This window comes from Thermobia domestica, chromosome 17, assembly GCF_964235325.1.
Source record: "Thermobia domestica chromosome 17, izTheDome1.hap1.1, whole genome shotgun sequence".
Classification (NCBI taxonomy): domain Eukaryota; kingdom Metazoa; phylum Arthropoda; class Insecta; order Zygentoma; family Lepismatidae; genus Thermobia; species Thermobia domestica.
This window is the reverse complement of record NC_137470.1, coordinates 149,507,883-149,652,061: the sequence shown is the minus strand read 5'-3', so window position 1 is coordinate 149,652,061 and position 144,179 is coordinate 149,507,883. Positions and strand designations below refer to the sequence as shown.

General features: G+C 36.1%; 1 long non-coding RNA gene across 2 annotated transcripts; it reads right to left on the bottom strand.

The window, feature by feature from the left end:
• Positions 1-60,291: 60,291 nt before the first annotated feature.
• Positions 60,292-141,866, bottom strand: LOC145674402 (uncharacterized). Of its 2 annotated transcripts, none has more exons than XR_014128920.1 (8): positions 141,300-141,866; positions 130,886-131,048; positions 123,665-123,945; positions 117,883-118,221; positions 113,677-113,830; positions 81,210-81,411; positions 73,420-73,588; positions 60,292-60,427 (listed from the first exon to the last, which is right to left on the bottom strand). It is a non-coding gene; the product is annotated as an uncharacterized LOC145674402 (long non-coding RNA). The 2 variants fall into 2 exon arrangements; XR_014128919.1 differs by having other exon boundaries at positions 141,386-141,866.
• Positions 141,867-144,179: the final 2,313 nt, after the last annotated feature.

Sequence of the window (144,179 nt, the reverse complement as noted above, 5' to 3'; positions counted from 1 at the left end):
GATGCCAGAAGACTTTATTACCACGTTAGTTTTCTACATACATCCCTTCCGCCACCACACTCTCGCCGGACCGGTCGTAGAGAATCTGGAATGCCACAGAAAAGTTGTCCACTAGAATGCCCTACAAAAGTCTACTGGAATGTCTTAGAAAAGTCGTCTGCTGAAATGCCCTAGAAGAGTCATCTCTTGGAATGCCCTAGAAGAGTCGTCTATTGGAATGCCTTAGAAGAGTCATCTACTGGAATGCTATTCTGCACCGCCGTCACGTTAGTTTGAATCTACTTAGGACTTGCCAGGTATAGCCTATACCTCATATGGGTACCTAATATTTTTAGGCCAATTTGAACTCATAATCATTGTTCCCAACTAGAAAAATTAAATTTAACCTATTTTCTGTCAAAAAATTCGAAATTTTAAAAATTTATATTTATAAATCCGTACTTACATATATGTACGAACGAAAGGCAATTTACAAAAGTCTTTACTGAACTAAAGCAAGTACAGATTATTACAATTGAGTAATTAGGGGGCGCACGAAAACTTCCAATTTAGTTCTAAACCTTTATTATTATTATTATTATTATTATTATTATTATTATTATTATTATTATTATTATTATTATTATTATTATTATTATTATTATTTTACTTTTTTGTTTACCATAAACCTTTTTTAAAATTACAAGCTTTGTTTCTTAGATATCGACATGCTACTTCTAGGATATATTAGTGATGTACCAAAGTTTATATTAAAATGGTTTGCGTTTATATAGCAGCAGTATTTCCAGCCACAGAAAATTTTAATACCCAATTTTAGGGGGGAAATTCGGAAAAAGTTCCATTTTTCCCTCTATAATTTCCCTCTTATTGGCTACATTCAAACAAACGTACCATCAACTAAAAGTCTCATTCCTGGCCTACATAACGCAGCAGAGAAAAAAATCAATTAGGTAATTGGGGGAGGTACAGTTGAGGTTCACAGTAGACCTTGATTCCTAAGTGGAAAGAAAATTGTGACTTTTTTTTTTTTTTAGACAGAATGAGATTTTTTAAAATTCACAATTGTTAGTTTGTTAGATATCGACATGATACTTCTACTATATAACCTATTAGTAAGATACCAAAGTATTTTTAAGATAGTTAGGGTCTGTCTGGTAGCAGTGTTTACACCCACAGAAATTTTTAATTCCCGAATTTAGGTGAAAAATTCGGAAAATATACCACTTTTTCCTCTATAATTTCCCTGTTGGCTACATTGGAACAGACGTTTTAGTATGTGAAAGTCTCATCTTTGGCCTACACAACGCATCATATAAAGTTTCCTGTCTTGAAAGGGTTAAGCGATGTCCATCAAATATGTTTTTTTTTTTTTTTTTTTTTTTTTTTTTTTTTTTTAGATATTTCACAGAAAATCCATAACGTTCCAAACCATCTAGTGAGCTAGTTATAATTTAATAGTGACGTTGTCAGTAATTTGCAATTTTAGCGATGTTAATACCAACGATGGACTTGGATGAAAATCAATGCAATCTTCGCTGATAATAGTAATAGCCAGGCTCTCCTTAATTATGTGCTAATGGGGCCGTAGCCCATGTGCGTAAAATGAGAGGGGTCCTGGACAGTGGCGGCTCGAGGAAGGTGTGAGCAGCGGCGCAAATCTATCTTCAACATTGGGGGACGGGTAAGACCGTTCACACACACACACACACACATTATATATATATATACAGAGCCGAATCCAGGATTCTCTGAGCAGGAATTTACCAATAACTACCAGTACATTTGAATTAAATTTGAGTTTTTAAAATGTCTTTAAGCATCTGTGATGTGAATGAGGAATTCCTATGGAAATGCTAAGTGTCTGCTCTCGACGAATTCTTTTCCTTCACTCTTCAGAAAATTGACTTAACTATTGATTTTGGAAAACTCACTGCTAGCTTCTCACTTTAGGTAGTGTATATTTACAACGAAAGGGGTGCACGTGCACCTTTGCACCCCCTGAATCCGGCCATATATATATATATATATATATATATATATATATATATATATATATATATATATATATGGATGTTTTAAATATTTATAAAGTTGAAAAACAATGCTATGGAGAATCAGGGGAGCAGAGTTGTATTCAATATTGGGAGACGAGCAGATTTGTGGCTTATTCTGGGGGGAGGGGCATCAATTTAATCTCACTTTCCTTTGTGGCAATCGGACACAAATCATCACATTTCTTTCCCCCCAAAAAGTTCAAATCGGATTATTGGAATCATCCTCCGCGGGATTGGCGCCAGTGGGTGTAAGGGAGGCGCTCCTCAAGAAGAAATACAACGAGTTTTGCTATATATTTTCTGAGAATGTAGATTTTTAAAAAAATAATATGATGTTTAGTTAAGGTATAAAATAATAAAAAATGTTACTAAAACTAATTACAGTATACTCACGAGTATTGGGCCTAATGTAGCGGAAGGGTAGGCCAGATACAAAAAAAAAAAAAAAAAAAAAAAAGCCGGATAAGCCGGAGTTCTATGAACTCATTAACCATACCCCAAGGACAATTATCGAATACAGTACTGTACGTACTGTACAGTTATAATCAGGAACAACGGCAACCGTACTGTATTCAGGTCCGTTACACACTAACGAAACAATGAACAAGTAATTAAACAATACTTAAGTGTATTGTAACCATTTTGGTATCAATAATAATTGGTGGCTATCGGCCTAACCAGAGGCCAGTTGGACAGTGGCCACCGGTTACAATTTGGTAACAAAATATTTACCAATATCTGAAGTATTGATCAACATCAATATCGTTTATCTACAACTTAGGATTCCGAGCTATGGCTCGTTAAGTATCTAGAAATTGGCCATTTTTGACCAAAATTAATGGAACGTAACTCATAGAGAGATGATATTGGTGATGGCCAATATCTACCTAAGAGGATGGTACGCTTTTTGGTAGCGATATTAGTTGGTGGCCACAGGCCAACTGGCCATCGGCCAAACCAGTTGCCAGTTGGACAGTGGCCACCAGTTACTATTTAGTACCAAAAAAATTACCATCCTTTTAGATATTGATCAACACCAATATGATTTTTCTGTGACTTACGGTTTCCGAGTTATGGCTCCTTCAATCTCTGGATATCATCCATTGTTTGGCCAATATCTCGGGAATGGTAAGAGTGACGTGAAAATTTTAATAACTTTCTCTGATAGTTTTTGATGCTCTATCGAATGCAGGGTTCAAAATTGAAAAATTCTCAAATAACAGACAGACGGGCAGACAGACAGACAGACATAGAGAATTCAGTAAAGAAATTTTTAAGTTCTTTGAATATCTTAAAGAATCGTTTCAAGGAAGTAAATCACAGGATGTTACTTGTCATTAATCTTCTTTTGTCATTAATCTCTTAAGGAATCGTCCAAAGCAAGAGAATGAAGCTTTTTTAATTTTTTTTTTTTTTTTTTTTTTTTAAGAAAGAGAAACATTCATGTAAAATTTCTGATCCAGTGGATTATGCAGCTTGCATTTGAATTTGTAATCGGTTCCGTTGAAGGCCACTATTGTGATGATTATGATTAGCAGTAGCACATATATCTTTGTGGGTCAAACAAGGCTCGACTCAGCATGCATTGGCCCGATTCAGCCCGAATAATTTCGTATGGACAAAATCGTGTTGACTATTGTCAACTCATGCAGCAGTCTCTGTGTGAGATGGCCTTAATTTGTAATTAATATAATCAGAAATGTTACATATAAAGACTAATCATAAAACTTGTGTGATAACAGCACTCCGTGTGAGTCCTGATCTTCAACAACCAGCCGCTCGGCAGAACTTTTCTGCATAGTGAGTAACAAATTTTCAGTGAGCTATATTTCTGATTTGATTAATAATAATAACAAAGAAATATTTTCAGATGTGAATAATAAATGGTAAATTATCTCTCATATTACAATAATTACAAATATTGAACGATCTCCATCGAATGTGAGTTCACTTAGAAGTTGCTCTGTAAATGCACAACATTCCCCACCACCTAGTGAGCTACTTATGATTTATTGTTTGCATTGCCATTTACCCTTTCGAAAAAGAATCATGTTTGGCGTTTTCGTAGACATTCAGTTAATGAATTATAACTCAAAGATTGTTAACTCGATTCATACTTATCTTTTAGAAGAAAAAGGTAACACTTTTATGATGTAACTTTGATTGCAGTGTTGCCAACGGGAGAGAAATTTTGGAGGGAAATGTAGGTGAAAATTGACAAAAAATCCCTAACCGAAGATTTTTTGGAGGTGGCACCACTATCGCCACATGAGTCCAAGTTACCTCGAAAGATTCTTTGGTGTGTCTGACAGTGAAAACGAAAAGTCATTGGCTGCTAAAAACAGAAAAAAAGCCCTCTCTCATCATACACAGGAAATTTCCGCCTCAGAATCAAAAATCAACAGTTATGCAAGTACTGCAGTTTCCCTAATTATTCTATTAGAACTTTGTATAGTGCGTTTTGTAGAACAAAGATGAGACTTTTAAATAGTGTTACGTTTGTTCCAATATAGCCAACAAGAGGGAAATTATAGAGGGAAAAATGGGAAATTTTAAGAATTTTTCAACTACAATCGAGAATTAAAATTTTCTGTGGCTGTAAACACTGCTGACAGATCGACGCGAACTATCTTGAAATAAACTTTGGTATCCCACTAATATATCATAGAAGTATCACCATATCATCTATTAAACTAAGCATGTAATTTAAAAAATATCTCATTCTACCTAAAAAGAATCACAATTTTCTTTCCACTTAGAGAACGAGATATATTGTAAACCTCAACTGTAGTTCCCCTAATTATCCAAGTAAAACTTTCTATAGTGCATTATGTAGGCCGAAGATGAGGCTTTTACATACTGGTACGCTTGTTTCAATGTAGCCAATAAGAGGGAAATTATAGGGGAAGATTTTCTGTGGCTAGAAACACTGCTACAATATATATATGCAAACCATATTAAAATAAACTTCAGTACTCCACTATATATCACGGAAGTATCATGTCGATATTTTATAAACAAAGCTTGTAAGTTTTAGAAGATATGGTAAACAGAAAACTAAAAAAAAAAAAAAAATCAATATTTAAAACCTAAATTCAAATTTTTCGTGCGCCTCCTAATTACCCAATTATAACAATCTGTTCTTGTTTTTGTTCCGTAAGGACTGATGTCTGACTGGCGCACAGTGGTCAGAATGACGAGAAAACACGGCGAAATTATTTGCGAGAATATTGAAAGCGCGTTTTTGCAGATATGGTATTTTTTGAAAGCACATTGGGCTATTTTCGATTGTTCTGCTGCAATGTGAATAATAATTTACCGTTTATGGTCAGCGATGCGGGTTGCCTATGTAGGTGGAGAAAAAGTCGACATGTTCAAAATCAGGTTTACAAATACCATCTTCGATCGTTATGAAAAAAAAAATAGTACTTGTGGTAATGTTATTCTTATTAAAACTGCAGAATAAAGATCTCATTATAAACAAAATAAACATGTTTCTGGAGAGTAACGAAAAAGCATATATAGACATGAAGAATGAATTAACCAAAAGTCAGTCAACGTAAGAAATGTTAAAAGAAACGAAACTATCTAGGGACATGCATATTTGGAAACAAAATGGTGGGAGTTGTCAAATGAAGTAGAATAAAAACCACAAAATTCGATTAATAACTTTCAAAAGTCTATGGTGCTCATACATGAGATTGGCGATGGCTATTTAAAAGTTGTAACATAGATAATATTGTTATGATTTGGGACATACTGGGTTTGAACGATGAAATTATCGGGTTAGACGATGACTAAAATATGTGTAGCAACTTTAGGTTTAAATCTTTCCTAGAATTTTTCCGGCACCATTTCTCGCGATATCTGTTTCGAGACTTCTGAGCTTCCTCACTTAGCATCTCTATTGGGAAAGAAACTACGGGTATAGTAAATTCTGCAGCGATTTACCATGTGTGTGAAGACTTGTCTAGATGGCAAGACGACACGACATAACGGGACTAGAAGTCAAGTTCTGTGAGCATTGAGCAACGCCCAGACTCACTGGAGCTTTGTTTGGCAGGTAGCAGGTAGTAGGAGCTAATTCTAACAAAAATCATTAATTAAGAGACCACATATAATATTAAAATGAAAATGAAATCTTGGACTCGCTAGGGAAATTTTAAAAGTCTACAAATATATTGCAAAGCGTTGATTTTGAATATAGTGTTATAAAAATGCCCCCAGTGAGCTTACGAAGTGTCTCAGAGGCCTGCTATTGGCCTTAAAGGATTGCTATTGTTCCGATCAACAATACCAATATTTACCATTTCATAACTATCAATATACTTAAGAGTAACAGTTCCGTCATACTACCATACAAGAAAAGCATTTTTACAAGGACGATCAATTATCCACATACGACAGAAGTTTTCTAATGAACGAGTGATGCCAGAACGAAAAACGGATCTCTTCTGCATAGAGTAGATAGGGATGCACACGAGACAAGATTTGAGATTGTCTCGACTCGAAAATGTGCTATAAAAGTGATGTCTCGACTCGAAAAATATATATTTTTCTATTGGAAGAGCTCTGTCTCGACTCGAATTTTGTCAGGAAAATTCTGTCTCGACTCGACTCGAACGCATCCCTAGTAGACATTCCTCTACTACAAGATTATAGACGGTCTTTCCAGTGATAGAATTAATTTTTGGGGTTTTGCACAGCTTTTTCGCTATTTCGACCACTGTGTGGCTAAGGTGATTTGTGTTCATATATATAGGTACGGAAACATAAATTTCGAAAATTTCACTTTTTTTTGACCGAAAAATAGGAAAAAATTAATTTCCCTAGTTGCCAGCACTGATTGTGAGTTGTTGAAATTGGTGCAAATATTTATGTATCCATATGAGGTATATACCAAGGTATCATAAATTGCTGTTCAGAGTATTTTAAACATATAATAGCTAGATATATAAGGAAAACAGTAAACATTCAGTATGACCATTGAAATACAAACTTTGGTGCAAAGTAACCCCATAGGTAAGGATACTTGCACTACATACAAAAAATATGTTAAACATACGAACATAATGTTTCTGTGCAATGTTTTCCCTTCAGTATTTATACATTTCACTTCCTACACAAAACTGCATGCGGTCTAGAAATCTTGATATAAGAATTATGGTACTGGTATTAGTGCTTAGTATGAATTATCGATATTTGTAAAGAAAATTATGCATTTTCTGTTACAGGAACAGGAACCACATTCTGATAGTTTAGCATATGTCCCACACAGGAGCGTCATTTCAGGTTTTGCTTGGGGGGGCAAGACCCCTTGATTTAAATAAAATTTCTCGTTGTTCACTGATTTACTAATATTCTTTTGATAAAATCTATATAAATCTCAAACTCAGGGCGGCCAATTGCCCTTCCCTGCCCCCCTAAATGACGCCCCTGATCCCACAATTGTGTCAACTCAGAAAGGAGGTTTCCCTTGATTGCTCTTTGTGTCCAAGAATATCATGCCAACAGTAATCATTGGAAGATTTACGGGGTTTCGGGCTTTCAGGCTGAAGAAGCCCACCCAAATTGCAGGATTTCTTTCTTTTTTAAAAAAAATGTTAGTGATTTCCTATGAATATAAGTTTCAGCGATTTCTAAAAATAATAATATTTTTTCCAATAGAAAATGCATTCTAGCTAGGAAATTTACCTAAATTTAGAATGCAGGAGGTTCCAGTAGTAATAATTTCCTACCTAAGGGGTATTGGACCGGTGCAAAGTAACCCCGATTAGAGGCTGAAACCGCCTACTCCCAGTTTTAGTTTTTCTATGGTAACTTCGAGTGTTTCTTGCGAAGATTGTCAGCCAAAATACATCTCCAGGAAGAAAATAAGGAATAGTGGACATTTACACGTATAAATATTACATATGTTAATTAGTCTTGTTCCATTGCATGTTCTAAATAAAAGAAAATTAAATCTTCGAATTTTACTTTCCACGCTTATACTGTGTAGAGTACAGAGGACGGCGATGATGACAAAGAACGAAGTGGTAGAATGAAAAAATAGCAGGAAACGGGACAATCCGAGAAAACTCACGCACAGTGTTTGTCAACCACAAAAATATTTTGGCACGAGCTGGGATCGAACTACAGACCCAACTCACTAGAGACGAACTCTTTATGACTGTAATCTAAATAAGGTTTTGATGTAATCAGTGAGAGATGGATAATTCTTCCTTGTCTTGTTAGATATTGGCCACTTTCTTGTCCAAATATGCCTATTTCTTTATTCTTTTTCTCAACAACACAACATTAATAGCAAAGTCAATTCGCTCTATACATGTGCAGTTTGTATATAAAGGATGCTGCCCTCTACGTGTGGAGGCTAGTGCCACAAATATGTCATCGTCCAGGGAAATTTGTGGAAAACACCAATGATAACTAAACGGCCAACCAGGACCCTCATTTCGAGAATTTGACAACCGCTCCTCAACTCCAACTCCATGTTGCCACAGTTCAGAACGCTGTCCTTTCAGTCAGACATTAGAAGTTTGCTGTTCGGCATTGTATCAAAATGTGGAGGACTGTCATCTGTTTCACATTAGCGATAGTATTGGGAGAGAGAGTGAGACACATAGACACAGTGGATGCTGAGACATTGCAACCCCGGAAATGCGGTCAAAAGAGCGATGGAGGAGGAAGAGATACTGTTGTAAAATCCAGCAGGGGAAGTTCAAAGAATTTACCGAACTGCTCATGTATAGGAGAAATCGGCTTTACCTGCATTTAAAATCATTGCTTTCGATCGATCCAGTCTCAAAACAACCGAAAGAATGGAAAGAAACTGCCTTCCTCAGCTTACACGCGTAAATTCACGCACAATGTATAAACTCCATCACGCGAGTAAACTCAAGTCGTTAGTTTACGCGTGTAATTTGCATGCGTAAACTCACAGTAGTGTATGCTCGGCTTAAGATGCACACCGACATTAAACAGTGTTTGCTTCAGGGACAAAAGCTTCAGAAATGTATTCCAAGTGCAGAATTCCTTGTAATGCAAGATTAAATCTGCTTTGCAAAACGAAGATGAAGAAGAAGCGCATCCTTTGCTATTTGTAATGTGTTATATTTATCTACTTGAAGAATGTTTGATATTTGAGGCTGTTTCAAAGTCTTTGGAAATAGAAATGTTTTTTTCATATTTTTTATGAGTGCTGTTTGAGGCTGGCATTTGTTTTAGTAACAAATTCATGCCCTCTATTTTCTCTTTTTAAGATTAAGATCATAGAGTAAGGAAACCTCTTGAACTTCCAAGGTAGGAAATTTATATAATAACAACTAATGAACCTGTCGTAGAAAAGTCGAGTGAAATGTGCATTTTTTCAATTGTAGCTTTTACAAATCCCAACAAACAAGAGTAGCACTTAAGAGTGTTGAATATCGACACCATCATGATTTCTCAGCCCATTAATTTATATGAGGAAACATTCTATTTATTCTTTGAAATAAACCAGAATTTTAGCAAGTTGATTTTACTGATTTTTTCTTAAGATCTTTGAATGTATACTACGCGAAATTTAACTACTGTATTAAGTAATTTGAATATTTATAAATAAAAACTAAAGCAATATTACATTAAATATAAGAATATTTTTAAAGCAATGGACACTTAAATAGGCCAGAAGAAGATATTAGAGAACCAAACAATCAAAATCCCGTCCATTTAAAAGAAAAATACTTCCTAATATAAATCAATTTGCTAGAAAAAGAAAAGAAAAATGGCATGTCATCATCGAAGAAAACACACACACCCTTCCTTTCATTAAAGTATTGTTTCGAAAGCTACTCTGAAACGATGGCGTGTCGTTTGCCACAACTCGATTTTGGTGTTATTTGTCATAATATTTTTTTATTGAGGATATACCAGTTCCTATTACAGCAAAGATTAGTACATACCTAACGAAACAGCTAAATGTTGCCAGGCACTTATATTCATATTAATTCCTTGCGAATAAGTTGTGAGTGTTCTCGCCTTCGGAACGAGAGAAGTCTCATATAATCTCGCTACTGAAAAAATATTTAGCTCCAAATGAACAGGAAACATCCGAAATTTCACGATAGCTTCGTAAATTTACAATTGCATTTTCTCTTTTAACGGAGTTCTTTATATTAACTCATTTTATGTAATGTACTATTTTTCGTTAATTAAATGCAACTTAAGAACCGGCTTTTATATTCTTAAAAAATGTATATTCATATTCATATTCACAAATTCATGTTCACAAACATCTTACTTGAGCTTTCATTAACTTTAATTGGTGTTCTTTTAGTAAAATAAGGCTATAATCAACTTCCGCTTTCAAATTTTCTACTCTTAAGTTCGAAATAAATTAAGAAATGTTCATATTTAATGTATACTAGCAGGACAATATGTTCTCAAACACATAATTAAAAGTAGAGTCTGCTCTTGAGGGAAGACACACTATTAAAAAATTAGTTTTCTTGCTTCAAAGTAAGGGGAAAAGGTAATCTGATCGAGTTAGAAAGTCCGGGGCACGATTGGGAACAATATTGCGGGTACCAGGTTCCCAAATAACTTGCATATATATATTGTTACGTATCATTACAGTCGGGGTAATGAAATTTTTGTTTGGAGGGCCCAATATTTTTTGAACGTATTGTATACTGTAGATTTTTCAATATATATTCTTCGGTCCATGTAGTATATTCATTTGTTCCTTATTGAAACCAAAATTAATGTGGAAATTTTGAATAACCCAGTAGAATTATATTTTGGGGAATAATATCTTTATTTATACATTATTTTAATGTAAACCCTGTATATGGGCATTTCAAATGGATGAGTATTGAAATTAAACACTTTAATGCTATACGAAAACATAGGCCCGCAATTGGATAAAATTCTTGAAATAATCCACCAATCTAATATTTGGCAGAATAATTTAGACCCCCTTCGTCCCTCTGAGATGCCCATATCCTCCCACAAACCCGGTTTCATCCAGTTTTTACTATTTTCTATTCGCTTTATATTTTTTCCGCCGCCAAAACTCTTTCTTCTGATTGGGACTATTTCCGAAGCTCTTGTATTAAGGCGCGCTTCTTGTCACTTTGCTATCTGGAAGGCATCGAGCAACAACCTGCTAGTCTCGCTTTCTAAATATTTAGGAGTTTGGGATAGAAAAGCAGTAAAATTAAGGTAAAATTAGTCTTACTTAAGAGATAAACCATCCAGGAAGCCGTTGGGAGTCTCGCAGTGTTGAAATTTCATTCTAGACAGTCAGAAAATCGTGAAACAGAAAGTTTAAGTCAGGAACGCCATGTTGGTGCATATCGATGGCGATGGACAGGATTTACAGTGTAGTGTATTAATTCTCAGTTGCAAGTGATTTTCAAATGAAGTTTCAGTGATTTAAACATTTAGAATATCCTTTCTACCCTCCAAATTCGCGTAGGGTACGATAGGCCTGTCCACTCATAGTTCTGTATCTGTAGTATACGTGATTTTTTTTCTATCAGTAACATGGCGGTAGGTGTAGGTTCCTTTGTAGTTAAATTGAATTTCACAATGTCTGTGTAAGTTTGACCTGGGACTCTCACTTATTCCTGAGTTGATCACAACTTCCAACGATAATGGGCTAAATAAAGAATCAAAAAGGGTCCTTTTCCTTCAAGAAAGGGAAACTTACCATTAGTAGTTTCGATATGTCCTTTCATGGGCAGTGAAAGTAATTCTGTAATTGGAAAACTATGATTTGATTAATAGCAGGGCCATTGGGCTCTGATTATTAAAAATGTTCATATATGAGATAAGGACTCATTCCTAACCCTCAATATAAGATTTTTTTTCATTCATCATATTGTATGCTATACTTATTCACGGACGTGTATCATATTTCCCAAGTTAAATAAAAATATTTTTTTCCTTTTCTGTAAATTTGTCTGTTAATATATATATATATATATATGTGTGTGTGTGTGTGTACTATCACATTGCAGTTATTCAATTTCATGTGTAGATTGATACATTAATACATATACTTATCACATGTTTGTAAAACTCTGTGTTTAATTTTTCAGTAGATGTAATAAATGTTCACCAAATTGTAGCTAAATGGTTTCTTTAAAACTAATTTCACCCGTATCGATACGCTGTCCTGTATTTATGTGCGTGTGCGTGAATGAATGACAAAGTTAGTTTTTAAGTAGTAGCTTTTAATATTGATTTACTATGATAGTGTTTATAATAAATGTGCTATAGCATGTATATGTAGTAGTGTATGACGGAGGTCATGAAATATAACTAATTCTAAATTAGTTTAAATCGGCTCTAGGAGGAAAGCCAAAATAACGAGATAAGCTCAAATAACGACAGTCTTTTCAGGAATCTCAAAACTTCTATTTGTGAAAAGTAAGTACATCACTGTAATTTTTTTTTCTTGGCTGATTGAAATGTGTGTTCGATCTCCATTATGAAAATTCAGATACTGGATATAGTTTATTTGATACTTCGAAATAATAGACAAAGAATTAATTTAAAACTCTCGTCACCTGGGCTGGGTTAGGGAAACTCCCACTTGTGCAATTGCCTGGATCCAGGTCGGGGTAGTATGAGGAAACATGTGTCTTTTCGGGACCACTTCAGAATTGATCCTCAAGTAATAACCTTCGAATATGCATTACCTTTTAATAACTATTCAAGTTCCTTTACCATATTTCCATAATTATGCAGTAATCCTTTATTTCTAGTTCCTTCTTCCTTTCTCCTTTTTCTTTTCCTCTTTTCCTTCTTTCTCCTACTTCCATCTCTTCTTCCTCACCCTTTCTTTCCTCTTTCTAATAAAACTGAAAAGGGGTAGTGACTGGGAGTTGTCGCTATAGACATGGTCATTAAATTGCTTTGACGTTGCTCTTCGGGAGTCCGATATGAATTAGGTAATCCTAAAACATACATATGAGGCCACTAGCGGATCTAGAAGGATCGTTTGGGGGGAGCGGTTTGCTTCTTGGAAGATCAGCATAGCTTCAAGGTGACCAGAATTTTACTTTGCAAAAATCGGACGCATATGAATGCGGGGCTGGAGGGGGGGTAGCTAATCCTGATTTCAAGATTCCATTTTGAGACCTGAATTTGTGATTTTTTTTTTAATGAAAGTATATTCTTTCTGAAGGTTTAAATTAAATACGCACTTTCATTTCGGAGACATGGCGGTGTCATGATTCACTAGTCACCGCAATATATTAGATGCGCTGTCTTTCACAGTACTTGCACAAAAGAAAATACTGTATTGACGATGGCATTCATTTTAGCGAAAAAAAAGTGTACAATTTGCTCTAATCATTTATATTTTGAATAACAATTGCGGAACAACAGTTGAAAAACAAAACGACAGATTCGGTTTACGCAAAAATCAATATCAAATGTATACATGCATAAAGAATAATACAAAATGTCAACAAATAACAAAATACATTATGATATTTCTGTATATATTTATTGGTAGCTTAAAAAATACAATAATTAATTATAAAGTGATGTTTAATAGTATATGGCACACAGTGTTCCAAATGGGCCAAAATATAGGGGAGCAATCTTTACATATGGCTTTCATTTCTGTTTATATCAGATATAATTCAGCAAATTGAAAATTGAAAAGAAAATATATAATATTCAAACTGAACTCCAAGGATGTTTAGTGGCTCCGTGATTATTCCCCGTGGTAGTGATTGCCCGAACTTGAATTTCGTGGCTTTCCCCCGAAATAAGAATGTTATGGTTTTTGCCTTAAAAGAACTATGGCCTGCGCATTTAAGGGCACAGATCAAGTACAGGAGAATGAAATAGATACACCTTCTAATACATAATACTAATCATCGCTGCATTTAAGCATTGTACTCTACTACTAACAGGAACCCAGAGCGACGATTTGAAGTTAACCTACAGCATTAACATACAAAGAAATGAATTGTGAAGATAAATCCTACATATAAATATAATATATTGCAGTACTCCTTAACCATATAAATCACTACGAAGGTAAATGCACAATTTATTCAGTAAAATACTGCAAATAATGTAATAACAAAAATATCAATATTAAACTTTCTCTTAGACGAACTCAACAGAAATTTTGTCGGATCTAGCACGAAATGTGTATAAATTTTACATGAATTAAAATTATATAGAATTACAATATAAGCTATTATAATGTATAACTAGTAAAAAAAACTCTGAAAGATTAGCAAAGTCTACAACAAAATGAACGAAAAAAGATCAGAGATGTAAAACCAAAGTGATGTTTCCGTTCATTACAGCACACAAACTATATTTCCTAAAACATACCGACTGGCGATACTATTTGACAATATCAGATTTTTTTTAATGCAAATTAAAATTTAATTTTGAAAAAAAATATCAGCTTTAAACGAAATTACCAATAGAGAATAAAGTACGTGGTCTAATGGCTAACACGCTTGCCTTTGGTGTGCGTGATCCGGATTCGATTCCCCGTGGGGGTACAGTTTAACGAAAAAGTGGTTCGTATTCCACTATAATTAGTAGGTCCACGCCTCCTTTAGCCGTTCTGGCACAAACGTGGGACAAATATCATATGTATAATATATAACTGTTTATTAAAAATATAATATAGCCTATATACCGGTACACATCTTTTACGATTGTGGTTGTGCCCTTTTGTTTCAGTTAAAGATTTTAAAAAACCAATTTCAGAAACTTTTTCGAGTTTGTTCATCTTTCTTGATTTTGTTTGCGATTCAGATACATCCAAGAAGTTCAACTCAGGCTCATGACTTTTGTGGAGTACCCACGCGTTGAAAATAATTACGAGCAAACACCACGACTAGAGATGCAAGGGCTCGAAAAAAAAACGGCTTTTTTGAAAAAAAAACTCGGTTTTTTCTGCTTCGCTTTTTTGCTTGGGAAATTTTGGGCTTTTTTGAAAATTCTGCTTTAAATTGATAAACCAAATTTTGTTTCGCTTCTCTACAACACAAAAAGTCATTTAATTAGTGGTTGATGTCGATGATAATATAAAACCTCAAAAATAAACCATGAATTTCGAAAAGATATTTCAAACAGTTTTACTTCTCAACATATTTACATTATGAATTCCAAAGCATTAACCAATGTATATAATAAGATTTTTTTAACCTCCTACATACAAAAGTAAGCAGGGTTGGCAAGAACCATGGTTGTTTCTGAAAATGCCAAAAACCCATTTTTGGGGGGAGTTTAAACCAGGTTTTTTGGTTTAAACCAGGTTTTTTGGGTTTAGATATTTTGCTTTATGTATTTATATTACATATTGACAGAAATAAGTTTGTTTCGCCTTGGTGTTATTATGCAACAACGGGGTTATGCTGGAAGAGGTCACATAAGCTTAAAGAAGTCCGGTCAGTAAATTTCTTAAATTGAGAAACTCCCGCCCAAGCCATCGGGAAAATCCCGCCATTACTCTAAATCCTGTTATTGCTTTGCATGTAAAATTTAAAGGTCAACATATCATAATCAGTACGCTAAAACTGAGGTATTAAATTACAAATTTAGTACGTTAATATCATTGAAAGTACAATCCAAGCTAATGTTGGAAGCTACGTAGGCAATCGATAAATTTTGCCAATTTATATCAGTATATTGAAGCAACCTTGGCTTCTTTATGAAACAACAGGCATTCAAGCATGCAGAAATATACAATTTAGTTTCGTTTCGTATGTTCAGGCTTAACATCCTTACGTAATATCGAGGTTATCAAGGAGAATACTTCCGCTTAAAGTTACATCCGAACCGCTACTTTGTTTACGCATGAAAGAAGGGTTGTGGTTCGACCGAGAATTGAACATGGGACACCTTGATTAAAAGGTGAAAAGGAAATAAAACTAATGCAGATGGTTTGATGTATGGAAACGTCACCATAAAGTTCACACGATTCGCATTTTTCGTTCTTTTTTATTTTTTTCTTTTTAAACCAGTTGTTTATTCAAAAAACGAAGAAAAACAGCTGGTGTAAACCAGCCAACCCTAAAAGTAAATACTTCTTTTAAAAAAAATACTCAAATAAGTAGCAAAATTCTATGTAGTATTTTTACTTCAAAATATTCCATACCCTCTTTTTGGAACAAAATAAAATTAAAATAAAACATAAGAAAAATACTTAGATTTATATGAGACACTTAAAGGCTGCACATCTAGAGCTTTTGGTTTTGTATATTCTTGAAATTCTACAGTTTTATATAAGCACCATCACGGTTTACTCAGTCCTCAGGTTTTCTGTATTTTTAACAAGAGGGATTCAACATATGAAGGGTGTGAGGTAAGAACATGGTAACCCACAATTTTACTATTTTAAGAAATTAGAAATTTTTGCTGCATAATCCATTTTGAAAGTCGGAAAACTGATTTTTCACATAAGACTATACATGAGGGATTAAACGAAGCGGTATGCGTTGCTGTCTATCTGGTGCTGCATAACTCAGCAATTCAAAATTTGTTAGTTACCATGTTCTTGGCTCACACCCTTCATATCATTATGGAACTCTCCCCACCCCACCAATACCAAAAAAAAAGGACTACGGAATATATTTAAGTTAAGATAAATACAACTGCACAACAAACATGACTGAGTGGAGCTTTTGCGCTTCTATCGGGAAGTCCGGATTCAATTCAGCATTCGACCATTCTGACAAAACTTTTCTTCATTCCGTCTATGAAATAGAAATAGTGCGTGTACTGTGAGTTGGCCGACTTCATTTCTTATTGTTTTTAAATCGTTATTATTACTAATTACCAGCAGTGACGGTTTTGCGAAGGTTAGGGGGGCGGTCTTTCGGACTGAAGCCTGTTCCCCAAAATTACGGAATGTCTAAAACAAACGAAATATCTATTAATTATGCCTTTACTCATAAACTTTAAGCTCCCGTCAAATAAAAATTACGAATGTTTAGAAAAACTAAACATTAGTAAGAAAAAAACCTCCCAAAATACTTTGCTAAATCCGCCACTGATTCTCAGTATAAAATGATCTTCAAGGTTGTATCCGGAAGATTATCGCTAAATATATAAACGAAACGAAATACAGTATTAGTTATGCCTGTACTCATAAACTTCAAGCTCCTCCCAAATAAAATTAAGACATTTTAGAAAATGAAACAATCAGAGAAACCCGTCCCAAAGTACGTTTCTAAATCCGCTACTGATTGTAGAAATTAGTATTCAAGGTTGTATCCGGAAAATCATTGCTAAATCGTTGCACAGCTACAGTATAACAGAAATGTGGAAGTACGGTTAGACGGATAAATTGAAAAACGTACGCTTTGACGGATATATAGAAAAACGTAAGTTTCTTTTGCGCTAAAAACTAGAGTACTAAGCTCTTAGAAATGAAACACAGACGACAAACTGAAATGATCCCGAGAAAAAAAAAATGTCGATAACTGAAAAGTTAAAATAAAGTTAAATAGCCTCTAAAATTGAGCTCAAATACTACATTCTTCATGTTAGCTTTAATTCGTAAAACATATGCTCCATCCATCTTGATGGTGAATTTTAGACCGAAATATGGCGTTCAGGTCATGGAATTCTTATCTAACTATAGAATATACTATAAGAAAGCTATTTAGATAGAAAAATCATGAAAATGAAAAAAGCCAAAATTTCCAAAATTCTCGTTTTTTTTCCCAAAAAAGCCGGCTTTTTATGTGAAAAAAACCATCGATTCAAAAAAGCCGGCTTTTATGCATCTCTAACCACGACTGAAGGAAACCACACAACGACCTTTGTCATGTTGCAGTCCATCTCTGTGAAAGTTACAGCACAAACTTAAATCTACGCCCTGTCTTGTTCCTGGCAAATCTGTCGATGACACGATCGTAATCTACGTTTCACTTGGTGCGTATATAGTAGCGCCAGGTCGCTAAGTCGATCTGCACCCATCCGGGATCGTAGCTATGTATTCAACCTTTTTATTGTTGAAATGTTCTTTCGCCTGATGCTTTGTATAGGGTATTTTGTACGAATACACCTCTTTTGCAGTCGCATAATTGAGTATGAAAGAAAAAAAAACATTAGACCAGACTAGGAATACGGGGTTGGAAATTGGCTGTATTAGGTCATTTTTTAAATGCAGTTGTTAGAAACATAATATAATTATAGCTATGCTTACAACAACAATAAAATTATATCAAGTATTATACAAGCCTTCGCCTAGGTAGAGCTTCGCCCCCAGACCCCCAATTTGCTCTGCATATGGCCTCACACCGTGTAGCAAATGCTTGTACGTTTTACCGTGGCACAATTTTCGCGCTCTTCCTTCTACGTATCTCTTTCATATAGCATTGGATTGAGCTAAAACTCTGTCACGAAATTCAAACACCTCGTAATGGGGCGTTTACACTTGGTCGATTTAGTCGCACGACTAAATCGACTCGCTGCATTTGCCACTAAATCGAAGCAACTAGGCCGAATCAGATCGATAGATGTGTTCAATTATTTCAACCACAGAAAATACAACGTCTTTCAATTCAGTTGCCAGTCGATTAGTCGCCTTCGATCAACAAGCGATTAAGTTGAAGTCCCGTTTACACGGTCGATTAAGTTGAAAGTGACGTCAATTCAACTGAATCGAACGCAAATCGACTAAGTGTAAACGCCCCATAAGGCATTTTAGTGAATCACCCCCACATCTTTTCCTTCCCTTCTACGTTAAGTGGCAAAAAAACGCTCAAATATATGTTTAATTATTTTAAATGAAAAATTAAACTACCAACTTTTATGTCTGTAACCGTAAAGGATCCCGAGATATGAGCATCTTATAATAATGATAATAGTAATAATAATAATAATAATAATAATAATAATAATAATAATAATAATAATAATAATAATAATAATAATAATAATAATAATAATAATAATAACCGTTGCTTTTCTTTCCTTCTAGGTAAAATATCAAAAACGCTGAAATACATATTGAATTATTTTGAGTGAAAATTCCATACACCAAATTTCATGTTTCTAACCTTCGAAGATTCTTAGATATTGATATGTTATTTTAATAATTGCAATCCCCACCCCTTTTCTTCCCCTTCTCCCCCCCATTTTACTAAAGTATCAAAAAACGTTGAAACGCGTGTCAAATTATTTAAAATGAGATATCCAAATACCAAATTTCAAGTCTTCATCCTTAAGGGATTCGGAGAGATGGCCACCCCTTCCCTTCGAATTTCCAAGAAATCCTTCCTTAGTGATACCCTACGCAAGAAATCTTATCTACAGTCCGAATTCCAAGTTTCTAGCTTGAGCGGTTTGGCCTGTGCGATAAGTTACTCACTCAGAACTTCGTGTTTTATATAACAGCTTGTGTTATTTCCCAAGAAAAGATGAAATGCCATTAAAAGTCACAATAAATCCCTGGTCCCTTCCTAATGTTTCCGTGCTTGAACCCCAAAAGTCACGTCTCTCTTCGTTGATCTAGTAGCTAACGAACATATCTTTCATGCACGAGGTTCTGTGGTTAGATTCCCGGTGAGTGAGCATCGAACGCACTACAGTGGTTCAAATCCAACTTTAAACTCTAGTTCTTGTTCTGTAAAGCACCGCTTTTGACAAACGACGTAAATACATATCAATCAATCAACCAATCTCAGATTCAGTCTAATCTCAGATTCAGAGAGATTTACGGTAAGGAGCGCTGAAGATTTTATATTTCTCTTTATTCAATGTGAAGGTACTTGAAGTTTCGAGTTACGAATTCCATTTCCATATCCTTTTTCTAGGACACAATTTTAAAATATATCTTTTTAGTGCAAAGGGTGATACGTCTTACCCTCCTTTCTACACCTGTTCGTCCAACGAATGAATCATATTCTCGCTCCTTTGGGGCTTATGGTGACCGCCTCAAGGAACTAGGGACAGAAGTATTCACACTTAAAATATGTCTGTATTAAGTGCCACACATTTTGATTAGACTCTGCTAGGCTTGTCACAATGATTGAATCGGCTGGGAAAAGACCATATTTGTATTTTCCAACGATAAATGCTAGAAGTAAAAACCAGACCTTTGGGGGGGGGGAGGAGGGGCGGTCGCCCTCTCCGCCCCTTGGATCCGCCAGTGTATGAAGCAAGAATTCCAAAATTCATTTTTTAAAATTTTATATTTGGCTAAATTATCATAATTGAAAGATTTCAGTTTATAAAATGTAAGTCACCATCTCCCAATCACGACAATAGTCTTCAATATATATATATATATATATATATATATATATATATATATATATATATATATATATATATATATATGGGTGGGTTGGTGGGTGTATGTGTGTGTATGCATATATTAAAGAATTGGTGCAATATAGTGCGAAGCCACATATTGTCCCCTCCAAAAAAGCGAAAATCGCCAAACTGCACTACCATACCAATTAATGAAGATGAGAGCAAGCACTTATTATATTTACTGGAACCAAATCTCCATTTTTGCAAACTTGTCAACACTAACGGGTCATAAGATATCCAAGAATCGTAAAAACAGTTTTTTTTTTTTTTTTGTTTTTTTTACAAATGTTAGCACATAGGTGTCCAAACTCTGAAGCGCGACACTCTCGAGCTCGCCATTTGCGCTCAACTATTCGCATTCAATAATTGAGGGCAAGCCAGAACCCTAATAAAATAAGTCAGCGCAAGCCCAAATGATTGCGAGCCCAACTGAGGGAAGTAAGCCTGAGCGCAAATGAGCGCGACCTCTAATGAAACAAAGGGGGACGAGCCTGATTGAACGCGAACACAACTGAGAGAAGTGAACTTGAGCACGAGCCTAACTGAGGCAACTGAGTCCGAGCGCGAGCCCAAGAGAGATTACTGAGAGCGAGCCCAGTGCAAAACGGCCATCTATTATATATATATACAGGGTGGTTCAGTAATGTTGGACAGCCCTGAATAAATCGAAAACCAGAAGAGATATTAGCAAGAGTGTGGTGGATCCAGATACTTGTGGAAGGGGGACGTCTTTTGAGGTACCACACAATGTTACCAGGTCAACAGTGTTGCCAGCTCAGTACAAAGTTGTATTTTTTTAAATGGAACATATAGAAGTTTATGCCATCAAAAGAATTAGTACAGAATGTGAATACTAACAAGCGAAACCGCACCTGTCAGTGTTACCAAATAAGGAAGTTATAAAGCTTCAAAGATCAAGAAATTAAAGTGTCCGTAGAGCAAAACTAGCAAAAAGGCAAGAAAAATAATACTACGGAATGAAAACGAGTAACCGAAAGAGTAAACCAAAGAACGCACAGCATCCAATGAGTAACAGGGTTGCCACAGTAAAGGGGAAAAAATTGAAAATTTTGCAGTTGCTATAGGAGGAAAAGTGCCCATATGACATAATGCTGGAAACACCATAGAAAGTCTATGTAAGATTCAGAAATCCTAATAGCGTTTGTTCGAAAGCGATATCTCTAACCGTTTTCGAGATACACCAAAGGTGTGCGGGGTTGGCAACACTGCATAATTGATTTGACGATTAGACCCGTGTAGTTCTTACATTTTGTTGGGCGTATCATTTTCATTACTCGTTCCTGTAGTTTGGAGGGCGAGGGAATTATTATGCAGTGTTGCAAACTCTGCGCACCTTTGGTGTATCACGGAAAGGGTTAGAGATATTGATTTCGAACAAACGCTATTAGGATTCCTGAATCTTACATGAACTTTCTATGGTGTTTCCAGCATTATGTCATATGGGGACTTTTCCTCCTATAGCAACGGCAAAATTTTCAATTTTTCCCCCTTTACTGTGGCAACCCTGTTACTCACTGGATGCTGTGCGTTCTTTGGTTTACTCTTTCGGTTACTCCTTTTCATTTCGTAGTATTATTTTTCTTGCCTTTTTGCTAGTTTTGCTCTACGGACACTTTAATTTCTTGATCTTTGAAGCTTTATAACTTCCTTATTTGGCAACACTGACAGGTGCGGTTTCGCTTGTTGGTATTCACATTCTGTACTAATTCTTTTGATGGCATAAACTTCTATATGTTCCATTTAAAAAAATACAACTTTGTACTAAGCTGGCAACACTGTTGACCTGGTAACATTGTGTGGTACCTCAAAAGACGTCCCCCTTCCACAAGTATCTGGATCCACCACACTCTTGCTAATATCTCTTCTGGTTTTCGATTTATTCAGGGCTGTCCAACATTACTGAACCACCCTGTATATGGGATATAAATAATAATATACCATAAATATAATGTATACCTATGAATATTATAATATATAAATTTCAATCACTTGAATGAGAATCGTATTTATCCTTACTTATTGTTTATTAAATACATGAAGGTAACTGTATGAGGGAGTCGATTGACGGTGAGGGTGGTTGAGGGTGAGGGTGAAAGAGTTGATTGAGGGTGAGGGTGGCTGAGAGTGAGGGTGGTTGAAGGTGAGTGTAAGGGTGTCGATTCAGGGTAAGGATGAGGAAATTGATTGAGGGTGAGTGTGGGTTACCAAAAATGCCCATCTCTGCTTCCGATACTTATACATAGCATAGTTTAAGAAAATAATAATAATAATAATAATAATAATAATAATAATAATAATAATAATAATAATAATAATAATAAGAAGAAGAAGAAGAAGAAGAAGAAATAAAAAGTCCTAAAGATGAAAGAATGTAATTTGGAGGGTACTAGCAACCCTTGCAGTAACCCTACGTTGGGAAAATTATGCTAATGAGTTGCCAACACACTTGTGACAATAATATAAAAAATGTTAGCCATTGCTGCAATACAAAACAAGATAAAAATTCAGAACGAAACCTATAAAAACGCCCTGTTTTTCCATTTTGGAAGGGTTGTTGCAGACTTTTGCGGTGGCGGATCTGGTAATTCCGGGAATAATTTAATTTCCGGGACTGGGGTATAATCAGCAAAGAAACATATACAATCTATATATCAATCGATTCAGGTTGACAAAACAAATCGACCGGTACCAAATTTAACTACTTCCGGTTAACCACTTCCGGTTTACTAAGCCTAATTTAGTTTCCGGGAGTGGGGTATAATCAGCAACGAAACATATACAATCTATATATCAATCGATTCAGCTTGACAAAACAAATCGATCGATACCAAATTTAACTACTTCCGGTTAACCACTTCCGGTTTACTGAACCTAATTCAGTTTCCGAGGGTGAGATATAATCAGCAACGAAACATATACAATCTATATATCAATCGAATCAGCTTGACAAAACAAATCCATCGGTACCAAATATAACTACTTCCGGTTTACCACTTCCGGTTTACTGAGCCTTATTCAGTTTCCGAGGGTGGGGTATAATCAGCAACGAAACATATACAATCTATATGTCAATCGACTCAGCTTGACAAAACAAATCGATGGATACGAAATTTAACTACTTCCGGTTAATCACTTCCGGTTTCCTGAGCCCAATTTAGTTTCCGGGGGTGGGGTTTAATCAGCAAGGAAACATATACAATCTAAATATAAATCGTTTCAGCTTGACAAAACAAATCGATCGATACCAAATTTAGCTACTTCCGGTTAACCACTTCCGGTTTACTGAGCCTAATTTTGTTTTCAGGGGTGGGGTACAATCAGCAACGAAACATATACAATCTATATATCAATCGACTCAGCTTCACAAAACAAATCGATTAATACCAAATTTAACTACTTCCGGTTTACTGAGCCCAATTTAGTTTCCGGGGTGGGGTTTAATCAGCAAGGAAACATACAATCTAAATATCAATCGTTTCAGCTTGACAAAACAAATCGATCGGTACCAAATTTAGCTACTTCCGGTTTACTGAGCCTAATTTTGTTTTCAGGGGTGGGGTATAATCAGCAACGAAACATAGAGTGGGGTGGGGGGACTCTGAACGGCGGGCGACTCTGAACATATTAACGTTTGTCATTTGTTTTCTAAAACCGCCACCTTGAGTTTGGTAGAAAGTGGTGGAATTGGAAGACATTTGTGTGCTGAGCTAACTATTCGTGCGACGTGAGGAACTCACGTTTGTTTTGGAGAGGAAAGGGAAAGAGACAAATACTAATGTAAGGATCAAGTAATAAAATAGCCATACTGTAGTTTGAGACTGTGTATATAGTGTGTAATTTCTATGAGAGGCAGCACAGAACCACATTGTTGATGCTTGGAAGTTTGGCGGGGATTTAGTCATGCCTGACTGCTACATGGTGACTGTGTTGCCATCTGTGAAAAATAACGAACACAACCGACAACCTAAGTGTGGGGATACTCTGAACAGATTTGATGGGGTGACACTGAACACAGCTTTATATTGCTGTTATGATGTTTTTACTGTACAATTTGTATACGGTGCCTTATCAGGGTTTCATGTTTCATTACACCTGCCCAGAAACTACAAGAAAGTAAAGAATGGCACAAAATACGAACGATGGAATGAGCAAACAATGGCGCAAGCCTTCGAGAAAATTTAAAAAAAAAACTGCCCCTCTGCCAGGCTGGCAAGAAATACGAGATACCCAAGGGCACGTTACACTTGCGGTTGAAACCTGTCATTAGGAGGTCAGCTCGTGTTTGGGAAAGAAGAGGAAGACGAAATGGCAAACTTGTTGCTCAAGGTGGCACGGAAAGCTTTCCCTATAACACCGCAAAATGTAAGAAAAGCCGCATTTGACTATGCTGAAAAGAAAGCACTGAAACATCTTTTCGACAGGGAGACGCGATCGGCGGGAAAAGATTGGGTTCGATTGTTTCTCAAACGAAACCTTGAATTATTATTACGAACCCTGAAACAGCTATCTCTTACAAGTGCAAAAGTTTTCAGCAAGAAAGTTCTCACAGAATATTTTGATCTCCTGCATCAAACCGTAGAAGGCACTGGCTTGGTCAACTCTCCGGAACACATGTACAACGTGGAAGTGACTGACCTTTCTTTCAACAATAAACTAAAGCGTGTTGTGGCAGACAAAGCTTATTCGCAGTGTTTGTGACATGCGCCGAGAAAGGAGAAAATGTTTCGTTAATTACGTGATGAAATGCTGCAAGCGCTTTCATTTCTCTGTCCTGGGTTATCTGCAATAGGTAACTGGATCCAATGTTCAAGATGCAGCCGTTGGTACCACACTCTGTGTGAGCACTGGAGACAATGTACTTTTTATATGTGGACGATGCAGAACCATTGCGTGAGCACATGTCAGCATTACTTAGTTCTACGGGGTCTACGTTCCCCAGGGAGTTTTAATACACAGTAGATATATTATTGATTTTGTTTTGACTTTAATAAATCTCTTTGTTTTTATTGGACAGATCATACATGCAGATTATTCTTCCCGGTATTTCTGCATAGTTTTAGTGCTTTTTTTAATGTTCAGTGTCACCCCTCCCTTGTTCAGTTTCACCTCTCGATCGTGGGTGACTCTGAACAGAAAACAAGGGTTCATTTCCACGCACGTAGCGTCCATTCTATACCAGATATTGCGCAGTGCTTGCACCGAGTGTTGAACAACATATTGGGGTTTCGATTCCATGTAAAGTTTCTTCCATTCGTTGCGAACCGTTTGCTTATAAGGTAAATTACCACGAAATTGTTCAGTGTCCCCCCCACCCCACTATATACAATCTATATATCAATCGATTCAGCTTGACAAAACAAATCAATCGATACCAAATTTAACTATTTTCGGTTAACCACTTCCGGTTTACTGAGCCCAATTTAGTTTCCGGGGGTGGGGTATAATTTGCAACGAAACATATACAATCTATATATCAATCGATTCAGCTTGACAAAACAAATCGATCGATACCAAATTTAACTACTTCCGGTTTACTGAGCCTTATTTAGTTTACGGGGTAGGGTATAATCAGCAACGAAAAATATACAATCTATATATCAATCGATTCAGCTTGAAAAAACAAATTGATCGATACGAAATTAAACTACTTCCGGTTAGCCAGTTCCGGTTTACTGAGCCTAATTTAGTTTCCGGGGGTGGAGTATAATCAGCAACGAAACATATACAATCTATATATCAATCGTTTCAGCTTGACAAAAAAAATCGATCGGTTCCAAATTTAGCTACTTCTTGTTAACCACTTCCGGTTTACTGTGCCTAATTTACTTCCCGGCTGTGTGTTATAACCAGCAACGAATCATATAAAAGCTATATTTCGATCGATTCAACAGGACGAAACAAATCGATTTAAACCGATTTCTACTATTTTCGGTTAACCACTTCCGGTTTACTGAGCCTAATTTAGTTTCCGGGGGTTGGGTATAATCAGCAACGAAACATATACAATCTAAATGTTAATCGATTCAGCTTGACAAAACAAATCGATCGATACCAAATTTAACTACTTCCGGTTTACTGAGCCTTAGTTAGTTTACGGGGTAGGGTATAATCAGCAACGAAACATATACAATCTATATATCAATCGATTCAGCTTGAAAAAACAAATCGATCGATATGAAATTAAACTACTTCCGTTTAGCCAGTTCCGGTTTACTGAGCCTAATTTAGTTTCCGGGGGTGGAGTATAATCAGCTACGAAACATAATACAATCTATATATCAATCGATTCAGCTTGACAAAACAAATCGATCGATACCAAATTTAACTACTTCTAGTTAACCACTTCCGGTTTACTGTGCCTAATTTACTTCCCGGCTGTGTGTTATAACCAGCAACGAATCATATAAAAGCTATATTTCGATCGATTCAACAGGACGAAACAAATCGATTTAAACCGATTTCTACTATTTTCGGTTAACTACTTCCGGTTTCCTGAGCCTAATTTACTTCCCGGGGTTGGGTTATAATCAGAAACGAATCATATAGAAACTATATATCAATCGATTCAGCTGGACGAAACAAATCAATTGATACCGATTTCAACCTTTTCCGGTTTCCTGAGCGTAATTTACTTCCCGAGGGTGGGTTATAATCAGCAACGAATCATATACAAACTACAGTAAAACCTGCCTTCAACGGACCCTTTATTAAACGGAAAACTGTCTTAAAGGGAAATATTTCATGGTCCCATGGATTTTGGAGTAAAAGACATGTAAAAGTCCCTTCATTAAGCGGAAACTGTGTTATGCGGACAACGGAAAGCAAAATAAACCTTTAACGGAAAATTCTGAGTTTCAGACTACATAGTTTAGAAAATTTTTAAACATCCTGTGAGAGGGTAAACATATACTGTCTGCGATAAATACTTCGTTCTTCTGTTAAATCTTTATGGGCAGTGTTGACCTTCGTCAATCACTACTCATATTCACAATTTTTCGCTAGTCCTACGTAGCATGTCAGCTGTCAGTCTTCTTTGTAGGCGTACTTCTGTTCCGCTTGTGTAGCAACTAGCGACAGCCAACAAAAATGAGAAGAAAACTGACAAAACAAAGTTCTGGAAAAAAGGAATTGAGGTAAAGCAGAAGTTATATATCTCCATCACGTGTCGTGAAAACAAGGAGGAAAGAGTTCAGAGGACTTTCAAAATTCCAGAGAAAGCTTTTCTGTGTCCTGAAGTATACCGCAGCCAAGTAGTAGCAATGTATGCAAAAAATCCTGCTTGACTATTGAGAAAAATAAAGGAAAGTGTGCACAGCATATTTTGTGTTTATTTTAAGTTTTTTGGGGGGGTATTAATCCGTAGAAGGAAAAAGTACTGTAATTGAACAAGTTGCGTACATCAATATATTTTCTCAATATGTCCGTTATAAGCATATATATTTTTTTAACGGAAAGGTCTATCTCCATTAAGCGGAAACCTGTCTTTAACGGAAATCTTTGCGAGTCCCGCTCGATTCCGCTGAAGACAAGTTTCACTGTATATATCAATAGATTCAGCTGGGCGAAACAAATCGACTGAAGCCGATTTCAACCTCTTCCGGTTAACCACTTCCGGTTTCCTGAGAATAATTTACTTTCCGAGGGTGGGTTATAATCAGAAACGAATCATATAGAAGCTATATATCAATCAATTCTGTTGGACGAAACAAATCAATTGAAACCGATTTCAACCACTTCCGGTTTCTTGAGCCTAATTTACTCCCCGGGAGTGGGTTATGATCAGCAACGAATCATATACAAACTATATATCTATCGATTCAACCGGACGAAACAGATAGAATGATACCGATTTTAACTACTTCCGGTTACCTTTATTTTCTCGCCCTTTTTTGTTTTCTTATTTATCTTATTTTTACTTTTTGTCAAAATTCCTTTTAAATAAACATAAATCTGACAAACAATTAACTAAGTCAAATGCCTTCAAGGAAACATAATTTGTGTGACAAAGATTCATCAATAATATGAGCACGTTCTTGGCAACGTCAACATTTAAAAATTATTTTAGGTATATTTGTTGTTTTATTGAAATTAGAAATTTGAACGAGCAGTGTTAATTGGCCCACTCAATTTTATTTTGTAAATAATCTTTAATGTTTTTTAAATAAACTAATGTTTATGTTTTTTAATGTTTTTTCTCTTCAAGACAATCAATAAGAAAGAAAAAAATGCTTGCGTTTTGAATCGAAATCTAAAAGTAGAAAAAGCAGTGTGAAGACCAGAGGAAGTTTACCACCAAATGTATCCTCAAATATATCTTTTTTATTTCGAAAAGTGACTTTTTTTCCCTTCAAACAATCAACAACAAACGAGAAGTAAACCACCTTCACCAACTTTCTTTCGTAAATATATACTTATGTTTCTCGAAGCAAATTACTTTTTTCAAAAGAATCAATTAGGTACCCATATTAAACGATTGATTTTAGACTTGATGAGAAGGCCACCATCTAAATTTATTTTGTAAATCTCTCTTTCTATTTCTGAAAGAAAAAGAAAAAAGTTTTCTCTTCAAAATAACCAATAACAAACAATTAGCTTCTGTTTTGACTCGAAATTGGAAAGTGAGACCAATGTGAAGTTTCATCACCCATTTCTTTTATAAACACTTTTTATGTGTTTCGAAAATAACTATTTTTCTTCAAAATAATCAACAATCGCATATCAAACGATTGATTTTAGTTTTCAATCGAAATTTATTAGTAGGGGGATCTGGATAAATTTGGCCACATCCCAACTTTCTTTTGTAAATATACTTTCTTTTTCATTTTCGAAACAAGCCATTTTTCTTGAAACGAAAAGAAAATGATTGGCTTTACTTTAAAATCAAAATTTGAAATTGTGGGGGAGGACAGTGTGAAGTTGGCAGTTTCCTCCCAACCTTATTGGATAAATATCTCATTACTTTTTTGAAACAAACGAGTTTTACTTTAAAACAATCAATAACAAACCACTGATTTTGGTTTCGAATCGAAATTTGACAGTGGGGGCCAACTTCACACAGGTGACCCTAGTGATCGCAGGTGTAACAACCTAACCGAAGAAAAAAAATCGAAATTCTTGCTGTTCTCTGTTCATGTAATTGCTTTTTCATCTAGGTTCTGTTTTGTTCTTTTTTAAAAAAAAGGCCTGCTCACTAACTATGTGGCCTATCGAGGCTGGAGGTTCAGTCCTGCGTTCACAAAAACTCTCCATTCACTTCTGTCCTTAGACAACAGGATCCACTTTCTACTTTATATTCCTATTTCTGCTAGAACCATCTGAATATTGTCCTCCCATCTGCCCCTTGGTCTTCCTCCGATTGGATTTCCAGTTAAAACTTTGAAAGCTATCCTACTTACTAGGGATGATACCATACCGGGACCAAGTACCTGGGGAAAACCTATATATCGTCTGAAAGCTCTTGCCATGAGAAGTGCGAAACCGTTTTCAAATCACGAGCAAACCCGGAAACTGACCTTATATGGGGCCAGTTTGTTGGTGTTTGTGACCCTATATATGGTATATTCGACAGAAATAAAAATGAATATTACAATGCATCACACGTAAGCCCCTAAGCGCATCATATTCCTGTTTGGCTCACTGCTAGAACGTGACTCAGGTAAGGGTTTGATAATATATCGAGTGCTACAGAAACTATCTGTCACGTTGTATTTAAAATTCGTTGGCAACACTGATGAAATTGGGTGTAAAGTGATATTATCAAACCCTTACCCGAGTCACCGCAAAAAAAAAAAAAAAAAAAAAAAAAAATTCTGCATCAGGACTATTGGGATAACTTCATCGTATGGCTGAGAGAAGTCTACAGATGAGTCTTCGAAATTGATATTACATTCTTTTGATGGATTGGAAGAACTCTCCCTGTGTCGTTTTAAAAGTGTGTTACTTCATTCACGATATCTTGAGGTAACTGTGGGCTCGTTTGTACTTTTTTCCTTATCCTATACGTGTATTGTTTATTATTTGCTTTTTCTTTTTCTATTTGTTGTCTGTTAGGCTTCTTTCCTTCTGCTGAAGAGCATTTTTACATGGTGAAGATGTCAAAACTGCAACTGTTTCTGTTTTTCTTCCTCTGCTGCCTAACTGCTTTCTAGGATTTCGAACTTGTATTACTTGCTCAGGACTTATCACACATTTAGTTTTAGACCTCTTCTACCATATTCTTAGCGTTAATCTTCGTGAATATCTAATATATTCTTTCCATTAGCAATAAATATTTCACCACTAATTTTAATTAGCGGATTTTCCAACTCTGTAGGTAATACAGTTTTGCGTCCAAGTTTTGTTTTTCCAGCTCCCTGAAGTATAACGTCCGGATTTTTATTTGAAGCCTAAATAGAGTAGATCTGGGAACATAATAATATTTCGCCTTTTTAGATTTGTCATTTTCTTAGGCCTACTTCTGACCTGGAAGATGGCTACTTGCTCATTGTTTCCGATGACAGTCTTTCTTTATGGATGTAGGCATATCTGTATGATACAAAATAAAAAGGAAAAATAGAAGAAAATCGTGAGAGATACAATTATGAATTACTATTCCATGTTTATCACCCCATTGGTATTCCATATATGTATTCGCGCCACCTTGGAATGTCACATGTTGTAGCAACGTACAAAACACTTCAACTCTTTTCTGCTTTGTACGAAAATGATCATCGACATTTGCCGAAATTCAGAATGAAAAATGACAACAATATTGAACTTCATTAAGAATAAAATTTATTCCATTGAAAACTTACCTACAGAAAACTCAGAAACAAGAGAAACCATCAACAGCTGTATCACACTGGTTCTTTTATCTGACACTTTCTACTCAGGTATGGCGTAATATTCGTAGCTCTATAACTCTAAATGGAAAGTGGTTAACCGGAAGTGGCTGAAATCGATTTCATTCGATTTGTTTCGTTCAGCTGAATCAATTGAAAGTTGGTATATGTCTCGTTGCTGATTATAACCCACCTCCGGGAAGTAAATTAGGCACAGTAGACCGGAAGTGATTATCCGGATGTAATTAAATTTGATATCGATCGATTTGTTCTGTCAAGGTGAATCGATTGATATTTAGATTGTATATGTTTCGTTGCTGATAATACCCCACCCCCGCGAAGTAAATTAGGCTCAGTAAACCGGAAGTAGTTAAATTTGGTATCGATCGATTTGCTTTTTCAAGCTGAATCGATTGATATATAGATTGTATATGTTTCGTTGCTGATTATACCCCACCCGCGGAAACTAAATAAGGCTCAGTAAACCGGAAGTAGTTAAATTTGATATCGATCGATTTGTTTTGTCAAGCTGAATCGATTGACAAATAGATTGTTTATGTTTCGTTGCTGATCATACCTCACCCTCGGAAACTGAATTAGGCTCAAAAACCGGAAATTGTAAACCGGAAGTACTTAAATTTGGTACCGATCAATTTGTTTTGTCAAGCTGAATCGATTGATATTTAAATTGTATATGTTTCCTTGCTGATTATACCTCACCCCCGGAAACTAAATTGAGCTCAGTAAACCGGAAGTAGTTAAATTTGGTACCGATCGATTTGTTTTGTTAAGCTGAATCTATTGATATATGGATTGTATATGTTTCGTTGCTGATTATACCCCATCCCCGGAAATTAAATTAGCCTCAGTAAACCGGAAGTGGTTAACCGGAAGTAGTTAAATTGGGTATCGATCGATTTGTTTTGTCAAGCTGAATCGATTGATATTTAGACTGTATATGTTTCCCTGCTGATTATACCACATCCCCGGAAACTGAATTAGGCTCAGTAAACCGGAAGTGGTTAACCGGAAGTAGTTAAATTTGGTACCGATCGATTTTTTTTCAAGCTGAATCCATTGATATATAGATTGTATATGTTTCGTTGCTGATTATACCCCACCCCTGGAAACTAAATTAGGCTCAGTAAACCGGAAGTAGTTAACCGGAAGTAGTTAAATTTGGTATCGATCGATTTGTTTTGTCAAGCTGAATCGATTGATATATAGATTGTATATGTTTCGTTGCTGATTATACCCCACCACCCGGAAACTAAATAAGACTCAGTAAACCGGAAGTGGTTTACCGGAAGTAGTTACATTTGGTATCGATTGATTTGTTTTGTTAAGCTGAATCGATTGCCATATATATTATGTATGTTTCATTGCTGATTATACCTCACCCCCAGAAACTAAATTATGCTCAGTAAACTGGAAGTGGTTAACCGGAAGTAGTTAAATTTAGTACCGATCGATTTATTTTGTCAAGCTGAATCGATTGATATTTAGATTGTATATGTTTCGTTGCTGATTATACCCCAGACGTGGGAAGTAAATTGGGCTCAGTAAAACGGAAGTAGTTAAATTTGGTACCGATCGATTTGTTTTGTCAAGCTGAATCGATTGATATATAGATTGTATATGTTTCGTTGCTCATTATACCCCACCTCCGGAAACTTAATAAGAGTCAGTAAACCGGAAGTGGTTATCCGGAAGTAGTTAAATTTGGTATCGATCGATTTGTCTTGTCAAGCTGAATCGATTGATATTTAGATTGTATATGTTTCATTGCTGATTATACCCCACCCTCGGAAACTAAATTGGGCTCGGTAAACCGGAAGTGGTTAACCGGAAGTAGTTAAATTTGGTACCGATCGATTTATTTTGTCAAGCTGAATCGATTGATATTTAGATTGTATATGTTTCGTTGCTGATTATACCCCAGACGTGGGAAGAAAATTGGGCTCAGTAAACCGGAAGTAGTTAAATTTGGTACCGATCGATTTGTTTTGTCAAGCTGAATCGATTGATATATAGATTGTATATGTTTCGTTGCTCATTATACCCCACCTCCGGAAACTTAATAAGAGTCAGTAAACCGGAAGTGGTTATCCGGAAGTAGTTAAATTTGGTATCGATCGATTTGTCTAGTCAAGCTGAATCGATTGATATTTAGATTGTATATGTTTCATTGCTGATTATACCCCACCCTCGGAAACTAAATTGGGCTCGGTAAACCGGAAGTGGTTAACCGGAAGTAGTTAAATTTGGTACCGATCGATTTGTTTTGTCAAGCTGAATCGATTGATATATGGATTGTATATGTTTCGTTGCTGATTATACTCCACTCCCGGAAACTAAATTAGGCTCAGTAAACCGGAAGTGGTTAACCGGAAGTAGTTAAATTTGGTACCGATCGATTTGTTTTGTCAAGCTGAATCGATTGATATAAGGATTGTATATGTTTCGTTGTTGATTATACTCCACTCCCGGAAACTAAATTGGGCTCGGTAAACCGGAAGTGGTTAACCGGAAGTAGTTAAATTTGTTATCGATCGATTTGATTTGTCAAGCTGAATCGATTGATATATGGATTGTATATGTTTCGTTGCTGATTATCCCCACCCGCGGAAACTGAATTATTCCCTTAATTCCCCTAATTATCACAGACTCATGACTAATATATCGTTAGAAATCTTATGGAACAGAGATTCCAACGGGTAACATTTGTGCAATTCCTGCCCTATTGGTTGAAGAAGAAGAGGAAACAAAAAAAGTGCTAAAGATGAAAAAATATAATTTGGAGGGTACTGGCAACCCTTGCAGTCTCTCTACGCTGGAAAAATAATGCTAATGTGTAGGCAACACACTTGTGACAATAATATAAAAAATAAAGAAAAGCATAATAAATTCGTTTTATGTAGGAAGGGGGTATGGTTCCCCAAAAAGCCAGGTGCAAAAAAAAAGGGGGGGAGATAGAAAGAAAAAACACAAAATTTACCTTCCCTCTTCGCCGTGGTACCTCCCAAATACATAAACCGCATACCAGCGGAAAGCTTCACCCTTCAGAAATACATTGATACCAAAATTATCTTCCTAGCCTAATTAGATGCTGAGCTATTGAGGTTTAAAATCGTAACGCAGCAGTTGCTTTAATAGCCACTAACTCAACAGATGGTGCGCAATGTTGTGTATTTACAGAGCAAAATATTTTGACCTTATATTTGAAGGAGGTATTTTAATAGATGCAATTATTTTAATATATTACATATTACAACTTTTATTATTTACAATAGAAAATATGTGTTTTTCATTACTACCAATAAGAGTAAAATTATAAGGTCACTGAAAATTTGCAGCTCAACGTGCTGAAAAATTCTCTCGAGTTACAATTTCTTTAATAATAAGCCAGTCATAGTAGGTTGTGTTTAATATATTACTGTTTTGTGTAACATATCTGGTTTTATCTATACACATAAAAATCAAAGTCACTATGTGACTTAATAACTCTTGAACCACTCAACGGATCTCGATCAAATTTTCAACATAGATCAGGTTCGAGCCTGGGATGGATTTTGTCATTTCACATTGATGGTGTAACTTAGGGGAGCGGGAGGGGGATATATATACAAAACCGATAAAAAAAAGTGACCAATATTAATGAAATGAAATATTTAAGTCCCACGATTATGTCGTCTAGGCTAAAGGAGACGGTAAATACGAGAAGTGACGAAAATGGTGGAATGAAAAAGTGGGAGGAAACGAAAGAACCCTGACAAATCTCACGCAAAGGTGTTTGTCCGCCATAAAGCTCGCTTTGCGCGAGTTGGGTTTAAACCAAAGCTCCCATGTACAAATAACGTTCTACCATTGAGCCACCGCGGCCTCTGACCGATATTAGTGTCGAATACATAGTTTTTTTTTGGGTCGCTCAGATGAATCCAAATTCATTACATCCAAATTCAGGCCCCAACTAGTACTCCTAAGGGAGAAGCGGTGACATGTAGAAAATAATTGAAAATGACAGATATTAGTGTCGAATCAATAGTTTTTGGGGGCCCCTAAGTTGATTGGTGACAGTTTTTGTGTTCTTTATGCCCAAAATGAAATGTATTATCCCCGTGCGAGGAACGGGTATTCTGCTAGTAGACCTATATATTTAGTGAAGCAAGCGTATTAAGCTTTATCCATTGAACTCTCCTTGAATAATGTATGACTGTCCGTAACATGGTAACTTCCGTAAAGTTTGTCCAATTCAAATCAAACTTGTTGTGTTCCTTCCTTTAGCGTTCAGAAATATATATATTATAAAATTCAAAGTGACTATGCTTATGACTCTTAATCTCTCGAACCGCCCGACAGATCCCGACCAAATTTTCAACGTAGATGCGGTTCTAGGCTGAGTGTGTTTTAGCTATTTACTTTGACGGTAGAACTTAGGGGAGGGGGAAGAGGGGGACATAGAAAAAAATAAATAAAACTTAATAACTCCTGAACCACCCGACCGATTTTGATCAAATTTTCAACGTAGGTGAGGTTTGGTACTGGGATGACTTTTGTCATTTGACTTTGACGGAGCAACGCCAGGGAGAGGGTGGAGGGGGAAATTTACAAAAATCAATAAATATAAAAATAAAAGTGACTATGTTTGTAAATTAATAGCTCTTGAACCACCCGATCAATCTCAATCATATTTTCAACATATATGAAGTTCAAACCTGGGAAGTTTTTTATCATTTCATTTTGACAGGGGGGGGGGGAAGAGCAGGGAAAATATGTCAAAATGAATAAAACTAAATAACTCTTGAACCACCCGACCGATCTAGATCAAACTTTCAACATAGATAAATTTCGGGCGTGGGATGTTTTCTTCATTTCACTTTTACAGTGCAATGAAGGGGAGGGAGAGGGGGAAGATATATGTAAAAAAAAAGTAAAAATAAAAGTGACTGTCTTTGTGACTCTATCACGCTTAAACTAGCCGACCGATCTTTAAAAAAATCAACATAGATGAGGTTCGGATCTGAGGTGGTTTTCATCATATCACTTTAACGGTAGAACTTAGGGGAGGGGAGGAGTGGGGAGAAATCTATAAAAATAAATTACACTTAATAACTCTTGAACCACCAGACCAATCTTGATCAAACTTTCAACATAGATAATCTTCGGGCCTGAGATGTTTTCGTAATTTCACTTTTGAGGTGCAACCTAGAGGAGAGAGAGAGGGAGGAGATATATAAAAATCAATTTATATAAGACTGAAAGTGACTACTTTTGTAACTTAATAACTATTGAACTATCCGCCCGATCTCAATCAAATTTTCAAGATACATGAGGTTCGAATCTGAAAACATATTTGCAATTTCACGTTAACGGTAGACCCTAGGGAAGGGGGACGTATAAATAAAAACTAATAAAATCTAATAACTTTCGAAACACCCAAACAATCTCGATCAAATTTTCAACATACATAAGGGTTGGGCCTTGGAAGTTTTTATCGTTTCACTTTGACGAGCCAACGTAGCGGAGGGAGAGGGGGAGATATATGTAAAAAAATAAAACAAAAATGACTGCCTTTGTGACTTTATCACTCTTGAACCACCAGACCGATCTCAATCAAATTTTCAACATACATGAGTTTAGGGGCAGGAATTGCTTTAGGCTATTCAGTTTGACGATGCAATAGGGGAGGGGGAGAGGGAGAGAAATTTCAAAATGATCAAAAATGACCGATATTAGTGTTTAATCCATAGTTTTCGGGGTCGACGAGAGAAACAGTAACACTTCTGATGCTGTTTTGAATCAAAGTTCAGCCCTGATAGTTGGGGAGGGAGAGGGTACAACGGAGGGGAGGGGGATAAACCTTTAAGAATGATCGAAAATGACTAATATTTGTATCGAATCCATAGTTTTAGGAGTAGCTGTGATTAACAGTGACAATTCTGATGCCGTGTGTCGCAGCAAGGAGGAGGGGGAGTGGGAGCTCTATATATAATAATGATCGAAAATGACCAATATTAGTGCCTAATCCATAGTTTTCGGGATCATTCAGATGAACAGTGACATTTCCGATCCGGTTTAAATCTAAAATCAGCCCCACCACTTAGGGAGGGAGAGAAAGATATATATAAAAATGATCGAAAATGGCCACTATCAGTGTCAAATTTATAGTTTTGTAGATCCCTTAGATGAACAGTGGTACTTTCGATCTCGTTTAAATCCAAATTCAAACCCATAACTTGGGAGAGGGGAGGAAGATATATTTAAAAATCATCGAAAATAACCGATATTAGCGCTGAATCTACATTTTTTGAGATCGCTGAGATGAACGGTGACACTTCCGATACCATGGCCCGCAACATGGGGTGGGGGAAATATATATATAAATAATCAAAAATGACAGATACTACTGTTGAATCTATAGTTCTTGCGGTCGTCGAAATGAATAGTGACACTTCTGATGCTGTTTAAGTCCATTTTCAGCCCTGATGCTTGGGGGATGAGGAGGGATGACATACATTAAAATGATCCGAAATGAGCAATATCAGTGTGCATTTAAATAATTTATTTCAACCCAGCGAAGCGGGTAATATATGCTAGTAATTCTATAATTTTGCAAAAATAAGGGGATGACAGGGGCAACATTCGTATGTTACAAATTTGAATATCTACTAATGTGTTTAAAAAGTTTCCAGTATAACCTAAGTAAAAGTTGTTAGGTTCAAGTAAAAGTTTTATAAATAAAAATGGAATCGACGTTAACTCGTACATAATAATAATAATAATAATAATAATAATAATAATAATAATAATAATAATAATAATAATAATAATAATAATAATAATAAAACCTGCTCAACTCTTTGAAGTGAACTTGAATATAGTTGGATTTGCGTCGAGCAAAGTTTTATTCATACCATACATATCCATCGACGAATCCAACTAGTGTTGTCAACGGCTCGAGCGTCTCGACTCACAGCTCTGTCACTACCGACCCGAGCCGACAGCTCACCCAACCGAGCCGGCTCGAGCTCCCGGCTCAGTTGGGCCGCACCGAGCCAAGGGTTTTTGGGCTATTTTTTAGACTTTCAGTCAAGCAGCTACTGCATCGTCACTATTTATCCTAGGATCACGGTTCATACCTCATTCTCTTTAGAATAGAGCTGGCTTTCAAATTATACCACTTGCGTGCTCATACCATATACCAGGAACGGGAAAAATGATGTCAAAGGGAAAATTTTGGAGGGAAATTTTTTTTCTCGCAATTTGGGCCCCTCTGGAGCGGCCCTGTGTGAACGTAGCCATCTAAAAAAATCTGATAAAAAGTACTTGGTATACTGAATGTGTGTGCCAAATTTCAAGTTTCTATCTCTAATACCAAGGGCGGGAGAAATTTTATCAGGAGTTCCCACCATGCCCCAAATTACCGTAAAACACCATGTTCTCAGGTAAAAAAAATCCTGAGACATTCCTAATTACCCTAGGGTCATGTTCCGCCCATCATTCTCTTCAGAATAGAACTGCCTTTCAGACGGTATGACTCACGTGTCTCCATCATGTATCTAAGTCGGGAAAATTATGAAAAACGGGATTTTTTTGGGTCTAAATATCCTTTTTTCCCAACTTTTAGCCCCCCTGGACCCCCCTGTTTTAACGCAGAGATCTGAAAAAATCTGGTAAATACTACTCGGTGGGCTGAATGTTTATGCACAATTCCAATTTTCCAGGTGCAAAAGTAAGCCCGCCAAAAAAAAATATACCGATAATGTCCCATATTCCCGTATACAGAGGGAAATTTTTAAACATTCCCTGAGTCATTCTTAATCACCTTAGGTTCATCTTTCGCCCATCATTCTCTTTAGAATAGAACTGCCTTTCAGGCGGTACCATTCACTTGTCCCCATCATGTATTTAAAGTGGGAAAATCCCGTAAAAGTGAGTTTTTGGTAAAAAAAAATCCCTTTTTCAACTTTTAGCCCCTCTGTACCCCCTGTTTTAACGCAGAAATCTGAAAAAAATCTGGTAAATACTACTCGGTAGACCGAATGTTTGTGCACAATTTCAATTTTCTAGGTGCAAAAATAAGCCCGCAAAAATAATACCGAAAATATCCAAAATTCCCCTATACAGAAGTATATTTTGATAAAAATTCCCTGACACTTCCCTAATTACCCTATGGCCATGTGTCGCACATTATTCTCTTCAGAATAGAACTGCCTTTCAGGCGGTACCATTCACTTGTCTCTATCATGTATCTAAGGCGGAAAAATGAGAAAAAACGGGATTTTTGGGTAAAAAATATCGCTTTTTTCAACTTTTTGACCCTCTGGATCCCCCCTGTTTTAATGCAGAAATCTGAAAAAAATCTGGTAAATACTACTCGTTGGACTGCATGTTTGTGCAAAATTTCAATCTTCTACGTGCAAAAATAAGCCCGCCAAAAATACTTTACATACCCCCCCCCCAAAATGTATTACACGAAAATATAAATTTTAGACTTATGACGTCATCACCTCCTATGTCTCGACGCAAGAAGGTGTGAAACCATACGTAATGTCTTCTACAATGCCTCTGGACTTGAAAAAAAAAAACCGGACGAAAAAGCTCAAATAGAAGAGAAATAACGCAATGTGCCATGAAAAACGCATATGGTACAAATTGTACCAAAAGTTCCCCAAAGGGTTAACAATAATAGTTTTAGGCGTATTTGTACTCTCGAACTTTTATATACTTGTTCTATTAATTCATTAGTTTTTTTTTTTTTTTTGAATGATATTTACGAGAGAGATCAAACTAGTGCCCACTGATTTAAGAGATTTGATTAACAAATCAGTTACTACAAACTAAAATATAAAACATTTTGTTTGTCTTCACGTAATCCAATTTCGAAAATTGGGTTTTTGTTGTAACATTTCGTAGAAAGTGGTTAGCAACTTTAATCACAAATTTATTTCATTGCAAAACAACTAATTATCTTAATAAATTGCATGAAAAATTAACTTTATAATTGCAAAGGTTATGACAAATAAGCAGATGAATTTGAAGAATTATGCCCAAAATACGTGTATTTTATATGAATTGTTTACTTGTTACGTGAGCCCTCTATGGTTGAATGTATACCAGAGCTATGTTTGACGCAGAAGTCCTCAGGTTTGATTCCAAGTGGGGGCTAAAGAACACACAGTCTTGGTGCTGGTTTCCGTAATAATAATAATAATAATAATAATAATAATAATAATAATAATAATAATAATAATAATAATAATAATAATAATAATAATAATAATAATTATTATTATTATTATTATTATTATTATTATTATTATTATTATTATTATTATTATTATTATTATTTATTTGTTATGTTTAATACAAGCAAGAAAAAGCGTTACGAAACAAGCGTCTTTAACAAGTACACGTTACTGCTGATTTGCAACGCAGGTGTATCACTCATTTAGACTTTTGATAAAATACTTTGGTCTCCGCACGTAAGGTTGTTTCCAATGGACCAACAACCAGTTTCTACTATGTTTCATTCTTAGTAATTTTGGGGCCGATAATCTCTATCACATTATACATAGGGAATGCAATACGAAAGCCATCATTATTTCCTCAGTTGGGTTATTTTAAAAGATTACGATTATCACACCTATCACTTGCATTATGTTACCCCGACGTCTTTCCCCATAGCTTAAACAGATAATTAAGCTATAACATAATAACATAAATTTAAAAAAAAAATGATGAATTTAAGACATAAAACCTCTGTATTTTTCGTCTATTTATAAAGGTTTTTAAGTTGAAAGACTGAAAGACTCACGCAAGTGGGTCTCATTCTTGCCCGAGTATTGCGGACTTGGTCTTGGTCTCGGTCTTGTATATAAATACTCGGTTTTCGTCTTCGAATCAGGGAGTATTCACCCAAGTCAGCACTCTATCAGTTCCACACAGTCATACGTGGGACTCACGCTCATATGACCTCAACCTCCAGACAGGAGGAAGAGGTCGATTGGTAGTTGCAGTTCGGACGTTGAGATCGATGGAGATCTATTGATTGTTGGAGTTTGGAGGTTGAAGTCGAATGGAGGTCGAATGTTAGTTGCAGTTCGGAGGTTGAAATCGAACCGAGTGAAGGTCAAGGAGCAATCGGAGTTTGAGGGTTGAGATCGTAGTTTCCTGAAACTAGCGTTGTCAATGGCTCGAGCGGCTCGGCTCACGGCTCAGTCACCACCGAACCGAGCCGAGCCAAAGCTCACCCAACCGAGTCAACTCGAGCCCATGGCTTAGTTGGGCCGAACCGAACCGAGCCAATGGCTGACTTGAGCAGAGCCGAACCGAGTCGAGCCGATGGCTCATCGCAACCGAGCCGGCTCGAGCTGATGGCTCACCTGAGTCTAGCCGAACCGAGCCGGTGGCTCAACTGAGTCGAGCCGATAGCTCACCTGAGGCGAACCGAACCGAGCCGATGGCTCATCACAACCCAGCGGGCTCGAGCCGAGCCAGTTGACATAACCAAATCCAACGTTACACCATGTAGTTCGCTACCCTCCCAACAGATAACATCATGTCGTAAGAGTTCATAGAAGCCAAGGATGTTATAAAATAGAGGATTTGCCCATACGTATCTTCAACATATTAACTCAATGAAGCCAGAAAACAACCGAGCATCGTCTGATCCGGCACGTTTGATTGGCTAGTCTCGTTTCCGCCATGATTGTTGGCTCGAAACATTGCGATCTTAGTGGCGCGGAATGGGCAGAGTAGGTGTGGCGAAGCTGTGACGTATGGCTTCACGATTTTGTTGTATGGGCAGATCCTCTATTTTATAACATCCTTGATAGAAGCAGTCTATCAAGGGAGCCATCATGCGGATAAACTGTTAACTACAATGTCTCCATCACATTACATGCTGAAAAATGATTACACTTTTTTATTTTAATTAGACCGTTACAGAGGGAAGGGGATTCCAAATTTATGCCAAAAGGACAGTATTTCAGTAGCCTCTCATTTTGAAATTCAGTACATAAACTCCTTATTAGAAATAAGTGGATACATGTTCCAACATTTTCAAAATTTCAGCTTCTAAATGTGGAAGGGACAATTTCCATAACATTTTTGATATCTGTTGTCATCGTCGTAAAGCTACTGCACCGTTTGAAATGAATATTTTGAACATAGCCGTTTTTGGGTATAGCCGTTTTTTTTACGTCAGTTCTATTACAATTGGTATCTTAACAAGAGGGATAAGGTTAACTGGGCTAAAAATGGAATATCTCAAGATCCTCTTATTAGAGAGATCAAACTCGGGACAAACTCTTCACTGAAAATAACTGAATATCCGTTAAAACGTTTTCAAAAATTTGCAGCGCCTCTGAAAGTAGACAACTTCTGTGATAATTTCGAACTTGCATGTCGCCTTTGTACGAGAAAACGACCGAATCGTTTGAAAAAATCTTTGAACACATCTAGGTAGTTAGCACTTGACTTTAGCTGGTTTCTATAAATTGATTTTTAATTTGAAAACGCAACCTAAGGCGGATTTCGTATTGCAAGTGGGAGAAAGAGGTTTACATATATCAAATATTTTCCAAGTTCTTCCGCACGAAGAATGGGCATTATTTTCTTTATAGAGATTTCAAATAATCTCTGTTGCTTATAGTTGAAATCGGTCACAGATAAGCGGTTAAAATGAAGTAAGTTTCTGCGATCTTCAAAGTGCCCTTGTTTAAATACTGTGACAAGACAATATTTTTTCCGATAATTTACACCGAAATTATTTGATTTCGACGGAAAATAGCGTATCTTCTAACTTATGTAAATCTTTAAATATATTCTTTACAATCGAAAATTTCAATCGTTCACTTTATGCCACAGCCATCTTATAGTCGCTTCTGTGAAGTACATATTAAAGAAAAATATTATTTGTTAACTGTTGTAGTTTGCAGTGAACATCGAGTAGTGCAATTTTTTTTACAGAATCATTTATCAATCATATATAGAAATACATGTACCTTTGTTTATGTATTTATTTCTTTGTTTGCATGTTTCTCCAGTATACAAATCCATAAATTGGCTTGGTATATTTCTAGGCAATTGTATCAAAGAGCCCGTAGGTTATTTGGAATTACTTGCCTATCCCAATGGGAGCAGTGAGGGTCAAAGGGGAAGAAGTGGATTAAAATGTGGGCAAAAAATAGAATATCTCACGAGGTCCTCATATTAGAAAGACAAAACGAAATATGTAAACTCATTTTAGATGTCAGGCATGTGCCTAGGGATAGACATAGAGTGTGACTGTCACTTGGCATCCATGTGATTTCTCTCTCAGAGGTACATAAGGCACATATTGGATACATTCCCATGTACCTGAGGGAACATGATACGCATATGCCTGCTATGTAATTGTACTGTTAGGGGAGTATGAAATCGTATCGGATGAGATCGAAAGGAACGCCAAGTGTGAACTACATTATATAATTCAGTTTCTCCAGGCGGCTGCTGATTTCCCTGAATTTTTAAATCAGGCACCATAGTTCAGAAACCATATTCTACCCGTTTCACGACCACCTGATTTATGCGTTAACCAAGATCGTCTTTGGCCACAGTTATCCACCGTTGGCTTCTCTTGTCGTATAGGTCGATAACTCTTTCATTAAACTCTCTGAAGCCTTTGTACACACAGCCATCACTTAAAAAATTCCAGTCAATAATGCTCCCTTTGGATACGCATTTGAGTGAAAGTTTAATCATAAGAATCCATAAAATACCCTATTTTAGAGACAAATTTCGAGTTCCTTCATCAGAATATGCGCAAGGCTTAAGAGGCCCCATCGCGGTGAAATTAAAATACCACTAATTTTACAGTACTTATGTGATATCTTCAAATAGATAAGAAATAACCGAAATATGGAACAAGAGCGCCCTAGACAATATTATTTTGCATGAGGTACCGTTATCACGAGTCACGTAGTAGCTTTCAGTTTGCAGCCATTTAGAAACACGAAAATAAATGCCGATTTTCTAAATGGCTGGAAATCGAAAGCATATAAGTGAGTCCTGATAACGGTATCTCATGTAAAATATTATCTAGCGAGCTCTTGTTCCACATTTCGATTACTTTATCTATTTGAAGATATCACTTAATTACTGTAAAATTAGCGGTATTTTAATTTCGCCGTGATGGGGTCTCTTAACATAGCTACTACCCTAACAGCACCATGGGGTGTATCATGAAAGTTTAGAATTTGAAAATCACGAAACATTTAATAATTCATTAAAAATAAATTTGAGACAGACTGTACTGTACCACTCAATGTCTCTATACTCAGTTCAACATAGCCATTACTTATATATGAGGCTTACATTAGTTAATTTAAATTACCAGTATTAATAATTAAAAAGATAATCAAGTGTATGACAATGTCACGGACGTTCAGTAAAGTGTCGTCAGTGGAAAAAGGTTGGGAACCACAGACTTAGAATATGCATTTTTAATCAAAGCAACATGATAAAAAAAGAAAACAGTCCGAGGTAGATGACAACAAGACTATCCAAAAATTTATTTCAAACATTTCAGTCGTTTTTCCGTGATTAGATCATACAGAAGATAACTTTCTCTTTTATACAGTATACCAACGTATTAATCCGCGTGTATTTTTCATCTCCTTCTCACCCTTTCTTCCATTTCTCTTCGTCTTTGATATTGAATGCAATTGAATAGCACAAACATAATTTCGAAGTGTCGCGCTCGATATTTCCCCTTAGGATATGTAAAGAAACACAAATCTCCGGGTGTTGATGAAATTCCGGCTGAGTTAATTTTAGCTGGAGGCGAAAAATTGTGGAACAAGATACACAAACTCATTCTCCTTATCTGGAACAAGGAAGAATTGCCACAAGAGTGGAAAGAGTCAATCATTGTTCCAATTCACAAGAAAGGCGACAAAACTGACTGTAATAATTATCGAGGCATTTCTCTTCTGTCAACATCCTATAAAATCCTTTCAAATATTCTGTTAGCAAGATTGACCCCATACGCAGATGAAATTATTGGAGATTATCAGTGCGGATTTAGACGAAATCGATCAACTATCGACCAAATATTTACCATTCGCCAAATACTCGAAAAGAAGTGGGAATACAATACCCCGGTACATCAACTATTTATTGATTTCAGAAAGGCTTACGACTCGGTTAGGAGAGAAACATTATACAACGTTCTTACAGAGCTTGGAATACCGAGAAAGCTAATTAGATTAATTAAGATATGTTTAAGTGAATCCCAAAGTAAAGTCCGGGTAGGAAAATTTTTGTCCACGAGCTTCCACGTCGAAAATGGCCTGAAACAAGGAGATGCGTTGTCGCCATTATTATTTAACTTTGTGCTGGAATACGCCATAAGGAAAATCAAAGATAGCAACCAGGGCCTAGAGTTGAACGGCATTCACCAGGTTATGGCATATGCTGATGATGTAAATTTAATAGGGAATGATAGGAGAACAGTAGAAATAAATGCAGAGATCTTATTAAACGCTTGCAGGGACATGGGTTTAGAAGTAAATGCTGAGAAAACTAAATACATGGAAGTGCGTCGGGACCGTAATACGGCAAATTGTGGAGGCGTTAAAATATTAAATAATACTTTTGATAAAGTTGATACTTTCAAATATTTAGGATCAATATTAACAGACGAAAATCATATTCACGAAGAAATTAAATGTCGACTAAAAGCAGGGAATTCGTGTTACTATTCGGTTCAAAATCTCTTGTCGTCGCGAATTCTGTCGAGGAATTTGAAGCTTAAAATATATAAAACGATAATCATGCCTGTTGTTCTGTATGGTTGCGAAACATGGTCACTTACTCTGAGGGAAGAACATAGACTGAAAGTATTTGAGAACAGGATCCTGAGAAGAATATTCGGACCCAAGAGGAACGAGAATGGGGAATGGCGGAAGCTTCATAACGAGGAACTACATAGTCTATACGGTTTACCCAACATTGTTAGGGTCGTCAAGTCTAGGAGGCTTAGGTGGGCAGGTCATGTAGCTAGAATGGAAGAAAGTAGAAACGCTTTCAAAGTCTTGACTGGTAGACCCATAGGAAAACGACCATTAGGAAGACCTAGGCGCAGATGGGAGGATAATATTAAGATGGATCTCGCAGAGATAGGAATACAAAGTAGAAACTGGATCCAATTAGCTAAGGATAGAAGTCAGTGGAGAGCTTTTGTGAACGCGGCACTGAACCTCCGGGTTCCATAGGCCATAGAGTTAGTTAGTTAGTTATATGTAATTCCAAAATCTTACCCTATTTACAGTCTAGGGTGCTAGGATATTATTTATACAAAATTACAAGGTTCTACTAGTTATAGTTTCATAGATCTATCGAACGAAATATATATATAAACCCTACCCCCTTCGGATATGCAATTCGGAAAACCTCCTCTTATTTGCAGACTAGGGTGCAAAGAGAACATTTATACCTTATAATTTCGGAGATCTAACGAATGAAAAAAATAGCTCCCCATCCCATCTAAGGATATACAATTCCCGAAACTCTGTGTTATTTACAGCCTAGGGTGCAAGGAAATCATTTATTCAAAATTTCAAGGTTCTGTGACTTATAGCTTCGGAGATCTCGAGAACAGCATAAACCATTGAAACCCCTCCCCCTCAAAAGCACCTTCGGATATGCACCCCCTATAATTTTCAACATTGTGCATCTAATAGTTTCGGAAATCTGGCGAATGACAGAAAATAAATAAATAAATAAAAATAAAACTCCATCTTCCCTTACAGTTAGAATACCCAATCCCCAAAATCTCGTTCTATTTGCAGCCTAGAGAGCAAGTTGAATATTTATACAGCATTTGAAGATTCTACGCCTTATAGTTTCAGAGATTTGATGAACGTACACACAAATATTTAAGCCCCATCTCCCCTTAGGATACGCAATTCCCAAAACTTTGCCATAGTATACCCATATTCGTGAACTAGGCTGCAGGGAAAACACGCAAACTTTCAAGGTTCTGCGTATAATAGTTTCGGAGATCTAGCAAGCGACAGAAAAAACATTCAAGCGCCCCGCGCCTTTAGATTGGGTATTTTGCAAAATTCTGTCTTATTCACAGGCTAGCGGAAACTTCCCACAAAATTTTCAAAGTTCTATGCATAGTTTGTTGATAAGAAAATGAGTGAGTGAATTTATTTTCTCATACCTAAGTATCTATCTATCTATATCTATATATCTATTTATCTATCTATCTATCTAAATATATATATATATATATATATATATATATATATATATATATATATATATATATATATATACCATATTTCTATTAGGAAGTTCGAGTTCGACTCGACTCCTGGCGGGAGCTCATGTGGTTCGGATCCCACGTTAAACTACAGATCCACGTCCCATACGGACTCGCTGCTGAAAAGGACGCTAAACAGAATATTAAATCAAATCAAAATATTTTATAGTGTTTATCAGCTGGCAAGCAATTAGGCTCAACACTAGACTAACCATTGTTGCCAGGTCCCCAGCTCGAAAAGTCGCTACTGTACCGTCAAAATTCCGCCACATTCCGCTACCCTTACTGAAATTCCGCTATTTTCCGCTACATTATAAAATTAAACTTAAATGATAAAAAAAAAGAACTCTGTTAACAAAACTGCAAAAATTTCGCACTTTAATAATAGGCCTAAATTCTAAATGGAAATCCCTGATTTAGTGCTTCACTAAATTTTATGAATTAAAAAAAGAATTTCAGTCATATTTGAATAAATCACTCACGGTCGATATTTATCATTATTTTATTATCATGTTATTTTATTAACGTATTAACATTGTGTAACACAGGTCGGCAGTTAGCCCAAAACTGTAGGGGGGTGGTGGTAGAAGTTAGAGGGGGCCCTATCCAACCATATTATACTTTAATACTATATTATAGTCCATTTGCAAGCCTATCGTGAAAATTTTAGGGGGCAGCAAAAATTTAGTGGGGCCGGCTCCCTGATTATTGGCCTGGTGTAACATCAGTTGTAAACATTCTTTCTTTTAAAAATAGAAGAAATGAAAGGAAAGGGATACATATGTTTCATTCGTTACTGCATACAATAACTTCTAAATAATTATGTAAGAATAATTACAATAATGTCACTTGAAAACAAATTAAACAAAGATTAGCGTGCAAATAATGTTGATACATATATCAAATCAGTGGTGGCATAAGGCAAACTGGGGCCCGAGGCCAGTCAAGTAGATCGGGGCCCTTTTTCGAACAATCGTGATTTATACACTTCTACGTTTGGCATTCATTTACATAACAATTCTTTCTGTATATTCCTCCCCTTTCCCCGTTGATGTGTGTGTTTAGATCATTTTAATCTGGGAGTTATTAAACAAATGGGGGTGACATTTAGAACCCCTGTCAATTTTTCAAATGCTTAGAACCGCCTTCAGGCTGGTATCTAAAAATAAAACTGGACCAGGTTATCATTGCATATTTTTTCTATTTTATTCATTTTCAAACAAAGGACACGATAGAAAAATGATTAGGGATACAAGTGTAACGGAAACTACAACCCACGACAAGAATAGCATAATCTTAAGAACAAACCAAACGTAACAATCAATAATCCTACACCTACATATATTAGCCTAGTATCAACGCGTATTATAAGTAGATGGAATAGTAGATGTAATGCTCCTAACAATAAATTTAGAGTCAAATTTACGTGCGGAACGTAACAATGAGCTGATATTGCAAAATTTGCAAATAATAATATAACCGATGTGATTTCTAAATGTAAGCTCTATGTTTTCTAGAATATTTTTGTTCGGTTCTCGCCTTTGGTGTTTCTCCTGAACAATTTCTCATATGATTGTTTATTCATAGTTTCTCCCTGTCTGAATTTATGCTAAATGGATTTTATTTGATTAGAATTTTCTTCTACAATTATCCCCATTCACTTTAACATTTGGTTTCTCTCCAGTGATCACACACAATACTCAAATCCTTTTTTTCTTTACCGAACTATCCGTAAATATTGGATAGAATAGATTTCTCCCCTGCATGTCTTCTTCATTCATCTTTTACTAGGTTTCTCTCCAGTGATAATGAACACCGTGCTCGTGGGTTCTCCCGTTTCCTCCCACTTTCTTCATTCCACCATTTCATTCATTTCTCATAATCACCGTCTCCTTTAGCCTAACTGGCATAACCGTGGGACGTAAAACTCAAAGATTTCATTTCATTTTTCCAGTGATAATGTACTGTTTATTTAGTCCCACTGCTTTTGCCGAAGTATCAATGAATAGTTAAGCACTAGAACATTTCTCTTTTGCTTGTCCTTTTTACTATTGTTTCCAGATTTTGCACTTGTTTTATGATTATATTGTTTTGTATTTAATAGTTCAGTCATGTTTATATTCTGCCACTTATGACTATTTCCATTACCACTTACTAGCGTACTTCGTGTTACAATATAACAAAAATTCCTGAATATATTGAATAATTGGACATATATAATAGATTAAATGTGTGAGCACAGAATTCTTCTATGGCTTATACTATCCTACTTTTCATTACCATCTATCACCAGTCAATTGATAGATCTTGGCGGCTTTTTATTATTATTTTGGTACTTTTGTAAACATGAAACTACTTTCAACAGTACCGTACTTCCACTACCATATTAGCCTGTGTTTCACCAACATTCAGAATGATACCGTCCTTGCTTTGGTAGCTGCGAAAGTCTCAACTATATTATCAAAATCCAAAGTGGATGCTATTTAATTTTTGATAGAAAGAATGGCTAGATTCGTGAATCTTTCTTGACTCATTGTGGAACGCAAGTACACCGTATGATTTTATCAATTTCATTTTGCTGAAAGACCTTTCACATGATACGACAGATACAAGCACTGTTATCAAAATCTGAAGAACGGTTGCCAATCTTTAGTAAATTTCAAGCCCCATTGAAGATACATATTTCAGGATGCCTTGTGGAGAAAAGTCAAGTTGTTCTTTAGCTTTCTGAGTACACCTTAGTGAACGAATTACCGTATATCCTTACAATCCTGAAATGATTTTAAGCCATTCAGGTCATTCGGGTAGAACAAAGCCAAATCATAGCAACATGGTTTTAGCCTTTCCTTGCTCTCATCATCTAGCTGTTGCACAAAGTTGGCCATAGAACACAGGAATGCAAATCTGTCTTTCAGTTCATGCATCTGAGTAAAATGATCCTACATTTGTTGTTTCATCTCATCTAGAATTTCATTGATAGAGCGCTTCACTTCGGAATGTGCGGTCAGGGGTTCATTCTTTGCTTCTCCAGACATGCCTCTCCTTCTTCCACTGTGTGTACCCCTGACCGCACATTCGGAAGTGAAGCGCTCTATCAATGAAATTCTAGATGAGATGAGACAACAAATGTAGAAAAATTGTTCCATGCCTTGCAACTTCCTTCAGCTGCGGATAAGATTTCATTGCCCAGCTCAAGTCTCCAGGTATCAATGGTGTCAACCAGGCTCTGTAACTGAATAAGAGACTCTGTAACTGTTGAAACTCATATCCTGAGATTGAAGGCATTTTTGGATCCGATCAATATATGAGAGATCTGCAAACCAGAAATATAGTAAAGCGATGAAGTTAAATGACTGTATGCTTGCAAGAAGAAGACCAACATCTCCTCTAACATCAGCTTTTCAATCGAAGTGTCACGCAGATCTTCCATCACATTAATTACTTCATCCAATTGACTAGAAAGTGCCATTAAAGCTTCTGCTTTTGAACTCCGTCTAGTGTCAGTTTCATATTTCAGACCAATCTTTATATGATTTTATAGCGCATTACAACATAATGCTAGTACCTTAATAAAGCATTATGTACGTTGATCCCTTCTTTCTACCCTTCTATTGAACTGATACACGAATAAATAAATAAACAGCGATATTTTAGGAAGCAGACGGGGCCCCATTACTTGCATCGTAAGACTTTACAATGTAAACAACACAATATACTTTGACTTTCTTTTATTATATTGTAGTCCACACTGAGCTTTTTCCTTTAAATTTCTCTGAGGTTATTGAACAGAGTGAAACTTTTATTTTATTCGTATTTCAATACACATACATTGTTTCCTTTAAGTCCTTTGGGGCCCCAAGAGAGTGAAACTTTTATTTTATTATTTTTCACCTACATTCAAATTTTTCTTTAATTTTCTTGTGGGCCTCAAGAAATTGAAACATTTGTTTTATTTTCTAACTGCATTCAGCCCTTTCCTTTAAAATGCTTTTGGGGCCCCCAGGAGTATGAAACTTTTACTTTATTTTTCACCTATATTCAGAGCTTTCTCCTTTAAATTTCTTTGAGAGCCTCCAGGATAATGAAACCTTTATTTTATTTATTTTTAATCTGCATTCACTTTTCTCTTTAAATTCCTTTCGGGTCCCCAAGAAAGTGAAGCCCGAAGCTTTCAGCTTATACGGAAATCCAGCATTGATTAGCTTTATTAGAGAGATATTTGTGTTGTTTCATGCGTTATTTGGTGTAACATTGATTAACAATTAATTGCGTTTACATTTTGGAAAGGTATGGATTATAAACCTTGACGGCCTTTCTACAGCTCATGCTAAAAAGGTTCCTTAGTAATTATTTTTTACCTACCGTCGGGGGCCCCCACAATGTGGGGCCCGGGGTGGGAGCGCCGCTCGCCCCGCCCTTACGCCGACACTGTATCAGATATAAAATTTATAAAACGCTTCATTGCAATTATCTTCAAGAAAAACTTTTTTTTCGTTTAATGCTAGTTTTTTAATCTCTCTCCCTATGAAACTACTATAAAATACTATTTAACTGCATTCTATATTTTTGTCTCAACAGTACTTCTACCTTACAACAAGTGGACCTTCTCTCCCCAAAACCATACTCTGATTAAGCCTGGACAAGCATTAAATGCACAAGATAGATTTCACCTTATGCAGAGTCATTTTGACGTATAATTTACGTTATACTAAAGGCCTCACTACTGCAGGAAACATTTTACTCGAACTGTTTAGTATATCAGTGTCAGAACAACTCTGCATAAGTCTCGAATTGATTAAATTTTGTTATATATTTTCTAACCTAACAAATATTTTGTAACCTAATTTGTTCATTCCTTCCAAGCTATGGGCAAAATTGGAGGTTATAAGATAGTTTTTCAAAAGTCGCTACATTTTCCGTATTTTTCGTCCGTCGCCGCTTTGTCGCCAGGGCAACGAAAAGTCGCTACGCGTAGCGGAATTCCGCTACGGTTGGCAACACTGAGACTAACTTTGTTTTTTTGACAAGCAAGCTACATGATAATGCGTCACCAGTGTTGATAATCACAATTACTGGTTATATGTTTTCTTTGAAAACATGACTTAAATGATAAGTATTCATTCCCAATGACCGTAAATATATTTCAATAGAGGAGATGAAGGAAAGTACGGTAATTTCATTGAAGAACGTGTTTTAGATTCAAACTTTAGAGCAGCCATTTACGATAACCTAAGTGAGAGCTGAGGATTTGTGCATCTTCTTAAATAACATAGATCAACTATGGCGTAAACAACTACAGATTTTAGTTACCACTATTTTTTGGCAATAAAATAATACACAATTAATTTTATATGCCTATTGTTTTTGTATGAACTTGAAACTGCAGCGTTGTTTCGAATTAAGGAGCACCTATATAGGGAAAACTAACGACGGGAACATCCGCCATGTTGGAGCATTTCAAATAAAATTAATATTTTTTACATAGTATATCATAAGCTCCATTCTGTAACGGTTTGCGTCAACGCAAACAGTTTTAGTTTGCGAAAATAGGCCTATCTATTTAAGTAATTTTTGCTATACTGCAAAATAGGGAACAGGTAACAAACATCGATAAAATCATTTTATATTTGCATAAATGTTTTGGTGGATTATGTTTAATTATTTCCAAACGACTCTATTAGGGTAAAAACACAGAACTCGCATAGGGAAATTATGAATGAATGGTGGTAACCTAGCTGATGATTTATATCATGTGAAATAGGCATTACATGGCATTGTCAATGTAGTATATATGTATACTCCATTCGCTAACGCACGGGTTTTACACATAAGTTCAGAATATGTTATATTGCTACTAACAAAACATGGGTAATAACTAGGGTATTGAGAAACAGAGTAGGCTTCTTGTAGAATGCATAATATGGACAATAATCAGTTGTACCTCCATTCCATCCGAATACGGATCGAAAGTTCCCAACAAATGAACTGAAACGGCTCCAGTGCATTAGACCTGCAAATTGCTAGAAAGGGGCCTGGGAAGAGACGGAAATATACAAATGCGGACAATGCCAATATGATAGTTGTCCCAGAATATTACGAATGGAGTGCCGCATAACTGTGGTGACCTAAAATGAATAGAAATTACTACAAATATAAAATACAAGGATATTCAAATAATGTTGTATTTTATTCTGGGTGCAGATTTACAGTAGATCGTCGCAAAAATGGTAATTTCAACGATTAACATGGCTGAGTGCGCACAAAGGAGGACTGTGCTAGGGTGCTGGTTTACTTTTGGCGCACCACATTTTGGAAAATTTACAGGTAAAATTCAATACTTTACGTGAAAAGACATATTTATAAAGAACAATTTTCCGTGGAGTTTTATTGCACGGGTCAATAGTATAAGTAGTAGTAGGAACAGGTTAGAAACCCCGCAGGGGTTTGTTGGGTTCTGTTCTCGACATGAAATAGGTAAATTAAAAACTTGCCCAAGTTTTTCTGTACATTTTAGAATCTATGGGTCCGTATAATAAAACTGCACCCAATTTTCTCAGGTGATAGAAGTAAATACAAAGTAATACAGCTGTATATTAAGTTTACATGTGTAGGGTTACTAGTGTAAAATCATTACAAGTGCTTTACGAGGGATAAAATAAGGGAGTTCATATGAAGGATGACAGTATTAAAAACTATTTTCTACCGGCGGTGTATTTCTGTAGACTGTACAGAAACCGTATTTTATGTTCACAAGTGAAGCGCTATTAATATGACACTCGTTTTCAATACCCTCGCTTACGCGTATACCCACCTTAGTTGATATGCCTGCTCTCTTCAGACGCACCCATTCGCGAACGCACGGGCCGCCCAGCTTCGCTCTACACTGACTCGGTTAGATAACATTAGTGCCTTTTACTGGTCACTTAGTACAGGTTGTGTGTTTTGCACTGTAGGTTTTATGCATATATCCAAACGCCGTATTTATACGTAAATCTTAAAATAATTGTAAGTTTTGAACAATTGATTATGTTGACCCCCTTGAATTTTATCTATGCTATGTGAGATTTTAATGTCGCCCAGCGCGAATCATTTAGGAAACAATAGGAATAAGTTTTCAACAATTATTTTCAGTGGTGCGCCAAAAATAAATCTGCACCTGTTAGATATTAATTCAGCTCGGGGGAGTATTTCTACGCAGTGTAAGGAAGCGGTATTTTATATTTACAAGTGTAGGGTTACCATTCCCAAATCATTGCAAGTGCTACAAGACGGTTAAAATGAGTGAAGACATAAAAGAGGACCGTATTAAATGTTTTCGCCGAGGGCCTATTCTTGCACAGTGTAAGAAAGCTGTGTTATAGCCTATGTTTACAAGTGTGAGGTTACTAGAGAGAAAGTATTACAAATGTTATAGGAACTCTATAATTGTACAAAACGTATTGAGCAACTTATAAATACAAGATACAAGCACTAATCTAATCTAATTGTGGTAACCTACCCAACTATTCCCAAATAACCTAACCTAACCTATCTACCCTACTGTGCTTTACTCTACTACCCTTAAGCTTTCGTGTTAACTTGGAATTATAAGAGATCTTATAATAATGGTCGAACTCCGTTGTTAATTAAACTCATGGCTTCGCTTTATGACTACAGTATATTACATTCCCATTATGTACCCATGTTATAATGGTTATTTAATACATATTGTAGTGTGTGCAGTATGTTTGAAGTGTGACAGTGGCGTCTCCGCCCGTTTTTAGAGGACTGAAAGCAATACGAAACACTTTTCAGCAGGGTTGGCTGGTTTAAACCAAGGTGGTTTAAACCATGGTTTAAATCAAGGTTTAAACCAGCTGGTTTTTTCAAAAAAACCAACTGGTTTAAACCAAAAAACGAAAAATGTTCGTAAAAGTGTAATTGTTTGTAAAATCTTGATGAACACTCATTTGTGGGTTATCACGTTTCACTCCCGTATATTATTCGTATATATTCAGACCTAAATTCCCCATTCATTACTCAAAAAGATTATACTACAAAAGCAACTTTTTTTTTTAAGTTTATAAATGTTTGTTTTGTGATTTTTTTTTTTTTGTAGTTGTTATTATTGTTACGTAATTGCAATAAAAGAAAAATTCTAAATATTGTTTCGTTTCAATGTTTACTATTGATAAAATACTTCGAAATGCCGTACTTTGTGTGTGTGTGTGGGGGGGGGGGTCATACAGACCCCATGAGAAGCATTTACTGAAATGAGAAGTATTTTTGGTATCTATTTATGTATGAATGAGCCTGAGTCAAAGTGGACTCAAATAATTCGTATCTTTATTCACTTTTCTTACTGATATGCAAATTAAGTCGTTGTATTTCTTTAATTTGGACTAATAAAAGTCGTTGTTAACTAACTTGAACTAAATTAGTTCTTCTGTACTCCGTAGTACTTTGAAATTGTCCACATATAATTCTGTATAATGGGTTCACTTGTGCAACTGTATCTTTGTGTCCTTCTAAAATGACTCTTGACAGTTATATTAAGAAGCATCTAAAGATCAGTACAACGTATTTTTATCAAGAGTTCTTCGTGAGTGAGTCGGCAGACGTATCGCATTTGTGGTCAATTAGTCCTGGTTCCGAGTTCAAATGGAGGACAATTTCTCTCGAATGTAACTCGAGAAGCAGTTTTTATTCCGCTTTAAGCTTATGTGACCCCTTCCAGCATAACCCGGCTGTCGCATAATAACATCAAGGCGAAACAAACTTATTTCTGTCCATATATGATATGAATATATAGAGCAAATTATATAAACCAAATAAACCTGGTTTAAACCAAAAAAACCTGGTTTAAACCAAAAAAACCGGTTTTATTGGTTTTTTTAATAAAAACCATGGTTTTTGCCAACCCTGCTTTTCAGCTTCCATGGTATAGGCCTAATGTGATTTTATATTGAATGTTGTTATTTTGTATTGGTCGATTTTTGATATTACTATTCTCCTTTTGCATACTTTATATATTCTACTTTATTATTTAATTTCTTAAGTTCATTTGTTTTTAGTTGACTTTCGTAATCAGTTCATATAGATCTCAGGTATTTGTGCAAAGGTTGTTAAGTTAGAAAATAAGTTTTTGGGAAAATTGAATTAAAATTTTACGGACATTGTTGATTTTCTTGAGATATCTCGGAACACACAAATTCAAAACGTTGGTAAAAGTTTGAATTTGATTTCGGTCCTCCATACACACGTTTAGAGAAATGTTTTTAGTTTATATTATAATTACGAGGGGCCAGAATCTTTTCCTTAAAAGGATCACACTTTTTTTTTTTTTTAATAACTAGAGCCTAATTTTGGTTAGGTTAGGTAACATTACATTCTACTTCCCTTCATGGATTAAATAGATCGGCAATGGCTTTCAAAAAGGGTGTGCACTATATTCTCTTGTTTCACGAACACTTCCTTTTTCTCCCTTGTACACACTTTTATTTCCATTCCATTTATTTCACATATTACTCACACATTAATTACGCGTCACTAGCAATAACTTATTTCTCCTGTAAACTTTTTTTTTTTTTAAATCTACTTGTCTCCCGCAATTAGAATCAACTGTTTTATCTTAACTGGAAGTGACTGAAAATTACAGTTTTGTGACTTAAGCTTTTGGACAAGCACTGAAGATATTTTTATCGTTTTCGCGTTAGTCTGCGATTCTAAGAACACCTCAACCGCACGTCCCGATCATCAGAAGCTTTTTCTCCCAAGAAGTGATCGAGGTACCGAAAGAGGTGATAGTGAGAGAGATATTAGAGGAATACAGTGGGTGAAGAAGGGTTTCATACTGTAACTCAGTGGAAGTTCTTTGTACGAGTAGTGTCATACATTATACCAGATCTGTTGACAAATGCTGGACAAGTTTGCGGTGCGTTTCATGGAGTTCAGTACTGCAAAGGTTCCCATTGATGGTTTCGTCTCGACGGAGGAAGATGTACTGGTTCACTGCTACCATACCAACAATGGTATGTTCTGAGGGTTTTGGAAATCGTCCTGAACGTTGATCACGATCCACGCATTGTTCTGGCCGTTTAGAATTGCAATGGCGGATCCATTTTTCGTTTGAAGTGACAATCTGATGCAGGAAACTTCCCCGTTTGTTTTTTACACTAGAGAACTACACACCTTCAGATAGCGATTCTTGTTGACTGCTGCCTACTAATACAGCAGTCATGAGTCCAACTTTTTCATCTTAGCGACTGCACGGACCGGTCGAACAACAGCAGTGTGGGACTAACCCGTCTGCAATGACACGATCAATTTTCAGAGGTTCTGCTTCCACGGTGTTCCTAAGAAGCTTGTCCCAACTTGATGTTGATCGGTACCCTTGGGACTCATTTTGCAATGGCGTGTCTCTGAATCGAAATTCGACAAACTAATGCGAACGGTGCGTTTATTCGTCATTCCTAGCCCAAATGTGAATTTATTTTTGTGCAAAAAATGTCTGAAGATTGCAATTTTATTTTTATTATTCCACTTTCTGTACTTAATGTCTCAGTTTGAAGTCATGAAGAAAAACTACTCACAATTGTGTGCCGTCCATGGTACACTTTCCTCCGACTCTGTTCTATAACCCATTTCCTCCTTCCTATCTGGACATCCCAGCTTGTTTGCTCGGCGTGTAAGGAATTGATGACGTTAAACGCGTTACCCTGCTTCATCCTACTGTTGTGTTGTTGAGGTTAGATTCCCTCCAGGTAACAAAGTAAATATTTCATTTCTACCAACCTAATATTTTTATTTACTGTAAATCATGAAATTCAGAGAGGAAATTGTAGATATCAAAAGAACGGCTACCAACTGTTTTACATTGGTTGCCTTTTTTTTGCCATAGTAACAATAATCCAATGTAGCAATACACAATAAAAACCAAGACGACGACAAAATAGCAGCGCGAAATTTGGCAGACAGAGACATGATACAAGTAACAAATGATTAAATCACCGCTCTGTGCGACAGCGAAGTACAACTTATGACAGTAGCCTCTGGGACCAGAACGGCTGTAACATGACGAAATATAAAGAAGATGAGCCCTTGGATGTCCTCCTAAGGTATGCGAAGCCATGTATCTTCGACACGATTTCCACAGCTCAACTGGTGAAGTTTGCAGGCACGAGAGGCGTTGTTCAACTATCGACCAGTGTGTTAAATAGACAAGAGACCAGGGAGCATGTCAGCCAAGGATAGAAAGGAACATTGTATTCAACCACGAAGTATAGGACAGCACGTGCAAAACGAGAACGCGAGTTGTCCTGATACAATGTACTCTCCCGGCAAGACCCACACTAAAAAGAAAGCAATCTGTTTCAACGACTCGTGAATCAACCCGATGAAATCCAATGTTACCTTACACAATAACATCCGGTGCCAGACTGACGTGGCGATGCAAGACAGTAGAACATTTCGGTCGAAAAGCTGGCCAAAATTCAAAGATCAAGTATCGTGGATAAATAACTTTTCGCAAAACCCAAACACCAATAGTGAGCAAATTAAGGCGCTCAGTGAGAGGAAGCTATACCGCATTCGAGAAAAAAAAATCGAGAGTTTTGGTCACTTTTCAGCTAATTCCGTATTTATTCTGGGATTATAAGCATCAAGCAGAGGTTCCATTTATGTGACGAAACAAGTTTTTGTAGTCCTCAAGTTATGCCTGCTTAATGTTTTGTGACATAGCTTACTCTCACATTGAATGTTTGAAGATTCCTTGCTGACAAACTTAAAAAACTCAAAGTAGGGTAAATTGCCATGAAACATATCCAGATACAAATCAAAAATAAACGCCAAACTGCACGAAGTGCTTAGCAAAAACGACTGGGATAGTGAAGAGGCCAGTTCTTTTCAATTGAGTCGTCCAGTTTTAAAACGGCTCTTGTCCATTTACGGAAAATTCCAGAAAACTTAAAAAAAAAAAAAAAAAAAAAAAAATATCTGCATGTTTTGTAGAAGTGGGAATACTTCAGTGTGTTCATGTGAAAAACCTGAACATCCTCAAATATTTCCAGTTCTACGAAACGCATCGATCCTACAGTTTTTCTCGATTTTCTGTAAGTGGACAAGAGCAGTTTTGGAATTGACGACTGAATTAAACATTTATTTCTGTATTCAAGATGACCTCTGCTCTTCAAAAAAGATGACAAAAAGTACAACTACAGCCATACTGGATATACCTCCCTTAGTCTTAAGTCACTGGGAGAATACACTGAATCTGCGAACGTTCAAAGCTACAGTATAGGCGAGAAAGAAGGTAAATTTAAATTTTAATAGAAGCTTGTGATTCCGTTCAGTAAAGAACAACTCCATATCATATGTCGTGAAAGCAAGTCGACCTTGTATTTTGAGGCACGAAATTGCGGCAAAATGCCTAGTCTTGGATACACGAATACACGGTACATTTATTTTATTTTAATTTACCGGTTTATTTTTGGGCATTTTTTTCAACTTTGCCTAAAATTTTATGTCGGAATGATGATAGCCCTTGGGGACCATACACCAGGGCAAAAAATGATAACGATAGTAGCGGTCAAGACTCTTTAGGAAAGATATCATCCCAGTTTTTGCTATGTGAAACAGGATAATCAGTCAGTAAGGCCGAATTCGGATTCGAACCCAAAACCTCCCAAATGTGAAGCTAACGCTCTACCAACTGAGCTTGGCTTGATTTATCTTTAAAGCCAATGCCATTAGAGAAGCAAGTACACATCAACAAAGTAAAAGGAAGGAAAGTAAATAAAGCAATAAGTATTAGTAAACATTTATTATACTCAACCATTCATTTCATACAGAATATACATCTGTTGAATATCCAAGATGTATCAAAAAATAACAACTAAGTGGCGGCGACATCGGAGCTTTTCGTGTGCTGCATCTTCAAGTTTCTGAAAGGGAGAATTCTAGATCACAAAATAAAACTAACAAAGAAATTGATCATAATGCACATTACAAAACTCTTGCAAGTTGGATCAAATGCATTGTCCTGTCACATTAAAAATGTTAAAACTGAGAAACACCCTTCCTCCAGTCACTTTTATTTCTAAACCAGGAGTATTTTTTTAAAAAAATCTCTATGTTCTTGCGCGGTAATTAGCAAAAAAATGTGCTAAAACTGGATACAAATAAAACAAAATTAACAAAAGATAAATATTTCTTTAACCTTCGCACTACCGAAATCTATCCACGAACACGAACTACCAACAAGTGGGGGAGCTATTTTGTGCCCACTTGAATTATGACAAGTATTCATGGAAATAATTGTGTGAAATGGAAGTAAAATACAGGTAAAATGTAACGCATAATAGGCATTCTTTTCATTTCAAGGTCACAATTATGACGAGTTAATTAATAAAACTAACTATTGATTATTATTATTGAAAGGAATTATAGAAATAAAATGAAATCTTTAAGTTTTACGTCCCATGATTATGCCGGCTAGGCTAAAAGGAGACGGTGATGATGAGAAATGGATGAAATAGTGGAATGGTGAAAGTGGGAAGACACGGGAGAACTCCGAGAAAACCCACGCACATGGTGTTTGTCCACCACAAAGTTTACTTGACGCGAGCTGGGATCGAACCACGGACCCCATGCACCAGAGGTGAACGCTCTACCATTGAGCCACCGCGGCCCAAAGTAACTATACAATATATAGGGTGTTTCAAAACAACAACAACAACTAGTGTCCTAACTAAAGTGTGGTACTTCCGCAACCATTTTTTATAGAGGTAGTTGGTGAGTACTTCAAATTATATGCCTGTAGCCAAACTCCCTCTATAAATATTGTTGCGTGAGGATCTTAGGATTCTGAAACATACATTTTTGGATAGCGCACATACTAGTTCCTAAGTGAAGTCTTGACCCGAGTGCGGTAGATCCCATAGTGTAGAAGCTATAGACCTTTACAGTTCATTTTTTCATGTTTTCGGCAGTTTATAACTCCGAAAGGAAGCATTTGTGCACCCAGGTTGGTCTATACTTTTTGTCTTATCTTGGTATCAGGAATACCCCCCAAACGTTGTCGGTGTTGTTTTGAAACCTGTATACATGTAAGACAAAATATATTTCAGAAGAAGAATTGGTGCAGTGGTTAGCGCAGATACCTCTGCGAAAAGTTTTCGGTTGGATTCCCTAGCTATACAAGATATTCACACTGCTGATGGCCCTTAGAAACAAAGCAGCTCGATTAGCACCTTATTATAAAAAATAACTTACTAATTTAAAAAATATAATTGGCTGATTCCAGTGCACAATCGGCTACGCACACTTTCTTTTGGGGTGGGGTGGGGGATTTTGGAGACATAAGCTTGTATTTACACTGTATAGAAACGGTTAAGTCAAATTCCTAAAATTGAGAAAGTTACAGTATGTCAAAACCAGTTATATCTGATTGCTCTTCTACTATTCTGAAACCTTCAAACTGCTCTTCTATAAAATTTACTTTTCCCGACTTAGCCAGTTATTCACTGGAACCAGCCAATTGTTTTCCAGCTAATCACTCAACCCTAAGAAATTTATTTTGTAGTTTTGTATGTACGGAGTTACACGAAATTGAAGCTGTAAGTAATGAGTGGATAAAGTACCGAGGATATACATCAACGAAAGTTATATATTGCTGCGGCAATAAATCTTCGAGTTCCTTCCAGTAAGTGAGCAAAAGGTGTATGAAAAGAGGAAGCTGCATATATACTATCACTAGAAAAACAATCTCGCAAAAGGAGTTGCGTCTGCTACTAACGGGGAAGGAGGAATTTTGTGCCCTGAACGAGAAAAAGAAAATACTATGAAACAGAACATTTAAAATGCATTTTACTGGTTGGTATATACTTCAGGAAAGGATAGGCGACAATAACTAAAAGCTTGAGAAAGTTGTGTTCATAGGAAAAAAAAAAAAAAAAAGAAAGAAACATTGCATGTGGGAGCAAAGTAACCTTTCCCTTCGATATGACGAAGGCTAAGCGCAAGGCTACGAACATACAAATAAAACAACCTTCGAAATGAACTGCGAATTGTTTTTCAGTAATGATTGATATCGAAAATTACACTGCTATAGTACTGCTATAGCTATAGTAGACCAAGTTGCAAAAAAAAGTTTATATATTTAATTTACTTTTCTGAACGGACTGACAACTTGGTCTAAACCCGTCACGTCCGATGGATAACGTCTCTCAGCGGACGTATAAACCCAGGAAAGGAATGTAGAAGATAGCGGCTAAGGTCTTTAGGTAAGGTACCATCCCGACACTTAGTCTTCCATGACTAAGTAAATATCCCTGACCCGCTATACTGCGAACAATAACGTTTATGATTAGACATATTTTTTAAGTCGGTATCCACGTCTCCATATCAGTGAAAGCTCTAACCTTGCTTTAAAATAATAAACACCATCATATATCATGATACAGGGTGTCCGTCACTAAACCTTTAAACAATCGAGGGAGATTTCTCACAGCAAAACAAAGTATAGTTTATCGGAACATTCATCGAAAATTCGCTAGTTCTTGAGAAAATCAGAACCATTGGTTCATCCTATCCCTCTTCTATGATTTTAAGAATGAATGAATAAATGGTCCCACTCGAAGAATTACTGATAGATTGTACGTGCAGATTTAACAATTTAGCAGTAATTCTGTGATTTTAATTATTAAATGGAGAATGACATATTAAATTCTGCTCAATTCTTTAGATAATCTAACACAGCGACTCGGAATTAGCTAACGGGATCCCCTCTTCCAGAACATGTGGTAATGAAAGAAAATTCAAATTGGTCAAACACCTGAAGAAGGACCCCTTGATAAGTACAATGTCGTCTCGCTAATCTGAACTAATTGGGACTGAACCCTGTTCGAATTACGTGATTGTTCGGATTAGCCGGAGTAACATTAAAATCACGGTTTGAAGCGGGTGAAGGTGTGTATTGTATTAATACATAGTGTATAATATCTCAAAACACGTTTTCTGACTACAGTATATGTACTGCACTGGAAAAATGTTGAAAAAACTTAATGCCTTTATTTTTCCACGTACGGTAGTTTATGAGACGATGACGAAACTACGCGTCGTCAGGGTTGTGAAAACCCCAAGTTAAAAAAAAAAAAAAAAAAAAAACCAGCCCAGTGGGTTTCACTGGGTAAAATTGGGTTTTATTGGGCAAAGTTGGGTTTTATTGGCTAATATTGGGTTTTATTAAATTTTGTACGTATATTTAAAGCCATATTCCTACTTAATATACCATTTAAGCATATATGCTCTACTGTACACACGAAATTATGGAATTCCCTTGTGAGACTGAGGTAGTTCACGTCTGGCGCGGGTTCCTACTTCGATCCCAGCTCCCGCCAAGTGCGTTTTGTGGTGGACAAATATCGTGTGCATCTGTTTCTCGGGCTGGTTTCGTCATGCCACCATTATTATCCATATAATCACAGTCTCCCTTAGCCGTGGTACATAATCATGCGACATTGAACTAAGCTTAGAAATAACAAATAATAATAATAATAATAATGCACAAGGTATCCGTGAAGTCCCATACGCGTTTCGTGAGAGAGACTTTGCACCATTGACACTGGCTTGTATTTCGATTTCTAGCAAGAAGGAAGTCCACAATTTTCTAGAGTAACAAAGAGGTCGATAGTTTTACGTAATATAGAATAGAAATAAAATCCCCTGTTACACTTGATTCAAATCCCTGAGTCAGCCGTCCTGAGTTTCAATTAAAACACGTGGGGCAAATAATGGGATAGTATCTCAAGTTCAGGAGCCAGGGATAAAAAATGACTTTATTGAATGGATGTTGTTTTTCTAAAAGAAATAAAAACAGATTTTGTTTTAAAGAACTGAAATGTTGGAAATGTTTTTTTTTTTTCTCATTTTCAGTTGCCAATTTGGTTTCTTACAATGTATTTTACGATTAAAGGGGTTTTGTGGCATACAATAATTGTACTGTGCTTTACATACTCCATCAGATAGGCAAAAATAAATAGGGAGTTCCCCGATCTGATTGTCGTTAGTGTTGAGAAGAGAGAGATGTATCTTTAGTAATTTCCTTTTTCAAGTGAAGCGTCCTCGATTTGTAATTAACTGACACATGGAGCAAGACATTTTATCTGTTTATATTAATACGCAAGTATATAACAAAAACAAAGGAAATATAGCTGCATTACTTTTGATTCCATACTAGCTGAAGTGCCCGTTCTTTGTACGGCTAGAATTAGGCTCAAGGAAAATGTTTGAGCCTCGTCTGCCCCTTAGGATACGCATATCAATGAAAGTGTAGTAAGATATTCTATTTCTGGCCTGAATTTTTAACCCCCTTTTCCCTTAGGAAACCTACCTTCCCCTTACGCCCTTTAAGGAAAGTTGCATAATAATATCACCGTTTGAGGTAGGTAGTAAATGTGTTCTAAAACTGATTTAAAACTGTTCAAGCATTTCCCGTGACGCGATCACAAACAACAGACATAGTCGATTCAAATGTAAAGAAAGAAATTACTGAAAACTCCCTCTTTCTTCCCTTAAAATTGACATTTTCAAAAACAGTCAAAGTAAAACAATAAATAAACAATAATAATGAACTATGTACCAAAATTCACTTCAAACTGTTCTACCGTTTCCCCGTGATGCGATCACAAACAACAGACAACATCACTTTCAATGTGGACAAATGAATAATGGAAAATCACCCCCTCCCCTCATAAAACAAAAATTTTCAAAAACATTACAACACATGCCAGCTTATTTTTAATGAAAAGTTTATATACCGAGTTTAATCTTCCTAATTTGGCGAGCTCGAAATATACCGCATTTCTTTTTGTTTTTTTACATGAATCTTGAACTTCCTCTACTCCTTCTTTTAGGATGCGCCCTTGAATCGAAGTAATATGAAAATCCCAGCTTAGGGTAGGTACCAACTCCTGTATTTTCAAAAAATTCATTTCGAACTGCTTAACCGTTTCCCGTGTGATATGATCAGAAACAACAGGTAAAACCGCTTTCAAATTATAGAAAATGCTTCCTTTCAACAAATAAAAAAGAAACTTTCAAAAATACTGGGACAAGGGTTTACTTACTTTTAGTGGGAAGTTGACATAAAAAATGACATCTTCCTAACTTGACAGAATCGTGAGATACTAAGATCTTCGCATAAATTTTGAACATCCACTCCCCCATAGAACACACATTTTAATCAAAATAACTTGATTAAACAAAGTACAAAGTACGTGGTAGGTGCATCCAAAAATTCATTCCAAACGGTTTAACCGTTTTCCCATGTTGCGCACACAAACAAAATTCTTTCATTTTTATATAATAGATTACAGTTGAACAGTGTTACAGCGAATTTGATTCTGCACAAATAAAATTCGTTATGAATTATTCCCAAACTTTTTTTCTTCTTTCTTCAATGGTGTTCTGTTCTGGTTGTAAATACACATTTTAAGCCAATTTTGAAACTAGGCATACATTAAAAAGTACGATTATAATCATATTTTGATTATTATTTCAATTCAAGTTTTGAAGTGTATTTTTTGAGGTGGGCTTTTTTGAGTTTTATATGGGTTTTACCCAATAAAACACACTGGGGAATTTTGGGTTGGGGAAAATTCCAACAACCCTGCGCGTCGTCCAATAGACTCTCTTCACTCCAATAAAAGACAATAACTGAGTACATGTCTTGTAACAAGTAATACTAGTACTGTACACTACCACTATTGTATATTCAGTTTTATGTTGCAGTATAATTACTTATTCGACTACATTATTGTATTTCACTCATACTAAATTTGTAAATTTCAATATTGTACAGTATGTACACTGTATTCTATTTCAAACTTTGTGCAACTGTCGTAATGTGGCTTTAGGCCTAAATACATGCATTAAAGGAAAAAAAACTGTATTTAACGGAAGTTTACTTTGTTAAAAAAAAAAAAAAGAACCTCCCGGATCTGTTCGAATTATTATACGTGTTCGGATTACCGGGACTTCACTGTATTCACAATCCTCGAAACTATGGCTGAAATGACACTTTTACCTGTTAAACGGCCGTGTGCACCAACAAAGTTCGACTGCTGAACGAGGGTCATAACCAAGCTCGATGTAAATGTCTGTTGCACCAACAACGTTCAGGGTTAAGTCTCGGTCAAATGGTAGATAAACTTGGTTTTAACTTGAACGGCCGAATTTGGAGGTTTAAACTTCTTTGATCCAAGTCAGTCCGTTTACATCCAATAGTGTCTTTGAATTTTTGCACTAATGAAATTGCAATACATTTCTCGTATTCGGGAAATTTTTTGCTCGTGATTATTATTTTTTCCTAGATACAATGTATGTCGTATCAATAAAATGAAATAAATGTTCTGAAGTTCGTTCTTGAAATACAGAAGCAAATAAATAAATAAATAAAAAAAAAAATAAACGGTGTAGAAGGAATACAGTTCTTTTTTAATTTTCAGGTAAAGTGTGTTAACTCGCAAAAAGAAATAAGGAGGATATGTAGGTAGAAAATCTGCGAGTCTGTAGCTTTACAATAGAGAACCCACTAGAAATAAACTACATATACTGTGCGGTGTTTTTTTTTTTTTTTTTTTTTTTTTTACAATGTATTTTCATAGCATTTTCGACAAAGTATTTTCTAGGCAATTTTCCAGAAAGGTTAACCTTAGGAGGGTTTAAAAGTTACGTCTATAACTACAGTATTTTCTCGTCAAAATTCCATGCAGACAGTGTAAAACTTATTATCCAGTTATTCATCGTAAAAGTTATCATCTAGTTACTCCTCTAGTGGTATCAACCAACTGCGTACAATTGTATAAGACACATACAAACATAGCTACATATAGTGAAAGCCACATGTCTCAAAACCACGCACCAAACTTTGCAAGCTGCTCGTTACAAGCTATTTTGAACCTATTAAGGTTTACGCCAAGGAGAAGCTGGAGGGCTATAGTCGAGTGCGTTCGTAGGGAACAGGCGAATTTGCGATGGTGGGTATACGTGTAAGCAAATTCACTCGAGCAGAAGGTTCTACCAAATACAAAATCCATAGGTAAAATACGACGTCAAATATTATTCATGAAGGAACGAACGTGTGAATATAAGTAATTACCATCTATCACAGCATATTGAAATGAATTATTAGTGATAAAGAAATTATTGTATGTGTAAGTGTGCTCTTCCACTGTCCTCATTTATGCGTATACCCCGTCGTTGACGCGCCAGCTTACTATGGACGCAACCGCTCGGGCCTCCCTACTGCATTCCTACTCGGTTATATAGCATCATGCTTTTCGGTGGCCATGTAGCACAAGTTGGTTCGTGTTTTATACACAGTAGTTTTTATGCTGTACGTCCACACTATTTATACGGTACTGAGTCATCCTGAACTCAATCTGCTAGTAGTAATGGAGCACTTCATTTAGTGCATGCTCTGCTAAAAGAAAGCTCTAACCTAACCTGAAAATGTAAGAAGTGTCAAAATTTGGTAGAAATGTCCGTTCGAATAATGAACAAAAAGTACCAATTTGTAGTAGATAATCACTACAAGCTAGTTTTGCATTATAGTTGTATAATTATGAACCATACATTTTAATGTTGCTTCTATAATCACATATTACTTACATGTGTAACGAAAGTATTAGATAAGATAAGATAAGATATGCTTTATTGTCATTAAACAACATTTGTTGCAATAGACATTGTCAAATATAACATACATATATGTATATATATTTACAAGTTTTATCACACTATCAGGCAAGTTTTATCTATGTATCATTGTTCTTGCTTTCAACTCTTGATAACAGATTTTTTCAAATTCAGAGATACTATATACAGAATTGCTTATAAGGAAGGATTTACAAAAGTTGTCGTGAGACATTGTGCGTACATTTTGTGGTAATACATTAAATAATTTCATACCTGTATACTTATAACTCTTTTGAATAGTGGTTAACCTAACTTGTGACATATTAAGGTCGCCTTTATGCCTAGTATTGTAGCAATGAACATCACTTCGGTGATTAAAATTATCTAAATTTTCTTTTATATACATGAGACATCGATAAATAAATAAAGAAGGCACTGTCATAATTTGAATTTCCTTAAACACTTCCTTGCATGATGCTGTTTTAGGCAATCCCTTAATTATTCTTACTTTTTTTTTTTTTTTCCCATTTGAAGACATTCTGTGCACCAGAAGAATTACCACAGAATATTATTCCATACTCCAAATGTGAATGGAAAAAAGCATTGTACGATGTTATAAGAGATTTATCACTAATTACAGTTTTTAATTTACGCAATAAAAACAATACTCTGGATAACTTTCTACATAAATTTTCTGTATGTTCATTCCAATTAGTGTTTTTTTTCTTTCTTTCTTTCTGACAACTGTAATGCTTACATGAGAATTTTTCATGCTTTGTAAGCTAATGTAGCAGGCAAATAAATGAAATGAAATAACCGGAGGGACTCGGGAAAATTCTATTCCCAGACTGAGCTACGGACGGTCGGTAAAAAAGACAGTTGTGTTTATCCCAGCTTTCAATAGTACAGTGTCCAATATACAATGCAACCCGGAGTTTGGGATAGTAGAACTTTTGAACCTGAAGCGATACACACATAATGGTTATACCAATGTGAAGCTTTGTTCATGCATATATTTTAAAAGTAAGAAGCAAAGATTGAAGTACACTAGGAACCACACAGTGTTGCCAGATGTAACCAAAGGTGTAAATAATATTTTTCGCAAAACATGTAAATTGACTCATAACTCATACGTATGGATGTTCTGTCGTTAATTTTCGGTTTGTTTGGTTGTAGTAGCTTGTAAACTATGGAGCAGATAAGGGAATTTTCATTTACACCGATAACTAATCGGATGAGGCCTCTGTAAGGGGAAACTAAGAAAATCGTAGTTTTCAGAAATTAACACTCTGAATTGGCAACATTGCTGATGTTTCAATGCGTCAAAAGGTATGTTAAGAATCTGTCTACATTATGCGAGTCCTGAAAACACTGTAAAAGAAACTTAGAAATTATCATGATAAAACTTACATGCACCCGGCAACAGTGCTATTCATTTCTATGGAGCTACTTAAAGCAAAAGGTATACAAGAACAATTCTCGAACTATACAAGGCCTGTAAATGAACATTCGCAGTGCCATTGAGAACATTAACACTTCTACTCTTCATAAAGTTGCTGCCAAGATGGTGAAACATATGAACCAGTGTTTGAATCAGAACAGGGGGCACTTCCAGCATCGTTGTAGAGCTAATAACTCATTTCGTGATACTAGCAGTGTTGCCGGATGCACGTAAGTAAAAGTTTTATCATGATTAGTGTTATAAAGGCATGAAAAAAACCCGGAAATTTTGGGTAAAAAAGTTTTTTACCGTTTTTCCCGAGCTTGAAAAAAAACTGAAAAATTGAAATGTTCAAATATTTTACTAAATTATACTTTTAAAATGAAAACTATTTTACATTTACTAGTTTACAGTTAAGATCATTTACTAGTTTACAGTTAAGAGCAGTGTTTCTTGTATTAGAATAGGGAAATTTTGTGGCAACAAATACATTTGTACATCTCCTTTAAATTTAGCACTGTGATAGAATGGAGTTACGGCTACAAAAGATCCTAAAATATAATCCTAGTTAGTTTAATTAATATAGGTGCATTTAAATGATTTTAAGAAATCTTATAAAGTTACCGTTTTATGGCAGGGAAGTGTTAAAATAACAGGACCAGAATCATTTTAGTTAATATCAGTATGCTAAAATCAAATATACTGTATATTTTATGGAGATATGTATCTTCCTTGTGCTGTATAAAATTTCCGGAAATTTTGAATCCATTAGAAAAAATCTTTTGTTAGGAAATATTGGCAAAACCCGGAAAATATAATTTAAAAACTGTTTCTTCGCCTGATGATAATCTTATTTGCTGTAACATGTCTGCAGCATACATACAACATATTTCGCTAGCAGGAAAAATACTTAAAGCAACAGCTTTTAATTTTACTTTTTAGTTTTCTGATTTCTGATAAAAATCCCTCTTTATTATTTGTAATTATATTTTTCGAACAACTCAAAAAGAGAGATGATCTTATTTACATATACACACATACACCACACAAGTGCGTAAATTTGAGGAGCGACAAAAGAATTTAACATGTGAAATTTCCGTTCGTTATTATTAAAGACTAGCAGAATACCCGTTCTTTGCAAAGGGAGAATACGTTTCATTTTGGGTATAAAGGGCACCAAAACTGTCACCAATGAATTTAGGGACCCCCCAAAATATGAATTCGACACTAGTATCAGTCATTTTCAATTACTTTTACATGTCACACTCACCCCTTAGGAGTATCTAACGGGGGCTGAATTTGGATTTAAACAGCATCGGAAGTGTTAATGTTTATTTTAGGATCCCAAAAACCATGGATTCAACACTAATAATGGGCATTTTTGATCATTTTTATATATATATTTTCCCTCTTTCCCGCCCCCAAGTTACGAGGATGAATATTGATTTAAACGGTATCGGAAGTGTTATTATTTATTTCAGCGACCCCACAAACTATGTATTCGACACTAATATCGGTCCTTTTCGGTCATATTTATATATCTCCCCGCCCCCAAGTTGCGTGGATGAATTGGGATTTAAGCAGCATCGGAAATGTAACTGCTCATCTCAGCGTATCCGAAAACTATGGATTTGACACTAATATCGGCCATTTTCAGTCAGGGGCGTCATTTAGGGCCGGCAAGGAGGAGCAAATGCCCCAACTTGAGTTTGAGATTTATCAATAGAATTGTAGTAAATCAGTGAAAAGTGCGAAATTTTACTTGTATCAAGAGATCTTGCCCCCTCCCTACAAGAAAAATCTGAAATGACGCTCCTGTTTTCATTTTTATATATCTCTTTCTACCTAAGTTGCGGGCCTGAATTTGGATTTAAACGGCATCGGAAGTGTTACTGTTACAGCATTACAGCAATCCCAAAATCTATGGATTTGACACTAATATTGGTCATTTTCGATCATTTGTCTTCCCTCTTCCCCGCCCTCAGGTCACAGCGCTTAATTTGGATTTAAACGACATTAGAAGTATCACTGTTCATCTCAGCGACCCCGAAAACTTTGGATTCGACACTAATATCGGTCATTTTCGATTATCTTTTATATATATATATATATATATATATATCACCCCCTTCCCCCTCCCTAAAGTTTCAGCGTTGAATTTGGATTTAAACTGCATCGGAAATGTCACTGTTCATTTCAGCGGTCCTAAAAACTATGGATTCACACTAATATCGATCATTTTGCATCATTTTTTATATGTCTCCCTCCTCCCTCAGTTTGCGCGGATAAATTTGGATTTAAGCGGCATCGAAAGTGTCACTGTTCACCTCAGCGACTCCGAAAACTATGAGTTTATTTACAATCATTTTTATATATCTCCCCTTCCCCTTCCCTAAGTTGCGGGCCTGAATTTGAATTTATGCTTTATCGGCAATGTCACTGTTTATCTCAGCAACCCCGAAAACTAAGATCGATAATTTTTAATATATATATCCGCACTTCCTTTCTCCAAGCTGCACCTTCAAAATGAAATGGTAAAATCCATCCCAGGTCTGAACCTCATCTGTGTTGAAAATTTTTATCGAGATCAGTCTGGTGGTTCAAGAGTTGTTAAGTTACAAATAAAGTCACTTTCATTTTCATATATGTAGATAATTTGTCGCTCTAGAAAACAGGTATTTGTTTACATACAAAATTTTGTACTTAAAGTTTATATCAAAGTCTGTATTTGAATATTAAATAGTAATTATGTGTCTTAGTACATGAGTACTGGTGAAATTTGTCTACTGCTCTTTCTTTTAAGAAGTACTTTGGTTAAAATTAAGGAAATTTCACCAGATCGAAGAGCATATTAAGAACTCAGTTTCATTCAAGAGCCCTATTTGTTGCAGCAGGAAGGCTTCATGATGATAAACTTGAATGCAACTGTAAAAGTTCTGTAATTAATGCACAACCGGGTAATAAACGACTAAAAGGCACATAAAGGAAATGAGTGCAGATTTAATTTTCACGGACAATTACAACAATTTTATTTTGGAATGCTTTTTTTTTTTTTTTTTTTTCTTTTAAATATTCACAATATTGAAATTTCTCAATTTACATTTTTCACGCGTTCGGCAAGAAAAAAAAAGTTCCATTACTAGTAAAACTAAACCAATACAAAGATTTTTGTTATTTTCCCAATTTTTGCGGAAAGAAACCGATTTTTTTTTTTTTTTTTTTTTTTTTTTTAACCAGCCAGTTCAAAATTTCCGGAAATTTTACAAACACTAATCATGATAATTTCAAAGTTTCTTTTTCAATGTTTTCAAGAATTGCATAATGTGGACAGATCCTTAACACACCTTTTGATGCACTGGAACATCAGCAGTGTTGCCAATTCAGTATATTAATTTATGAAAACTACGATTTTCTTAGTTCTCCCTTACAGACGCCTCAACCGATTAGTTACGAAATGAAGAATTCTTTTTTCTGCTCCATAGTTTCCAAGCAACTACAAACAAACAAACTGAAAATTAACGACAGGATATCCATACGTATGAGTTATGAGTCAATTTACATGTTTTACAAAGAAATTGATTTACATCTACGGTTACATTTGGCAACACTGTGTAGTTCCTAGTGTACTTCAATCGTCGCTTCCTAGTTTAAAAATATATGCATGAACAAAGCTCCATTTTGGTATAACCATTGTGTGTGTGTATCGTTTCAGGTTCAAAAGTTCTACTATCTCAAACTCCGGATTGCATTGTATATTGGACACCTTGTAGATTATTATACTGATAGAAGACTTACATTTCACTTTGCTGTATATCTTTATTGTAGGAAACAGTTTCTTCTCAAACTTATTGCTACTGCCTTTCCCCAGGTCATCTGTATCGCTAGCTCATCACTGAATATTTTCTCCAGCATATTACTCAAGTCGACGTTGGTTCTTCCCTGCAGCAAGGAGACTGTGATTAACCTGGAAAACAATGAGAAATATGGTTTCTCTCTGTTCATAACAAGACATACGAAAACTATAACTGTCAGAAAACCTGTGGAATCTTAACATTAGTGTATTTGGACACGATACCGGCAATGCCGCTGACGACCTCGGTTTGAATCTAATCAAATCCTAGCTTGCACACGTACTGGCGTTACCGCCGACGACGGCTTTATCGGGGGCAATGCTTTTTTTTATAGGTGGATGCACACGCGGCCGAAAATACCGGACGCCTAATACATTTCTGCAGTTTAGTTGGAGTGAGTGACAAAACGCTGTGTACTCTTGTTTCGTTTCTTGTGTTTGGAGTTTTCTTGTTTCCATTTTTTCTGTTACATTTCTTTTTAAATATTATTATTATTATTGTCTCGCCCTAGAAACAACTTCAGATTTTCTTTTTAAGTTTGTTTTGGAAAGCTAATTCCCTTCATTAAATAAAATATAAAATGTGGGAAATCTGGAGGGTACCGATTTCTCTTTAAATAACTTTCTTCAAATACAATATATGAAGTTTGGATATTTAATTTCGGTTAGGTATTTCGTCCACTTTTTTTTCTATTATTTTAAATTGTTCTCTCTCTCTCTCTGATTGTAACCTACTAATGCATTTACATTTCATTATATTATAGCATTGTGGATTTCGACAATTCGTTGAATGAATATAATGGAAATTGCAAGTTCAGAGTAATAATGTAGGCTGTTGTATATTCCTTTCTTTAATAAAAAAAAAGTTCTTTAAAATAATAAAATAACTTATTCACAATGTAATCCTTACGAAAAAAACAATCTTATAGTTTAGCGTCCCACGTTTATGCCCTTTAGGTAAGAGAGACAGATGATTAACGCAAGTGAATGATGATGGAAGAATTTCTGAAATCAGAATGTGGGAAGAAACGGGAGTACCCCGAGAAAACGCGCGGACACGATGTTGCCCACCAAAAATTTACGTGTCAAGAGCCTTCAAAAAACGCTATCAATTAATGCTACTAACATTATTATTACTTTTATTATTATTGTTAATAACTAGCCTGCGTTCAGCATGGAGTTTCTCCGCTAGACCTAACAAAAAAATAAAAAGGTGGAGAGTTAGGAATGTTTCATGACTCAATCGGCTTAATGAGGAGTAGAATGTGATCGAAAAAAAAAAGAAAGAAAAACACATCAAGATTCATTTATTGGGATCCCTTAATCATTGTACATTCAAGTCTTTTCCGATTACCCGATTAGGGGGTTAGTTTTACCCACAGGAGCGACTGAAAATGGCCCCAATCGACGACTGAGAAACAAAATACGAATTCTGGGGAAAAAATGAATTGGTGACCAAAAATTCTCCCCAGGGTATTTCTTAAAGAATAAAAATTAAAAAAAAATCTGATATTTGGAAAAAGTTTTTTTGTGGGTTTTTCGCCAGCTTTAGAATTCGGTAATTGAACTTCTGCAATTTTTCTGTCATTAAAACCGACTACCAGGAAGTGATTTTTAAAAAAAGAAAAACACAGTCTTTACCTCTGATGGGAATGGGTTAGAATTTCCGTGATCAGTCAAAAGTCAGTAATTTCGTTCGAGCTTTTGAGTATAATAATAATAATAATTGCAACTGCCAACATTTCTATTGGTAATATATAGGGTCTTATCTCTCTATTCTGGCGCTGAAAATGGTGATGATGGTTTCGTGCACTACGTTTCCTGTTCCTACGTCGTAAGTACAACAAGGTAAGGAGATATGTTTTATTGAAAACTGGACTCATGTTCTCTGTTTCACATCCTAAAGTATCTTTCAGCGCCGTCAACGGCTCTGCCGGGGCGTCCACCGGCATTGCTGGCCTTGTGTGCACTCTTACTCTACACATACAGCAATAAAATTATAGATTGAATCAATAACAGGGAACTACGAAAGATATTCACTACACTTCACGTTTAGCAGACAAAAATTTCTGTTTTTATGAACTCCAACCTTTTTCATTAAGTTCCAAAAATTTGCTTGCGTATCAACTTAAAAACTGCCTTTAAAGACAGTGAAGCTTAACACTGTGCTTGGCTAATGGTTTGTGACCTCCTTCAACCTAATTTTTAAACAAGTGTGCTCTTTCACGTATTGTCTTTTCGAGTCCACAACCGAGGTACAGTATCTCACTGAGTAACACAATGCGTTAGTACACAGGTTATTGACAGGTAAACTGTTGTCTGATAACAAAGAATAATGAGTATTTTCAATAGGTGTCACCACGTACAGTTAGTTTCAAAAGTTTTTTTATATTTTATAACATTTCTTCTGTGAATAACTTTCGAATTGAAATGAACTCTTTCAGTTGAATGTCCGACGATTATGTCCTTTCCGCCAAGGGAGACGGATGATTAAGGATGATGGAACAACTGGTGTAATGAAAATGTGAAAGGAAACGAGTACCCCGAGAACAGCCACGGATACGATGTTGTCCGCCACAAGCTTATCTGGCCGGGGATCGAAACAGGGACCCCACGTACCAGAGGTAAGCGCTCTACCCTGAGCCACAGTGCCCCCAAACTTTCAAATTAATCAGTCAGTTTGTATATATTTTTGGACCAGTAGAAAATGGCGCTTTCTTTAAAAAATACAGAAAAGTTTTCTCAAGCAGACTGATCTATTCCAAAGTTATTTACAAAAAAAATAATAAATAAATAAAATAAAATAAAATAAAAAAATAAAAACTGTATCAAACACTTGGAACTGACTGTATAGGCACAACCATACTCTGTACTCAGTCAACTGAGCAACACTATTGATTGATGGCCAATGAAAGCATTGGAAAAATTGCCATGTGATGAATGAATGTAGGATACGGGTGCAGCAGTGTGTGTGATTCTTTTCTTTCTTTCTTTTTTCAAATGACCTTGCTAGACAATTACAGCGTTCTGTGTTTCGGGAACAGGGGCGTTCCAAAGCCTCATAAGTTCGGGGTATATCGAGTAAATGTGGCGACTGGATAATTATGATGTTCCAAATGACAAGTATACATAATATACGTAGTTTGCTTTGTAGTATTAATATTTCACGTAGCTCAAGCATTTGTGAAGTATTCTCCATTGCATGATCAACAGTTGGATATCTTACAATAATACACAATTTTAACTTGCATAATACGTTTTCAAGTTTTCGGCACACACATTTGGCGGGTGGGTGGGTAAAGTGCGTTAAGTCAAAAATTATTATTTTAGAGAAATCGCATTTAAAAGTTCAGACAAATCCAAAATTCGGTTTTGGAAAAATGATTAGCTGTTGTAGCTCTTCATGTTAATAAGACCGTTTTTAATAACTTGAAAACAAGTCATTTGAAACAAAGCAGTATTTCAAGAATTTTTATAGAATTACTGTCAGCATGTATAGAAAGTAACTACTTAGCGCATTTTACACGCACACATCCAGTTTAATCTAAACTGAATGTAAGCGTGTATAACGCGTTATGTCATTACTTTCTATTCATTCAAGCAATAATACCCAAACTCCTTGAAATACTGCTACTACTACTAGTATTGAAATATAGTTTGATCATAATTACATAGTTTCTTTAGTTCCAAAATGTACAGTTCACATTCAAACACTTCACTTTGTTCAAGAATAACAGCACTACTGTATATCTAAGAACGAGGCCACTTATTGTTATGCATTAATAGTATAAAAATCCTTGAAATACTTCTACTATTAATAGTACTTAAATACTTTTTAGTCCCTGTTACAACATTTTTTAAGTTCCAGTTCACATTTTTCAACACACCACTTTGTTCATGAATCACTGCATATCTAAGAACGAGACCACTTACAGTTAGTTATGCACCTTTATCTTTGTCTTTGATTCTGTCAATATGTATGTCTCTGGCTGGACAGGATATAGGAAACTTTTGTAAAAGTTGTGAAACACTACAGAAACGAACTGAAGCAGGTCCAATAAGTCCTCCTTTTTTGCACTGATGGCAACAGATCCTTTATAGGCCAAATCTGATTTCAAAATTAGTAGCTTTCCTCTTCTTGCAAAATATACCTGTTGGAATCTGTTCTCATTCAGGGATGTTTTGTAGTTAATGAAACCTTTTTCGCCTTTTCTATAATTCAACCATTTTAGTTCTCTCCAGTTTAGACGTTCTCCCTCTTGATTCGTTTTCTCTCTTGCAGAGGGCCTCTCAAAAGGGCAACAAAATTGAGAAAATCTTCATGTTTCATTTCGTATACTGTGAATGGCTTCTTCTTTGCTGATTGTCTCATTAGTACTACCCAGTCATGCGGACGTTCAATGTTTTCATTGTATCTGTTTATCGCCTTTTCAATGATACTATGGTCACTGACTCCATATGGGAGTAGCCGGAAACGAGAAACTTTTGATCAATGGATTCGAGTGTGTCTGAGTCTTGTAAGGCTACCATTCAAATGGTTGTAACATGACTGTTCTTGTTTTGGCCACCGCATGTGTCCGAAAACATGGTAATATATTTGACGTCTGAATTTAAGTAATGAGTCAGATATTTATAAATAGAAGAGCTGACCTCATTAGCACCTCGTCCTGCGCTCGCTTCATGCCATACAAAGCAATAACCCTGTCTGTTGTCACAATCACATATAGTTAGATTGGATGCCCATAACTATCATTTATAGAAAGCAATTGAACACTGCAAGGAAGGAGTCAGAAGACATTCTTTCATGTGAAACGTTTCTGTCTTCATCCCATATGCTATTCTTCCTTTTTGTTGATGGTCATCCAACTTTTTCTGTATTGCTTCTTTATCCACTCCGAAAGCTGACTTGATGGATAAAGTAAGTTTGTCACAAGTTTGGCATGTGTCTTTATGTAGTTTCTTTATCGATAATTTCATTTCATGAAATACTTTCTCAAAATTACGTCTGCTTACTAGAACATCAGCGTACTCTTTAATATAATTTCTGTAAAACTAAGGCAGGGTCACAAAAGATGGTAAATACTCTTTTCCAGAATCATTCCTTGCATAATGACTTTTGTACGTAGATATATGATCTAAATATTTAACGCACACCAATATATCTTCAAACGTTTTCTTGTTTGGTGGTTCATGAGATCCTCTGCCGTCATCTTGTATGAATGTTACTATGGAACGTTTCTTATGTAATACTGTTTCTAAAAATCTCGCAGTTTCTCCGTATAATTTCATAAAGTACAGACCTTCTGCTTTGAACCATGAAGTGAAACGTGGTATGAGACACTTACCTGTCGGTGATGACTATGTTGAGATATGTTTCTTATCCTTGTTGTTTTCTTTGGCTGTATTTCCATTAAACTGCCAATGAAACTAAGTCTTTTGTTGTAATTCCCCATAGCCAATCATCTTTGAAAATACGTTCACGTTCTTGTGGAGAAAGGTTCAGCTTCTTCTTACATTTGTTCCTGCATATGTCAAGAGATTTCATTTTTCGTGCGGGAATAACTTTTCCAGTATGTGTACAATATTCTTGTCCAATGTTCCGTGCTGTTTGTCGGAACATCTTTTGTAACTTTTCTGGTATCCCCTTTCATTCTTCTGAAAGTTGGATTCCTTCGTTGCGATAGGAGCTTTTCTCTTTTGTAGTTTTATGTATAGCAGCTTTAAGATGTTCAGTTTGCTCCAAATTAGTCCCTTCCGTCATTGGACCTCGAAAGTCACGAATTTCCTTATCAGTGTGGTTGGCTTTCGATGGAGAACATTTTGTTATCATCATCATTACGTGCTATCCGTCTCTTCTTTGGTGGGGTGGAATCTTCATTTTCAGAACTGTCAGTCGATGTTGGGTTCATAACGAATTCCGGGTCTTCTAATGAGGCATCTGACAAATAATACAGTACGAATCTCGTCCGGAGGTAATTGGACCTCCACGGAGTTCTGATTTAAAAAAAAAAAAAAAAAAAAAAAATCGAGTATAAGGATAAGAAAGTGTCTGCGCATCAACTTATATTGACTAAATTAACCCTTAAATGCATTTTGATGCCAATTGGCATCATAGTGACTCAATAACAATAATAATGATATTCTTAAAATGTGTATATTAGCGAATAGCGCACGCCGACGCCATGTGGCACCAATGGAGTTAAGCCTTCTACCACACAGTTTTTGCCTAATGGCATATGTCGGACAGAGTGTGTCAGAGAACGTCAAAAAGCATATAAAAGCACAAAACGTACACGTTTGTTACTTGTAAATTTTTCACTTTTTTTTATTTTTTATTTTATTTTATTTTTATTTTTTTTTTTTTTTTGTTCTCTTAACATTAAAAAGAATCATTGTTTCTCAATCTTCCATGCCATATGGTTTCTGCTGATATTGACACTAAACTCTGATTTCACTAGTGTAATACAACCATGACATCTATCCTGTAACTTGATACTCCAGAAGTAAAAACATTAAAAACTATATTATTGGATATTATTTACATTTATGTAAGTAATGCATAAAGAAAGAAAGAAGAAAAATAATTTCAACACGACCAAAATTAATTCGTGCAATAAAGGGTTAAAATACCTCGAATATGATCATGACCACCATTATTCTTGTGTGAAAATATTTTTGTAAAAACGTGAAGAACTGCTCCCCTAGCTCTTATTAGCAATTGCATAGTTTTGCTGGCAGGAAAAAAATACTTCTTCATATCTTATTGAACATGTTCTTAAAGGGGAAGAGGAATGTGAAATTTGAACAACACTCAATAAAACATTTGTTTGTGAACAACATTAGTATTTTCAAACGATAAATTCATTTACTGAAGAATTGTTTTTGTTCCTTAATATTTTCATACTAGTGAAGAATGTATAGTCATGAATTAAATTGAAAAATATCGGTGTAAAATGCGTTATGTCAGTACAGCGTTGACACAACATATTTTGCACAAACACAATCATATTTTTACACAGTGTCTTATGTGATAAGTTATCAACACCATGACATAACGCATTCTGCACACCCCTTTCTGTTTCGATCTGAGATAACCCAAAATACACTTCTTCATAACTTCGTCACTATTGCCATTATGACTTATTGCACTACACACACACACACATTCATCTCACTTTCCTCTATCCAGTGTTTATGATAATTCGGACCATTTTTGACTTAACGCACTTTACCCACCCACCTGCGATTTATACCTACAAGTTACCAAATTGTCATAGTACCTGCCAACTTCAATATTTCTGAGAGAAATGGTGATGTAAAGACATCATTTTAAGTACACTAATAGACACCTTACTTAAAAAAATTTAATGTCTTTAGATAATAAAATCCACATTTGAAGGGCTTATTTCATAATAATAATAATAATAATAATAATAAAAAAGGTATAGGAAATTTGATGCGAAACGGAGCACTTACATATTAAATGCATACTACGAAGATTATTTTGTATTTTACAGATTTTCTATATACTTAATAAGAATACACTTACAGAAATGTGTATTTAAACACTGAATAATTAAAACATATTGCTCTTTATATTTTTGCATGTAAATAACACATAGAAAGATAACATAAGCTTAATGCCTGCCTTACATGTTGGAAATCAACTACAAATATATTGGTGGCCAAAAGTAGTTTCGCAACAAATATTTAATTCAAAATTGAAGGTACTTACAAATGCACTAAACTTCGTGTGGAAAGCAAGGATTGTGCACATCTGCTTGAAATCCTCATTTTTCACTGGCAGAAGATCGAACAGATCGTGGAAAGGCTCATGGTCAACATTTTCAGAGGTTGTAATATCTCCTCTATTCCCTCTTTGATATCCACGATTTCGTGATGCAATGTCGATGGCGACATTTCCAAAAGTCTCTGATCTGCAACAACATTCATTACATTACAAAATAATTTGCAGTAGAAGAAAAAGGAAAAAGTGCATGCAAGGTATGAGATCTGTTATATATATATATATACACACACAGTTGATTGGAAAAGATATTTCTGCTGACGCTAAGTGTACAGTTGATTTTAGAAAGCTGCTCCATCATGGTGAGATACCCAATGAACACTGGAAGCCACCTAACCAGGAAGGTACATAACATGTTATGCATCCTTGGCGGATGAGTTTTGAGGAGAATCAATGGTATAAACATACAGACGCTAGTCAACGGCTGGTTGACGAGGCACACACTTGCAGCTTCTCCGTGTCTATGTGGTTAACGTACGCGCCCTTGACGCAGGAGACCCGGGTTCGATTCCCGATGGAAGCGCATGCGGTACGGATCCTATATTAAGCTGCAGGTCCGTGTCTTATAAATGCACACAGCACCTTATATATATTATACGTAAATATTAGATAGATAGAGCTTTGTAGATACGTAGCTTTATTGCATATAATATCTATATATTTTAAATCGGCGTTAGGCGTTTCCCGAGGCGTAGACAGTGACAACATAAACGAATATACATTCAATAGATGACATGCACGGCAACTAGTTTGCGCATGCGTCCAGGCTCAGGGTAGGCGCCATTACTTTTATGTTCTGTTGCTTTTTTGGTGGTCGTTTCGTATCACTCTTGTTACGTCAGTACAGGCTCGCAACCAGGCAGAGGTTGTGCTTTGACAAATTGAAAATGGGACGTCTTGATTAAAAGGTAAAAATGAGATAAAACTAATGCAGATGGTTTGATACGTGGAAACGTTACCATGAAGTACACACAATTTAAGACATTTTTAGTTTTTTTTCTTTTTTTTTTTGTTTAAACCAGTTTTTTTTTGCAATAAAAAAGAAGATGGTTTAAATCAACCAGCCCTGGTATAAACTCATGGTTTAACATGGACAATGAGAGAGAAATGATTTGTCTGCGGCCTGAAAGAAACCAAGGAAGAGTTGCATTTGTTGAAGAAACCCCAAGCGCACTGGAGTATATGGAAAATAGCATGTGTGTTTCATGAATGTTATGTTTTGTACTAGACCTATATTTTAAAATTTAATATTTCTATCCAGAACTCGAAAGGATAAACAACTGTTTTAAAATATCCATGACGTGGAAGGATGCTACAATTATACAGGTGATTCACCAATGATGATTGCACATCACATCCTTATTTTTTTTGAATGGGGGGGGGGGGGGGGGAGATTCATTGCATATATACTTTTTCTGTAAATGAATTATCTGAACAAAAACACCAGAGGTGCAAAAAGTGCAGCCAAGTTCGTCAGCCTCAGAAAGTGTTGAGATGAGGATGGATGAGCCAAGTACCTTGGCCACTGCACACTGCATCTGAAAAGAACACTGGAACTTGGCGGGAGGTGACTAACATATCCGAATACACTAATAGTCTGTTCCTAGTTTCACGGTCAGGGCATTTCAGTCCTAAGGCTGGTGGTAGCCCCCAAATCCACCACGCTCACAAGCATTATCTCTAAGGCTCGTTAACATCATTTTCCTTGACTTCTTGTGGACGATTATAAGTTTTTCTTGTCTGGGTTTCGAACCATCAATCTTACTGCAGTGTTCTATGTGCCTCAGCACCTTAGCGAAGTTGATATTCCTAAGGTTGGTGATGGCCCCAAACACATCACGCCCACCACCATTATCCCTAAGGCTCCTTAACATCATTTTCCTTGACACCTCGCAACAAGTTCCAGCGTTCTTTTCAGATGCAGTGGCTAAGGAACTTGGTTCATCCATCCTCATCTCAACACTTTTTGAGGCTGACGAACTTGGTTGCACTTTTTGCACGTCTCGTGTTTTTGTTCAGATTTCACTTCATTTTGTAGTTCATCATATGAATATCGTATATTGGTTCTCAATTGTGGCATATTGTTGGATTTAAATTTAGAATTGTACATTTTTAAAGGAGTCATAATGTGTCAGATGCAACATTAGTTCCCAAGAGTTCTCCCACCGGGAATCGAACCCAGGATCCTGTCCAACAAAGGCGCACGTGCTAGCCACTAGAACAGTAGGGAGGATTTCTTCTATTAAATATCTGTCAGAGAGTTATGTCCAAACGAGATTCTAATTCATTTACCCGAGCTACAAAATCACGATAACTAACATCTCATTTTTCATTAGCCCTACCTAAATACGAAGAGTATCAACAGGGCCCCAAACCCTTGATGCTGAATCCTCGATGCTACATCACTAGATATGGGTGGTGCTTCAATATACTTAGTTGTTCTCTATCCTTCCACAATTGCGAAATTACGGAGTTCATTATCTGACATTACTATCTCGGGTTTTCCTTTAAATGAAATACACCTTTCAAATAGTTTGTAAACTTAATTATATTTGCCACCAACATATCTAATATAAAAATCGAACAATTGGATTTCTCATTTCTTGGAAAACTTCCTTAATTCTAAATATCCCCACCCCACACGGAAACATCGAGGACAGTTCAAATTCCAAAAGCTCTTCTACCGGGAATCGAAACCGGGACCCCGTACACTAAAGGCGCACGTGATAGCCAATACACCAGTGGGGAGGGCACCCCCTCGACCACTCGGGCGATTGGCAACATTATCACTATGCACATGATGTGTTGAATAACGGAATCGTTCCCGATTTCTGTTTTTTTTTTTTTTTTTTTTTTGACAGTGAAAATTTCCCATAGCAAAATCCTCAAATTTCATACTCAATCCGTTATAAGGTACCTTTATGAAGAGTTTCACATCTTTATCTCATTAAGAAGTACCTAATGGCTACTTACAGTTTTTCGCCCATAAAAATTCCCATTCCTTAAATTTGGAACGTTTTCCATACTCAAGTCATTACGTAAGATGGGTACCATTATGCAGAGTTTCACGTCTCTATCTCATTAGGAAGTACCTAATCAATGATGAGTGAGTGAATGAACCGACCTCTGTTTGGGTAAGTTTTTCGTCCATAAAAAATTCCATAGCACATTCCTTAATTTTCGGACATTTTTCATATTCAACCGTTATAAGGTACCCTTATTTCGGACTTTTTCCATACTCAGGTCATTGTAAGGTACTTTTATGCAGAGTTTCACATCTTATTTCATTGGGAGGTACCAAATCAATAAGATGAGTCAGTGAATGATATGATTTCTGCTTGGCTAAGAACAGTTTATCGCCGATTAAAAATTTTCCCATAGGACATTCCTCACATTTCGGACCTTTTCCATACTCAAATCATTATAAGCTACCTTTACGCAGAGTTTTTCACGTTTCTATCTCATCGGGAACAAGCTATTCAATGTGATGAGTAAGTGAGTGAAATTATTTCTGCTTGGCTAAGGACAGCTTTCGCCTATAAAAAAATTCCCATAGCACATTCCTCACATTTCGGACTTTTTCCATGCTCAAGTCATTGTAAGGTACCTTTATGCAGAGTTTCACGTCTCTGTCTCATTGGGAGGTACCTAATCAATGTGATGAGTGAGTGAGTGAAACGATTTCTTCCTTGGCTAAGGACAGCTTTTCGCCCATAAAAAAATTCCCATAGCACATTCCCGACATTTCGGACTTTTTCCATACTCAAGTCATTATAGGGTATTTTATGCAATGTTTCACGTTTCTCTCTCATTAGGAAGTACCTAATCAATTTGGTGGGTGAGTCAGTGAATCAGTGAGCCTAAAAACTGCGTATTTTAGGGGTTCAGTACTCAAATATAGTTGAAGCTAGCAATGTGAGATTTGGTATACGAGCACATCACTCTGATATCTCCTTAAATTCTAAATCCCATATTTCTACCCTTAATAGAATAGTTTTTACAGAGCTTCGAAATCAGCGATTTTACCCAAAACTCTTCTTCGTGCATAATATGCTTACGGCAGTACAGACCAGTTTTCATTTTCTTCGCCGAACTTGGCTGCCATGCACTGCCGTGCATGTTGATCTGTATCTTAATCATTTCTGGAATGTGACAGATTCACTGCAGAAGAATTTCACTGTGCGTACACGATGAGAACTATTGTAAAAAAAGCAACTTTGTGCAGACGTCCACTAAAAAGCATGAATGTCATCTAACCGAGTCAGGACAGGCGCGCAGCAGAAAAACTCGAATAACAGCGAGGGGATGCGATCGTAGAAAGCAGGAGTGTCAGTGACGGTGAGTATACACAACATAGCACAAAACATTGTATATGGCATATAACACCTCCATTACATGTTGGATCATGTATTTATATTACTAAAGACATTGATATGTAGTATCCCGATGTTTTCATTGCTTGCACATGTGTTTCAAAGTAATATAACACATTACTGACGTTAATTTCACAAATATGTAGATCCCTTAATTATCGAACATTTCTATGGTTGTACGTCATGAGTTAGCACATTGACTTCAGATACTTCACTTCGTATACTATGGTTAATGGATAGACTTTATGGGCGAATCCGTGCTTAACAGGTTACACTTTTATTAATGTATTTCTACGTAGCCACGCATCACACAGGTAAGAACACAAGATATTTCGATTATTTACATACTGTTCTATTAAAATAATATTAAAAATTTAAGTAAATTTTACAAAGATGTGGATCCGTACAGTAAATCTGGAGTTCTTTTTTTTTCACCGTGAGGACGAGTGACTGGATCTACCGTGTACCGTAAGTTATATTTTACGATCCAGCTTGAATTGGACGTTTCTTGCTACGATTTTCCAAATATGATATTGTTCATTGCAAACCATTTGAAAAAACTTCCTATCTCCACATATGTTTCCGTAATTCTAGATAGAGAACGATTGCAATTATTTTTACAAATTTAGTAAAAATAAATAAATAAATAAAATAAATTTAAAGAGTGAAAATTACGTGACTATACCGAGAATCTAACCCGGGACCTTCGGACTGATATTTCAACTGCAACATCCAGTTGATCCACCCTCCATAAAAAGTTCAACCGATCATTCCTTGACTTCCTGAATTTCTGATACAGTTTTCTTTAACCCTTACCAAAGTGGACAGGACACAAACGCAAGCATATCCAGGCCAGTTGAAAATCCAAAGGCTCTCCCACCGGGAATCGAGCCCGGGACCCCGTATACCGAAAGTGAACGTGCTAGGCACTAGACCAGCGAGAAGGGACACCAGTTACACAACGTTTCCTCTTGGTGTCGATGTTTGGCTGGGAAGACCACATGGGGAGTACTACAACTCTCATCTTGTGCTTGGACTACCTTCGTTCCGATAATAGTGAGGTGTTTATCCTTATCTTCTTACAAAGCATGTTTCACTTCCATTCTATTTTCTTTCATTTTATTGAGGCAGCCGTCATTAGAAAACTTCTGTGATATCTAAAATATCTCCTTAATATTCAAAAGTATCTTAGCGGTATTTTCATTACTGTTAATACTTAAATTCTAAAGAACTAGATGATACTTAAGTCCATCAGTGTGCAACTCTAGTCTGCTTGGAACAAATCAAGCTTATGGAAGCATTAATGCGAGGGACATGTTTGAAAAAAAAATTAAAAAAGGACGATCTTTTAAATGTGAAAATGACAACACTGACAAAGCTTTGCGTGCGTGGAAGTATGCTGTAGTATTCTGTGCCTGCAACCGAGGTAGAATTTTCAGTGTTGTGTTGCGTACGTACGAACAGCAGTAAGTTAAAATTACTGCCCTACTAGAAAATCCCGCCAAATGTGAGATGAGGTTTGTAATGCGATTTCTCAATGAAATGAAAAAAAAAAAAAAAAGAAAAAAAAAACGCGGGTGACATTCATCCGGAGTTATGTTCACCTTATGGACCAACAATAATCAGTGCAGCGAAGATGTTCAAATGTTCATCATAAAAGGAGTGGTAAGCCTCGTGTTCAGATCGAGGACTTGGTACGTGTTGATTATAAAGTGCGATCCAACTGCTGACGGGAACTTTTCAATCATCCTCCATACGGCACCACTCCTGAAAACTTAGCTTGCTTCGTAATGTTTGAATGACAGTGAAGTTCCCAAGACATCAGCCAGGAGCCAGATTTCTACACAGAAGGTCTACAAGACCTCGTGCCCCTGTACCAAAAAGGCTGAGAGCTTCATGATAACTATATAAGAAAATAGCCAAGGTGTGAATTTGTATAGAATCAACAATACAATATTTCTTCAATTTCATTCTTGGCAATAACCAATCGGCTATTTTTTGACAGGCCCCTCGTATAAACGAAAGAAGACTGATGAGTAGCCTTATTTTGACAGGATGGGATCTACATAATATCGTGACCTACTTTCATTTCCACCTTGAATCGAATTAGGATCACTCGATCGATCAATTTTAGAGGGATTCCGTACGGCATTCGTCTATTGGTATTTAAGGTGTTTAGCTGTATAGAAGATGTGTACATGATTTTTGTTCAAAAGCCATGGAAGAAACGACCAATAAATATTGTTAAGTTATAATGCTTCATACTGTAGTATACCAAATTTTAAAACCCCGAAATTATTCTAAATATTTAAACTTTTGTAAAAATCTATGTAAACAATTCAAGTATGGCTTGAGTACAAAATATTAACTGTCTAAATTGAATGAATTTTTAAGTCAGGGTTGTTTCTAGGATGTAGTCCGTTTTATTTAAATAAGCCCAAAACTTATTTTATTCCATGAGACATACACGTGGAACTTCCAGACAGTGAAATATGAAATGCATGTGGATTGCATTCCGCAGTTTCATACAAAAGAACCACCTACGTTCACTCAACAAACACTTCAAGTCTATACTTCAGTTCTAGACTAGCCATTCGCCTAGAAGTTACGTAAGCTACAGAGGAGGTGGGCCTACCAGGTTTTACTTCAGCTACTACAACAATTACAATGTAAGTGCCTTTTCATATTAACCTTATGTGATAGTTTTAGATTCCTTGCTTCGTATCTCAAGCACAGCCTTTATACACGTTAAAAGCAAGTAATGAAATTAAAAACTCTTTATCACTCATGGGGGCCGCGGTGGCTCAGTGGTAGAGCGTTCACCTCTGGTGCATGGGGTTCCGGGTTCAAACCCTGCTCCCGCCAAGTGAACTTTCTGGTGGACAAACACCGTGTGCGTGGGTTTTCTCGGGGTTCTCCCGTTTCCTCCCACTTTCTTCATTCCACCATTTCATTCATTTCTCATAATCACCGTCTCCTTTAGCCTAACCGGCATAACCGTGGGACGTAAAACTCAAAGATTTCATTGATTTCATTTCTTTATCACTCAATTATTAGTTTCATATTTTCTTCAATTTACGGTTCTTTCTATCATTGCAATAATCTGAGACAAATCGGCCTAAGATTTAAATAGACTGAGAATCTACGATCAAGGGTTCGATTTTCAGTTTACACCCCCAGTATTAAGTATTCTTCACAGAATGACATGGTGGAAGCGTCTTAATGAACCTGTAGGGTTCTGGGTTCGATTCTGATTAGAACATTTTTCGATAGTTTTATTCTCTGTTCCGTTTTTTTTTTCTTTTTGTCACGAGATGGTAGACAGACATTTGTTGCTTTATTGCATTAGGCTATAAAAAGTATATGTATTTTGAATTTTGACATTTACGGTTTATTCGACAATTTTTCACGCCAACTGATGAATTAGATCAATTATTAGACAACACTGAACTCAAAGTTTTAAAGATAAAGAAAACTAAGAAGAAACACGCTCTTACACAAACACATATTCCGCACTCGTACGACACGCGTTGGAACAGAGTCATGACTTCAAACACTACGTCAGCGCAAAGTCAGACAACTGACGGTCAAGGAAGTTCTGACATAGCAAGAAACATTCAAGTGCAAATATCTAGTGACACATATCCACTCCCTCGCTATGATGTACGAACAGGGGAAGATATCAGACAATATCTTGATGAGTATGATGATATTTCCAACATCAATTCGTGGGACGATAAGAAAAAGGACATGTTACCTTTAGCTTTTAAGGGGGACTTTTGGAAATGGTTGAGTGTGGATATTTTTTGAGTGTAGAGACATTTCTCAGTTATCATATGATCAGTTAAGGATATGATAATCATTAAACAGTTCGGAAAATCCACTCTTTACTTAAATATAGAAGACCAGTTCAGGGAACGTGTTCAACGCCCAGATAAATCGGTGACTAATTTAGTTTACATGGTATTTAATCAAACGTTTTTATGATACTTTAGCAGAGGAGAAGGTTATCGCTCTTACAGTTTCCGCTTTACAGTCACATTATTTCAAACGAGTGGGAACTCAAACATTTAAAACTGTTGATGAATTACTTTCAGCTTTGGTAAAAATTGAAAGAAACTAAAGCAAAAGTAAAACGACGAGAACAACGAGAAACAGGTAACTTGCAATCATGGAAATCTGTAATCCCAAAGTTAAGAAACAAACAAAGCGCTGAATCATCAGATTCCGACTCAATTGACGACAAACATGAAAAAGAAAAAAACGTCACCAAGGAAAGCATATGTCATCAAAAACAAAAACAATAATTGGCACAAAACACTAGTCAGCATTTAAAAGTCTGGAATTCAGGGTACCTTACTCGCTTATCTAGGTGGTAGAGCAACCATGGCTGAACCTCGCCCGCTTCAATAAAGACATTTTCATTTCATTTATCTCAAAGATGCGACCAATATTCTATTTCTAGCCGTAGGCAGTGATGTTTGTTAACAAATATGCCCTGGCACTCCTTTAGCCACATTTCGGACAAAATTACCCGTGCAGCCAAAGTACAAAAAATGCACTTCATCCTGATTGTTTTTCAGCCTACACGATCGTCAACTTTTAATAGTATTAATTAATATAGCCTACTAGCTGAACCTGTGTTGTCTACTCAGCGCATCATTCTGTTATGACCATGAATCTCCTTCCCACTATGCATCTCTCCTTACACAAGTAAAGGATAGGAAACTCACAAAGGAAGTAAATTGTTATGTATAGATGTTGCAGTCAGTTTGTAGGAAATTTGTATAAGTAACACGATATCAACTGGAAATATTTTTTTCTAATAAATCCATATCCGTCCAAGTACGTCTCATTGCGTCTCTTGATGCCTTTGAAGTTGCCAGCATGCAATAGGTTTTGCCATTCAGATTTAAGCAGAGCGCCTCAATGTCCGTCAACCCGCCATACGTATCTTCTTTACTGGGTGCCTAACACCGTGGTTTCGGCCTGCAACAATGTTAATCTTATGGGCTCAAAACGGCCCATAAAATGTTGAATAGAACAATAACGACATGCTTTCTGAAAATTTGAATGAGAACGGGACAATCTACATAAAATTTGGAATCGACCAGTGAAAATCGCACGTTTCTAGGACTTGTGGTTTTCGATATCTCATTGTCGAAAGGATTGGAGACAAACATATAAACTTTTCTTTGAAGACAAACATATACACCTAGCATTTTAATATTAGACTAGCTGATCCTGCCCTCTTTACACAGCGCATTGTTATTCCTCACATTTGTACATGTCCCTTTGCAGACACAAGTGAAAGAAGTCTTGGTAAAAATCGGAAAGAGATACCGTAAAGGAGAGACTTTTTTCGATTTCTTTTTCAATATCTCGCACCGTTTGCAAGATTTGAGCCTACTTTCGGTTGCAGTTTTTAATTCATGTAAGATGTGTGTTTTCTTTCTTCTTGCATGTAGTATGTAATAAGCAAATACATAAACTAACTAACTCTATGGCCTATGGAATCCGGAGGTTCAATGCCGCGTTCGCAAAAGCTCTCCACCGACTTCTATCCTTAGCCAATTGAATCCAGTTTCTACTTTGTATTCCTATCTCTGCGAGATCCATCTTAATATTGTCCTTCCATCTGCGCCTACGTCTTCCTAATGGTCGTTTTTCAGCTGGTCTTCCAGTTAAGATTTTGAAAGCGTTCCTACTTTCTTCCATCCTGGCTACATGACCTGCCCACCTGAGCCTCCTAGATTTGATGACCCTAACAATGTTGGATAAACCGTATAAATTATGTAGTTCCTCGTTATGAAGATTCCGCCATTCCCTATTCCCGTTTCTCTTGGGTCCGAATATTCGTTTCAGGATCTTGTTCTCAAATACTTTGAATCTATGTTCTTCGTTCCAAGTAAGAGACCATATTTCGCAACCATACAGAACAACAGGAATGATTATCGTTTTATACATTTTAAAATAAGCCAATACATTACACATACAATCAATTATAATGTCAGTGATATATGGTGTTCATTGGTCAGAACACTCCAAACAATAAAGATTCAACTTAGAGTGGAGAAATGGATATCCTTCGTTTTTCATTATAATTTGGCCATGAAAAAACACCTGAGAGATATGCAACCCCTATATACAATTATATGGTGTTGGAATGTATAATAGGTAGGATATGATGCTTTAGTTTTTTTTTTTTAATTTCAACACTTCCAGTGTACCCGTAAAAATGTAATAAATAAATAATGGACATTTTTTTTTAAATATTGAGTTAGAACTGCACAATCTACGCAAAATTTGCAATCGATCAGTGAAAACGCCATCTTTCTGGAGCCTGTAGTTTCCGAGATCTCTGTCGAAAGGACTTGCCACAAACATATAGTTTAAAAAACTCCAAAGATGGCAGCACAATTCATTTTCATTTATTTCGGAGAAGGCTTATTAAAATGCAAAGGCTTTGAACAATAATTTAAAAGGATAATCTTTGTGTAAATGATCTCTTTAAGAAAGTTATTTAAAGTACACCTTTTTAAAAATATTTGTCTTTGTTATAAACGTGAAATCACAAATAACCGTAAATCAAAGGTTTGAAAGCTAAAGTTATATGTTGGAGCTCGGTCGCTCTTAATTGTTATTGTAGCATTTTAATAGATAGATGATGAAACAAACACCTGAGAGATATGCAACCCCTATATACAACTATGCTGTGTTAGTATGTATAACTCGTAGGATATGATGCTTTACTTTTTTTTAAAAAAAATCGACACTTCCGGTCTACCCCTAAAATATGTAATAAAGAAACAACCGTAACGCTTTTTAAATATTCAATTAGAACTGGGCAATCTACACAAAATTTGGAATCTATCAGTGAAAACGGCACGTTTCTAGCACTTTTGGTTTTCGAGATCTCATTGTCGAAAGGATTGGAGACAAACATATAAACGTTTCTTAAGAGGCAAACATATAAATCTAGCATTTTAATATAGACTAACTACTAGAGTTGAAATGAAACTCATCGCGTGGAGATAATACCTGTAGCAAGATAATTTTGTAACATCAAAAAGTTTATAACTTAATAAAAGTTGTTTAAAATGTTGTCCTTTATATGTCTAAATGATTACGTTTTATATCCAGAATACATTTAACTGATTGCAACATTTTATAATACCAATGAACAGTTTGTATGTCTACAGGACAAGGAAACTGAAAAAAGACTTATTTCAGTAAATTGCATAGTCTACATTTTGCAATTCTGAAATTACAAAATAAAATCAAATGTTCAGATCACTATTCTGATGAATACGTAAATTGATATATCATCTTCACGGACAATCCAAGTTTTTTTTTTTTTTTTTTATTTTCGTGAAGTTAAATCCTAATTGCAGTTGGTATTCAGGGTTGCCAGCTGCACTTTTTGTGAAGTAATCAACTTCGTCATTTAACGCTAGTAACCGTGAGGTACTAGCATCGTAGTCACAGTAATGAGCCCAATAAATGCATACGTAGCGGTTTTCTATATGGCATACTGAATGAAGATTGCTAAATATTACTTCATTATTATTACATAGTGCTTACAAACTGCTTATTGTTTCTCTGAACTCATAATTATTCCTTTTCGCTGATCTAGTGATTAAAGCGTGTGTTTCTGTTGTACGGGGTCCCGGATTCGATTCTCGGTAGAACAACATCGAAAGCACTATATTAGTTTAAAACCCATTTAAAACTAAGCATTGCTCTACAGACGAGGGGCGCTCAAGTCAATTCCAGACCTCCTGTAAACAAAATAAAAATAAATCAGTTGAAAATGCTCCAAGAGCATTGCAAGAACGAACTCAAAAAGAATGGAGAGATGGAGGGGGAAGGATAACTGTGATTGTTCCTAGATGTGAAAGTAAATCGTATTATCCGTATCATCATCTCTTTCTTGCAAAATATGATCTCTCAATAATTTACAGTTCCCGAGATATGGCTCCTTAAATATCCACAAATCGGCCATTGTTTAGCCAATATCTCGGGAACGGTAAAAGTGACGCAAAAAATTAAATCACTTCCTCCGATAGTTTTCGATAGTCTATCGAATGGAGGGTTCAAAATTGAAAAAAATCGCAAATAACAGACACACACACACACACAAAGAGAGAGAGAAAATCCAGTAACAAACTTTTTGAGTTCGTTGAGAAGGAACAAAATTCAAGGTAAAAAAAAAAAAAAAAAAAAAAAAAAAAAAAAAAAAAAAACGCCATTTATTTTTCTACATAACCCAACGTGTAACTAATGGCCAGAAGGTTTCGGGGCCAGTACATCTGAATCATCTCGAAGAGCCTGCTTCACTCTGGAAATCTTGACCTACGAGGAATTCTTTTAGAGGTTCGATCCTGGAAATGCTGGCCTTCCTTGTCATAGTGGTCCTTCACATCAGTGAAGATTTCATCTTTTCTGTGCTCTTCAAAAGCAGAATGTTGTTGTGCAACCAAACATGCATTGACTTTTCGAAACAGCTTGTCGTCACTGAGTTTATAGTTCCCTTTTCCTGACGACGAATCAACCACAGAAAATAAAACCTTTCAATTAAGTTGCCAGTTGAGTCGTCCCCTTCGACAAACAGGCGATTTAGTTGGTCATATTTACACAGTCGACTGAGTTGAAAGTGGCGTTAATTCAACTGAATCGTCCACAAATCGACTAAATGAAAAGCCCCGCAAGTACCAAATACAGGCCTATCGCGAGAACACAAAGCCAGCAGGAGCTGAGATTTATTTGTGGAGTGCTAACTTGGGTTTACCTCACATCAGTGGCGTATCCAGGGGGAGGCGGTCGCCCCCCAGGAGAGTAAATTTTTATTTTATATATATAAATAAAACCCATCCCAGAGTTTGGAGCTCTTAAAAGTAGCTCTAAGTAGCCCATCGCCTCCCCCACAGAAGTCCGTCCTGGATCCGCCCCTGCCTCACATTCACATATCCTTACTAACAAACAACTGAAAGTTTCAAATGGCTCTGAAGGTGGTCGCAGGGGGCCTCATTCCCCTGGCCACTCCTTATCTACGAGCCTGATTGAACATAAGGTCAATATCTGCTGCGTTTTTTAATATATAAAATAACAGCGAGTAGCGCCTGTCACTGAATCTTTAGAACAAAAATCCTCAGTGACACTCGCTATTCCACTCTCCCGATTGAACACTGTGCACTAGCTCACCAAAAGAAAAACTTTTTATGCAAATATAAGACCTAGTAACAGTGGAGAGTAGATATAATTGCCTTTAAGATTTATCAGTTTCCACACATATTGTGAATCTGTACAGTTAGTGAACTGGTGACAATAAAATAAGAGCCTAGTATACATTAAGATAATATTTATACCAAAAAATGTTATCTCTAAATGTTATATATATAGAAGTGCCCATATTTCCTATCTGTACCAATAATTCTAGCTTAGACATCAGTCACTTTTTGTTCATTACAGTGTCATGCTACCTAATGATAGAGCTGAACATCGTTCTGAACGCTATTTACGATGCGTAATTTCGTTAGTTACGGAACTATGGACTTCTTCTGAGTACTAAATTTCAACATAAATTCAAGAGCGTTATTTCAGACTTTGCTTGACGCAATGATTTTACGAATACATATAATTATTGACAAATATGTTTGAAATAGCAAAAACGGGTTTCTTTACTCGTGGAGAAAATTTTCTTAGAAAGTAGGTTGATTCTGTAATCTCTAAGTTTATTTAGTTAATTTATTTTAAAGTGAAAATAGGAGCGGTTACCACGGAATCATAATAATAAAGAAAGCGACATTCACTTTATTTTGCACACAAAAGAAATTAATATATATTATTGTTATTTAGGCTCTCAAGACTTTAAGGTACGAATTTTCAAGCAAAAATATTTCAAATTTAAGCTTTGAGAGAAACATTCCAACTTGATTCGCATTAGCAAAACTTCGGATGTAGTAGAGGCAAATGAATTCGCAGTTCTCATTCGCATTCGGAAGCAATGGAGGCGCAGCCTTAGAAGTGCTAACAAATTGGTGTATCATAGAACGCAAATTAAAACGCAGATTTTGCATGGTGCTTAAGCAAACTGTTACGGAATGGGAAGCAAAAATTCGTTATCAATCCGTACATCAGTGTTTGGACAATTAGTTGAGTTCGTCAGTAACAACCTTCGAGTTCACATCCTGTTCCTCTGGTGCTATGTAAAGGAAAGGGGTCTAGTGCGATTTTCTTCACGTATACACTACATCTCTCTTCTTTGTACGCTTTTAGGTTCATACATACACTTTTCCTTTACACTTTCTTCTTTTTCCACTATACATTTCTCACTTTTCCCATCTTTTTAGCCCTGTTCATCTAGACACAGTCCTCTATTACTGTTTGAACTTCTCTCCTGATTTTGATTTTTACTTTTCCTGATTGCGACCTTTATTTGGGTTTATGTCCACCATCATAACGACCAGGAACTCCTTACACGTGGATCACTTGAAAAATGTTCCTTGTAAGGTATACATAAAATAATTTCACAACTGTAGCCTACATGAATAATTGCCGAGGCACCTCATTTCATAACCCTTAGTGGATTTGACGAAAATAGAGAATTAACATTCAGCATGCTAATCATTGCATGACATTATATTGATTAAAAGAAATAAAAAATGAAACAAATGCGTTATTGTAAATGTATTCCCTATTTTATATAAGTGCGTGCAACTTTCAAGATAATACCGCACAAAATGTTCATATTTTGCAATCATTAAAATAAGCCTTACATGAAATTCTTGTATAATAGAAAAAATGCGAAATAATATTTGCAACTAGAGTATGATATCCGATTTTTTTCTTGTTGCTTCAGAAAATCTTAATTTGGAACAAAATTACACCTCTTCTAGGTGGCATTTTTTCTCAACATTGAATATATAAGGACGTTTTCGAAATGAGTTGTATGTGTCAACGTACACACATACTTTCACCTCGCTTATTATTTGGGAGGGTGACCGAATGGTCAGCCCTTGGAGGACCCAAGGGTCTTCCTTTTGCATTTTTTTACCCCTTTTTACTGTTTTAATATGTAATATGGAAAGTAAGGATGCTTTCCGTGGATTTTCTGTAAATTCTGCAGCCTCATTCCATGATATCGTTCCACCAGCTCGTTCTAATAAATTCACTTTCATCAATCGTCCTACTCCTTCAGCCTACAAAGCAATACGATGGGACATAAAACTACAATTTCATTTACGAGGTGATGGAGTAAGGGCGGCCGTCGCGGGAGTGACAAGTTTAGCAGATACTGAACAAAAGAATGGTTAAATTTCGATGGTTTCTTTTTTTACATCCCGAGATGATCCTTATTTATTTACTCTCTTGTACAACTAAATCTACATTCGACTGCAAATTTGGTCGCGGCTGGAAAGTAATTGTGAATAGTAGACTTCACGTAAGAAAGGCACATACAAAACAGCGACGATAAAAAGCGTCCCGCGTCAGAAAGGTCAAAGTCTTCCTGCCATAACACTTTTGTTTCAGCTCTTCTGATGTTCCATTTTATGCACCTCAGCACTAGCACTTAATTGAAAAAAAAAAGAAAAAAAAACAGCATGCAACTAAGCAAATATTTTTCTTTCTGTGAACAGCTAGGCTATTCTTTTCCTTTTTATTGATAACAGGATAACAAAATAATTACTGAAAAAAGTGATTCTTGAATTTTATTAAACTTCCAATATGCTGTGCGAACTATTTTGAAGGAAGTCTTTAATACGACAAATTGTCCCTCTTTCCCCCAGCAGACGCTAAATTATCGTAGACGCTGAAAATTTTCTGCTGTCCTTATTTGAATCCTGACTTGAAAGAAATAGAAGCAGTTTCTATTTTCTCCTGGACTTGCATACAAGTACCAATCAGAAAAGAGTAGCGTCTGACGACATTCAACTTTGTTTCTCGCTGTCATTTCAAAACAAAGCAGCATTGACGGTATTAGTAGTCAAATACGAAAAATATGATTTTTAGTATAACGTGAGCGCGACTTTGAAGAATAAAGGTATGAAGCGAAATATGCACACTACATTTGTGAACAAATGTAATTACATCTTTTAAAAGGATAAAAATAGGTGATTTAAGTATATTGTGCAATTTGTATACCAAAAGATAATGTAATACATTATAGAGAACGTACAGTTTTACTTTTGGCGCACCACTAGAAATAAATGTTCAGAAATTAGAATTCTTTCACTAATTCCGTTATTGTTTCCTAAATGATTTGCACTGGGTGACATAAAAAGATCTCATATGGCATAGTTAAAATTCAAGGGGGCCATCATAAGCAATTGTTAAAAAATTAAAATTCTTTTACGATTCGCGTATAGATACAGCGTTCGGATATGTGCATAAAAACTACAGTGCAAACAACACAAAACAACCTGTGCTAGGTGGCCACTAAAAAGCACGAATGCTATCTAACAGAGTCAAGGCAGGAGGAAGCTGGAGGTCCAGAACGTTAGTGAGGGAGTGCTTCCAAAGGGAGTGAAGGTAGGTATGCGCATAAGCGAGGGTAGTTTAAACGAGTGGGTTTTGGCAATGATACGAGTTTCAACAGCATTCGTCATGGTTTCATACTAGTAGCGTGCCACGTGTAAACAAAATACAACCTTTGTACACTGTGCAAAAATACAGCGCTGGTGGAAAATAGTTTCTAATACAGTCATCTTTCATATGCATTCACTTATTTTATCCGTAGTAAAGTACTCGTAAGGATTTTACACTAGCAGTCATACACTTGTATACATAAAATATAGGTGTATTACTTTGTATTTAATTCTATCGCTTGCAGAAATTTGTTCTTTATAAATATGTCTTTTCATGAAAAATATTGAATTTTACCTGTAAATCTTCCAAAATGTGGAGCGTCAAAAGTAAACCAGCACCATAAAAGAAACAATGAGAGTTAATAGTCATTAGTGTTGTGTGGAATTTGTACAATTTTAGGGAACAGTTCTAGAATGCTGGCACAATACAAAATATCCGGGTGTAGCGCATGAGAGGGGCCCGCCCACAGTGCGATATAAATTTACTATATAGGGTGTGTGGGTATCTTCTGTGGGCAGTGAGTCAAGCGGATACTCTCAGTACCTATACTAGAAAATTGCTCTTCCTTCTTTTGTTTTAGCTTTCCGCGCCTGATAACTGCCTTCATTTACAAATTTGGCCAACCCATTTGTTTTTCAGTTCGACAACGTGGTTGATGCAAAGGTCTAGAAACCTTTTTTCATCCGATATAACCTCCGTTATGTTCGTATCTTGCTTCCGAATTTTCGGTGTTATTAATTCCAGTAGCTACGAAATTCAGAATGGTCCATTCTTTAGATTTTTTTTTTTTTTTTTTTTTTTTTTTTTTTTTTTTTTTTTTTTTTTTTAGGAACGAGGATATGCAAGTAGTTTATTATTCACAATTGAAAATACGGTGCTTTCTTGTACTTTATTGCGGCAAAGAATCCACTCCCTGGTCCAGCAGCTCATCTTTTCTGTTTCTCTCGGTTTTTTTTTTTTTTTTTTTTTTTTTTTGAGGGGGGAGACAAAAGAGCAGATATCGGTGCTATAGCTATTTCATCCTCTTCGGATGAACTCATATTGCGAAGTAGAAAAACAATAATATTTACGATTACGATAGTTGATTGCCCTGTACGTACCACATTTTTCAAGTGTTTTTCGCTTGTTTAATACAGCGGCAACGAGAGGCTCTGCTGGTAAAAACTATCTAGTTTTAAGGATCGTCTGAGACCCCTACGTAACCTCAGGATGAAACAAATTGCATGGAAGTTTGAGTTAAGCAACACTGTCTAGTTGTAACCTGGTGTGAGGCCTCAGTTCAGGTCCGTGTGAGACGGGCTTTACTTTTATTTAAGCTTTTAAATACAGATTTAGGAGACAACGTAGTCAAGTGGTAGGAGGACACACTTCCGCCTGATCCCGGATTCGATTCCAGACCATTGCTTCCAAATGTTCGGCGTCCAACCAGTGTCGTGGGCCTAACTGGGGAGTCACGTGAATAAAAGACGTGACGGCCACAATGTCTAGAAAGCTTCTGGTACGCCTGTTAGGGAGAGAGAGCCTCACGTCCGCCTGATCCCGGATTCGATTCCAGACCATTGCTTCCAAATGTTCGGCGTCCAACCAGTGTCGTGGGCCTAACTGAGGAGTCACGTGAATAAAAGACGTGACGGCCACAAGGTCTAGGAAGCTTCTGGTACGCCTGTTTGATACAGGGAGACGCAGCTTTACGTCCGCCTTATCCAGGGTTCGATTCCAGACCATTGCTTTCAAATGTTCGGCGTCCAACCAGTGTCGTGAGCCTAACTGAGGAGTCACGTGAATAAAAGACGTGACGGCCACAAGGTCTAGGAAGCTTCTGGTACGCCTGTTTGATACAGGGAGACGCAGCTTTACGTCCGCCTTATCCAGGGTTCGATTCCAGACCATTGCTTCCAAATTTTCGGCGTCCAACCAATGTCGTGCGCCTAACTGAGGAGTCTAGTGAATAAAAGACGGGGCGGCCACAAGGTCTAGAAAGCTTCTGGTACGCCTGTTCGAGACAGGGCGACGTAGCGCGCTGACCACGTGTTAGTCGTTGGGCTGAACTTAGTTCAGACGGTGGCGAACAGATGGCATTGAAACGGCTCAGGTCCACAAAGGACTGTTACGCCAAATGATTTAGTTTGGTATATACCGACTTGCACATCTCCAACTTAAGCGAATCCTCACACTGGACACTTTCTCAGGAAAGAATATGTAGATATCATAGGAATAAACTCTCTTTTCCCCATTAGGAGTGGAATTTTCCAAGAGAACGAATTTTCTTTCCATTATTTTATGATTATATATAATGATCATCACATGTCCAACTTAAGGACATCCCGATATTCAGTACTTTGAGAATAAAGAGAAATTCCAACACTATTGAAATTGTTCCCTTGTCTCTTAGGAGCAGAATGTTCAGAAACGCTGAAACATGTCTCCTTGTTCTTGATTAAACGTATATAACGAATTTCAGATCTCCAACGTTAGGAAATTCTCACATTCTGCACTTTCTAACTGAACAAAGGCAAATTTGGGTAATTTACAAATTTTCCAACTTCCTTTCTTAGGAGCTGAATTTTCAAAAATGCTATATGCTGAGTTTCAAATCCCTAACTTCAGGGATTCGTGATATATACTATTCTTTAAATAATAATAATAATAATAATAATAATAATAATAATAATAATGAACCTCCTTTGTCCCCTCAGGACGTATTTCCAAAAGACCTTACGTATTCATTGCTTTCATGACAAAACAAATACTCTCTCTAAATTTCATTTTTCTACCTGTAGTAGTATTGCCTAGGCCAGTGGTTCTCAACTTAATCCCTATCACTATCCCCATTTTATCACATCCTCATGCCAGCGACCCCCTTACAATTTCTGGTTTGTAATGAGCTTTATGGGATTTTTAATAAACCTACTAGCTGAAACTGTGCTCTCTGCACAGCGCATCGTTCACATATGAGCAGGAATCTCTTTGTCATTCCTCAAAACATTTGTACATGTCCTTTTACAGACACAAATGAAAGAGAAGTCTTGATAAAAATCGGCAAGGAGTATCATAAGGGGGAGATTTTTTTTTTTTTCAATATCTCGCACCGTTTGATACATTTGAACGTACTTCCGGTTGGAGTTTCTAATTCATGCGTGATTTTTTTTTTTTTTTTTCTTGCATGCAGTATATAATAAACAAATACGTTACACAGACAATTAATCATAATGTCAGTGATATATGCTGTTTATTAGGCAAAACACTCCAAACAATAAGGATTCATCTTAAACTGGAGAAATGGTTATCTTTCGTTTTTAATTATCATTTGCTCATGAAACAAACGCCTGAGATATATACAACCCCTGTACACAACTATGTGGTGTTGGAGTGTATAACTTGTAGGATGTTTTACTTTAAAATTTCAACATTTCCAGTTACCCCTAAAAATGTAATAAAGAAATAACGGCCATGTTTTTTTAAATGTTCAATTAGAACTGGACAATCTATACAAAATTTGGAATTGACCAGTGAAAACGGCACGTTTCTAGCACTTGTGGTTTTCGATATCTCATTGTCGAAAGAATTGGAGACAAACATATAAACCTAGACTTTTAATATATAAATACTGTTGCCGGCCGCCGAATTATGGTACACACGTTGACACAGTGGCGTATGGAAGGGGCCGCCCCCCCAAAAGGGTTACGACAATGTACTTTGGTACTTTGATGTTTGTATTTTTTTTTTTCTCGGAAGAAACAACAATTGCCTTCCATGTACTCTATTTCAAAATATAATAGGTCACTAAACAGTTTGTAGACAAGCTGTGTTCAACAACATCGTCTTTATTTTTTAAAAATGTTTGCATTTGTGGGACGGGGTATGAAATCGAGTTTTCCAGGAATCCCTGCTGTTCAAAGGGAAGAAAGGAAAGAGGGTGAAAGCCTAAATGCATATGGTGACCTTGAAGTTATTGTTCTACTGTTTGACGTAGAATTACCACATTTTCACGTATCTTCTTTGACCCAAAGCCTTTGCAGACGGGACCAGGCAGGAAGAAAAGAATCATTTCCTTTCTGATCATAAAAGGATGTTCCGAAAAAAAAAAAAACTATACCTTGGCTGAAGGGTTAAGAGGGAATGGACATATTTGAGCCCAAGAAATCATTCACCTCGACAAAAATAACAAAACACGTGACGTCATCGCCTATTTTGAATCATTCACCGCCGTTCCCAAAGGATTAACTAAACCAGGAATCCTTCCGCAATCAAAGTAAGTGGTGATAGCTAGTTTCCTACAAGGAAAAAAAAAAAAAAAAAAAGGGGTAAAAATAAAGATTTTCCTTTGTTGTTTTGGTTTCATTCAGGTAAAAAATATTTGAGGAAAAATTGTTAACAGCAGACGATGGAAAACGATAGTAAAGACTTGTAGCGTATGACTAGCTCACAGCAGTCTTTCATATTTGATCAATTAGAGCAGTTCAGAAGATTTGGTCGAGTTAGACGTGTTTAGGGTGTCGAAGAAAGGACTTAATTTGCAAATGCAAAATGTCGCAAAACGTTTTAAAAAGTGGTTAAAGCGGAAGACAATTGTGTTAATTTCAGTGAGGAAAATGTGTAAAGAAAACAAAAGAAAAAATCGGAGAAGAAGCTAAACAAATTATTAATTCAGAGAAAGACTCGAGAAACAATTTAGAAAAATGACTAGAACGAAAAAACGACAGTAGTGGTGGTAATTTTGGCGACGAAAATGTACATAAACAGCAATCGACAAACAACGAAGAAATATATAAAACAACCACTTCAGACAAAGGTGTACGTATTATTATTATTATTATTAAAACTAAATGTTCTGGCGCAAAAACACATGTATATACTCATATATCCTAATCCTAATTCAGGGGCGTCAATTAGGGCGCATTCCCCCCCCCCCTGAGTTTGAAATTTATATAGATTTTATCAATAGAATAGTAGTAGGTCAGTGAAAATCGCGAAATTTTACATATATCAAAGGGGTCTTGCCTCCCCCCAAAGCCAAATCTGAAATGACGCTACTGTCCTAATTATATATAAAACTACATGAACTGACAAAATAACGGGTACTTCCGTTGACCTGGAAGTTGAAATTCGGCATGATTGTAGCTTTTTCGGGATTAACTCACAGAAAAATTGCCAAAAGTTAATATTTTTAGTTTTTAGGGGGTCTAAAGGGAAGATAAAGAAATGTCCTATGTTATTTAAATGGACTGTTTTTTTTTTTTTTTTTTTTTTTTTTTGACATATAATCTCATGTTTTAGCTACTTGGGAGTGAAATAAGAACTTGAAATTCGGTATGTTTGTAACTTTTCCATAGAATTATTTAACAAAATCACTCCTTCCTCTGTAGAGGGTAAACAGGATCATAAAGAATGAGGAGAATAAAAATACTTACTGAAAGGATGGGAGTGCGCAAGGGAATAAAAAAACTAACACTTGTAAAAGTCGTAATCACAAAAAAAAATTCTCATTTTCTTCTATGGTTTTCTGACTGTCTACTCATGCCCCCTTTCAATTCACGTAAGATAATATTGACAAAGGGCACTTGTTCTAGTGAATTTCTCTCATATGTTGTCAGTCTGATTTATTTCAATATTTTTATATTTTTATTTCAAATTTAAAGAAAAAAGGAATACAAAACCACCCTGAAATAAATACTCTGGTGCAACCAATACAGGTGAAAAAGTCCGCTAGGGTCCATTAGCCGTTCTTTAGGCCATATTAAAATAATTCATGATAGGACAATAACAATGTTTGATACCTTCCGCATGCGATGCTCTCTTTCAACCGTGCTAGTTTGTTGGATTCAAAGATGTTTACTCGCGCATCATTTCCTCCTTTCCAAATATTTGAAGAAAAAGCTCTGTTACCTATAATAGGTGTTCAGCCATTTTTTAAAGTCATATTTCTGTTTTCTTATTGATTAGTTCAAAAGATATTTGTTTATTTTTAGTATCTCTCAGTATTTAAATTAAATTTGTGGTGAATGTAGACCTACATTTTATAAGATGTTAAAAAACATTTTTTTTTTAATTCGTTTCAGGTGGAGTAGCAACAACATATCCTGAAGCGGACCGAAAAGATAACTCACCTGTAAGCTGTCTCTGTGAAAAGAGTGTCCATCTTAATATGCAGTTTTCAAAGCACCTCCTTCTAATAACTTTATTTCACGTAACCCAAACTAAGATTTGGAATGAGGTAACTTGAATTATGAATGGGATCGAAGTAAACCCAACCTTGCTTTCTAAACCAAACTAAAAATATTTTAACACAACAATTTTGTTGTCACGCTTTTGATGCTCCAGATGTCTAAAGCGTTTTAAAACGAAAAGTGATTAGTCGTGTGAATCTAATGTACACACACGTCCAAAATTATTGTCGCATATCAATGACTGTCTTTTTGTAAGAATATAACTTGATAATGATTTTGCAGGGTAGTTTCAATACTGGTACTATGTGTATAATCGTGAAATGAATGTATGTGGTAAATTTAATAGGAAAAGAATTATAAATACAAAAATTATAATGAGTGAAATAAAATGTCGCTAAATGGTCAAGAAAATTTTATTTTCGTTTTATTGTTCTTATTTACTGCTCTTTTGACATGAAATTTGCCACATACATGTCTTGGCCGATTATACACATACTAACATTATAAGAAATACCGGGCGAATTCGTTACCAAATTATATTCCTAGAAAAACATATTTAAAGACATGCGACAATAATTTTGGACATGAGTGTACATAAGTTTGATTTAAAGTTTTTCATTGTAACAATTAAAATGTTCTTTGTTTGAATTCTGGTGATATGTTAACGCTTTTACTTATACTTCATACAATAGGATTCTTTGAACTGTTTGCTTTATGTCAGTTGTAATGAAATGTTTTTTGCACATTTGGAAAGTTAGACATTATTTTCAATAATTTGGACTTAACAGGAAGGAAAGTGGAAAGGGCTTTTTTTTTTTTTTTTTTTTTTTTTTTTTTTTTATAGCAGGGTGTAAGAAACTAGCTAACACTTTTTATGTTAGGCATTTTTTATTACTACTTTATTCAGCATTTAATAAAATAAACTGTTATTTGCTACATAAAATGATTATTTCATGTAATCTTAGATGTAAGATAACATTAGGATTCATAGTAAATGTGTGTACAGATTTCATATTAGAGTATATTCATTCCCTCACCATGCATTCTTCTGCTTAGAGGTAAGATTTTTAGATTGACAGGCCTAGTTCGTGTTCGGTAGTAGGCCTTCTAGCTATTGTCGGAGCGATCAATTAAAATTTTCCATTGTGAATTTTACAGGATACGAATAATGCCAGATTCAACAATCAATGGGTACAACTACAGAGCTTATTTTCTTTTTGTTGTACAATGATTTTAGAGCTGGATGATCGCCGTCTTTTCATATCACAAGCTTGTGTCAGTTTTATTTTGCTCTACAATGGGAACTCAACTCATATTAGAAACCTATTTCCTCCCATGAGCTTTAATATTTATGTTTTTAAAACTACTTCAGTTCATTGGTTTTTCTTTTCTGAGAAGGGGACATGTTTATTCTTATTCCAGAATACTATCCCTTCGAATCCTGGTGAGATGTATACATAAGACATATATGATTTTAGTCAGTAACGTGTTATTTGGGTTTCAAGCCTCCGTTTAATGCTGCGATTTAGGCACACTCGCCTCCTTTCAAGCAGTAATGAAGGATATGTACAGAGAGGAGAGAGAGAAAAAAATATTAGTTCACGGAAAGAACACAAGGAAGCATTCGGGCCTCCAACTAGATCACATCGGTCCTTTAGGTAAGTCTAGGACTTGGGAAGCAAGTGGCTCTGCCTTACACCCTCCCGGCATTCGCCTGGTTGGACAGTAAATCCAAGGGAAACCTCATTTCGTCAGGATGACCGGTTTGAGCAGTATTCGTGTCTACGTTCGATCTACCCAAGCGCCGCGTGGCAGACAGAAGCGCTACACGTACATCACCGACTGGGTACGTAAAATAAAGAATAGAGGTCAGAATGGCACTTTCCGGATAACGGGCGATAAATCTGAACCTGCCACCTCCAAAATCCAACGATAGCGTTAAATTTTGAACATGTAAATTACGTTGAAGATACAGACCAAATATACCTACTTGATTCGTATTACATATGTCACGAAGGCGGACATCTAAACTACTGATATACGTATAATTTACATAACCTATACCTAACCTATACAGATAATATACAGGGTGGCCCAAAAGTAGTTATACAGCCCTGTATTAATCAAGTATTACATTTTAATATATTAAGATAATTAGTATATTTTCTTTTGTTCTGAGCCTACATGGATAACAATAAGTAAATGATATAAAATACCATAAGCCGGTCAGTACGGGACTGGGTACCTATTTTTAGGCCACTCTGTACGTATACAATGACTATATGTTACGTACATTATTCATATGATATACGTATGTGTGTTGTATGAGTAGCCTCAACGCTGAAAGGGACGTTAAAGTAAATCAAACTAAAAGAGACTCATCTGAACCTATGCAATGGAAAATTTAAATACGTACAGCAAAGTCGCACTTTGCATTGCTTCGTCCTCATGTAACAAGAAGAAAGTTGTTCAAAAAAATATAATTCCTGAATTAGAAATTAAGATCATAAAAGATATCATGTGAAAGACAGTATGAAGGAACAATAGCATGTCTCAAAGAATCAGATATAATAACGAGTATAATCAGATATAACCCCTGGAGTTGGACAACCGTCTTTCTTAGATAAACAGCTCCTGAAACAACAAAAACAATTGATACTTTTTGTCTTCCTTTATATATTCGGTACACTTTTCGGGAACGATGTTGAAATTAAAGAGGCATTACTATTATGTACAACTACAATTGTAATTCATGCAACAATATTAGAAACAGATAGAGTTTGCAGTTCTTTAAAATTTTTCTATTTTCTTGACCGTAAAATCTGCAATTATTATGAAACGAACCCCTATTTCTCAAAAACGAAGAGTTTCTCGAACGATCCATGTTGACTATATCACTGTTTTGTCATGTCGATGAGAGATCTCTACTGTATAAGTTTCATTACCCTTTTTTTTCTTTCTTTATCTTTCTGTATCGTTTCCTAAACAGCATTTACTGTCACCACAGACTGGTGTGTCTTATAAAGTGAGAAATAAATTTCCGTTTTTCTCAGAGAACATTAGACCTTTAACGAATGACTAAAGAAAGAACTAACGATAAGGCCACTAGTAAAATTTGTCGCTATGTGTAGTCAAATAATATAACTTTTGTAATTAATTAGTTAATAAAACCTCCATTTTAAAGTGATAAGAATAATAGCGTGATAGCATTAGCTGTCGTTGGGGTTTACTATCTAGCGTTTGTAGTATTTGCATGCTCCGCTTACAGCGATAGTAGTCACATGACGTCCTACCAGGACCACTTGTGGGGTGATAAGTAGTTTCGCTACATACTTGTTGCTTGGCATGTAATCGTGTAAGACCTACTTTTGATAGAGTGAGAAATTGGGACTACGTAAATCTCGTTTCGGTTATAAAGAGAATCCTTAACCTAATATCTAACCATTAACTCGGAAAAATCTAAATTTAGTTTAGAAAAGACACAAAAGGTGAAGAAAATTAGTGGAATTATAGTGAAAAATAATATAAAAGTTACCAGGTTTGTTAATTAAATGGAAATTGAAATTGTGATTATGTTTGTAAGCATTGATGTTAGCACTGATTAAGTGAGCAACCATTCTGCGGGGACAAAAAGTTTTCTGGGAAGATTTTTTGATAGATGTCGAGTTTTCGCTGCTTTAAACCTTTTTCTAGAAACGTTATTTTTACCTCTAAAGTTTGTAGCTAAACTACTACTCTACTACTTATAAAAGGGATTTGCCAACAGCTATCACTATTATTCTTTAACTAGTGGATTTTATGTTCGAATTTCATTCCCCTGTTAAACAACGTTTGAAAAAAATTCAATTTCATTGTTAAATGCGTATGTTATGAACATGACAGTCTTAAGTGAAGACAAGTATAGATGTCACATTATATAAACTTGTTTGTTGCATATATACAGGGCCGGTTCTAGACATCTTTTAAGTGCAAGCAAACAATATTTCGGCGCCCGCACCAAAATGATAATAGAGTGGGAAGTTGTAATGGTCACAAAATCTTCAAATAATTGTTACAATTGCAAAGCTCTTCAATATTTGTTGTCTTCCTGTGAATATTAAGGAAAAAATGGGGAAATTATAACTAATTGACTCTGAATGAATACTAAGCAAAGTTCCAGTTTTAATAATTAATATAATTTTTTATTAAATAAGCACAAAACACAACTAAGATATGTGCCTAAGATGTATTTTGATAAGTACAATTGAAATATAAAAGTTAAAACAAAATAAAACTCATGAGCTTCAAGTCGAACATTAACACAGGTTTGATTTTGACAAAGAGGTATGCTCTTATGCTTGATTAAAAGCATATTTATATAGCACTTTCTAGTGATATGATTTTGGTAATTAGCTTAATTTTTCTTTTTTTTTTTTGTTACGGAAAAATTCATGTTATAAAGACGCTTTTCTGGCTTTCAATTTGGTAAAATCTCGTATTATTGCATCCGTATCTATTTCATTGAGTATATCATTTTCTATGGCCATCAAAGCTAGTTCATTCTTGAGATATAGCTGATCTCAATTCTTTATAAATTTTAGCTGAACTTGTATAATACAGAACAAAAAGTATGTGCCTTAATCGATATGTAATTTGTGTTCGATGCAGTGGCGGAACTTCAAAAAATTTTTAACCCGCCCTCGCAGTTTTACCTAGGTATTCAGGGACCCTTAGGTCCATAAAACAATTCAGTCCTTTCCAATATAGAGATTAGAAATCACGTAATGAGTAACACAATATAACACAAGCAGTAGCGCACCAAGCTTTCTGTTTTGAGTCCGAAGATTTTTCGGAGTAGCCTACAAAATCCAAGTAGTTTTGTGCATTTACCCCATGAAATTGTGCTAATTTAAAATAAATAAATAAATAAAAATTTTTGCGGATCAAGATTCTCAGTCTATTTCTGTCGGTGCATCCGTGAACACATGTAACTAATAATCAAAACTGAACTTTGCATTAGGACTATTACCAAATGCTTAAAAATATTACTCTATTTAAATTTAATACGAGAGAGTAGATTTATGATGGTTACACTGTTATAATACAACAAGCATATGTATACGCTGCTATTATTGATTGAGAGTATTCTGAAAAAGAAAATAAAAAATAAAAATGAGCTACTTAAAATCCTAATGATCTTTCGATTAGCTATGCTTTTGAGTTAATATACGCATATGCTGCGTGAAAACTAACTGTATTCAAATAAATATTGAAAAACATTAAATTTAACTCAGACCCGAAGAGACCGTATCCCTTCCATTTTAATTTAACAATTAGATCACCGAAATCAAGTAAAATAAACTTACAGTTTGAAAAGTTTGTCGACTTGCAGATGCTTCGTTAGCAGTAACTGGCATTGACAACTCCCCCACCTCAATATATATATATATATATATATATATATATATATATATATGATAATCAACTTTCGAAATGTTGTCCACAAGTTGAAAGCAACTTCATAGAGCCTTTCCGTGCCTCTTATCTTCTTTCAAGTTTCGTAGCTTTCTTTTCCGATAAAATGCTCTACTTGCTTTTTGTTTTTTATCGTCGGCTATTATTATTACATGAAAAACAAAGAACTATTGAAAAGGAAAAACAGATATCATTTAAAAAAGACTCAGGATAGAAACGAAAATGTGGGCGAATGACAAATGGACAGAGATTAACAAAGAGAGCATTAAGCAGTGGGCAGCGATTGTAAGCCAAAGTTAAAATTTCCCTCAGAAATGATAAAAATATTCATTTATACTGCCCGTCTTTTCTTAGTATTCGCCCCCTCCCTGGACCAATGGACATCAAAAGCCTAGTTGCTTCAAATTCGATAATGCACATTTCATTTACGCTGGCCTTTCTCAATCCTTAACCGTGGTCATTGAACCGAAGCACTATGCGAGGACACTGTTTACGACAAGGCGGAGCACCCTTGAAGGCATTTCTTTCTACTGTGATAATGCCACCCAATCCACAAGCAACACGTGCAGTTGACTTCTTTTTGTTTGTTGAAACATTCTCATTTCAAAGACATATTTGGCAATTATATTCTCCACCAAGTTCGCGGGTGGTTTTTTTGGAGAGGAATGAAGAGACTATTACATCTGTATTTTGTGCGTATGCTGGGAATTTGGAAAGAATTCTGCTGTCTTTAGTCGTACTACCGTAGAAGCTAAATTTCCGTACATTTCATCTCATATTTGTAGAATCTCCCTTTTTCCTTAAATAAAGGGAAATTTCCCTGAAACTAGTGTCACTTGTGAGTATGACATTGACGCCAATTGATGTATGAGTCCATTTCAATTGTAAAGGTATTTTACAGCCAGCCACACAAAGATTCGACTTTATTGTCTTTTTGATGTATGTTATCTGTACAATACTTATTTGAAGCTATTTGGAAAATTTTTCATCATAATATTTTCTCTAATAAATATACATATTTAAAACACAAAATTACTATACCAGCTTGGCGCCTCATGCGAACGCGTAGTTCGCAGGATTCAAGATCCGGCCCTGCATGTACATTTAAAGTTATTTATCATTTGTTTCAAAATGTTGCATGTTTGTCGAGAAAAAAGAAAAAGGTAATCTGCAATAGTATTGCCGGGCTTACATGGCTGTGTCACTGTTAATTGTCGGTGCTGATTAATTTAAGTTTTGCAATTCCTCTGATTTAAGGAGTCAATTTCTAGGTAACTGCTTGTGCAAATTACCCAGTACTAAGAATTTCCTGGGGCATGAATATATATATGTCGCTACTACGTAACAGTGTCCAGGCTTGGACAAATTTCTAATTGCATTTTGGTACTTATTTCAGGAGGCAGAATCCAACTGAACTATTGTCAAACATATTCGTTTAAGAGGTTACGAGGAAAATGGCCTTAAAGTTTGGGTATTTATATCCCACATATGAGGTATTTTTTAAAAGGAACCCCATGGACGTGTATATTTAAAAATAGTTTCATAGGATTCATTCCTTCTCCTCAAATTACTATTTATAAAAAAACTCGAAATGTGTCCATGTGTGAGCACTTTTACATTGGCATAAGCAGTACTTCAAGGATTCCAACGCTGAATTTAGATTATATGTACAATCAGCGACAAACATTCTTTCCGTTTCGTAAAATTTATTTTGGGAATGAAGTTGGTATGGGTGGAACGTACAGAAAATTACATTGTTTTTAACTTACTAAAAACTGTATTCTAATTGTCGTTTCATTCTGAAGTTATTTGCGAAAGTACTTTCATAAAACCGAAAGAACTTTTGTCACTGACTGTACAATTACTTTATTCTTAGATGTAACCCTCAGTCTGAATTATTAAGAAGTTCATTACTGAATTGTCTATCTCTGTGTGTCTGTCTGTCTATTATTTGCTATTTTTTTTTTCAATTTTGAGCCCTCTATTCGATAGACCGTCAAAAACAATCTGAGAAAGTGATGGAATTTTTCGCGTCACTCTTACCGTTCCCGAGATATTGACCCCCCCCCCCAAAAAAAAAATCGATTTCGGGAGATTTAAGGAGCCATATCTCGGGGACAGTAAGTCATAGAGAGATAATAATGGTGTTGATCAATACCTAAGAGGATGGTAAAAATTTTGGTACCAAATAATAACCAGTGGCCACTGACCAACTGGCCACCGTCCCCAGATATTGACCAAGAAAGTTCGAATTTAGGGAGATTTAAGAAGCTATATCTCGGGAACCGTAAGTCGTAGAGATATGGTATTTTGCAAATTTTTGCGAGAGAGAAGAAGGTGCGGATAAAAAGATTTATTATTACATCTAGGAACAATGAGAGTTATCCTTCCCTCTCCATTCTTTTTAAGTTCGTTCTGGCAATGCTCTTGGAGCATTCTCAACTGCTTTTATTTGTATTTGTTTTAATTCTTATATTTCTAGTATTATTTCCTTGTACTGAAAATTATCATACACATACCTGTTATTTGCCACATGATAAATGGAGCATATAGCTCTGCTAAGGACATTAAAAAAAATGAAATGAAATCTTTAAGTTTTACGTCCCATGGTTATGCCGGTGAGGCTAAAGGAGACGGTGATGATGAGATATGAATGAAATGGTGGAATGAAGAAAGTGGGAGGAAACGGGAGAACCCCGAGAAAACCCACGAGCACGGTGTTTGTCCACCACAAAGTTCACTTGGCGGGGGCTGGGATCGAACCCGGGACCCCAAGCACCAGAGGTGAACGCTCTACCACTGAGCCACCGCGCCCCCTAAGGACATTAAAATAAGTAAATATGGATAGAAGATGTTTCCAGAATATATACATGGTAGTACACTTAACTATAAAAGAAGTTTGGTAAGTGTTCGAATGGCAGCTGATATAATTATTCTTAGTATCTTCATTTGCATTATAAATATTTTGTTGTATGACAAATTCTATTCCAGGATATTCCATACGATATTAATGACTGAACTCAGGTCCGGCTCTACCATATGTGCAACACGTCCATTTGCAAGGAGTGGCAAAATCTGTCATAACTATATTATTTACAATAAATATTTCTTGTTGGAAACAGACTTCATGACGATGGTACTTGAATTTACTAAGCCCGCCTTCGATTTGAATACTACGTTTATAAATCATATTTAGGTCACATGGACAGTTCTAAAGCAAATGGTCAAACAAATCCCAGCATGGATTACTTGATTGTTGTCAAATACAAGAACTCAATTCTTGAACAGTAGGAAACACCTGTTAGTTATTACAGTTTTGATATGAAAACTACTTGTCTTTGTTACAAGCAAGTTCCTTAGAATTGAAGACGGAAACAAGGTTTTATTAATTTTTTTTAACAAATGTAGAAGGAAAATCAAAAAATAAAGATAAAAGAGCTAGTTGCACTGGAATTGTCAACTTATATATTGAGATTGAAGCTTGAAATTGAATTCTATAAAAAAGGATTACCATCTTTCCTCTACAAGTGTGTTTGCTTTATCTTTCACTAATATAATAATAATTATTATTTGAAAAAAAAAGACACAACGAGATTGTATTTGTAGTGTTTAGATCTTTCTGAGTGTAAGTGCTTTTCCCTCCCCTTCGTTGTTCTTGATGGGGTAGCATAATTAAAATCGTGGCTTTTAAGATTTCTTCTCTCTGGAGAAAAGGGAAAAGGCAAATAGCCTAGGCTGGCCCTGACTGAAATAAATCAAAGTGTGTAGTTATTAGTCCCTGGAAAGCTAGATGATTTACTTAAAAATGATTACCTTCCGTCGCTCTAACACTACGTCTGTGGTAGACCAGCTTTTCCTATTTCATATGAATATTTGTCTAATCTTCCAATTGTGTTTCTGATTGCTCGATCAATTCCTTCTCCCATCTATTTTGTGTTATCATTTTCTCTTCAACACCATCTTCACCCTGCAATAAGTAATAAATACATATTAACATAACAGGCAGCCAGCAAATAACTGTGAAGAGGAAAACTTTCACAGTAATTATTTTCTTTAACATGAAATGAAACACATTATTTAATAAGAACGCTTAAAAAATATATATATTAAATATATATATATTACATAGCCATTTCTCAATTAACTACCGAACTTTTTAATGTCCTACTTACAAACCAAATTACTGAATGTTCAATCACCTAGTGCAGCCACCTTCCGATCCTATAACTAGAAATGGACTAGGTATTGGTACGTTCCAGGTTGTTATAAAAAGAAAAATCTATAAATTACAAGATGGCTATATCTCATTAAATACTAGTTGAAGATTGTGTTTCCCTTCTTGTTTTCTGTAAGTTCATTATCATCTCTTCACAAGGATAAATTTCAAACGAAATTCACACAATATATATATATATATATCCAGCTTTTCTATTTCTGTATTGAACAATTGGTAACTGGAGACACCGAAAATACAGTAATTTAGTTCATACAGAGAACTCAAATTAAGGATATTAATCTTTATAGAGTGGATGTATTTACTATTAGTTACATTGGGGAATTCAAACAGCTGTTCTCATTATATCAACGAAGTATTGTATACATCGTCCAATGTTTCGAGAACAGACACTATTCTCACCTTCTAGTTGATTATAAAGGCAAGCAGATGCACTATTGAAGTTCGATGCAGGGAACTTACCACCTACATACAACGGTTCCAGCCAACAAATTACGACTGGCTGGGCAAAGTATAAAAGAAGAGCAAGCCATGTTAATTACTAAAACAACTCTGCTATCCCGACGCTCAAGGTATTGACATAGAAAGTAAAGAAAGCCACAACTATGCTGCAAGACAACGATCTCAACAGGAATATTGGCTATCTATTTAGTCCTACATGAATTTCTCTAATTAGAAATCAACAGCCCCCACAGACAACTGACAATCAAGAGTTTCCGGGCCACCTAACTGATTGGACAATCCACGAGTTGTGTCTATCTAGATCGCATATATGCAGCTTCTCTGGGCTTTCCATACTGACTCTGAAGATGAGAAGAATGTACACAGCACCTGGTTGATATATCTCAAGTTTGCATCACAACACCAGGAAAGCTTCAGGTCTTACATTGGAAAATATTATAGGTATTTCCGTGTAGTTTAATGATTACCACATGGTCCTATATTTGATTCCTAGTACCAACAGCAGACTCTTTTAGTACTAACATCGCACTGTAAGGAAACTGCAAAGATGGTTGAATTAATGATTCCCGCCGAAGCATTCCGTGTCCACTGTTGTCAAGGATTACCTTTTTCCTACATTGACACCACCTTGAAATCAGAGCATATCTGAGAATTCTGTTGAGAGCATGCCTGGGAATTATATCCAAACCAATAGGGAATCCTTTGCACACCCATTGCAATGTTGATGAAATATGAATTACTGGATTGCATATGTATGACTTCCTTACGTTGATATGGACCGCCACTCCACAATTTCTCGAATTCAAAATAGCGCGTGTTGAAATTTAGCTTTCCCACAATTATATACAGTGCTAGTTCTGAAGCTAGTAACTTTTCTGCACAGGTTTATATGAGACTTTCGGTATTGAAATTGACAAAGATGCGGAATTTTTTATGCTCGTGAGGCAACTGCGAAGGATCTTGAATTAAGAGTTAGCAAATTTCGGTCAAAAGCAGAAAAATAATACATAAAACTGGATATGTTGCTCACACACATCGTCAAAGAAAAAGCAGTCTGGTTGACTATAGCCCTTAGTAGACTGAATCGCCAACTAGCTTGTTTGTAGGTTTAGTATGAGACTCATACACTTAGTTAACCAAAATTACTGTAATTTGTTTGACTGATACAAAATGCATTGGTGACATTCTGATTTTGAATCTGAGCATTATGCAGTCCAAAAATTCGCTATGAAAGATTTTACATCTACCTAAACTTTTTACATTATAATATTTTGTATTTTGATAAGAAGCAAAGAAGGTGGAATGATTCACTATTTACGTAACATAGAGGTTCTAAAACTCTATAGGTCACGGATATCAGGAGTTCATCGGAGTGCAAGTTCTTTTAAGCTTTTCAGTTAAGTTTCATTCTAGGGTTGGCGAGCGTCTAGTATTTGCTTCAATCTAAACTGAACCTAAAATGAAAAACACCAATCTGGAAAATAATATTTTTTAAAAGTCTATATAATTGATTGCCTAATAATCTCTCCGTGCACTACTCCAACCCGTCAATCAATTGGGAGTTTTTTGGTAGTCTTTTCCGTTTTAGACTAAAAAGTACAAGATCACTGAAAATTTCTACAGTCCATATTACAGTTACCACGTCACTGTTATTATTATTACTTACTTTTTATAACAAGATGGTGAGCAGATTAGTGACAGTCTACTGTATTTGAAATAGTATTTCAACTACTTAGATCGTGAAATGACAAGAAAGAATAAAGAGCAAACAAAGGATAGCGGAACTTTTCATACGTAGTTTAGCTCTTAATTAGTCGCACGCGGAATTTTGTTGCGCATTTTCACATTTTTTTCTTTCTTTTCTTATTTTTCTCTCTCTCCTTACTTTCAATCGGATGCTTTTGAACTTTCGTCTAGCTGCCTTTTAAAGTTCCATGATTATACAATACAGATTTCAATCGTTGCCCAAGTCATTCGTAACTATTTTTCGTATTTATTTGTTAGTGGTGCATTTTGAGGAGCAAAATATCCCGTGCGACTAAGTAATTTACCATTTTTTATCCTAGAAATTTTACGCTTCGTTTCATTTTATTGTTTGGCCGATACCAATTACGCGATTCGGTGACTACAAGACTTATCGCAAATATGTGCCACCACCACCACCACTTTTTTTTTTTTTTTTTTACACTTTCTTTTACAAAAATATATTTTCAATTGAAATTAATTTCAATGAAAGTCGATATGCAGGTATGGTGTTCTAGTATGCAGGAATACCAGATGTTACATCTACTTTGACTGATCCAGTTCCAAATTCAGAACGTTGTGCTTTCTGCACGAGGAAAGAAAATAGACGAAGTGCGGTATACATAAAGAAACTGTCACATATTGTAAAGAACGTGTTCATCAAAATGGAACACAGGTACATTAAGATGAGGATAGGTAGGTTGTGTATTGACATGTAAGCCGATAAGCAAAAACATCATTTATATGAACGTTTCAAATTAGGTAAAAAGTACCCTATATTCCTTGTCAAGTGCTATACATTTAATCATTCTTTATTATTTGGCAGAATATTTCCTTCATTATTTCAGTAAGGTATTATTATGTTAGTTTATGTATTCAATGTTATAAAATAAATTTAAACACCTATTAAAACATATATTTTAACCAAAAGTTAAATATAAAGACAATAAATATTACACCGGTTTTGCTAAATAATTATTTTGCGGAACAAAATTCCGCGCGCGACTAATTATGTGACTTTTTTTTTCCATGCGACTAGTTAAGGGTTAGTTTTCAAGGGAAAAAAGGTCTAGGCTGATTACCTGTCGAAATATTGTAAATGCTGTCCGAAAACCAACCGATAATTTCATTCCTACGTCAACTAAGTAAGTTGAAGAATACTTCTTCCTCGAGTATTAAATATTACATATCGGTTTTCTTTCTTTTTTTTTTTTTTTTCAAGTGTCGATACTTAACATGAATACACTTTTAACATACCGTCCAACATGCTCTGATTGTTCTACATCACTTCCTGCTTTAGGCATGATGATGTCCTCGGAGCACTATGTATTTTCTATGGTTAAACTGTGTCAGAGGCAGTTTTACTATCCTGATGAACCGCACACTGCACAATTTCTCCGTACAGCAGAGATGACATAAATGAAGCTGCTAAAAACTCATATGAAAGAGCCTCCTTTCTCTTCGCACAATTGGGCTAAAGAGTGTTTTAGAGGAAAAAATATATGAAGAAAAAAATATATTCACTTATAATTCGATAAACTGATAACATCTTTACAACTTATTTGTCACAATATACATACCTTTCCTTCAAATAGCACACGAATGGTTATAAGTTGCTTCACTCCTACAGATATTGGAATTGTCTTCAAGGTTCCGTCGATGAAAAACGTACTACAGTTGATGAACAGATGCATTAGATACACTGATAGGAAAACCAGGCACTTCCCATCTTTTATTTGAACCAACCCGCTGTAGACTCAGATGGTGGATTTCCTGATAATCCCACAGAATAGTTCGAATCCATTAACGCAGTATTTACTGCCTCCCTATTATTTGGTATTGCACGTTGTGTTCTTCTTCTTTCTCTTAACATCATTGACTCAACACTTGGGAATGGTAGCTGAACGTCTGCTGCATACCTGCAATCGAAACAGGATTTTAAAATTTGTTTTAGTACTTCATTTTATTTATATATTTATTTCAGAAAACAACAGGCAAATGCCTAATTACAGTTTTCGATCATGATAATAGAGTAATTGTTCCTAAAATGGCGTACTAGGATAAAATGGCATAGAGTGGATTCTAACGGAATTGCACCTTTGGCAACACTGAGAACATGTGTGCTGAAAACTACTGTGGCAGCACTGAATCTGTGTAAATGGCGACACGACAGAGCTCTCAACTGCATAAAGGGAAAACAATTTTGAAAAGTAAGTGGTTGATTTATTATTATTATTATTATTATTATTGATGAAACAGTTTATTTCTTTCAGAAATCGTGTTGTAGCAACATGCAAACTACTGCTATACATAACGACATATTTACAGAAAAACATGTTAAAGCAGAAACCGACAAATACGATCTCGAGTAACAAGTGAAAATGAATAAAACATAAATATGTCGCCCAAGAAAAATGACATACCTTCCCTCCGGGCAGAATGGCATAGTATGCCATTTTGCCCGGCTTCTTTAAAGATTCCCAAAGTTTTATATATCGTATTTATACTTCAGAATAAACAATGCAATTCTTTAGTATACGTTTATCTATTGATATACCAAGGTGATTTACGTTTATCATTGGAATAGAATAATCTTTCTTCTAACTACGTACATATTTGAAGTGTAAATTAGATACGAGAATTGTGGCAAAAATCGGTTTTGTAATCTACATTGTCAGTGTAAAATGCATGCTATCATGTTTATCTGATTAGGAAGATTTAATTTCTAACGGCGTAAACACACTTATTTAAAAACTGTGATAATACTATGGCCTCTGATACATTGTAGATAGAATATAAGAAAGTGTACATAGTGGACAGGGTCCTTCTTCAGAAACATCTATCTTCCTACCTCCTCAGCGTCTTACTATAGAACAGATCTCTCCAATTGTATTTCTCACCAGACAACGAAACAGATAAAGGGAACAGAACAATTCACTCTTCTTACCGCAAGCCCCTATTTAAATGATAAAAAGAAGCAGCCGAAGAAAAGAAAATTAATCTCCGGAAAACAGTTGTAAAGAAAGTTAAGAAAACATTAACTTTTGATGAGGAAGATAAGTGTGTAGGACTGGTGTTAAGCGATAATGATGGTGATTCTCCTTGTCTGTATTGTAATGAACTTCTCGCCCAGAAGAAGGCAGGCTTCAGTGCATGACCTGTCGGAAGTGGGCTCACGCAGACTATGCTGGACTGTCAAAAAAAGTCTACGTTTGTGAACTGTGTAATGTTGGGTAAAGCTGATGTAATTCGTTTAAAATACTGTATTCAATTAACCATTGTTTTAAATAATTTTGCCTACTCTCATATCTATCGTAAAATGATTTCCACTAGATCGTAATATGAAATTTTTACAACTGATATTTGTTAAGGGACGTTTAGAATTAAAATACAAATGTTTCTAATTGTATATTTCATATCTTCGGTTGTAAAAATAATTAGTATGCCATTTTACCCACGTATAGGCCTAAAATGGCACACTGAGTTCAAATATATATATATATTACGCGCATCATTTTTAATATTTCTTCTGAAGCGCTGAGACATTGCCGATAGATATGGGCAACAATTAATTTACCTTTGATTTCGGACTATTTTGCGTTACAGCTTTTCAGGAAAATCAATAATAAAAAGTGGTATGCCATTTTAGGCCTAATTCCTATATTCTTTTAAATACACATATGATAACATAATAATACGATATCAAAATACTTTAAAATACATATAGCATAATATACACCTAATATGTCTATATATATATATATAGATATATAAAATTGAAAATCACTATGTTTGTGACTCTAAACCTCCTGAATATTCAGACCGATCTCGATCAAATTTTTAACATGGATGAGGTTCAAGGCTGGCCGTTTAAATTCAAATTCGACCCCGCAACTTGGGGAAGGGCGAGGAAGAGATACTTAAAAGTGATCGAAAATGACCGATATTAGTGTTTAATCCACAATTTTGGGATCGCTGAGATGAACGGTGACATTTTCGATGCCATGGCCCACAACATGGGGGAGGGGGATATAATAATAGCACACGAATGGTTATAAGTTGCTTCACTCCTACAGATATTGGCATTGTCTTCAAGGTTCCGTCGATGTATATACGTACATACATACATATATAATTATAATATGTATGTATGCATGCATGTAAATATATAAATGATCGAAAATGACCAATATTTGTGTCGAATCAATGGTTTTCGGGGTCTCAGAGATGATCAATGATCTTTCCGATGCTGTTTAAATCGATACCATTAGAAAGGAAAACAGCATATTTCACGGGTACTAAATACCTGAGATACGGAATTGTACATTTAAATTTTTATTTCAACCCAGCAAAGCGGGTAATATATGCTAGTTTTTCATAAAAACTTCAACATCTTATAGCGTCCTATCTTTGCCAACGCAAACATCGCGTTCGATACAAGAATATTTTAACTGAGGAGTATATCGTAGGCTCTGATATGCTTCAGGGATTGAACTTAGGACCTGTATTATTTATAGTATTTGTTAATGATTTACCACCTGTAATAACATCCACCCACAAACTATTGTTTGCTGACAATCTAAAAATCTATCAAGTATCTCTACGGAATTAGACGCTATTTCTTGGCAAAGCGACATAAATTCTATTTTCCAATGGTGTGAATCAAGCAAATTGCTGTTAAATATTAAAAAATGTAAAGTAATATCATACACCAGGAAAAGGAACTGTGTGCACAATGTGTACAGTATTAATCAAACGCTAATTGAGAGAGTGGATTATATAACTGATCTTGGAGTCACTCTATAGTAAAACCTATCATTCGATATTCATGGTAACAGACTAGCTGATGAGGCCTTTAGGAACCTTGGCTTTGTCATGAGATTGGGATGTGATTTTTCTAACATCAATGTCCTCAAAACATTGTACATTGCACATGTAAGGTCTAAAGTGGAATATGCAGTGATAATATGGGGATCGTCACCAACCTTCCATTTCGTAGGAAGTGTAGAAGGAGCTATTGACTTGTTAAATATAACTTGTAAGGAATATTTCGGTATTTCTGAGTAGGCCTTAATGATATACGGCGGTATTTTGTCCGGCCTCAAGATGACAGTGGTTTAAGTTTTCTAATAGCATTCTCAACATCTTCGATGTCTACAAAGTTAATGTTTAATTTATCCAGGATTTTCGAATTATTGTGTTGATCCATAGGAATAAGACTAGCTCGATTTATTGTGCATCACTTGAAAATTTGCTATAAACGCATTTGCAATAGCAGCAACGTCACTCAAAGTTTGGCCACCGCAATGAAACATATTACTTCCCGAATTACTCTTTTTATTGTTAACATTTCTATTGAAATGATAATAATGCTCGTACTCATAAATATACAGTTAGTAACAAAAAACAGCAATACACGCAGGTTTCCAAACAAGTGTCTTCAAAAAGTGCGGTCAAGAACCGCGCTTTCCTTTGCAAAATATACTGCCCACAATAGAAACACTCACTGATATTGCGGATAGGTTAACCACGCTGAATGAAGTACGTGATCTCTTAGAATACAAGAAAGAACAGGATTTTCAACGTTTGAAAGCAAAAAGTAAGCAAAATCAGGTTCCCACAGAATTCATTCTGGGTTCACAAGTATTGGTCAGACGATTAGCAACACGGAAAGACGAAAGTAGCCCCCTTAGGTCACTCTACAATGGCCCTTACCGACTGGTGAACAAGCTTGATTCTAACACCTATCAACTCGAAATGGATGGTAAAAATTGTAAGTGCGACAAAAATTAGATTAAAATTATTCTTTCCCCACTACAAATCCCGCATTTGTTAAAAAACAAACAAACAAAATATTACTTGCTTTCACTTCAATGATTCCAGCTGTTTTCTTATATCAGTGTCTACTTTTTTAAGTTACCGTCTTTGTCTAGCACTTAACCATTTTAAATTTGTTATATATATATATATATATATATATATATATATATATATATATATATATATATATATATATATATAAACGTAAATTATAAACTTTCAGTCAAGCAGCTACAGTATCATCCCTATTTACTCTAGGATTATGGTTTGTATCACATATTCTTCAGAATAGAACAGATTTTCAAACGGTACCACTCACATTTCCCTACCATGTCCCTGCGGCGGGAAATTTTGAGAGGAATTGGGACTTTTTTCTGATTTTTTTTTTTCAAATTTTGAGCCCCTCTGGACCCCCTGTATTAACGCACAGATCTCAAAATCAACTGAAAAATTGTAAGGGGTGTACAAAATTTAAGCTTTTATCTTGAATAGTAAGGCCGGGAAAAATTATTTACCATTGAGCTAAGAACATCCCCACAATGCCCCAGATGACCCTAAAAGACCTGGATGTAATATAAAAATTTCCTGAAACATCTCTATTTATTCTAGGGTCATGATTTATACATCATTCTCTTCAAAATAGAATATCCTATCAAACGGTACAACTTACATGACCCTATCATATCCCCACGGAAGAAAATTTATAGGAAAATAGGGATTTTTTTGTAAAAAAAAAAAAAATATCCATCTTTTACCTTTTTGCCCGTCTGGACCCCTTTCCCCTTGTGTTAACGCAGCGATCTGAAACAAATCTGAAAATAATAAGATGGTATACTGAATGTGTGTACAAAATTTGAGGCTTCCATATTGAAAAGTAAGGTAAAAAATATTTACCAATGTGCTAAGAAAATCCCCACAATACCCCAAATTCCCAAATAAAACAGCAAATTTCCTGAAGATATCCCTATTTATCCTAGAATCATGGTTCGCACCTCATTGGTCTCAGAATAGAACAGCCTTTCAAACGATACCATTCACATGTCTCCATCATGTATCTGAGGCGAGAAAATCGCGAAACAGGGATTTTTTGTTAAAATATATATCTTTTTTAACCTTTTTGCCTCTCTGGCCTCCCTGTGTTAACGCAGAGATCTGATAACACTAATCGGTTCACTGAATGTTTGTGCAAAATTTCAATCTACTAGGTGCAAAAGTAAGCTAATAAAAATAGGCCTAACAAAAATATTTTTAAAATTATGGTGTCATCACCTCGTATGTCTCGACGTAGAATGGCGTGAAACCATACATAACGTGTTCTACAATGTCACCAGTCTTGGAAAAAAAAGCCGAAGTAAAAAGCTTTACTGGTACTTTTTAATCGAATAATGAAGACACTACCCTAGTACCTTAAAATAGACACCATCAATTTAAAAGGGATAAAAAAAAAAAAAAAAAAACTGCTAAAAGAACCTTTCTTCTGTGTAAACAATAATTCCTACGCTATTCTTCCACAATACTAGTCCTAATTTTTTTACTTCTTACCAACTTCTCTTTTCCTTCGACGGGACTGCCTCACTCCCTCTTGTCAGTGGCGTTCCATTTACGGTGACCCTCTTCTTACTCTGGTACTACTATACAATCTTCTTCACCTCCCTTGGCTACCCTGGTTGTCGGCGGAGTAGAATGACAGGCATCCATTTTCCATCTTTCTTAATTATTTCTGGGAATCCCGTTCTCCTTCGACACTGCTTCCAGTGGTTTATTTCCTCTGAGAGCCACTGCCCATATTGGCGGGAAATCACCTCACGTCTTTCACTATGGCCCTATTGTACACACAAAATTCAAGGAGTATTTTTTTTTTACTTATATCTTTCCAATAAACAAACATAATCTGGTATAAAACGCAAAACTACAAACCTTCCATTCCCTTATTCTTATACCTATCCCTCAATCACCATTGACCATCCTTCAGAAAGGCAGGACCAAGAACTGCGCAGTACTGCTACGACGAGTGAGTTCAAGCATTACCATATGTGCAGTAACCACCCATTGTGGAACCTGAAGAAACCTACAACGCCTTCTCATATGTGAAGTAACCAGCCAGAGTGGATCCTGAAGACGCAGGATTTAGGATTTAGATTTCTGGGCTCTCGGCAGCTGTGGCCATTTAGCCCATTACGTTTGAGGGATCACGTTCCTCGGCGAGCACACTATCCGGGGAAAGGGAAAAGAGAAAGGATGGGGGAAGGGAGGAAGCGGCCTGGAACCTATAAGTTAGGCACCACCCCGACATTCGCCTAGTGTGAATGAGGAAAGCTCAGGAAAACCTCATTGAGGGTGGCTGGCCTGAAAAAGCATTTTACACTTTTTCGCCCGAGTGCCCCCACCAGGAATCTGAAGACGCAGAATGGTTACGCGTTGATACGTGATATCTGCGATATCACACAACAGTGTGAACTCTATGTGACACAATTTTACCTCAAATCGAGGAGATAAAAAAATGTTACTATAGGTTTTTATTTTTTTATTGTCTCCAGATGCCATTGAAGAGACCTCTCTCTGCTTTCACATTCAAAGACTTCCTACATAAGTCTTCAGCAGCAGCCATGTAACATTAACACTGAGGCCCATTGGCCTTTAGGCTCACATCTTCTGCTGCCCAACCGTGGACCATAAACAGCAGAGGGATACCTTCACATCAGATTTGCATGCAGCTCACCTATATGTTGGTAAAAATAGCAGTCATTCAGGCCTTCAATATACCAACCAGCATCCTGAAGCTTGTTCAATGCCAAATAATCGTGGTCCAAGAACACCTATTCAGTTCTGATTGTCTTTTAGTGTGTGTATGTGTGACATCAGACTGCGTCTCCTTACTTCATAGTGCGTACTAGTGATTCGAGTGTGATTGGTCAACTTTGTTTTACTTCGAGCAACTAGCTCAGTGCACTGCTTAGTGTGTGGTGTTTAGTGTCCTCAAAGTGTGGACAGAGTGACTGCAATAAAAACAAAGTACAGAAACGATACACACTGGATGGTAGTAATCAGGAACTGATCCTCACCAGTGGGGGACTGCAATGAAATTATAAGGACTACAATGAAAATAATAATAAAAAAAACATATATTATATAGATATATTAAAAATTTTTATTCCAACGTGAAAAGAAGATTCAAGCGTACACTATTATTTTGTACTTCCTTGAAATTGGTCAAGGGAATTGTCCTAGAATATATATATAGATAGATAGATAGATAGTTCAGATTTGGTGATGGCTATCTTAATGACGACAAATGAATTTTAAACTATTTAGGTAAATAGATTACATATGTATATAGTCAACTAGTTTTCAGGCACAAGCCTGAAGATGGTCACGTACTCACTTGAGTCATTAGAAAATAAATAAATAAAGATTGTAGAAAACCTCAGAGTATACATTACTATAAAATGTTTAACATAAAAACGTCGATAAGAGACCAGGGAGGCATTGTAATTCGGATTCTGGCTTGGACAGCGAACGAGGACATAAGTGGAAACGACAAAGTTGGTGGTGTCGTAAGACAACTTTCCTTTTACATGTAACTTGTATTTTCTTTTTATGTATACTAAAGACTGTCGTTACTGAATTCAACGCTAAACGTTTGGTCTCCCACCTCATTGCACAGAAAGCTGATTTTTTTTATTTGCTCTCTCTCTCTCTCTCTCTCTCTCTCTCTGTGTAACATTATTTGTTTCATAAACTGAAGTCTGCAATATTGTCTAATTAAAGCTGTATGTTTTATGAGAAAGAAAATAAACATATGCTCTTTACTTTAAATTTCAGCCAACACCTTTACGAATTAAGGACAGGCAGAGATACTTGAATTAGTTCATACAAAAAGGGCTTCAATCACCAAAATGGGAAAACTGAGTTAACATCGGATTTTTGTTGCTGTTGGGTTCACCTATGTTTCTATGCATAAACTTCAGTTTCGTTGGTCTAACATTTTATAAACATATGTCAACTTCGTTTATTCTAGGCAGCATGCGCTTGAGACAATGATTGAAGCCCTTCTGTAGGAGAATTGTATTTGTTTTATATGTTAGTGGCAATAACATTTCGTACCATTCGGTTGGTAGATCTGCAACATTTGGAACCTGACAAAAAACCTCTTAACACAGTTTTGTGTTAAAAAAAAAGAGCAAAACTTAATAAAAGTACAAGCATACATGGCTTCGTCTATAATTTATATGCAGTACATTCAGTGAACAGCGGAAATAATTTGTTTCTTTTACCATTGCAATGAGCATAAAAATGATTTTCCTATACGGCATTCAATTAATGTAATTGTTATCTACACGAAAAAAAAGGTTCATTTGATTTTATAGTTTCAAAACTGCGATGTTTTTCTTATTTTTCTCAAAACTAAGTTTGTTTGACTGAAACCCTTTTTGCATTAACTGATTCACTTGTCTCCTCTATATTTTTGGCTCCCTCGATTATTAATATTCAAAGTCAAGGTTAACTTATTACTTTTCCCCATTATTTAAATAAAGTGTTCTGCGGGAAGTATGTAATACTTTTTTTTTTTTTTTTTTTTTTGGTCGATGCTTGTTCGTAAGTTTTAGCTTTCTTTTTTCTTTCTTTTCCAAACGGTAAAGTACTAGAAACCACTGAATTATTAGCGCCAGGAAGCCATTTTTTAAAAATAGTATATTGAATTTTACAGTACAAATTTACACTAGAGAAACAAAGTTATCTCACTTCCAAAATACACTGTTGGAAGCGCATTTAAGAACACTCAGAATACAGTCCTAGCCGAACGAAATTCGCCCCACAGAATGTATGTGCGTAGAGGGCATGTTGCTTGCTAGTAGTTGAAGGTCGTCGAACAACATGATTGCAGTTGTGTGTGGATTACACGGTTATGTGCCTGCAACGACAGAGTGTCACACATTGTCCAACTAGCAGTAAGTGACTTGGAGATTGGCCATAGAGTGGGACTGCGAGAGGCATAGTGTTCATTACGGAATTGTGAAGTGTCAGTGCTCCATTGATGGTGTACACGATAGACGGCAGATGTGTCCACATCGTCCTCCCTAATCACCGGGAACAATCTTCGGGCCGCTGTAACTCATAGGACTGAGGTCGCCAATGCATTCAAGAACCACCCTGTCCTCCATGTGAGCGTACGAATATTACGTAATCAATTGGAAACAGATGTACACCCACGATTACCAGACGCTCATTATCAAGAATGCTTTCGGTGCGCTGGGAAAGAGTGCAGTGTTAAGGCAAATAGGGGCGGTAGTATTCAGCAGCAAAAGCAGTTTCTGTCTGGCACAGTGGAGGAAGCTTGTGTGTCCACAGATGTAGAGATAAGGGGTGAGGAGGCACTCGGTACATAAGATACTTGTATTCTAATATGAAGCGAAGTAAGCTACACATTCCACAGGGAACATAAATAGTAAATCTATATGGTGACATTAGCCCTGTTCTCCGATCTTGTCTAGACTTAGCAAGACTCCATACTCCAGCAGGATAACATGCAGCTACATACCACCAGGAGAACCCAACATATTCTATTCTGTACACGCCTTCTATCCTGGCTTACTGGATCTCCGAACCTTAGCCGCATCAAGCACGTATGGGATATGGTGAAATGGCGCCTCCTCGTTACCAGGACCCGGGCTACCATACCCCAGACATACATTCTGAACCTACCATTACCTTCTTGTGTACCAACTATGGGCCAGGTCAGTGAATTGCTACCGAGTATTTTTAAATATGCTTCCACCAGTAAATACACAAACAAATGCATAATTACAAATATTCGCAATTGTTTTAAACATCATACAAATAGACGTCAATGACAGAACACACTATTAAGAAACAAGTCATAGAACATTTCCTCTTGGTAGAAACAACCAAATCCAAAAGGTAGACTAACCAGGACTCGGACCCAGATCCGCTGCCTGGCAGTTCTTCTCCTGTACTATCTCATCATTAGTTTGTGCCAACTAGTCATTAACCTTATAAAGTAATTTACACTATTGTATGTACATGACAGGCGAAAGTCTCCTTTACTAAAATAGCACTATTGTTACATTACTTCTGCAAATCGCTAAGAGACAGTGATGAACAGAGGTTTGAGGTACAAAGCAGAAAAAATGTAATCTCGTTAGTAGTAACCGTCCGACAAGCAGGAGATAAGGGTTCAAATCTCAATCAGTTCAGTAACCATTACTCGATAATTAGCACATATTTTAAGATGATTTGTAGCAAAAGTTTCCAAGCACACACATTCAAATCAATGCCTATACCTTGTTTGGGTACAAATGTCCAAGTGTAACACATTTAACAAAGAATACAAACACTACTTTGTGTTTATGTGTTTATAACTTTTGTGCTTTTAATTTCCATATATATCTATATACAGTCTTGGAAAGTAACGTAACGGAAGTAACACGTTACTTTTTAACAGTTACTTTTCAAGTGACGTTTTCTAGTAACGCGTTGCAAACTTTCAAGTAATGTACCTAGTTTGCGTTACATTCCGGATGAGTAACTATAATATATACAGATGGTGATCAGAAAAATGGAAACACCTGAATGAAATTGCAACTTACCAGATTAATATGGTGTCGGGCCACCTTTCGCCTTCAGAACAGCCTTGATGCGACGTGGGTTGGAGGCATAGAGGGCGTGAATGGTAGCAAGTGGAATTTTACACCATTCCTCGTGCAGGGCATCGCCCAGCTCTGTGAGAGAGGATGGAGGTGGAAATCGTCGCCGGAGTCGTGTTTCCAAGACGGCCCACAGATGTTCAATTATGTTGAGATCTGGGGATTGGGCGGGCCAGCGGAGGTGTTGAACTTCATCCCGATGTTCCTCAAACCACACTGCAACAACGCCAGCTGTGTGAATGGGTGCATTATCATCCTGGAAGATGGCGTCATTGTCCGGACAATATCCGGACCATATGATGCAAATGGTCTCCTAAAATTGCGAGATAATCGTTGGCAGTGATTCGTCCGCTAAGTGTGACCACAGGACCCAATGAAAACCATGATATAGCGGCCCACAGCATCACCGAGCCGCCGCCATGTTTCACAGTTGGGCGGAGACACTGCAGATCATAAGCTTCTTTGGGCGTTCTCCACACATAAACACGGCCCGTGGTTGGGAATAGGGTGAAGGATGACTCATCCGACCATATCACACGTTTCCAGTCCTCAACGATCCAAGTCGCATAGTCGCGGCACCATTTGCTGTTTGCGAAAGCGTTATGGTCCCTGATGAGCGGTTTGGCCCGTGCAACACGACCCCGTAAGTTCATGTCATGTAATTCGCGGCGGACTGTGATTGTCGAAACAGGGTGGGGGAGATGCTGATTGAGTTCCTCCGTCACTTGCTCCGCAGTGGCACGACGGTTCTGCGTGACAATGCGCTTTAATACCCGGCGTGACCTGTCACTCATGATTTTCTTCCGCCCACTGTTCCCTTCCCCGATGTGGTTTTCCCGTGTGTTGTGTAGGCCGTCATCACCTTCGACACTGTCCCACGCGACACACCTAACACAGTAGCCACTGCCGTCAGACTCACTCCACATAACCGCGCACCAACAATTTCCCTCTTTGAAAATCTGAGGTCTCCCATTTTACACTACCTCCGTCTGCTGCAGCCACTGGGCACTGCTGTTCCACTGCGCCTGACATTGTATGGAGATCGACCTAACACACCACCACCAGCGATCCGGCGCTGCGGGCGCCACGACACCACTTCCTACCCATACATCTGACGTGTTGCCAACTACAGGTGTTTCCATTTTTCTGATCACCATCTGTATATATATATTCGGAAACAAATGTTTCTTTCCTATAAGTAAATTTTCCAGAATGGAGCGTGAACTATGTCAGTGGCCGACAGTCAGTCACGGACACACAGAGAAACAGTGTCAGTCACACGTGGTGTTTTTGGAAGGTGAGTACAGCCTCAGGGAAATCACGTGTACTGATTTCAAGCACCTGGAAGATTTTGTCATAGATTTTGACAGCTCCAAATCAATACATTCAGTGAATGAACTGCGAGTGCAATGGTAGTCTAGTTTACTTTGGTTCTTGTTCTTACAAAGATGGAGAACGAAAATATTTTACCGTTCGAACATTTGAAAAAATACTTTTTCTTACAAGCGGAGGATGATGGTGGACAGAATTTAAAAGTGTCCCAGCGGGAAATACTTATCAACAGCCAGGAGTTCATCTACAAATTTAATAAAGGATTAAATATATTTTTTTAATAGTTAAATTTCTAGTGTAGACCGAAACAACACACACACAATAACTTGTTTACGCGTGCCCTTAAAAATATTATATTAATGCTTTCAGTCCGCATGAAAGGATATAATAGCAGCGAGCTTATTATCAACCTACAGTTCTAAACATTTACGATGATTAGGGAAAAAAAAAAATAATAATAGTGGTATTAGTAGTACGGAAATTGATTTATTTTGACATATTGAAAGTTTGAAACCTATAAGTAACACATTATTTTCAAAGTAGGGTAATAGTTACTTTTCTGGAGCAAGTAGCGCGTTACATTTTTACAAGTAACTTACCCAATATTTATTTATTTATTTAACGATTCTGATGCATCTTCTCGTAAGACACACATACTCACGGCAAGAGACAAACACCTGTCTTCAGATGTCAGTTTAACAGTTGTAGATAATAAAAGTAAATACAAGCCAGTAAATTTTGAAAAGAAATCAAACTTATTCCTTACTGATTAATGTGACGTATAGTATGTACGACTCATGCACTCCTCATCCGTATAATTTGCGCCCATGGAGGCCATCGCTTGCCGGCTGATTGGTCGTCACAGAATTGAAGATCTTCAGCCCTACTGTTAGCTTGAGAATCTTCCATGATTCTACGTGCGTAGTTTGCTGAAAGAAAAATAAGAACTTTGAAGTGTCCTGTCACGCGTTTTATGTTATCTTTACTTTTTCATCATGTAACCGGCCACTTATAAACTTTTTATTTTTATTGTACTTTAATAATTGTCAAAAATAAATAAATAAAATACTATACAAAATTTCAGGTCATAAAATCTATTATAAAATGTTAAAAATTATTACGTAATTTTGCTTGCAAATTGATTTTGTGGTAAAAACAGAACTTACATAATGAACTTCCTCAGTATGTAAATCTTGCGTTTACAAATTTCATTCTCTAAACGAAATTCCGTCTTATACATAAACCCAATTTTCTGAGTCAATCTTTCAATCGCGGGGTTCTACGTCATAACCACAAACACTTTGGGTAACAACCTCAGCAGAAGTAATAGTATAAAACCTCAGAGTACTTCCAAATTATCATGTTATGTTAGCAAATATTATATCATTAACTATCTCAATGTTGCTTTAAAACTAAAATCACATCTTGTCTTCAAACTCCAAACATCATAGTCAATATTTGTTAAAGTTCAAAAAAGGCAACTGATTAAAGAAACCTTTCTGTAAATCTCGACAATATTAAATACTTGTGCTAATATTGCGCTCCAAGTGCGCCAATTTATAACTTTAATAAAAACCGCAAGTATGTGCTTAAAAAAATTGTCAACTGCAAACTATGTCTCAACACATAAACCAATTCACAAACACCACATAAAAAATAATCAAAAACATTATATCAATCACACATTAAGGCTTGTATATTTTTTATTCATGCCTAAATTTACCAAATTAAATTAATACCACTAAACTCTTCTATCTAAAATATATATAAAAGCAAGTTGAGGATGCTCCAAGAGCATTACCAGAACGAACTTCAAAAGAATGGAGAGACCGAGCGGGAACGATAACTGGGATTGTTCCCACATGTAAACGTACATTTTTTATCCGCATCTTGTTCTGTTTCTCGCAAAAATTCGCAAAATAACCTTTCTCTATGACTTACAGTTCCCGAGATATGGCTCCTTAAATCTCCGGAAATTCGAACTATTTTGGCCAATATCTGGAGAACGGTGGCCAGTTGGCCAGTATCCAGTTGATTAGTGGCCACCGGTTACTATTTGGTACCAAAATGTTCACCTTCCTCTTAGGTATTGATCAACATTAATATGATCTCTCTGTGACATATGGTTCTCGAGATATGGCTCCTTAAATCTCCCGAAATCGGAACTATATTTTGGCCAATATCACGGGAATAGTAAGTCATAGAGAGATTATATCAGCGGCGTGCCGTTAAGGGGACTAGGCTAGTCCCCTAGCATTTTGTCTAAAGTATTTTGTGATAAATATATACCAAAGAAAACGAAAACATTGTTTACATTTCTCTATTTTGGTAAAATAACACTGTTTCAATTGTTCTCACTCAACTTTTGTCCGCGCCCGTGTGCTGGGTGCGACAGCTAAGAAGACATCGGAAACGCTCGGGTTTTAATCGGCTTTTCTCGGGGAAGGGAACAGGGTCCAGCCAGCTAGTCCGTATATCAATGTTGTCTAGGCCCTAAGCCTGGGCGTTCTGTCGTAAACGAATTTAATGCTCGTTTGCTTTTTACAGTTAATAGTTTTAACACAATTAAACTTGCAGTATTAATCTTGACACTATAAGAGATATAATGAACTGTAAACTTGTTCGATTATCAATGTATTTTGAAAGTAGCTTGAAGTGTAAAGTATGGTCGGGGACTCGGCTGAGAAATCTTAGTCTCTTGCAGCAGAACGATAGTACAGGCTGTGATATTACATAAATTGGTACAGGAAAGTGAGGATCGCTCATCTCAGTGGGCCAATTATTCATGGCATCATTTGAAATCCTTAGTTTTTAAGAAAAGGAATCAATGATATGGTAGGTCAACTGCAAATATTTCCATCCATACAAAAATGAAAGATTATACTCGTAATTTCAAAACGGACTATTTTACTTCTTCAACATAGTTAACTGTGTGAAAGTCCAGAAACAAACTGTATTGTTGGCCTTATGTTTTGTTCCACACAGAAAAGGACGTGCGGAATAATGATGAATTTTGTAACATGAGTAATTTTCACAATGCCAAGATGTGCGATGTGCCACATCTGTCCGCAATAACTAAATTGCAAACTTTCTGGAGAACCAAAACTGATTTTGAATTGAGAAAGCAAAGACGGTTAGATGTTCTAAAGCATAACGCAGAGGTTGATTCAAACCGAGAACTAATGAAACTATTGTTTTACGGCTAAACAAGAGCTATTATTTAGAGGACACAAACATTAATTAGCCGCTTCACTGGGTTAAATTAAGAAAAAAAAAAAATAGTAATATGTTCTCTTAGATACTTTTTACTATTACTAAAGCGCTCTTTGATATCGGTCATTTTCGATGATTTTTATATATCCCCTCTCCTCCGCATGTTGCTGGACACGGCATCGAAAGTGTCATTGTTCATCTCAGCGACCCCGAAAACTATGAATTCGACATTGATATTGGTCATTTCGATCATTTTTATCCCTCCCCCAAGTTGCAGGGCTGAGTTTGGATGTAAACGGCATCAGAAGTATCACTGTTCATGTCAGCGACCTGGAAATCTATAGATTCGACACTAATATCGGTCATTTTAGATCACTTTTATAAATCTCCTTCTCCCCCTCTTCCAAGCTGGGGGGCTGAATTAGGATTTAAACAGCATCGGAAGTGTCACTGTTCATCTCAGCGACCCCGAAAACTAATATCGGTCATTTTCGATCATTTTTAAATGTCTCTCCCCCCCCCCCCTCCCTTAAATTATACCGTCAGAGAGATATGACAGAAACCATCTCACCAGGAAAGGGTCCGAATGGGGTACTCGACTTGCCGAACAGCATGTGAAACTATGTACATATGCAAAGTTATGTTGGCTGAGAGCAACATGGAGAAGCATGACAGCCGGAAGAAATATGGAAGACCGTAGGGCTCAAAACACAGAAAACTAAGGGATTACAGAATGGCCACAGAAATGAAGGTCAAATGTTAAGTAGTAGATATATGATAAGATCTGCTATATGTTGGGAAATATGAATATCATGGACGTATAACAGGTAAGCCTTTTTAGAGCAAATCTGCATCCAGTAATGCAAGTCCGCCTTTCTGCAAGAGCAAAACTGCCGTTGAAAGACATGGATACATTACTAATAAAACTCCAACTGACCAAAGCAGTATATATATTTTTAAATTATATGTTTGTGTTATAGTTTCAGCTAAGTAACACAGCCTTCTTCATTATAATGGATACATAGATAATATAGATAATGGTTAAATTATGACTAAGTATATGTACCGAACCTGGGACTCCACGGTTTCCATTTACTAATGACTATCCCACTAAAGAACTTGTCAACATTTTGCGAGATAATGTTAATTAAGAAATCATATCATTTTTTCATTATTAAATGATTTTTTAACACATTGTATAGTGCAAGTTTATAACAGACCGTCATAAAAATGGCAATTTTATGGTAAAAAATAGTTGGCTATATATGAAAGTAGATTAATACGATATTCATTTCGACTGGTGGAACATTTTTGCAAAATGAAGGTAAGCAGTATTTTATGTTAACAAGTGATATACTGCGGTTATGATGTTTGACTCCATATGAAAGACGACTGTGCAATATATTAATTTCACCAGCGGAGTCTCTCTCTATAATATAGGAAAGTATATTTTATGTTTACAAGTTTAGAGTTATTACTGTGGAACCATGACAAGTGCTTAAACCTACACAAAGATTCTCTACTGAAAATTCTATCATCAAAGTACACGTATACTATGCTTCTAAATACTGTTTTCTTAATATAAATTCCCTTATGCAACACCATTTTCTTTTCTTTTTTCTTGTCACTGCTATTTAATTTCGTCCCTTAATTCTTCTGCTATAACACCGCAAATTTTACCAATTACTTTTTGCTTGGACATCTTTAAAATTGCCAGTCGATTTCGAATCGACCAGAGGAGAGCGAGTCGACAAGCAGCATTCAATTTCGATTGAAACAATTGAACACATCCATCGATCTGATTCGGCCTAGTTGCTTCGATTTAGTCGCAAATGCAGCGAGTCGATTTAGCCGTGCGACTAAATCGACCAAGTGTAAACGCCCCATTAACGGCCGTTTGCACCAATGAAGTTCACCTGTTGAACGAGGGTCATAACCAAGTCTGTTGCACCAACAACGTTCAATGTTAAGTCTCGGTCAAATGGTGGATAAACTTGGTTTTAGCTTGAACGGCCGAATTTGGGGGTTTAAACTTCGTTGATCCAAGCCAGTCCGTTTACATTCAATAATGTCTTTGTATTTTTCCACTAATGAAATCACAATACATTTCTCGTGTTCGGAAAAATATTTTGCTCGAGGTTTCATTATTTTTTCCTAGATAAAATGTATGTCATATTAATAAAATGAAATAAATGTTCTGAAATTGTTCTTGAAATAGAAAAGCAAAAATAAATAAACAATTAAACGGTGTAGATTACGAATACAATTATTTTTTAATTTTCAGGTAAAGTCTGTCAACTCGTAAAAAGAAATAAGGAGGACATGTAGGTAAACAACCTGCGAGGCTTAACAATAGAGAACCCACTAGAAATAAACTGCATATACTGTTTTATATATATATATATATATATATATATATATATATATATATATAAAAATCAGCTCATAGCATTTTAGACAATGTATTTTCTAAACAATTTTCCAGTAAAGGTTAACCTTAGGAGGGCATAAAAGTTGTCTATAAACACAGTATTTTCTTGTCAAAATTCCATACAAACAGCGTAAAACTTATTATTCAGTTATTCATCGTAAAAGTTATTATCTACCTATTGCTCGAGTGGTATCAACCAATTGCGTACAATTGTATAAGTCACATACAAACTTAGCTACATATAGTGAAAGCCACACGTCTCAAATCTACGCACCAAACTTTGCAAGTTGCCCATTACAAGCTATTTTTCCATCTATTACGGTCTACGCCAAGGTAAAGCTGGAGGGATACAGTCGAGGTGCGTCCGTACGGAACAGGCGAATTTGCGATAGTGGGTATACGTGTAAGCAAATTAAGTGTTCACTCAAGCAGACGGTTCTACCACATAGAAAATGTATAGCTAAAATACGACGTGAAATATTTTTCATGAAGGAATGAAAGTGTGAATATAAGTAGTTATTATGTATCACAGAATATTGAAATGAATTATTAGTGATATAGAAATTATTGTATGTGTATTGTATGTATAAATATAGTGTCCGGGTGTATGGCATAAAAATAGCAGTACAAAAATACGAACCAACACGTGGTGCATAGGTTGCCATTGGAAAGCACGAATGCCATCTTGAGTGTGGACAGGGCGAAATTTGTGGGTATACGCATAACGAGGGTAGTGGAAGCACATGGTTTTTCGCAATGACACGAGTTCTAAGAGCACTTGATTTCACAGTAGTAACACTACATGACTAAATCCAAATAGCGTTCGTGCCGCAGAGTAGGTAAAGTATTTTCAGGCAGAAAATAAATATTTTGTCATTTATGAGGAAATTCATTGTCATTACGTTAGAAAATGTTTAAGAAGAATTCCACAGTGGACAATAACTCCGAGAGGACGCTACAGTTTTGCGAATAAATACTGCACCCGGAAATATGCCATAAAAACTAGTGTATAAAAGACACAAACGAACCGGTGCTAGATGGCCACTAAAAACCATGAATGCTATCTAACCAAGTCAGGACAGGAGAGCAGCACGAGGGTTCGAGCGGCAGCAAAGGGCTGAATCCGTAGTGGCAGGCACATCAGGGATGATGTTATGCGCGTAAACGATGACATTGCTGAAACACTAGGTTTATCTTTTCTAATTTTGAATAAACACACTATAAATAATAATTTCTCTATCGACACCTTTGTGCCCTTGAAAAAATTAACTTACGCTGCCGACTTTCGACAATTACATTTTGCACCTTAACACGATGATCACATTTGAAAGCTTAACTGTTGCTGTTAGGGGCCGTGGTGGCTCAGTGCTAGAGCGTTTACCTCTGGTGCTAGGGGTCTTGGGTTCAAACCCTGCTCCCGCCAAGTGAACTTTGTGGTGGACAAACAATGTTTGCGTGGGTTTTCTCGGGGTTCTCCCGTTTCCTCCCAATTTCTTCATTCCACCATTTCATTCACCTCTCATCATCACCGTCTGCTTTAGCCTAACCGGCATAACGGTGGGACGTAAAACTCAAAAATTTCATTTTTTTTACTGTTGCTTCATTTCTTTATTTTCAATCCTTCCTACATTCGGCATACTTTTTACTCAATCTCTGCCGCTCTAGAAAAAGTAACAAATCTTTTTTTCTCCACCAACGTAGTGTTACGAAACTCACAATCGAAATGTCACATGCAACTACCATCTTAATTTTTGGGAAATAATTTCCTTATTACACCATAATGTCTGACGTAAGCATATCTCCACTCAAAATTGTACCAATAAGACGCAGCTTCTAACACTTCTTTGATTAGCATGCATTTCATGAAAAAATATTTCACGTTTTCCGTAAATTTTACGTATTTTTCTTATTTCTGGACCCACTCTCCGGCACCTTACCCCACAATATACAGCTTTTGTACACCGTGGAGAAATACTCAGCAAGTAGAAAATAGTATCTAATACAGTTATCTTTCATATGCATTCACTTATTTTAACTGTCATGAAGAAATTGTAGTACACGAGTAAGCGCGAGTAACCGTACACTTGTAAACCTATAGCTCTTTCTAGATAATAAGCCACATGAGACATGGGCAATGGTACGCGATAACTATCGTAGCGTTGCCGGATTGCGGACTCCCCTATTCCTTGCTGCTGTTTCTGCATCTAGTGTTATTGCAAGTGAATTTTGACAGCCTTATCTATAATGTTAAAAATTATATTCCAATATAATTTAGAATATTCACAGTACATACTGAAAATATAATTTACTCCACTAGAACTGCTAAAAGCTTGTCGTCTACTTCATCCTGCCATGAAAATCAACTTTTTTTTTAATTCATTTTCGTTGTCTGAATCTGAGTCTTAAACCATGACGTTCCAAATTTTGTTATTCACAATTTATTGAAATATTTCTTTGTTAAGTTTTCTAGATGCTTTGCAAAAGATCATGAACAGTATTCTTATCACGTGATTAGCTTCTCTGAGTTTTAGAGAGGCCTCCGTTTCTGAAGACTTAATTGTTTCAGCATAGATGCATGACAAGAACTGATATTTACTTTTTAAACACATTCTTTATAGCTGACGGTCACACGCAACGGGAACTTTATTCACTACAAAAGAACCCTAATTGAAGAGTAAAGGTAAGATGTTCTGCAGTATTTACAACATTCGCAACACTCCGAAAACTCAGTAGCGTATATCGCCTGCCGCAAATTGACAATACTGGGCAACTGCGACTGGAGAAAGCAGAAAGCCCGCTCGAGGCCATGTAACCTGTCATTTGAAACGCGAAGCGCTGTAGGCAAAGTTTTACTTTAGTCATCTCATTCAGTGAATCGATTCGTAAGGAACTGGATCCTTGAAGCAACTCCTTAAATATCACTACGAACCAGCTCCTTACTAATCGAATCCGATAGGAATCATCGTGATTCAGAACCTTTTCCATCGTAAAACAGTTCTAACTTTATCAAATTTTAAAATATGTAATGTATAAAAGAACAGAAAAAACGACCGCAAGAACGAAAATGTAGTATTTCTTGTCTGGGCAGACAAGAAAAAAAACAGAAGCATATTATCAATGCCAGAAAGCCAAAGTAGAAAAAACACACACACACAAAAAGAAAAATATGAAGCACATATTAAGACTATACACATGAGGGGGCGAGTCCCCTAACCAGCCGGAACAAAAAGTTCCAAAACACAGAATCGAATAAAATGAATGAAATGACGAAAGTAAAAACTTGCCGCGCTGAAAATTACATCTCCATTACCTAGTACTTATTTCTGCTGCAAGTAGAAACTCGCTGGTAGATCAAGTTTAGGCATACCACTCGAAATTGAATCTTAAAAAATTGTAATATCCTTATATTTGGTTTACACTAGGCAATATAACGTTACCCTACTTAACATTCAAAATTCAAGAGGGCCACCGTAAATAATTGTTGAAAAATTACAATTCTTTTACGATTTGTTGTATAAATTCTGTGCGCAGATCTGTTGCATAGGAACTACAGTGCAAAAAGCACAAATCAACTTGTGTTAGGCGGCCACTAAACAATAGGATTGCTATACAACCGATTCAGGGTAGGTTGAAGCTAATAGGAACGTGCAGTGGCGCGTCCGAAGTGAGCAGGTGCGTCAGCGATGGTATTTATACTCGGAACCGAGGTAGTGAAATCACGCGGGTTTTGCAAAATGACGTAAATCCCAAATATCGTTACATTCGTAAACATAAAATACAGTTATAGGACACTCCAGAAGTTCTCCGCTGAAGAAAAATAGGGGTGGCACTAAGTATATCCACCAAACCTCAGGAGCCAGTACTGTGATTTATAGTGAGACAATGTAAACGATCTCTAGTATGCGTATACTTACCGTCGCTGTCGCGCCTGTTCCCTATGAACGCGACTCCATGCTATCGCTCGGCGGCCCCTCACTGTACTCCTGCCCTGACTCGGTTAAATAGCACTCGTGCTTTTCAGTGCCCTCTTAGCACAAGTCGGTTCGTGTCTCAACGCACTGTAGTTTTATACCATACATTCGCACTGCACTTATTGAATGACTACGTCATAGTTAGAAATAATTGATCCTAATCACTACCAAATGAGCCAGAGTCACTACGAAGAGATTTGGAGGAGATACTAAATAATACCCGAAAATGTACCTAATAGTAATATTTTAACCGTCATAAATCATTTATAATAATTTTCCACCAGCAATCCAGCACTCAGAAACTTGAAGGTGCTAGTGTAGTTTTGGCGCACCACCTTTTGGAAGATTTACAGATAAAATTGAATACTTTGTATGAAAAAGACATATTTATAAGGAAGATATTTCAGCAGGCGACAGAATTTTATACAAATACATTTGTATTTTAGGCTTACAAGTGTAAAACCATTGCATGTGCATTTATACGGACAAACTAAGTGAGCTCATAAGACGACTCTATTAGATGTTATTTTCTACCGGCGGCGTATTTCTGCAATGTGCACAGAAGCTGTATTTTATTTTACCAGTGGAGCGTTACTAGTGTGAAACCATGACGAATGCTATTGAAACTCGTATCTTTGCCGAAGCCCATTAATTTCACTATCGTCGCTTACGCGTAAAACCACCAGCTTCGCTCTGCTCTGACTCGATTAGATAGCATTCGTGCTTTTCGGTGGCCACCTGGCACAGGTTGGTTTGCCTTTCCATTGTAATTTTTAAGCCAAACTTGCGGAAGCCGTATTTATAAGCAAAGCGAAAAGGAACTGCAATTTTTCAACAATTACTTCTGGTGGCCTCTTTAATTTTATCTATGCCAAAGTCAGATATTTTCATGTCGCGTAGCGCAAATCTTTTAGGAGACAATACGAAGGAATGTAGTGAAAGAATTTTCATAATTATTTCCCGTGGTACGACAAAAGTAAACCTGCACAAACTTGAAATACAGCTGCATTAGTTACTGCTTAATTATACCGTCTACCGAAATGTTTTCCTTATAAATACATCTTTTCATACAGAGTACTGAATTGTATACGTAACTTTTGCAAAATATGGTGTCCCTAAACTTATTCAGTACCGTAATTTGTTCCTTGTAAGCATGTCTTTCCATGCAGAGTATTGAATTTTACTTATAATTTTGCAAAGTGTGATGTGCGTAAACTTGTCCAGCACCTACTAGTCTAATACTGTATGCACATGTCTTCCCTATCCATTTCTTATAATCACAAAAATGCGATAAGCATGTACAACCGCAATATATGGAGTTATTTGATGTTACACGAATATTCACCCAACTACATCACCAAAAATATTACAAATACTGCAACGATAAACGTGAATACAACTTTAAAATATGTCATTTTTGCAAATATTTGTGTACACGGAAAAAGTTAGCCCAAATACTTTCAGCAAATGGATCAGAAAATCCTTACTTTCACTACCATAACAAATTTACCTAATAACAATAAAAAGCAAATTACAATATTCAAGCAATAAATTCAACCACATACCATTAAAAGAAAGCCAAATACATTTGTCGTCCGTACTGCACCTTCGTTAGAGTACATCCAAAGGATATAAAATAACCTTCACTCACCTGCACTAGCATTTCGTTTTATTTTTTTTCTTCTTATTTGTTTCGTTTTCACTATGTACTCTTAATAACAGAGCAGAAACATTCAATAAATGTCTATAATCCTGTTTAGCGAAATATATTTGTAATTATTTATTTTCTTCCTTTTGACAATAAGATTCCTTTAACATTAAGTGGAAAACCTCATAAATGAAAAGATGCATTTCTCCCTATCAGGGAAAATTCAATATATCAACATAGAGTTGCAAGAAACTGACTGTTTATGTTAAAAAGATTTCCTAGATGGCAGGCAAAAATGTGCAACTTAGTTACGGCAATTACTCCTCACTAAAATGTGATAGAGGGGAATACAAACTTTTAAATATTAGATATTTTAACAGTTTATTTAGTCCTTCTATTATTTTTGAAAGCAATTAACTCGAAAAGTTGGTTGCAGTCAGTGGGGAAGCGTAATCTTACAAGTAGTGTAGGCCCGACAAACTAATAACACAAATAACGTTTAATGTATCATAAAATGTTTCAAATTACTCGATGTCTATATTCGATCTTGAGTGAAACAAAAAATAGCTGTATTTCTAACTGTTTCGAGTTAACAAGAAACAATGAATATATAAGCAAAAGTAGACGGAAAGTAGTCTATTATTATTATTATTATTATTATTATTATTATTATTATTATTATTACTGAACAACAGGGTGCGAAATCATTTGAAAATGGTGGGGGGAATAAGTTCAGCGGTCCATATTAATGCCTGGGGGCTTAAAAAAGTTGAAATATTCATGTATTAATAATAATAATAATAATAATAATAATAATAATAATAATAATAATAATAATAATAATAATAATAATAAATGTTCAAACTAGTCGTCGTTGTTATTTAAAATACTTTAATAATGGTATTTATTCATTTAACCTAAATTACTACACTTATCTACTGCATTTAATATACAATTCGGTGCGTATGGGCCAGAGTTAGACTCCTGTGTTTACCATCATAAGGAGAACTACATTCATTCGACACGAAAATAGTGGTGAGACAAGCACAATACGATTGATTTGGTGATTTAAGTTTAGCATTCCTTTTCCAGCAGCGAGGCTATGAGATGTGGACTTACAGTTTAAGGTAGAATCTGAACCACTGTAATCGTTCAAATTTTTGTGATGCTCTCCCACGAGGAATCGAGCCCGGGACTCCGTACACCAAAGATGGTACTTGCGTGCTAGCCACTAGACTAGTGGGGAGAGCCACAATAGCACGAGTATTGAATGATTTATAGGCCTAATATATAGTTTGCAATTATCTTAGAAAAAAGCTTCTCCTCTTCACTTTCTTTCCGTGTGTAACGAGAGTTAGACGTGTGATGGTCAGACGAAACCCACGTATCAGCAGCAGTAACAGCATTCCATAATTTTAAAAGAGACCCATTCAGGGGCGGATCCAGGGGGCAATAGCCCCTCCCCCCCTCAGAAGAGAAAACTTTCTTATTTTATATATAAATAAAACCCATCCCGGAATTTGGTGCTCTTAAAAGTAGCTCTAAGTAGCAGTATTACACCTTCCCCAGAAAACCGTCCTAGATCCGCCCCTGGATCCAAAATCATTTACCAACTTAGAACTTGACTTGTACTCTCTCCATTCTGACACTGCAGTGTCATAATTCAATCCCAACAATTTAACTGCATTATATAGACCCTACGGTGGGGGGAAATTTCCCCGTCCCCCCGCGATTTCACACCCTGCTCAACAAACATTTGCATGAGAAAAACACGCAATATGTATTAATGGAATATTCCCATTTAGCTCCACTATAAATATTTTGAAGTGCAGTTCATACTTTCTACTCTCTGGGATTTGCAGGGGGGATGAGGGGAATTTCCTCCCCACTTGCTGTTTTCATTACCTGCATATTTGAAAATGGAGGGAGAGAAAAAGAAAGCACATTCTTACAGTTAACTATCAAATTTCTTGGATAAGTGTTTGTTACTTGCATCTCCCACTTTCAAGTAAGTGCAATACTGCATTTAATTCATGCATCACGTGATAATGACTTCACTAGAAATGTTAATGCTCAGAAGGAACTTTATTTGAATCAACGCAAGAAATTTAATATTGTATTCTATAGAGTGGCATATTTAAGGGTGTGGCTTCCAGGCTTAAGCACTCACCTCAACTTTTTATTGTTTTATACATATTACAGAATTTTCAGAAACAAAGTTAGCAAAGCCCCTCTTGAAACAAGCAAAGCCCAACCAAACAAAATCGTAAATACTCCACTGATTCTATGAGATGAAAAAAAAATAAAATTGCACACAAATATAATGATTTTATGCTGTACGGTAGCGTTTGTAAATGTATACATACGTTTAATGTATCAGACTTATATTCTATATGCTATTATAGACCAGGCGCCATGTAGAAAAAAAAAAAAAAACAGCTACTCTGAATAAGGCCGCGCCTCCATTGCTTCCGAATGCGAATGCGAATGCGAATTTCCCAGCACGTGTAAATAAATAGGAGTGCCTCGACTAGTTCCGACCTGCGAATTGCGAAAACCGACGAAAAGATGCGAATGCGAACGATTCTAACATGCTGGGATTGTTCGTCCGAACTCGTGCGAACGGAGAGTCGTCTGGAGGGAAATTGAGCCCTACGTGAGAGAAGAAAGTTTGTTTTGCGTGAAAGCAGACGACGTTGCGAGGTGCGAAGATAAAAATAAAAATAAAAATGGAAATAGATATTGATGCTTTAATAAATTGTGTATTTGATAAAGTTCCATTGTGAACCAAGCTCAT